General features: G+C 36.7%; 7 protein-coding genes across 8 annotated transcripts in view; 3 read left to right on the top strand and 4 right to left on the bottom strand.

Annotated features, from left to right (window-relative positions):
• Nucleotides 1-21,500, bottom strand: part of SKIC3 (SKI3 subunit of superkiller complex) — a 48,067-nt gene extending 26,567 nt beyond the window's left edge. The window contains exons 1-19 of the mRNA XM_070938779.1: nucleotides 21,444-21,500; nucleotides 19,757-19,848; nucleotides 18,482-18,625; nucleotides 17,194-17,285; nucleotides 15,968-16,043; nucleotides 13,957-14,097; nucleotides 12,493-12,591; nucleotides 12,305-12,413; nucleotides 11,737-11,877; nucleotides 10,784-10,885; nucleotides 10,076-10,215; nucleotides 7,550-7,636; nucleotides 7,352-7,455; nucleotides 7,153-7,279; nucleotides 6,449-6,628; nucleotides 4,577-4,701; nucleotides 2,828-3,081; nucleotides 2,044-2,146; nucleotides 1,227-1,403 (exon numbers count right to left, since the gene is read on the bottom strand). Coding sequence (XP_070794880.1) covers nucleotides 1,227-1,403; nucleotides 2,044-2,146; nucleotides 2,828-3,081; nucleotides 4,577-4,701; nucleotides 6,449-6,628; nucleotides 7,153-7,279; nucleotides 7,352-7,455; nucleotides 7,550-7,636; nucleotides 10,076-10,215; nucleotides 10,784-10,885; nucleotides 11,737-11,877; nucleotides 12,305-12,413; nucleotides 12,493-12,591; nucleotides 13,957-14,097; nucleotides 15,968-16,043; nucleotides 17,194-17,285; nucleotides 18,482-18,625; nucleotides 19,757-19,846 — 2,291 coding nt within the window. The 5' untranslated portion in view covers nucleotides 19,847-19,848; nucleotides 21,444-21,500. The remainder of the gene's footprint in view (nucleotides 1-1,226; nucleotides 1,404-2,043; nucleotides 2,147-2,827; nucleotides 3,082-4,576; nucleotides 4,702-6,448; nucleotides 6,629-7,152; nucleotides 7,280-7,351; nucleotides 7,456-7,549; nucleotides 7,637-10,075; nucleotides 10,216-10,783; nucleotides 10,886-11,736; nucleotides 11,878-12,304; nucleotides 12,414-12,492; nucleotides 12,592-13,956; nucleotides 14,098-15,967; nucleotides 16,044-17,193; nucleotides 17,286-18,481; nucleotides 18,626-19,756; nucleotides 19,849-21,443) is intronic.
• Nucleotides 21,501-21,744: 244 nt separating this feature from the next.
• On the top strand, nucleotides 21,745-44,652 carry ARSK (arylsulfatase family member K). Its single transcript, XM_070935752.1, has 8 exons — nucleotides 21,745-22,651; nucleotides 24,741-24,870; nucleotides 25,584-25,743; nucleotides 29,453-29,735; nucleotides 34,369-34,540; nucleotides 36,157-36,378; nucleotides 40,881-41,105; nucleotides 44,295-44,652. Exons 1-8 carry the CDS (start codon nucleotides 22,253-22,255, stop codon nucleotides 44,561-44,563), a joined length of 1,860 nt encoding a protein of 619 aa, XP_070791853.1. The 5' UTR covers nucleotides 21,745-22,252; the 3' UTR covers nucleotides 44,564-44,652.
• A 5,133-nt stretch (nucleotides 44,653-49,785) lies between these two features.
• GPR150 (G protein-coupled receptor 150) lies at nucleotides 49,786-51,288 on the bottom strand. The gene has a single exon (XM_070935751.1). It carries the CDS (start codon nucleotides 51,286-51,288, stop codon nucleotides 49,948-49,950), a length of 1,341 nt encoding a protein of 446 aa, XP_070791852.1. The 3' UTR covers nucleotides 49,786-49,947.
• A 7,011-nt stretch (nucleotides 51,289-58,299) lies between these two features.
• On the top strand, nucleotides 58,300-68,383 carry RFESD (Rieske Fe-S domain containing). Of its 2 annotated transcripts, none has more exons than XM_070938778.1 (4): nucleotides 58,300-58,388; nucleotides 66,625-66,769; nucleotides 67,113-67,147; nucleotides 67,352-68,383. In XM_070938778.1, exons 1-4 carry the CDS (start codon nucleotides 58,356-58,358, stop codon nucleotides 67,580-67,582), a joined length of 444 nt encoding a protein of 147 aa, XP_070794879.1. In that variant the 5' UTR covers nucleotides 58,300-58,355; the 3' UTR covers nucleotides 67,583-68,383. The 2 variants fall into 2 exon arrangements, with proteins under 2 accessions (XP_070794879.1, XP_070794877.1); XM_070938776.1 differs by having other exon boundaries at nucleotides 66,625-66,805.
• Nucleotides 68,384-74,548: 6,165 nt separating this feature from the next.
• SPATA9 (spermatogenesis associated 9) lies at nucleotides 74,549-85,821 on the bottom strand. The gene is made up of 5 exons (XM_070935750.1): nucleotides 85,761-85,821; nucleotides 84,781-84,869; nucleotides 77,862-78,089; nucleotides 76,578-76,673; nucleotides 74,549-74,776 (listed from the first exon to the last, which is right to left on the bottom strand). The coding sequence occupies exons 1-5, from the start codon at nucleotides 85,819-85,821 to the stop codon at nucleotides 74,549-74,551; spliced, it is 702 nt and encodes a 233-aa protein (XP_070791851.1).
• A 1,465-nt stretch (nucleotides 85,822-87,286) lies between these two features.
• Nucleotides 87,287-106,903, bottom strand: LOC139313259 (carnitine O-palmitoyltransferase 2, mitochondrial-like). Its single transcript, XM_070938775.1, has 5 exons — nucleotides 106,728-106,903; nucleotides 102,643-102,723; nucleotides 101,183-101,289; nucleotides 96,386-97,684; nucleotides 87,287-87,615 (listed from the first exon to the last, which is right to left on the bottom strand). Exons 1-5 carry the CDS (start codon nucleotides 106,901-106,903, stop codon nucleotides 87,287-87,289), a joined length of 1,992 nt encoding a protein of 663 aa, XP_070794876.1.
• A 41-nt stretch (nucleotides 106,904-106,944) lies between these two features.
• RHOBTB3 (Rho related BTB domain containing 3) lies at nucleotides 106,945-141,461 on the top strand. Its single transcript, XM_070934541.1, has 13 exons — nucleotides 106,945-107,037; nucleotides 111,486-111,538; nucleotides 111,793-112,018; nucleotides 115,250-115,442; nucleotides 123,263-123,414; nucleotides 127,628-127,739; nucleotides 129,538-129,903; nucleotides 132,689-132,801; nucleotides 134,492-134,612; nucleotides 137,529-137,702; nucleotides 138,682-138,848; nucleotides 139,945-140,041; nucleotides 140,900-141,461. The coding sequence occupies exons 1-13, from the start codon at nucleotides 106,945-106,947 to the stop codon at nucleotides 141,013-141,015; spliced, it is 1,983 nt and encodes a 660-aa protein (XP_070790642.1). The 3' UTR covers nucleotides 141,016-141,461.
• Nucleotides 141,462-144,179: the final 2,718 nt, after the last annotated feature.

Genomic DNA, 144,179 nt, shown 5'->3' with positions numbered 1-144,179 from the left:
TTATATACTTAAGGGTGTTTTTAAGGATTGTTACAAAACTTTCCCATCCCATAGCAACACTGCCCAAAGCAAACAAGTTGACATTGAGAAATCTGAATAGATCTTAGTCATGTGGCAATACTGGTGTAATGAAATAGGGGCCATTTTGCTACTAAAGAATTTCAAATCATGCATTCATTTCTAATAAAATCAGAGTGTAACCAATTCAGTTTAAACATGTATTTCTTTTTCCAACTAGATGTGTACCACTTAACTTTCTCGTATTCCATGATTATTTTTTTCTCTCCAATGTCCCTGATTATAGCTATACTAGTTATTGGTCACATTCATTCTTAACCCTTAAGAGTTTTAACAATTTGGCATAACAATTTTTGCTCCATTCTTCAGTGTGAAACAAATTTATTTATTAAATTTATAATTCACCATTCTGCTTACTTAACACACTCCAAGAGCTTACAACAATTAAAAGAAATTTTAAAAGCATAATAAAATCAATGATGTTACTACAAACAATTCATTGTTAATTAACAATTTCTTAATCAGGGGTCCTCAAAGTACAGCCCGCTGAAGCCATTAATCCAGCCAGTGCGGGACCACGAGGCTGCCCCACCCACATTGCCCCACCTACCCACCGGCCCCCACCTACCTTCTGGAGGCCGAGGCCGAGACCAAAACAGGACTGTTTTTGGCCTCCCCAGCCTCCAGAAAGAGACGGAGGGAGGGAGAGAGACACACACACAAACAGAAGTCCCTTACACCATCCCCCCCCCTCCAAGGCAGCCACATCCTTTCCCTAACCTGCTTTCCACCCCCAGGAGCATAACAAATTAAAGTTTAATTTATGTGTATTGTTTAATGGACTGCTAAATTGGCCACCTCCACCCAGTCACATGACCACCTAGCTACACCCCCCAGCAGGTCCACCCCCCAACAGTCTGAGGGACCATGAATTGGCCCCCTGTTTAAAAAGTTTGAGGACCCTTGCACTTAATAAGATGCGCTTTTGATACTTCCTAAATATTAAGAGACAGGAAGGCAAAAGCAACACCCAAGGGAAAGCATTCCATAATCTGGAAAGTCCTTTCCTATATGACAGATAACCAAACTTCTGGAAATCTTCATTGGGCCTCCCCTGTTGATTGAAATGCCTGAACAGGTTCAGAGGAGAATAAGCAATCCCTCATTCAAACACACTCACACTTGTAGGTTTGTATAAGGTCCATTACCTTCCACCAAGACTGAGCAGATCACTTTTTTGGAGCACACATTTTTCTATGTTCTGGCCAAAAAGGAAACCTGAAACTTTCACATTCACTTTGGATGGTGAAATAACACATACACAATTACAGGCATCTCCAAGCAACTTCCAAAGGCAGGATACTTCTGGACGATATTTTGCTGCCCTGAGTGAAAGAAAAAAAAATGCAAACAAGGTCATAAAGTTATAATCTACTGATCAACCTGTGGTCATCTGGAGACTAAGTATATATTGTATCATAAGAAGTCAAAGTCAAGAGAACCATGGTCATGTTCATTAATTCTACAATGCAATGATGTATTGATTAGTCAATTGAATATTAAGAATATTCATCAGAATGTGGATCATGATTCAGAATGGCCATGAGTTTCTAGTAATTAATTTCATTAAAAATCAGTTTGAATCCAGAGTTTTTATTCTGTTAAAGCAGGGGTGTCAAACTCGCATTGTCATGTGATGTATCAGAACTTTTCCCCCCTTCGCTAAACCGGGAGTAGGCATGGCTGGCACTTGATGTATCCGGCCTGCGAGCTTGACAGCCCTGTGTTAGAGGGACGATCTAAGCAAGTAACTGAGCTCTATTTACAATACCTCTAATCAAGTAAAGTAGCAGCAATACCTGTTTGGTGCCTTCCACATTGTAGTCTTCTGATCCTCTGACTGAGGAAAAACTGAGTTGTAATTTATATTTGAGGGAGTTAGGGTTGATAGGCTGTGTGCCATTTACTGAAAAAGAGACTATCTTTCAAGTCAACAATGAAGGATGACTATATAAAAATACTAACCGTGCCAAAAATTCAAGTGATTGTTCTATATAGTCCAAAGCTTTCCCATCCAGATAGTTAGCAAGAGCAGACTTTGCCATCATGAGATAACACTCTCCCAAACCTGTTTTATTTTTTAAAAAAATATTGTTAAGGTGTAATAATATTACAAGCAAACATAGATTAAGCACAAGGTATCAAATGCTGGAAAATATTTGATATGGCCATTAGTTAAAATAAAATTTTGAGGCGCATAGGAACAGAAATGTGGCAATCAATAATTAAATGCACAAAAGAAATTGAGGGGGAAATATCTTCAACTTTTAAAAATTTGACATTTGAAGTGCAGAACGAGAAAAAGAGAATTATTATTTTAGAGAGTCAGAGTTAAATGAAACATTTAGGAAGGGATTTTACCAGCAATTTACTCATTTCCCATGTTTAGGTGACTCAACAGTTCCTTGCATAATTAAGGCAATCAAGTTTCAAGAACCAAATAGTTATTCCTGCAATTTTTGAAAAGTCACATATTTTATTAAGTTTAGAAATGGCTAGAGAAAAGGAATGGAGGCAGTGAAATATATTGAGTGGGAAATTATATTGAAATACCAGTTTAGCAATAAATATTTTTAATTGTCTCGGGCTAAAATATTTAATCTGGTTTTAATTATGTCTTTTAACTTTTGTATCTATGTATTTTATTTTGTGCCTGTTCACCGCCCTGAGTCCTTCGGGAGTAGGGCGGTATATAAATTTAATAAAACAAACAAACAAACAATATATTGCACATAAAATATATAATTACCTTTCAGCGCAGGGACATAATCTTTTGATTTCTCCAAAATATGTTGATATTCTGCAATGGCCTCTTTATATTTTCCAAGAATTTGTTCAATTGCAGCAGCCTTATAAATACTATATATAGACTTGGGGTTGAGTTCTCTTGCCTTTCGGAATGACTTCAGGGCTGTTGTGTAGCCTCCTCGACTCAGATAGGCCTCTCCTAGAGCTTCCCAACAATTGGGGTCCTTTGGATCTCCTCGCAGAGCTGCTTGCAAACTAGACATTGAAAACCCAGTAATGAGTTTATAAACAACCTTCTATTCAAGTATTTTTTTTTTAAAAAAAATGTTTTATTTACAATAGTCCATACTGAGACTCTGTAAAAAGGCAAATGGAACACCAAATAAAATTTCCCACATTTGTAATGCTACATGATATTTAAAAACTATTTATAGACCATTTGTTGAGGCAACACCAAAACCTATCTCTGCAAAAACTAACCAAGAATACCAAGAATTATTTTGGCTAACCAGTTCATTTTTTTAATAAAAAAAAAATCAGCATCATGATGAGGTTATTTGGTCAGTATAAATTTCTTTACAACAAACAGACAATACTGAACTGTAAACACTTAAATCTAATAATAATTAAAAGAATATATAAAATATATTAAAAATAATAGAATAAAATAAAAATAATAATTTCCACTTAAAAAAAAAAACTTTTAAGGTTAGGATTATCTTAATAAACACTCTGGGATTTAGATTATGCAATTTCCCAAAGAGATAGCAATAGGTTGCTGTTGGTAAACTACAGGATGACTTGGTTACTTCTGCAATGTCATGCTAAATTTTAATACAGCAACCACTAATATCTAGAAGTACTCTTTGGGAGAGGATAAGCATTTTCTCAGTGTCAAGATCAGGGCTGTTAAACTCGCGGCCCGCAGGTCAGATGCATCACGCACTGGCCACGCCACGCCTGGTTTAGTGAAGAGGGAAAAAGTTGCGATATGTCACGTGACGACACGAGTTTGACACCCCTCGCCTAGATGAACTGTTCTGTAACATTCCATTGGTGTAAGGCAAAGGAGCGCAATGCTTTATGAAAAAGGAAAGATTTCTAATGATTACCGTATTTTTTGGAATATAAGATGCACCTTTTTCATCCCTAAAAGGGGGTGAAAATTTAGGTGTGTCTTATACATCAAATGTAGCCCCGCCCACCCACTGGCCCCCACCATTTGGCCTCTGCCTTGCTGCAGTTACCTCCTTCAAGCAAACAGCAAGAAAAAACTGCTCTTTTCAGCTTCAGCACAGGCTAATTAGCACAAGTTGATTGGATTGGCCTCCCGACTCTCAGCTGATTTGCTCTCAGATGTTTTGCACAGGGCTCTGCTGCTTGCTGCAAGGAGGTAAATTGCTGGAGCAGGTAAATTGCACAAGCAGATAGCTTGTGCTAATCAAGCTATGCTGAAAACGAAAATGAAAATAAAGCAGGCTGTTTGCTGCAACGAGGCAAAATTGTTCAGAGGCAGAGGGAGATTTCTTTTTCTTCTTTTCCTCACCAAAAAAGGTAGGTGCTTCTTATACTCTGGTGCTTCTTATACTCCGAAAAATATGGTACATTCCAGCACCAAATAGCAACAGTCCCAGAAAAAGAGGGTTTGCTTTTTTTTTTTTAAAGAGAAATATGTACAGACATCATCAGACTACCAGCTAAGTTTGCCTTCTGCATAAAATAACGAAATGCAATTCGTAAGTTTTCTTACTCTGCCACTGCTTGTGAATGTTGTCCCACTTTTAGATAATAAAGTCCTCGGCGAAGCCAGGCCCATTTTGCTCTCCCAGCACTTGCTTGTTCTGTTACCTCTGTCAAGATGGCGAGGGCAGTTTCCTAACACAGAAAGAAGCAAAATATTATGGAAGATTTGTTATAGGGCAGATAATTGAGAAAAATAGAACAAAAGTAAGACCAGCATTCTGAGTATTTCTTACATTTCCTACTGTAGAATTAAAAACAAATCCTGTGAGATTTCCTGTGAGAACCACACACAGCTTCAGCCTATCTAGAAGCTACCCTGTACTCCTCTAAACAGGAAGAAAGGCTGACTTTCAAACTAATGCTAAAAATATTGCTAAATTCAAAAGTGCTAGCATTTTCCAACAATGGGTCATATTAATTCATTGCTACATTCATTCCTATTATGTATTCATACTTACAAACCCATATGCCATGTTGCAGAGAATATGCCAACAGCAACCACAATTTGGCTAAGAAAATAAAGTTGGCTTTCCCAATTTTTGTCAAATTGTTATAATATCTAAGTGGAATTACTATGTCTTCCATTGCTATCAAAATTATGATGTGTAAAAATAGTCATCCAGACAGCTCCCTCTATTGATTGAAAAATAACAAAATGCCAGGTAAAAGAAAAAAAACCCTACATCTTATTGTCTCTTTCAAGTTTGATTTAACAGCAGCAACATAATGGAAAGGTCAGATTTCACACCAAGAACCTCTCCCCAAAATAGCCAGATTTTCTATAAATTGTTCATAGCTACTATCTAAGCTATATTAATATATACTGTTCAAAAAGATAAAGGGAACACAAGCAGAAGACATCTGAGATCTGAATGAATGAAATAGCCTTATTAAATACTTTGTTCTTTACATACAGTAGTTTATACACTGCTCAAACAACTAAAGGGAACACAAAACTACTGTATGTAACAAACAAAGTATTTAATAAGGCTATTTCATTCATTCAGATCTCGGATGTCTTCTGCTTGTGTTCCCTTTATCTTTTTGAACAGTGTATATTAAATAGTACTTAAATCCCGAGCAGGAGCAAATTTAGAGTAAAGGAATAAAGGAAGCAAATGGGATAGCAAAATCAGTCTGGGTGATTGAAAGTGTGATACAGCCTACTCAGGGCCTAATTACTGCATCTGAAAAACAGAGGAACAAACACAGCAGAAGTGTAGGAAGTGCCCACTGTATTCATTTGTATCCTAGATATTTCTGATTGTTGTGCCCAATGTCTCTATACAAGGTAGTCCTCAACTTATAATCATAATTGAGCTTAAAATTTCTGTTGTTCAGTGAAGCATATTTTAAGTGAGTTTGGCCCCATTTTATGACTTTTCTTGTCTCAGTTTTAAGTGAATTACTGCAGTTAATAACTTGGTTGTTAAGTGAAACTGGCTTCCCCATTGTCTTTGCTTGTTAGGAGGTCACGAAAAGTGATCACATGACTTTGGGACACAGCAAAGGTCATAAATATGAACCAATTGCCAAGCATCTGAATTTTAATCACATGATTATGGGGATGCTGCAAAGATTGTAACTGTGAAAAACGGCCCTGGATCACTTTTTCAGTGCCGTTGTAACTGAACAGTCACTAAAGGAAATGTTGTAAATTGAGGACTAGCTGTATTCTGAAATAACCTAAATTTGTGGGAAATATTTGGGATGAGGAGAAATAACCTAGAACTCTAAAATAAATTTCTATATTGATACATTTTGTAATTCTCCACCATAAGACACTTAAATATTTTTGAAACCTTGTTTTTATATAGACTACATACAGCTCTTTTGATTACTGATACATTAGAAAGTACAAATTAGACATATACTCTACCAAGTCTCCAAGCTCAGTGCTCAAGTCCACTACTGCTGCTCCAGTAACACCATCTGTTTTATCTCTTTCAAAAGCCTTTTTATAGCAGCCAAGAGCTCTATTTTTATCTCCAGCTACATCTCTGTAATATTGACCTAAATAATGGAAAGCATCTCCCAGGAAATTGTCCAGTTTTGCTGCCTATTAAACAAATATCAGAATATTACCATTCATTATTTGCATCCGCACTAAAGCAGTTTTGATGTATACAATAGAAATAAAAATATGTCAAGCGGTTGCTTCCGAAAGCATCCGAAAGCATAGGCATTATAACACCCTTGTTTAAACTCTACATCTTCAGACCGAAAGTTTTACTCCAAAGCCAAATTTGTTTACAGTACACAATTGACAAATAATTTATCCCTCTTTACCAGGTTCAAATCTGGATGAGATATACTAACAACAACAAAAAAAAATCCCACTTGCATCAGTCCTGAGATTCTTACATGTACTCTCCTTCCAGAGATGTCCTTATCTCAAATTCCCAATGTCTTTTGATGCTGAGACCAAAAAGAGAAAGGAAATGGCCTCTTGCTTCTTTACCAATGTTCTGAGTCTTCTGTTGACTAATCTAAGTTGCTTTCTCTTGCAGACAATATCCACAGATTTCGAGGAAGGGAAATAATTATTAATTGTGTGAAGTAGTAAGTGATCTCATATTTTACCTTCAGAAACTGAGTGAGGGCTTTTGATTTATCTTTTCTTGTCTCCTCATTCATAAACCAATAAGTGAGGCCCAGCCAAAAATGGAACTCAGCTATTTCACCTTCTTTTGCTATAGCTCTCTGAAAGCTAAGAAAAATAATTACTTAAATATTTAGATTGTGCCTTTTCTATAGCCCCCAAGAATGAATATGAATGTACCTCATTTCTGCCTGATGATACTCCTTTTGCCTATAACATATCAATCCTTCAAGGAAATGGGCTTCTGCCAGATCTGGATGTGCCAACTGAAGCTCTTTCACGATCTGTATATAGTACAATATGAAATTCTCAGTGTTGTACACACCAATGTCATATTTAAACTAAAAAGCGGACTTACTAAAAGAGAAGCATACTAACCTTTGAAGCTTCATCAGTAAGGTCTTTCTTTAGGTAGGCCTGTCCTCTAAGAGCTATAAGCTTTGGATCATTATTTTTATCTAAGATCTAGAAACCAGAAATAGAGTGTCAAAGTTCAAAAAGTTCAGAAAACTAAAGTCGTATCACAGATTGCTATATATTTATTGATAGATTATGTTACCATTGAGTCATTTTTGAATCCTAATGACCACATAGCATGACAATCTAGCTCTAATCTGTTCTTTTAGTTCTTCCAATGGTGCATTAATTACAAGTGTAACCGAGTCCATACCAAATCTCTTACATAATAACACTGGCACTTTCCAAAATACTACGGTACACTGCTTTTCGCTATGAATAAATTATACAATTTGAGAATACTATTTTCAGCAGAGATTACATAATTTCTCAGCAAACTGCAAAAAGGTTTTATCATTTAATTTACTGGATGCATAGAAAAAAATAATCACTTCCTGGCACTGGGAGCAGGGATGGGCAGTAAGGAAGGGTAAACCAAACCCTAACACTTAGTCACATCAGAAGAAAATTATCCATGAGCAAGTACGGAAAGATTTCTTCCCTTGTCAATGGTAGGTCTGAGGTCTGTAAACCATATGAATGGATATTATAATCATTAAAGTCTCCTAGCCTCTACAACCAAGTGTCAGTTCTGATCAAATGCTGTATCCCTGACATTTACTTTTTTTTAAAAACTATTCACATATCCATTAATTATGTAGATACCATCTGTGGGACCTGCCATCTCCAACTGTCCTTGCTCAGCCCACCAGATGTATCATGGTTCCTTCCATCAAAACATATCTTGTTGGACCATGGAATCATGCCTTCTCTATGGCAGTGCTTATCATGGGGAACAATGGCATTCCCCCACAGATGCAGCTGAATCTGAATCAGAGCTTGTCTGATTAAGTTTTCTCGAGATGCTGAAGATCTACCTATTTGGCTAGGCCAGGGGTCCTCAAATTTTTTAAACGAGAACAATTCACAGTCCCTCAGACTGTTGGGAGCTGCTAGGTGAGCGTAGCTAAGTGGTCATGTGACTGGGTGAGTGTGGCTAGCTGGTCGTGCGACTGGGTGGGCGTGACCAATTTAACAGTCCATTAAACAATACACACAAATTAAACTTTGTTATGGTCTTTGGGGGTGGAAAGCAGGTTAGGGAAGGGATGTGGCTGCCTTACAGGGGAGTAAGGGACTTCTGTTTGTGTGTGTGTCTCTCCCTCTCTCTCTTTTTCTCTCTGGAGGCCGGGGAGGCCAAAAATGGGCCTGTTTTTGACCTCCTGGGGCCTCCGCGTGTCCCATTTTTGGCTTCGGCCTCCAGAAGTCAGGTGGGGGCCGGCAGGTAGGTGGGGCACTGTGGGTGGGGCAGCCTCATCCCGTGCAGGGCGGATTAATGGCTTTGGCGAGCCATATCCGGCCCGTGGGCCATACTTTGAAGACCGCTGGTCTAGGCATTTGGGCCAGGAGGTTAGACAACCTCTGCTATTGTTGATCTGTTTTTGTTGTGAATGGGTTTATTGTTTTAGCTGTGGATGCCATGAGTTTTATGTTACAGTTTATATTTTTATCCTTGTATACTATCCGGATTCAGATAAATAAATAATATGTCAAAGGTATCTCATTTCACTACCCTTCAGCATTCTGTTAGTGCATTCTGGCTATCTTCCAGAAATTCTGTTCAGGAGCCTATTTTAGGACTTGTACATATTCATTTCTCTTAAAATACCTTTGATAGAAAGACTTGATAATAATATTAGCCTTAAAATGGCTTAACAAATAAATAGCAGTTTAAGAAAGATGCTTGAGCATGAAGAAAAAGTTGTACAACTCCTTAAAATCTGACCATCAATTAATAATTAAGTACGGTAATCCTAGCAATCTATGGTAGATGACTTTTATGAAAAGGAATATAAAGTAAATCTTATAAGTCATTGCAATTTGCTAAGGTTCAGAGACTGATTCATTAACTAGAGATTGGCTGGCTATTTCAAGAACTCAGCAATTACTTTGGGGGAATAAAAGATTTACATTGCAGGTAACATGCATCAAATTCTTTTGAAGGTAAAATTCCCTTGTATTTCCTAAAGGTAGCAAGGAAAATTATATTGACTATACTTATGGAATCTAACTAATAAATGCTGATTACAACTGCAGCCCGGCGTGAGTTTTCTAACATTTTAAATACCATTCCAGAAGGAAGTATATAATCATAATTTTAATGTGAATTGAGGGTTTTTAATTTAGAAACATATAATTCAGTTTGTTTAAAATGTCCAGTCCTACGTTGACAAAATATAAGATTACAATTAAAAGTGGTACAAATCGGTTGCTTTGTGCCTCTATTCTCCCACAAAAATTAAGACCAAAGAGCAATCCAGATCTAATCATTGACTAACAAGCTAATATAGTTCCATAAACTGGGAGAGTATAATTGAGGCCCCTAATATTTTTTAAAACTGACACCAGATTTTATTAATGAAAGCCATTTTTAAGCTGTTTACATACCTGATTGAGGGAAGATATGGCTTCATCAGCATAGTTAGCACCTGGAATTTTAATGAAGGCTCTTGCTCTGAAATGTTGGGCAATATTTTTTTGTTGCTGAATGAAACTTAGGTCATTAAGTTGTTCCAGGCTCTTTAAAGCTGTAAACAGGTAAACAATTCAGTTTCTATATCATGATCAAATATCAGATATAGGCTTAAAGGTTAAATAATATCATATTTCTAATTGGGAAGACACCAGTGATAAGGCTCCATAATTTTGTGACTTAAAAATAATTTGTGTAAAATATTTACCGTATTTTAAAAAATCAAGAAAAATATTCATATCTAAGATCTTTAATGTAACAAAATTCAATAAACCAATTCTTTTTAAAATGAAAAAAGTCTGAAATAATATTCACACATGTACATAAATAAATACACGTAAGTCTCCAGTACTGTAAGAAATATTATAGGCAACAAGGTATTTTATGTTATTAATGTTGACATTGTGAAATTATTTTTCAGACAAAACTGACTTGAAAACTTCTTTATTAGAATTGCTCCTGACTGCAAAAGATTAGGGTAAAGTCTGCAATTCATGTTTTGACTGGTTTTTATTACTTTCAATGTTTTTCACTACTTTATTATAATAATCACATTGTGAAATGTTTTGTGACAAAGCAGTCTATATTTTTATAAATAACATTTTATATTGGTCTACAATTACCTTGATTACAAGAATGAACAGCTTCTTGGTATTTATGCATTTTCATTTGCACCTCTCCTAAGTTACACCATCCTACTGGACACTGGTTGAATTGCTGCAAACCTGGCAGGAAAGTCTGATTTAAAATATCATAAAAATAATAACAGACGGTCCTTGCCATACTCAATTCCTATTCAAAAGAATCACTGTACCCAAAATAATCTTGCATTTGTTGTTAACATATCAAAAAAGTCAATACAATACTGTTGGGCAAATCGGCCATTAAATAATTTTATGATGATCAGGCTGTCATTCTAGCAGCAATTTCAATGGACTGTAGGGAAGAAAGGAAGTGAAACATGGCAACCATAGGTGCAGTTCAGAAAGATTAGGTCAAATTCAATTATATCTGCCTAAGAGTCATAGGATATTTATAAATAGGATGAGACCCCACTTCAGTTCAATCACTGGAATAGATTAAGGTAAAGGTAAAGGTAAAGGTTCCCCTACACATGTCTGCTAGTCATTTCCAGCTCTAGGAGCGGTGCTTATCTCTATTTCTAAGCTGAAGAGCCAGGGCTGTCCGAAGACGTCTCTGTGATCATGTAGCCGGCATGACTCAATGCCAAAGGTGCACGGAGCGCTGTTACCTTTGATGTTTTTTACTTCTGGCTGTTCACTGCCCTGAGTCCTTCGGGAGAAGGGCGGTATATAAATTTAAATATTAAATTAAATTAAATTACCTTCCCACCAAAGTGGTCCCTATTTTTCTACTTGCATTTTTTACATGCTTTCGAACTGCTAGGCTGGCAGAAGCTGGGACAAGTAACAGGAGCTCACTCTGTTACGTGGCTCTAGGGATTCGAACCGCTGAACTGACGACCTTCTGATCAATAAGCTGAGCGTCTTAGCCACTGAGCCATCGCATCCCTTTGGAATAGATTATTGACCCACTTTCCTTCTGTTTCACTTACCTTCTGAAAGCTTTTTTTCAGCCCCATTGTAATTTCTTTCTTGGAGAGACTGAATCCCTAAAATGATCAGAGCTGGACCACTTCTTGAATCAATATCCAAAAGTTTCTGACAACAACCGAGGGCCTCCTCAGTCAAGTTACCTAATACACACAAAGGAATTTTTATTTCATTTTTTAAAATCTGGTATATTTTAAAATATACCACATAATTTTCCATTTACCTTTTCCTGGGCTTCTTCCTTCAAAAATATTCTAGTTTCTAAGACATACATACAAAACTACTTTCAGGACCTTTCTCAGTCTCTTTAATATAAGAGATTAAGATGCCCTAATCTAGATCAACCTTTCTAATTAAATTCAACCTTTCAAATCTTCAAAGGAAGTTATGTAGGAATTTTTTTTTACTCAATTCCATCTTGCAATCTCTTGATCAGCATAATATAGAAGAGCTGAAGATTTTCAAGATATGTGATAAGAGAAGATCAATTGCCACAATGGCAAGTACAAGAATAGGAAAATGAACAAACTCATAAAAATTAATATAGAATTAAGAAGTTAGTCAAATTACCTGACTGAATGAAGTGTAAGCAAAGAACTTCCAGGGGATAACTCATGTTAGGATAGACAACCATCATTTCTTTACAGGCCTTCTTCATTCTAGAAGACTCATGAGGAAACTTTAATAGAAATAAAAAAACAATTAACAAAATAGATAAGGAGTCAACATGCACTTTTAGATTTCAATAGTATTCTTACTTTTGATACAGTCTGAAGGAATTCTCTGTAAAGCTTTTTGTGCTCTTCACCTGGAACTGGTTCTGAAGAATTGATTGCCTCTTCAAATGCATTAAGGAACTGAAAGAAACAATGTAAGCATTGTAAGATGAAACAACAAAGCCAAAAACTAGCAAGCTTTTAACTAATGGTGGCATATTGAGACTCATATTCAGCCCTAATGAGCTTTACTTGGGCTTAATGTATCATACAAGGCCAACCATTATTATTTTTCATTATATTCCACTAAGGCGTATTCAAAATTCCAACTTAGTGTTATGAATGCCTATCATCTGAAAATCATTTAACCCTATTCCAGCACTAGTTAGGAAATAAAAATGAAAGCCAAATAATTATCAGTAGTTGGTTTATTATTTCTAAACTTTTTTTCAAACATAAAGATACCAACTGGTGGCTAGATCTTAAAGGAGAAAGAAATGAAAAAGTTGGCAGTTATTTCCTTGCCAACCATTCCTTTTCTCAAAGTAATCCACTCCCAACTCCAATATCCATAGGGGGCAATGCTGGAAGAAACAAAGTTAAAAAAAAAAAAAAAGCAATCAGGGAAATAGTTAGGACACACTTTTTTAATTTCAAACCAGCCAGTCAGCTTTCCTTTAGGAATTTCTTTAGGCAAACGGTGCTTTTCTCTGTTCATCCTTAACCAGGTTTAGCCAGCATTGCCAATGACGAATAGGAGCTGCAATGCAACCATATTTTGAGACCCACATATTGCTACTCCTGCTTTTATTTATCAGATTTAGAGACCACCCATCACACTCACAGAGCAATTCTTTAAAGAAAGCTTTAAAGAAAACTATCAGGAATCAAAAGTGTGTTTTACTTCATTGATAATTTTTTTATTTTCATCATTAAAAACAATTACAAAGTGGCATACAACCATTAAGTGTTAAATTGACTATTAATTCATTAATGATAAAAACATGTCAAAATGTTAAAAATAGCTCCATTTAGACAATCTGACAGTGGGCGAAGGAAGCTGACACACCAGTAGGTTCCTCATCTACAGACTGGAGGTTTTACTTCCTATTGGCCAAGATATGTGTCAATCAGTTTTACACAGATTAAGCAAACACCAGAATTCACCTCTTGTTTCAAGTAGGCCTCTTGCTAACATCTGGGAAAACAGGGACATGTACATATTTGTAGGTCTACATTCATCTATCATTAGACCCTGATTCAAGCAGGAAAACTAACAAATCTCAAACAGATTCCTCCGGTTTGTTTGCAGCAGTCTCTAGTCAAAGGATTTACTAGAAAATTAGAATTCAGAACTGTACTTATTTACAGTATTACTCAAAATGTCAATTTCCTACTACTGTAGTAAAACAAAAATTCTGAATTATGCTTCCAGGCTAGAGCTGCATTTTTATAAAGGGTTCAAAAACATAAGTGTTATATCTAAGCGACAGCCCAATTGCTTACCAATTGCTCTATTTCATTATCTTTAAGTTGTATGCCCTCTTCTAGCAACTGAACCAATTTCTTCCAAAGCTGATGAAGTTCAACATTCTCTGCACCTCCTTCTTTTCTTATTTTTATTAGTTTGTGCCAGCTTCGTACCACCTATCAAGAAAGTGACAACAACATCTCAATTCAGGTCAACTGTAATAAAGCAAGTGATTTGAAGTCAAGCAGTATTAGCCTAGTTAGTACTTGAATTAGGGAATATCTGGGAAATCCAGCTGTTGACTAGAACTGTGAAAACTGAAGAAAAAAACCTCAAAAAAGGCATTGGCAAATAACATCTGTAAAACTGCCAAGAAAATTCCACAGATGTAATCACCTGGAGTTTAGCATAAGATTAAAGATAAACACTCTACAAAATACCTCCTGAATAGATTTTAATATCAGAATTATTGGCTTCTTCTCGTGACTTCCCTTTTTAATAGAAAAACTATACTAATTTCTTTCTAAAATGAAAATAAAAAATTGATGCCTTTCTTCCTTGTACGGGAACGGAAGTGATGTTTTGAGCAACTGAGATACTAACTGGGATAATGAGTAAGTTATGTGAACTCATTAGGAAGCATCAAAATAGACTAGCTGAAACTACAAAAGAAAATATTTAATGTTGGTAGGAATTATAGCTGAAAATGGATTACCTTTGATTAAACAAATAGAAAAAGATATTAGCAACGATGATGAAAGCATTACAAGGTAAAAGATTAACAATGAGTACTTGAGAAAAACTACTTTTTAAAATCCACTTCCATTAATACTTGAAAAGCAATACCTCAAACAGCACAGAAGCACTCTAGAAGAAACAACCAGCATATTTCAAGGCAATGGAATAATAGAAAATTGACATTAACGGAAGCAATCAAATGCAAATATAGTGTGGGTTATTCACAAACTGGCATACTAATATACCAAGTCCTAAAGAATGATTTATCACAGGCGTCTTTGCAATATTTATTTCTAAAAATTCTGATTCACTTAATGGCTTCCTCAATTATATATGAGGATAACCGACATATAAATCACAAAAGTAAAATTGAGATCAAATCCTGCACTATTGACATAAAATGCTTGAGTCAAAATTTCTGAAATGTTTCTAATCCTAATGATGCTATGAAAAATTCCATCGCAGACCCATAAGGTCAAAAATCAAAACCAAAATACAGTTAAGAGGGAAATTAATAAAACCAAGGGAAACGTAAAATCTGGAGGATCAGAGAAACAGCCTAACAGAAAGCAAAACTCAGCAATTATGAAAAGGGAGTATAATATAATTTAGAACACAAACAATTTGCCCAGGCTAAGCCAAAATATTGCTATATTGGGTCTAATAAGTAATCTAATCAAGTTAAACAAACACATGTAAAGTTATGGCTAGATTTGACCACACTAAGACCCACAGAAAGACATAGCACATGAGCAAAACACTTCCTGTCACAAATAATGCTTCAGCATCGAAGAGTAAGCTTAGTTCTGGTACCACTTCAAAGTAAATTTTAAGAGGATTGATTGAGTACTACTCACTCAAACATGTCCCCGCATGAATACTTAAAAATGCCTCATAATTTTGAGGAAACTCAAGAGATACAAAGCAAATATTTATCAATATAAAATCAACTAGCTTTTCCTATATCTATCCCAAAGCATTTTTTGTAAAAGGGACCGGTTTTTTTGGTTTTTTTAATTTGATTTATATGCCGCCCTTCTCCGGAGACTCGGCGGCTTACAGTGCGTTAAGCAATAGCCTTCATACTTTTGTATATTTTATACAAAGTCAGCTTATTGCCCCCACAAACTGGGTCCTCAATTTACCTACCTTAGAAAGGATGGAAGGCTGAGTCAACCTTGAGCCTGGCAAGATTCGAACTTACTTTAATTGCAGACAGCTGGTGTTAAATTACAGTGCCTTGTCTGCAGAGCTATCCAGGCTCCTGGAGCAAGGACCAAAATAAAAATTAGCAAAACAGTAACTAACCTGAAGATATTGTTTATCTTTATGATACAGCTCCACAAGCTTTTTACATACTTCACACCATTTCTGTTGATCAGTGCTTAAAAAAAAGATGCATTTATTAATTACTTAATTAACTTCTTAGAGAAAAAATGCTTAAAGATATCCATTTTTAAGGTTAACTCCTGCATTTTGCAATCCTATCCTGCTTCCTATTCTTGATTTATATTTATCAGTTTGACTCTGTAAACCGCTTAGAGAGGGCTGTAAAGCACTGTAAAGTGGTATATAAATCTAAGTGCTATTGCTATTTATCTAGCTTTCTGTCATACTTTCTCCATTTTCCTTTGGGAAGTGTGGTGACTCAGTGGTTAAGATGCTGGGCTTTTCAGATGGAAAGCCAGCAGCCCAGGTTCGAAACCCGAGAACTATGTGACGGGGTGAGCTCCCCCTCCTCGTCCCAGCTCCTGCCAACCTAGCAGTTTGAAAGCATGCAAAGTAGATATAGGTACCACTTCAGCGGGAATATAACAGTGCTGTGTGAAATGGAAATGTCTTCGAACAGCACTGGCTCAATGGCCTTGAAATGGAGATCAGCACCACCCCCTATAGTCGATAACGACTAGCGGAGAAAAATCCGCAGAGACTCCTTTACCTTTTTTCTTTTACATTTACTTTCTGTCATCTTTCCTCCATCTTCCATTGGGCTTCTGCTATTTTTTTTTCACCAGTATTATCCACATCATCCTTTGTAATCTTTGTCTTCCTCAAGCTAGTAGACATGGCTTCCATTCACTGCTATTTGATCATCCTTAATTTTACAACAACCTGCTCCCTTTATCCCTTAGCATTGTTTTCTTTCATTCTTCTCCTCAGTCATTCTGAATGAGAACTTAGCATTAATAACACCACTTGGAGTAGATGAAAACTTAATACAATGAGGGCTGTTTGCTGCCTCTTTCCAAGGTAATTCTCAGGAAAAAAAGAAGAACGGGAAGAGGAAGGTTTTTCCTAACTGAAGGAATATACAACTTACTAACAATCCTTCACTATAGTTCTGCTGCTGAAAACATCTATGTTCTTAAAACGAGAGGGGGGGGGGACAGAGAGATGCATACAGACTAACAAAAGGGGTGAAATAGTCACATCTAAAGAATGTGTGGGTGAAATCTCATTTTTTAGAATAATATTTTAAATACTCATGACAGAAGATTGACAGCTGACAAAAAAAATCTTCAACTATTTCTTACTTTTCATAGAGTTCTAGTAGTTTTTCGTACACCTTAATCCAGTCTTCTTTGACATCTGTATGATTTCTTTTTTCATACAAATTTGCTAAGCCCTGGGTGAAATTGAAGAATGTCACTTTGGAAGCAAATGCTTGATGTGTGATATATAGCTTCAACTTCAATTATCAACTTTTATGGATTATACTTTCCAACATAATGTATTTAATAATAGAAAATGAATTAAAACAATTCATGATGAGAACATATAAAGTTATTCTTTACAAACAAGAGATGATTACAGGTAGTCCTTTGATTCACAATGGTAAATGGGATTAGGATTGCTGTTGCTAAGTGACTGCAGTCATAATTGGTGATATCACATGACTGCATCATTTAGCAACAGCAATCCTAGGCATTCCTGGTTGCCATCATAACCCAAAGACACACAGCATTAAGTAGAAAGGGGAGGATTTCCATGGAAGGAATGCAGGGGTGCAGTGGGTTGTGGGAAAAACCAAGAGAGAACTGGCACAGGCCACAAAAAAAATTGCATGAAGTTGGGGGAGGGTCTGGGAGAGCTGGTGCTGCCCATACACAGTAGTGCTGCAGGCCAGAGGGAAAGCAGTAATGACTTACCGGAGCAACTTGTGATGCCTCTGATGATTTCCCCATTGATTTTGCTTGTGGGAAGCCAGCAGGGAAAGTCACAAATGGCAATCAGGTGACTCTGGCTCCTTATGACATTGTAATTAGGAGCCAGACACCGAAGTGCCCCAATCATGATTATGTGACCGCATCAGTCATTCCCAAGTGGAAACTTTGATGACTGGTTGTACATCCATTTTTTCAGTGCCATAATTATGAACAGTCACTGAATGAATGGATGTAAACTGAGGATGACCCGTATAATCTTTTAAGGTACTGCCAACTGTTTCTCATGTAACATTAATGATTTGTTTTGCAACAGGAATGAAAAACTGCCATTGACCCAAAACCCAGAGTATTTTGTTTCGAGGCTCTGCTACCCATTTTGGGGGCTGAAAATGAAGAATTTATAATGCTAAGACATACAAAGCAGCTTAAATAATATTTCACATGTGCAAATGAGCTATTAACCAAAGGAAAAAAAAGAGGAGGGGGATTCTATTTTGTGACATTCAAACAGGAAGAATCCAACATAAGGCTTCTTACCTTTGAGTCTAAAATACTATTGGATTTTCTGAAGAGCTACAACTTCTTCATATAAACAGATATGCTTACATTGATATAAGCATGTTTGTATGGAAAATGAGATTAATGTCATATATACCTGCCATGCCAGCAACTGCCCCGGATCAAGTTCAGCAGCCTTCTTATATGCACCTTGAGCTTGTTCGGGTTGTTCTAATTCAGCAGCCGCCAAGCCAATGAATACCCAAGCATTGTAATTATTTTTTTCTTGTTTCAATACTGCCTATTAAACAGAAATTCAAATGAAAATATCAAACTGCAATTCAGATAAACATTTATTAAATGATTTAACAGCTTAAAAGTCTTATTCAGATTTATTGTCTTAAATGTCAGCGCTTCAACGCTGGCATAGAGAGCAGAGGAGAGAGAGATAAGCTTTGAACTTTTGCCTGCTAAATCCCTTTGAAGTCAGGTTGTTGTGGAAATGAGGAGGGGGGACATTCCTGGGAAATGATGAGACAAGAAGCCTGAAGAATGACTTGGAAGATAGCCAATGAGAAGCAGAGATTTGGGGATCGGAAAGGGAGGGATTGGGGGGCAAAAGGTCAGTCTTGTCCGTATCGAGTCATGATCCAGAGGCTGTGCTCAATTAAAGAAAAGATTTCCTTAAAGATTGGCAGTTTGGAAATTCATTTATTTTGAGATAGCATCGAAGTCTGACATTAAAGATTTGGGAATTTTTTACCCAAAAATTCAGATTAATTTATACATCTAAAATTGTGCAAGAATCTTGATAGCAAGAAATATGTTCTGGATGGCTCAATTTCCAGCATTTTCATTATATATAAAAGTGCTGGTGGAAAAACTTAACAATGCTTAAACAATGCTTAACTCATTGTAAGCCGCCTTGAGTCTCCGGAGAAGGGCGGCATATAAATCATATTTTAAAAAAACAAACAAACAAAAAAAAAAAAAAAAACAGGCTGCCAGTGCCAGTCTCTGAAGACATTACTAAACAAACTAACAACCTGGCTCGGTGGTTTGATTCACAAATGATGCTAAACAATACTGAAATGCCATATGCTTCCTTGTGGCTAAATATGTTGTATGAACCCAACCATAGCAGTATGTAAAGTGATTATGCTTAATTCAACAAAGCAGTTTAAATAAAACTCTGGCTTAATAGGATGAACCAGGAAGTTTTATATAATTATAAAAGGAAAACAAATCCCAAAGGATAGGATAAGAAAGGTACTGCTGCAGAAAATGGTATAAAAGAATACACAGCAAAGAGAAAGAGGAACAACCATGCAAGTGAAGACACCTTTGAAATGGCATTAGAGATGGTTACAGTACTATGAACATAGTGTAACATTTTAATGCAGACAACGTATGACTTTTGACTATTGATTACCTTGCAATGTTTCAGTGCTTCTTTATACTCCTTATTTCTTATTGCATCTCTGGCACTTTTCAATGCTGCTTTCACTTCCTTGCTTGACATGGCTACAGGTAACATTAAAAGTTACTGATACATATGAAAACAGTTGATGTATATTTGTAAAATAATATAGTACTTTACTCAGCAGTGTAGTTAGGTTAAAAGAAACATGTTTGACAAAGACATACTGTCGCATATATAAGAGATACAAGTAGATTCTAAAGAGTACATGCAGGATCCACAATCCAAAATAATTGTGGTGTTCATAAAAAATAATGAAACTTTTGTTGCAATAACACAACCTAAGCCCTGGCCTTTTGTATTTGCATCTTAATGTCAGATGTAACTATAGTAAGTAAATCCCAGAGTTTGCATTGTGACATATGTACTTCTGTCATATGTCTGCCCGCTTTGGATGCCTATGCCTTTTCATTCATCCCTCATTTAGCAGAAATTGTGGAATGCATATCTCTGGAATGTTAGGCTAATATAATTTTCTTTTCATGGCAATTAAAGAAATTTTAAGTGTTTTTAGTTCAATGACAAAAAAGGCAAAATAAAGAAAAAACATTATTTCATCCTGCTTATTTTCCCCCACAACTATGTTGCTTCTCAGTTCAACCTAGCCAAATTAAGCATTTTGAATAAAGCATGACTTTCACTTTCAGAGATCTCTTAAAGACCATCTCTATAAGTATTATTTTAATGGTCTGCAGAGGGAACCCTCCAGCCAGAGTATTCAAAATACTTTATACTATTTGTTAAAAGCAACCTATAATGTAAAGCAACATAATTACAAGCAGGGTGCAGATATGAAGGGAATTAGAAATTTCTTTGAATCTTGTGTGAGGAAACATTTAGGCTGCTATCACCTGAATTTATAAATCTGTTTCACAATACTTGCTAGCACAGCTATAATCACATATACTAAGATCATCGCTGTCATGGATAGCTATACTTTAAAAATGCCCATAACACCCTTCACAATTACATATACAAGGAAATGAATCTCTCTGTCTCCAGTGAGCCTAAAATAATTATCAGGAAAACAACTATGGCAGGAAAATGCGATGACATGTATCCTATATGTAAAGTTTATAACCAAGAATGAGGACTCAGCACGCTTCTTCGGGGATCTTCCAAAGTTTTTATTGCAGAAATGTCCTGCTTTGCTTGCAATAGGCAATAAACAGGTAGGGCAGCTGCACAATAAATGTCTTTATCAGTTAAATACTTTATGAAGTTCTTTTTTAATAGACCCTTTGGAAAAGAAAAATGATGGGGAAAGCCATGGGAATTATAAACGGGAAGCGACGTTGCACCAAATGTTTGGGATGCGACATGGCACACCGGTGCACAAGAAGCCTTGACTGGAACCACCCTAAGACGATCGGGCCAAAGGCCACGTAGCAAAAGGGAGCCGCGGACACATGGAGGAGGAGGAGGAGGAGGTGGGGAGGGGGGGACGCGGCGTTCAGAACCGCGCGGCGAGCCCGATCGTTGCGCTTTCCCCCAACGAAATCGCAAATCGGTTTAAGCGCCAGATTCATCGCGTTTCCTTTTGCAAAGAAGCCGAAGCCAGGCACCAGGGCAGAAGAAGCGCGCTCGAGGGCTCAAAAAAAAAAAGCCTCGCCCAGGGCCGCACAACGGGCACACTCACCGGCTTTCGCAGCGCCCAGACACAACTACTAGTACCAGCAGCCACCGAGAATCGGTTCCTCAAATTCCCCCCCCCAAAAAAAAAATTGCGCAGGCGCGCCGAGTTTTTATTTATTTATTTTTCAACCTCCTCTCCCTTTACCCTTGACGTCAGAGGGCAAACCACGCGAGGTTCAGCATTCGCGGTGGTGGTTGGGAGTTGTGGTTCACCGGCGGAGACGTTTCTATTAGATTCCACGCAGTTACTCTTATTGTACACAGCTTCGAACTTTTCATTTCTTAAAGTAATTGGGAGGGGGAGGGCTACACATTCCTTTTTACTACCGGGTGTAATATGCACTTTTCCTTTTACTGACTTTCTTAAGCTATTGCTGGAACGTACGTACTGGATTGCATTGCTATCGTTTGGGGAGGGGAAAAAATTACGCTGCAAAATTTCACCTTGAGGATTGAGTTCATTTTCTTTTCTACACGAAGCATCGGATCCTATCATTAGCTAGCGAGGACAGAACGACATTACTGCACAAGTATTCTGATTTCCTAATTTTATTATAACCTATGGCTAGTTCCTCTCTTCACAGACAGTGGTCCGTGGTCCAGTATTTACACTGTATCTTTCTTTGCCGCATGACTACGCTGTAGTTCGCACCTCATTTTTTTATTTATTTAATTTCCCGTTGCCCCCGCCTTTCGCATGGTAAAAAAGGATGAGCTTTTTGCACATTCCTAACCTTGGACGGGAAGACCGCTTTAAAGCATTCAGTTACCAAAAGCATTGGCTTTAATAACAAAATTTTCGCAATATGTATCATGGGAGTAGTAGTTTTTCCCAGTGCAGCTGTTTTGATTTCTTTTTCCGGGCATAATGGTGTTATTTGTAGATCACGAGTTTCCCAGCTGTGGAATGAATCATCCGGCAGGCTCAGTCAAGTGAGGATCGTCTGTCTGGCTGTGCGAAGTGAAAATGAGTCCCGAGAAGGAATTCTGAAAGGAAGGGGCTGGAGCCTTTGCTCTGATCTTAAGGAAGAAATGGGGAAAGGGGGGAGAAACCCTGCCTGCTTTACAAACTATATAATAGTTAGCTTGTGCCTTCTGCTGGTCCGATTTGTTTCTTGGGGACCCGTAAAGGCGAGGCCTTTGCTTCGTCCTAACAAGAGCTGTGGTACCTGTGGAAAGCCTAATGTTGTGCTGGTGATGTGCGATTCTTTTGTAAGTATTTTGTTTCCTTTTAAAAGACGATTAAGACAATTTTGTTTCCTACTGACTTTGAAGGGAAAGAAGGGGCAATGACCCAAGACTCATTTTCAGCTACTGAAGGCTTCCCCAGTGTAGTGCCCTCCAGATATTTTGGGAGTGTAATTCAGGGGTGAAATCCAGCAGGTTCTGGAGAACCGATAGCGGAAATTTTGAGCACTTCAGACAACCTGTAGCAGAAATTTTGAGTGGTTTGGAGAACCGGCAAATACCACCTCTGGCTGGCCCCAGAGTGGGGTAGAAATGGGGATTTTCCAGTATCCTTCCCCTGGAGTGGGATGGGAATGGGAATTTTGCAGTATCCTTCCCCTGGAGTGGGGTGAGAATGGAGATTTTGCAGTATCCTTCCCCTGCCACACCCACCAAGCCACGCCCACAGAACCGGTAGTAAAAAAAATTGTATTTCACCACTGGTGTAATTCCTTTGGCCATAGTAGGATCTGATTGGCGGAAGATGTAATTCCCCACCAGGGAATCCCATATTCTGGAGAGTTGGCTTACTGCATGTCTCTTTGGCTGCTTCACCTTTTTGTCTCTTCCCATTTGAAGGAGAAACCTAATGCACCATTAGCACTGAATGTGAACTCAGTAGCTAGATTTTATCCAAACAGTTTGAGTAAATTAACTATGTAAAATGCAATCTTATGAACATTTGCCCATTGAACCAATGGAATGTACTTCCAAATAAAGTTGCATAAAGCAACAGTATGTCTTTCAAAGACAACTGCCCTCCCAAATGGAATCATAGGAATAGTGAGAATGAAGAAACAAGTGGTGCAAACGTTTCAAACAGTTCTTTGTGTACACTAGAGGGCCTACCAACACAATTAATAAAATAATAGGTTGAGAGAGATTTTGCAAGTTTTTCTGTGTTTTTAAATAATGGTGAGAAGGTGATTAGCATTAGAAAAAAAAATAGGCATGGCTATTAGGCTTTTAGCCATAAAGTTCCTAGCAAAAATGAGTTGCCTGAGCACATGTCAGATTGGTCTTGTGGAATCCCACTGAAAGACAAAAGCTTTTAAACACATCATGTTTAATCCAAAGGTGCTTTTTCCAAAAGACAACTGGACTTTCTTGGTTTTTTCTTTGAAAACATTTCACCATGAAACATTTTTTTTAAAAAATCCAAGAAAATCCAGTTGCCTTTTGGAAAAAGCTCTTTTGGGACAACTATGATCTGGTTGGTTGAGAATCTCCATAAACACACCATGTTTAAAACACAATGTAGACTATGCAAAATTGTAAAAAATAATAGTGTCTTTCTTAGCTCGAACAAATGAGTGACTGGATTCATTAAATTATCAGAACTGTTGACCCTTGAGGCTGCAAGGACAGGATATTTCTGAGTTCCAATATCTAAAGGAGGTAGGCAGGACAGAATATATTCTCAATTAGAATTCTTTCTGTAATATCATTTTAAGTAACTCTAGCAAGAAATCTTAATTTTTTCATCTGTTAGGGTTAAATGATGGTGTGGTACATTTATTGTTCCTTTGAGTCAGCACTGATTTCTGGAAATTGCATGGATCAATCCCTGCAGTTTTCTTGGCAAGATTTCAGAAGTGATTTGCTATTGCCTCTTATGATTTATATTGATATTGTTTCCTGATTGCTTATTTGTACCCTATGACTATCAAGTGTTGTACCTTTTGATCCTTGATGAACATATCTTTTCTTTTATGTACACTGAGAGCATGTTCACCAAGACAAATTACTTGAGTGTCCAATCACATTTGGCTAATAAAAAATTATATTCTATTCTATTCTTTCCTAGGGCTGAGAGACAGTGAATGACAGTAAATTACCTGACTGGCTTTGTGCCTAATGCCAGGACTAGAACTCGCCATCTCCCAGTTTCTGCCCTGGTGCCCTAACCCTTACATAAAACTTGCTCTCTTCTCTCCCTAAAAACATATCTAAAATCTATATCTAATTTTCAAAATAAATACAATATATAAATTGTGCATTTTAGCCACTGATTTGTAATATTCCTTAATCTCCAAATGCATTCCCACAGTCATTTTTTTTCCTTTTCCTGCAGGATGGAAGGCTAACGTTTTCCCCAGAAAATGAAACAGTAGTTTTGCCTTTTATAAATCTCATGAGGAGGCAAGGCAGTCTCTTTCTTAATGCCTACACCAATTCTCCCATTTGCTGTCCATCCCGTGCAGGTAAAATTATACATAAAAGGGCAATATTTGAGTAAATGGCAGAACAAAAATAAAGGACCTACAGAGAAAATGTATTTCTTCATTCAAAAAGCAGAGAGATAATATTTTGATGGATTTTCATGCTATAGGACCGTGATGGCGAACCCATGGCACGCGTGCTGGAAGTGGCACACAGAGCCATTTTCCCAGGCACGTGAGCTGTCGCCCAACTCACCTGCACCTGTGCATGTGTGCGCGCCCAACTGGTGTTCGGGCCTCTGGTGCGCATGCACGCAATTCAGGGGACCCAGCTGGTCTTTGGAGCTCTCCTGTGCATGCATGCGCGCATTTGTGCATATGTGCAAGAGTACTGGTGAAAACCACGCACATGTACAGCTGGTACAATTGTGCGTGCAGCACATGGGACGAGCCGCGTGAAACCTGTGTACATGTGCAGATGGTGCGATTGTGTGCAGAGTGCATGGGGGGTGAGCACACGAAACCTGTGTGCATGTGCAGATGGTGCTGTTGCATGTGCAGCGCATGGGAAGCACATACCTGTTCGGCACTCGGTGAGTAAAAAGTTCACCACCACTGCTAAAGGAGTTCTCCTGGAGCTTGCACAGTATTGTTCCATAGAGGTGGCAATTCCTTGCCTTATGGGCTGCCTTCCAAATTGTATCAAGTGAAGAAGACAGTTGTATAAACACATTGTTTTATTAATATTTTTTTAGCTATGTGGAGTGGCCTTTTCACTCACTTAACTGAGTCCTGGAACAACTTCAAGGGCTTAGATCCAAATTATACAACATGGATGGACCTTATGGAAAAGAAAGGCTACTATACCAAAAAATATGGAAAACTAGATTATACTTCTGGACATCATTCATTAAGGTGAGTAAAGAATGAAATATATCTCCGGGTTTATTGCTGAAATCTCAATCATTTTATTGTTTCTCTTTTAATTGATTAAATGCTTTTCAGTGCTTCTATTTTTTAGCATGAAAACGAAGTGTCTCATAGTCAAGGGCTCACTGTAAAAATTGTTTCATTTAAATTCTTAAAATGAATTAACTATTGTGATGAACTCTTCCTCTCTACTCCAGCCTCATGAAATGATTTCTGTTTTATAGTTAAACAAAATTTTGAATTAGAGGTTTGCTTCTGTTAGTGCTGTTGCACTACCAGTAGACATCCTTCCTTTTAAAAATGTGCTTTATATCTGAAAAATGAAGTGAACGAAGGCAGGTACCATATGTATGAAAATGCCTCTCATATATTTTGTACTAATTCAGCATTGCAGATTTCACATTCTTCAAAGTTGTAATTGGTGTTCAACTTCATACTTTTTGTAGTATTTATGTCAAATCTTGTCTGGCTAATACATTAGTCCTAATAATATAAAAATTAATACAGAGGGATTTTATTACCTGATAGAATCCAGCCTGGTATGTCTATTTGCTCAGTGGTAGTAGGAATAGTAGTATAAATAATGAAAGCATAACATAAACTTTTCTTTAGAGCCATATGCAGCAGTGGTGAAATCTAATTTTTTTTTACTACCAGTTCTGTTGGCGTGGCTTGGTGGGCCTGGTATGGTGTGGCTTGGTAGGTATCACGGGGAAGGATACTGCAAAATTTCCATTTCCACACCACTCCAGGGGAAGGATACTGCAAAATCCCCATTCCCTCCCCACTCCTAGGGGAAGGATATTGCAAAATCTCCATTCCCACCCCACTTTGGGGTCAGCCAGAGATGGTATTTGCCGGCTTTCTGAACTACTCAAAATTTCCGCTGCCGGTTTTCCAGAACCTGTCAGAACCTGCTGGATTTCGCCCCTGATATGCAGTTCTTGAGGATTTCAAGGAAGTAAAAATCAGTGTTTAAATTTGACTTCTGGTGAGTCCCATGACTGAGTTCTGATGATATCACACAACTCCCAGCTGCTCATAACTCACTTGGAAAAAAGCTTGACCAAGTCACATTTCTTAATCACCTTTGGATCTATTTTTTATTGCTTTGGACATATTAACACCCTTGGAAAAAACACTTGGGAAAAAGCTTAACCAAGTCACATTTCTTAATCACCTTTGGATCTATTTTTTATTGCTTTGGACATATTAAGACCCTTCAGAACTACAAGTTTTTATTGCATTCACTGGGGAAGTCTCTTCCTTAGCTTTAGAGAAAGGAATTTTTAATATAGTTTTAAGAACTTTAAAAAAAAAGTTCTAGTATTTGGAATAAACAGCAAAACAATATATAGAGTTAAAAATGGGCTTACAATCCACATTGACTTGGAATAAAAATTTGAAATTAATTTTAAAAATTGTTCCCATAATTTTTTGGATGAGGGGGTTATTTGGAAAAAAATCAAATAGGAAGGGAGTTTGAACGTTGGACACTAGAGGGAACTAGGAGAATATATTACAATTAAAGGCAAAGAATACATAAGTTTGACTCATTATCAAAGAATGGAGCAAAATACCTTCACAGTGGATATTTTAAGGATATCTTTGAATTCTAGCATCAGAAATTAATTTTAATAATATCTGATACCATAGAAGTGTGTTAGTGATGTCACAGACAAAGAATAAGTTAAACTGGATAAAACTGAAATTGATTTGAATATATATTTAATTATGACAAGTTACAAGAATGATATGGAAAAAGATGATATACTAGATATACAAATGAAACTGGCTGATGTCTTAATATTTAAAAGGGACATAAAGTAACAGACAAAAAGTGATTTGGATAACCTTTTCTTATTGGATGTGCAAAAGAGCTATTAAGTTCTTGAAGGATTATTTGAGAGGGGACATAAATAATGAAAAATCAAGTTCTAAAATTATTTGAAGTGATTAAAAATAGAGATTGTTAAAAGTACAGGGAAGGAATATAGAGTTGGCTTATTTGATCAAAGTTATGATAGATATTTAATTATTTCTGGTATCTCTTAATGGACTTTTGCTGATAAATGAATGACAAGGTGTTTAGATTCTATTTATAGTTAAGCAATGAGATAGGCAAAGAGTAGAGGTTTTTGTTGCATTTTGAGAAATGGTGACAACTTACTAAATTTATACTTGTAATAAAGAGGGAAAATACTTTTCATATACTCTTTATAATTATTTTTTTTATTTTCTACATTTTATTCTTTTTATTCTTTTCTTACTTTTGGTAGTTTGCTATACATGTTTAAAAGATGTATTGAACAAAGGCTATAAAAATGCTGGATATTGTTCATTTAAAAAAAAACGATTACATGGATATTAATCTCAAAATGGATTTAGAATTAGTTAATTAATAACGCTGCTATTCAAATCATCCATCTACGCTCACTTAGCCCTGCTAAGTTAAGGATGTTAGGGAGAGTGACTAATGGTTGTTTTCTCTGTAGGCAGATGCTATCAGATCGAAGGGAAACAAAACCAGGGGAATCCACCACCATTCCTTTCCCTTAACTTGTACTACTGTAAAGCTGTAGGGCCTTGGATATTGTGTATCCTTTGCGTAACCTGCCCTGTTGTTATGATTGCTTTGTAAGCAACCCTTTCATTTTGAAATCAAGCAGAATAGAAATAAATCTAGGAAAATGTCTTTCGATTCCAGAAAGGATAACTCCAGATATTTTTTAAAAATAGAATAACAACCAATCACACAAATTCCTATATTTAGGAATTCTGTGGGAAGCTGCTACTAAGGAAGCTGGCAGAAATTTTTCTAAGGTTTTTTGGTTTGAATGATGTAATGAAATACAGTAAAACACTTTTTAGCAGAGATGTAGGTCACATGACTTTTGTGGTAACTAGAAAATCATTATATGGAGTAGAGATTGTTCAGTTTTTGATTAAAAAAACCAGAATAGGGATAATGGGGAAGTTAAATACTTTGACTAGCCCTTTTGCCGGGGAGGGCATGGGAAATTTACATATATAAGTACAGGATGAAACAAAGTTTAGGAACAGAAAAGAATCTGCTTCAGAAATTGCTTTGTTTTGCAGTCACTTTTCCAGTTTATATTGTTTCCATATAAACTAATAATTGCTTAAGTCTCTGTTGGCCATTAGTCAGGTTTGGATGATATTTGACTAAGGTCAATAATGAAACAAAGCCATGGTTAATTCTAGCTGCAACCATAGCTAGATTAAATACTTCTCTAAAATCACAGCCTGTCCCTTGATTTCAATTCACACAATCTACTTTGGCATGTTGAATGAGCTGAATCAGCATATATTGGCCTGTTTTTACTGTTACAAGGAAGAACCTTGCTATGCTTGGTTTTCCTGAATGCTGCAGAAAGCTGAATTTGATAATCCTTGTAATCCCTTCTATTCTACAGTTCTGTGATTCTGTGAACCACAGCTGGCTTCAGGTTCATACATTCTTACCTTTATTTTCTGCTTCTATAGCTGCTGTGAGAGAAATAGGAATGTAAAAACTTTAGAATGACTGTAATTTGGTTAGCAGCCTAACCTTTTTAACTGCAGTAATAGTTAATAAAAACAAGTCAAGCAATAAAACAAGCATCATAATCAAGGGTAATTTGCAAGCAATTATGATTCAAAAGCATACCTTGAAAGCTCTTCTTATTTTCAGTAACCGTGTGGAGGCTTGGACCAGAAATGTTGATTTTTTGCTTCAGCAAGAAGGCAGACCTGTGGCTAAACTCATAGGCAACAAGACATATATAAGAGTCATGCAAAAAGATTGGAAGGTTACTGAAGAAGCAGCAAATTGGATAAAAAATGAGGCAGCTAAACTATCACAGCCCTTTGCTCTGTACCTCGGACTAAATTTGCCTCACCCATATCCTTCACCATCCTCAGGAGAAAATTATGGGGCATCCACATTTCTTACATCTCCATATTGGCTACAAAGGGTACGTATATACATAAATATGTACATCTAAAAAAGATTTAAGAATTCTTTTGTCAGCTTACTCTTTATTGGTACATAAATCAACTTCAGTCTAATATTTATTATTCATTTGTTTTGACTGATTGATTTACAGCTCTCCTTTTCTTCAGGAGCTCAAAGTAGCATAAAGCCCTCTCTCTTCCCAAGTTTTCCCCACAAAAAAAACATCCTGTGAAGTAGTTTGGGCTGAGAAATAGTAACTAGCCCAAAGTCATCCAGTGAGCTCCTCTGGCTGAGGGACTTTAACTATGCTACTAGATCAGCCTTCCATAATCTGGTGTTTTTTCCAAAAATGTTAAATTCAATGTCATTGCCAACTAAGTCAGCCCTTAGCTAGCCTAAATGAAGATCTGGGGTGATTATAAGACAGCACATGACCTGGGATAAATTATTGGAAGTCAAGTAGGAAGTAGCTCATCTCTCTAGCAACATATTTTGGCATAATTGTTTCACTAGTATCACCAGTGATGGCAGTATAGTTTGCTGTGAGTGTTACCTGCTGAATAATACAACAGCATCAGGAGACTGAAGGAAGTATTAGGGGAAAAAATGGTAACAATCTTATTATAAGCATCTAAATCTGGATCCACCCACCATCATATACTGTGTACAACAAGTTACAGAGCTGTAGAGGAAAATTGCTGACTGGAAAAAGCTTCCACACTAAAGTCACTAATGGGATAAAATGTGGAAGAAAGGGGAGTGAGTGTGGCCAATGCATTTCGCTTCACAAGAAAACATGGTTGTTCCACATTTGATAGATTGTGAATGGTTAGACATCATGTAAGCATAGTAGTAACAGCATTTTCTTTGAAGGGGGCATTTGTGTGTGTGTGTGTTTGACTTACAGGATTTAAATTGGCAATGTGATTGATGCCCGTATAGTCTTTGAAATGAAAAAGTTTGCTGATCTTGTAGTCCCTTAGGCAATGTTCCCACAAGAAAAAGAATGAAACTAGCTGCTACAGTTAGTCTGAGTTGCATGTGATAATGTCATTTTATAAACTGAGCAATTATGATGTTTACTAGTATAGATTTTGCATTGCCAATCTGTTTCTTGTTATGTATAATTAGCTACAATATTGACTCTTAGATTGATCTTTCTTAGAGAAACTGTAAGGCCCTCGCTTTATATGGTGATTGCTGTCTGGTAGGACAGAAAATGTGCCATAATTCTGCTGGCTTACATTTTCTATTTTAATGCTGCAGAAATCCAGCTGTTTTCTTGAATAAAAACCAGTTACTGCTATTATTTTCATGAAGAAGAGTCAAAAGCTCCTGTTTATTTGTATTCCAAAAGAATTATTCCCAGATGTTTTACAATGGCTAACCACACTCTCTAGCCCCGTTGCCATGGCTCCTGCTGCCAAAAGGCACTGCGGCTCTGTAATGAAACAATTTCTCCACAGAAGCATCCTCACATAACATATTTATTTTTTTATAGTTAGGACAGAATTTTACTGAGCCATTAAATAATTGTTACTATTTTTCTCTTACAGCATTTTCATATACTGTAGTATTGTTCTTATGTTTAACCCAGGCAGTATACAATGTAAATTTAGCTCTGTTTTTGCTAATATTTTTCAGTTCTGAACATTCTTAAATTGGGAAGAACTAGGTTTGTTACACTACAAGTATGTTCATGTTAGGACTGTGCAAGGTTCAAAAATGATTTGGAGAAATGCTTTGGATTTTGTATGAGCTCTCTATTATTCATTCAAGCAGCCTAGCTTTTCCAGATTTCTGCATGAGTATAAGAAAACATGCCACTACTTTGGGTCAACTCTATATCACTGTTAAGGTAGTGACAACTCTTTTTCAAGCTCCTTTGGAAGACTGTAAAAACCCAGACTGCTTTAATGAAAGCTCAGTGATGCATGCTCATGCAGTGTTCATAAGGATTTCTTATAATCATTTTGGAAGGGTACATACCCATAATGGATTTCATTCAGTACTTCAATCAGTTACTTCAATCTAGATTACTTCAGAAAGTAGCAGAAAGCCTATTTAAGTTTTTTTTTCTGTCCCTTTCTATTCTAAACAAATCAAGACAGGGTTACTTTGAGTGTCTTTGTCTCAGGGCTAAGTAATCTTTCCTCCAAGTCTCCCCCACTCCCATGACTTGCTTATTCCTTCCCCTCTTGAACAGTATTTTCTTCCTCCAGGTTATTGCTGTTTTTTCTTAGCTGCTATAGTGATTCATCTAAGTATATTGGAACCCTACTGAATCAATCAGTACCACATCTTGTTTTCTGTCTATGAGGTTGCCTAGTGACAAACACAGTACTTTTATATATTTATGGTGCCACCTCCAGTGTAAATGATTGATCCAGGTTTTGGCTGTCTAACTGCAGCAACTTGAGCAGAGTTAGAACTGTACAACTGTCATCATGACAGTACACATATGATATAAATGTAAACAATGACTTTGTCTTTTTTTTTTATAACACAATTTACTACATGCTGCTGAGTATTCTGCTGAGCTGTGGAATAACAGTACAGAATAACAGAATTACAAAGTTGGAAGGGACCTTGGAAGTCTTCTAGTCCAACCTCTTGCTCAAGCAGGAGACCCTACACCAATCCAAACAAGCGGTTGTCCAGACTGTTCTTAAAAGCCTCCAGTGATGCAACAGCCACAAAGTCTGAAGGCAAGCTATTCCACTGGTTGGAATGGGAGAACTATGGAGTGATGGAACTATGGAATTTTCCCATCTCGACTGGAATAGAACTTAGCCTGAATTCATTTTTTCTGTTCCTTTGGTGATTCAGCTTAGAGCAGTGCATCAACATGATGCTCTCATAGTACACTGTGTTGCTAAGCAGATGGTCTTTAAGGCAATATATTAGCTGGATTCAGCTTGGAAGCATGTGGTTTGTTTTCAGATACATGAGATGCAATAAGCAAGAAAGCTACATTTTGCAGACAGAAAAGGCATTATACCGGTAGATATATAAGGCATTTACATGACATGAGAATAAGTTTCAAAAGGCCTACCTCAAAACTTCTTTAAAAGCAGCAGTGCCTTCTGAAAATAAATTTTAATATTCAGTTTACAATCTCTGAGAGTTTGACACTGACAGAAAAAAAAAGAGGGAGTCTCTCAAGGACATGCAAACCGTGATACAGCAGTGATTATAGGACTTCTTGCACTGATGTTCCAGGCCACTGAATTCAGGTAGTCCTCAACTTACAACAGTTTAGTGACTGTTCAAAGTTACAATGGTGCTGCAAAAAGTGACTTATGGCCATTTTTCACACTTATGACCGTTGCAGCATCCCTATGTGGTCATGTGGTTTACATTCAGATGCTTGACAACTGACTCGTATTTATGACAGTTGCAGCATCCTGGAGTCATGTGATCACCTTTTCTCAATTTCTGACAAGTAAAGTCAATGGGGAAATGAGATTCACTTAACTATGTTACTAATTTAAGAACGGCAATGATTCACTTAACAAATGTGGTGAGAATAGTGGTAAAATAGAGCAAACTCACTTAACAAATTTGTCACTTAACAACATAAATCTTGGGCTCAATTGAGGACTACTGTGTCAGACTAGACACCTCCCTCAAAGCCCTTCTTTTGGCCAATTCTTTGAGCTCCTATTCCTCACACTATTCTTCAGTTAAGTTTCAGTAGGTGTTATTGAGCAAAATGAATATGATTCCTCCAGGGGTGAAATCTAGCCGGTTCTGACAGGTTCTGGAGAACCGGTACCGGAAATTTTGAGCAGTTCAGAGAACCAGCAGCGGAAATTTTGAGTTGTTTGGAGAACTGGCAAATACCATTTCTGGCTGGCCCCAGAGTGGGGTGGAAATGGAGATTTTGCAATATCCTTCCCCTGAAGTGGGGTGGGAATCGAGATTTTGCAGTATCCTTCCCCTGCCATGTCCACCAAGCCACGCCCACCAGGCCCACCAAGCCACGCCCACAGAACCGGTAATAAAAAAATTTGGATTTCACCACTGGATTCCTCTTTTGCTTCTGCTTTTGTTTCCTTTGTTTGTTTTCCCCCTTTGTCAAAATAGATAGTAAGTCTCAGAAGAAGGGACAACTGTCCTTAGTAACTTTTTTGAGTAACAAAAATGTGTAATTGGGTAACATTTCAAAAAGAGTATTTTTGAACTAAGTTATTTTTAAGAATACAGATTAACAATCAAACTGTGTTGTGACCCCTCCCCCCTATCATATCTAGGTTTATAACTAAATTAAAGTTTGCAGGAGCAGTTTCAAACGAGGATTTTTTACTGTTATCCTACCCATTCACAGATTTCAAAAGAAAGTCCAAAGAACTCTATTTTCTCTTTGTAACTGTCCCATCACTTTTTTCATCTCTTCTCCTATTAAAAATGTTACATATAAAAAATTGATATAGCTCTGCAGGTTCCTAGTAATGCCAGCAGCTGACCTCTCAGAAAAAGTCCAGTTTTTCATTTTTGTGTACTACCATTCTAGGGAGAGAAATTTTCTTTGTAGTCTCATTTTCAATCAGCATGCTTACTTTTGGCACCTACTTGAAAATTGCCAACAAATTGCAAATGCACAATAGAGCTATTTTATCAAATGCGGCACATTTCTGTTTTGTTATTAGGTGATTTATGATGCCATAAAGATTCCAAAATGGCCTCCATTTTCAGAAATGCACCCAGTTGATTATTATTCTACTTACACCAAGAACTGCAGTGGGCAATTTACACAGGAAGAAATCAGAAACATTCGAGCACATTATTATGCCATGTGTGCAGAAACGGATGCCATGCTGGGTAGGTGATACCAAGTTACTACTTTCATAATATATACGTTCATATACTTGTTTATCATCCTGATCCTAGTGATGTAATTTTTGTACATTGTCAGAAATTTTGGAACTGTTACTTCTTGGAAGCTTTCCCCCTCCATCCGAAAAAATGTACTTGAAGATATTTTATATTACATTTTCCTTTATTCTTTATTTATTTAGGTATCTGCCTATATAGATTCATGAAGAATACAATACAACCATGTTAAAATAGTCAGCATTATAACAAATCCTTTACATGATGATATCAAAATTATTATCTGGGAATATCCATACATAGCCCCTATCAATTTCAGATCTGTGATTTTTTTTTTTTTGGTTCTTTAGAGCAAAGGAGATTTTTAATATTTTCGAATACTTTCTGTTCACCCTCTATAAGGATATTTCTTTGGGTCAAGGAAAACATCTCTGCCATCAGGAGCTGGTTAATATTTACATAGGCTCATACTATTTGCTGAGGACATTTAAGGATGGTTCCTTATCACTTGTAATGGTGTCCTTTGGCTGCATATTATATTGCTAATTTGAACCAGCTAAAATGTACCTTAAGAACTTATGTACACTGAAAAACACACTTATTAATAGGATGCAAAGCATAACCCTATGGAGTGTTAGATAGAAAATATAATAATCTGTTCTTACGACTTTGAAGCAATCTTATAATTAGAATCAGAGGTGGGTTTGGGCAGGTTCTGACCAGTTCTGGAGAACTGGTAGCAGAAATTTTGAGTAGTTCGGAGAACCGATAGTAAAAATTCTGACTGGCCTTGCCCCCATCTATTCTCTGCCTCCCAAGTCCCAGCTGATTGGGAGGAAATGGGGATTTTGCAGTATCCTTCCCCTGCCATGCCCACCAAGCCACACTCACCAAACCATGCCACGCCCACAGAACCGGTAGTAAAAAATTTTGAAACCCACCACTGATTAGAATATATGCTTTTAAGTTGGTGTGATGATGTTAACTTTTACTAATTATCTACTCACAACATAATAATTATGGGCCAAGACTTTAGAATGACTCTGAAACAGTGGTGGTATTCAGCTGGTTCTCTCCAGATCGCATGAACCGGTAGCAGCAACTGCAGGAGGCTCCGCCAACCCGCCCGGACGTAATGTGTGACTATTGCACATGCACAGAAGGCTGTGTACATGCGCAGAGGTGACGTGTGCACTCATTTTTACGAACCGGTAGGGAAGGTAAGTGAATCCCACCTCTGCTCTGAGACATCAATCACTTTGTTTTAATTGACAGCTCAGATATAAAACTGTGTTTAAAAGAAGCTGAATTTTCTGATGTAGTTTGTAAAATTTGAGGGGGAAAATATAACCTGGTTATATTTATATAACACTATTTATATAACACTATTTACAAAATAGTGTTTCAAGTATGGAGTTTTGGAAATCAGTTACATTTGATATTGTTAAGCTTTGAAAGAAACTTAGAACTTTCAGGGAGAAACTTTCATGATCACTTATCACTAAATGTTCTTATTAGCAAGGAAGTATTCCTCAGAATGTTTGCAAACATCAGTGCTATTTGATTAATATCTTAACATGTTTTTCCTTTGTCTTGTGTTACAGGTGAGATACTTTCTGCTCTAAATGAAACAGGACTGCTTGGAAGAACTCATGTAATATTTACTGCGGATCATGGAGAACTTGCAATGGAACACAGACAGTTTTATAAAATGAGCATGTATGAACCAAGTTCCCATATTCCCTTCCTTATAATGGGTCCAAATATTAAGTCGCAGTCCATATCAAATATGGTGTCCCTTGTGGATATTTATCCTACCATGCTTGGTAAGCAACGTTTATCCTACAGTAATAAAATTAATATTTATGGGATTGTTTGCTTTTTTACTATTGTTTGGTGCCATTGTTTCATCTGTTGGCTGCCTGTTCTTTCTGGATTAATTTTGGGAGACAATCCTAGTTGATAGGAATTATGAAGTTATCAGGATATTGCCAAGACCTTAAACAATTAATCAAAGTTAACTATGTAGTGACAGTGAAGGGAAAGAAAGGTAATTGAGAATCCAAAGATTCAAGTTTGAAGAGTCCAAATAACAATCTATATACTTTTCTACATCTTTTGGATTTTAGGGAAAATTATCCTTAATGCAATTATCTACACTCTACCAATTAATTCCCTTTCAGTGGTTGGTGCTCACATGATATAAACTGGCAAAACCGTGTATCAGAAAGTGCCTTTCTCTATATTCACTTGTACTTTTTCAATTGCTTTTATTGGCACAATTGTTTTAGGATTCATCTATATATTATTTCCAAATTTCAAAGCATTTCATGCCTTTTCATTTGACCCAGTGCCCCTCATTACTACTGATATGACACTTTGTAGGTCTTACTACAGATATGGCACTAACTGGTCTTTCTGGTTGCTTTCTGACCAATCTCCTCAAGAGAGGTTTCTCCTTTTTGGCAGGTGGTGGACCTCTTCCTAGTTATAGAGTAACTGGATCGCCTAAGAATAAATGTACATACATCTCACTTGTTTTTGTCTTGGCTAGCAGTATTTAGTAACATTAAATGATGGAAAGGAACAAAGTTAATATATACAGTATATCAATATATGGTTCAATGACATTATCTGGGGCAATTGATTAAAGTGCTATGGAGCCCTGTGATTCCTGTCATTCTAAGGGCAAAGAGGAAAATGTAATAGATTCTCAACCTGGGGTTCATATCAGTGGTGGATTTCAAATTTTTTTACTGCCAGTTCTATGGGTGTGGCTTGGTGGGCGTGGCAGGGGAAGGATACTGTAAAATCTCCATTCCCCCCCCACTCCAGGGGAAAGTTACTGCAAAATACCCATTTCCTCCCTATCAGCTGGGACTCGGGAGGCAGAGGATAGATGGGGGTGGGGCCAGTCAGAATGCTGTCAACTGCTTGGGAGAGTCTCAGGTCTCAGTGAGTGCAAATGGCCACTGATTGCTTTAGTAAAGTGTCAGAGCCTATCCATAGAAAAAATGCCAAGCCCTAAATAGGTTAAGGTTAAAAAAGAAAGCCTTAACTTCCTTAAGAAAGAAAATTAAGAAAGCCTAGCTCCTCTTTAATTAAGCAACGACATGAACTCCCATTATATAAGACTGAGCTCTAGGTCTCCTCCCCGATTAGAAAAAAATAACCAGTTTTCTGACCTGTGTTTCTGTAATACCTTGCTTCATATTCTTCCTCCTAGTGAGGCACATCTCCGGTTCCCACAACAATTGAGCAGTCAGTTGTCTCAGAAACTGGAATACTCACTGTTCTGCTATGGATGAAGTCTTGCAACTTGCTACAATGTCCTTTGCAAGACACCTTGCTTTATCCATACCTTGTGTCTGGTCTTAAGAAATGTTTAAATGGTCATCCATGAGTTCTGATGTTTGAAAATCCCTGTCTCTGGTTGGAAATAACCCTCCTCTTTCTTGACTTGTTTTCCTATGATATCCCTTCTGATTTCCTCCTCCTCCTCCTTGCACTATGATTAGAAATTCAGCTTGACTTTCAACTGGGAACTGAGTGTGGAGTTCTTTGGAATTCAGCCTGTGAACTGCTTTACGCTTTGAGGGAGGATGGACATTCCTGCCTCTAAATTCTTCAAGCTAGCAGTCTGTGACACTGGCATATTATACCAGGAGGCTCTTTTTGAAATCTTCAAGTTGTTACATACTGTCTAAATGATTAGCCCTTAGCTCTGCCTTACTATTTAGTAGAAGATACAAAACATCTAATATACTAATAAAGCCTTTCAGACTTGTAATTGCCTTGTTTTCTGTTTGTACCATTCCAAGCCTTGAGTATGACTTAAAGTTATCTTTAGAGATTAATGCCATTCCCTTAAGTATCATGGAAGTAAGGCACTATATACATTAATAAAAGCAAGAACAATGCTTCCAGAATGGTGATTCTGATTGTTCCCCACCAATAGGGTTGGGAACAGAGCCAGATTCACTTAACCGTCAAATTACTAACTTAACAAGTGCAGGATTCACTTAACAACTATATTAAGAAAGGTCATAAAATGGGGCAAAATTCACTTAACAATCATATTGCTTAGCAATGGAAATTTTGAACTCAATTGTGGTCGTAAACAAAAGTTTACCTGTAATTTGGAATAAGGATTAGGCCTTCTCAATAAATTGACACTTTTAAAGTAATGATTTAAAAATTGTTCAAAAATTGAGAATGCTTCCTCATGCTGCAAAAATAATCCTTTCAAAACTACGTTCTTACAGGAGCTTTACTAATCAGATAAACCATATCTTTTTCAAATCCTTAGTCCTCCAATTTAGTTAGCAATTTTTGGTTCCAACTGTGTTTTTTCTACAATCTTTCTGAAGTTTATATTTTTAAATTGCTGTCCTTCCTGTTCTGTTCATTCCCATATGTTCTCCTGATTGCTCTATCCTGTAATCAAAAAGTTAAAAATAAAAACACAAATCAACAGGGTTTAATTTATTTAGATGAGTAATAAAACAAATGATTAATGTTACCTTCTCAGCCATCCTGTTTGTTAAAAACATAAATTATTTCCCCTAATATATAGTATATGTTCTCTATACATACTGTTTTATAATATATTATTTCACATGTAAAGTCCAGTTCAAGCCTTAAATATATAATCATGCCAATGCGTTTAGTGCCAGCACTCTAAAAAAGTTTTTGATGTAGCTTCAATTCTGAGTAATTTTATAGCAAGTATGTTCCTTGAACTGAACTGAATTTTTCAAAATTGCAAATGGATATTAAAATGAGTACAATAGCTGTTGAGCCAAACTAATTTTTGTATGAGAGACAGAGGCAAAAAAGTATGCGTCTTGTAAATCAACTCTCCAACCAGCAGAATATATTCATTCATTCACACATACATATACTTATTTGTTTTACCCTCCTTTTATTACTTTTATAAATAACTTGAATTAGCGAACATACCTAATGCTCCTTTCGCCTCCTATTTTTCCCTTCATCAACAACCCTGTGAAGTAACTTGGGTTAAGAGAATGATTGGCCTAAAGCAGGGGTGAAATCCAGCAGGTTCTGACAGGTTCTAGAAAACCAGTAGCAGAAATTTTGAGTAGTTCGGAGAACCGGCAAATACCACCTCTGGCTGGTCCCAGAGTGGGGAGGAAATGGGGATTTTGCAGTATCCTTCCCCTGCCACGCCCATCAAGCCACACCCACAGAACCGGTACTAAAAAAGTTTGGATTTCACCACTGGCCCAAAGTCACCCAAACCATTTTTATGCCTAAAATGGAACTAGTACTCTGCTTTCTAGCTTGGTGCCTAAGACCTACTATTGTTACACAGAAAAACTCAGCTTAGACATTGCATGAAGCACATACAAGATTATAAATAATCTTAAAAATTCTGATTTCTTACTCAGTTGTCCAGATACAAATCACTGCAGACTTCTATGCAGACTAATGAATAAGGAATATAAAAGATTGTGTGTGTCCTATTCTAAACCTGAATAGTAATAATCACTCAGAAACGTTAACATATTGATCCATGGGTACATTTAATTAATTAAATTTAACATCAGTGAGAAAAACCAACGTTGGCAACCACCTTCTGAAAACATATTAATAAAGTATAATAGGAATTGAATATTATGCCTTTTTTGAATCAGTGTTAAGATCATATTAGTATGAACTCAGCAGACAATTGTGTGCATATAAATAAATACTTTTGGGGTGCATTTTTTTTTTAATTTGATTTATATGCCGCCCTTCTCCGGAGACTCAGGGCGGCTTACAATGCGTTAAGCAATAGCCTTCATACTTTTGTATATTTATACAAAATCAGCTTATTGCCCCCACAAACTGAGTCCTCATTTAACCTACCTTAGAAAGGATGGAAGGCTGAATCAACCTTGAGCCTGGTAAGATTCGAACCTGCAGTAATTGCAGGCAGCTGTGTTAATAACAGGGTGCTTTAAACCACTGTACTACCAAGGCTCTTTCATTTCATTAAGTCAATTTAACTGAGATCTTTATAGACTTTATTTTTTCTGACAATCAAATATAACATTTCAACATCAGTCCTATGCTCAGAAAATTGAGAATAGCTCTATTCAATATAATGGATTATCGCTCCAAGTATAGAACTGTGCTGCTAACTTCCATTTGGAACATAAAATAGACATAAAGAAAAGAGGCACAGTAATATTACCAGAAGAGCAAAAAGTTGAAGTGGTTGAAATGGTATAATTTCTGTTCCTTTCTCCTCAATTTTATACATTTTGTTTCTTATTTCAGCTTTCTAATTGTTTTCTATCAAATTGACACTTTTTTTCAGACATTGCAAGTATCCCGATTCCCAAAAACATCAGTGGATATTCACTGATGCCTTTGATATTAGAAAAGGGAGATTATAAAGCCCTATATAGAGGGCTCCGTCCTCCTTGGATTCTAAGTGAGTTTCATGGCTGCAATGTGAATTCTTCAACCTACATGCTGCGAATTGACAAGTGGAAATACATTGCTTATTCAGATGGCCACTCCGTATCTCCTCAGTTGTTTGGTAGGTTTACCATTTGGTGAAAATATCATTCTTATTCTCTGATGTGATCTGAATGATCAAAATAAGCTGATTCACTTCCATATTGCGCAGGTTCAGCTACACAGTCCTTGCCTTGTACTAGCACAAGATCCCAAACTGTGAAATAATGCATCTGTGTTACACTTTGTTCCATTCAGCAAAAGAACAGAGGAGTGATGCACATCTAGGGTGAAGAATATTGATTAAAATTTAAGATCCTGTAAACAAAAGCTTGAAAGAATCTATATCAATGGAATTAGCATGTAGTTTTAATTCAGCATACAGTACAATAGAGAACAGTAAGTCAAAGAATGCAAGAAACATCACCTACAGCAGGAGACAGAGAAGATAGCTGTGCTTTTAAGCATCCAATACCTATTCTGGTCTCCTGGGATCTATAAATATGGGTTTCAATCTCATGCTGAACTGTGCCCAATCTGATAATTTATTATTATGGTTTCATTGCACAGCCAACCAGATGTTCAGACTGGATTTGGCATTTTTGTCTACCTATCGAGTCTTTTCCAGGGGCCTGGGATAGGCAGATGTGGATGTTTAATGGTGTTACAGATATTGTCACAGGATGTAAGCTGTTCCAAGCAAAGCTGCTTTTTGCAATTGATTAATGATAGTGTCAAATCTGATGTTGTTCAAGTGGTACTCGAGACATTTTGGAATTGCACTCAAGGCACCTATTACTATTGGTCCTATCTCTGTTTTTTTTTGCCATAGCCATTCTACTTCTGTTTGCAGGCATTTATATTTTGTGATTTTCTCCTGATCTTTCTTTTCTATTCTGCTGTCCCAAGGTATTGCAACGTTCACTGGGCAAACTTTTTTTGTCCTTCTTATTAACAATTGTTAAGTCGGGATATTGTGTGTCTGGTGCTTGTCTGTTTGAATTCTAAAGTCCCAGAACACTTTAGCTTCTTCATTTTCTATTACTTTGTAGATAAGATAAGATAAGATAACTTTATTGTCATTTTTTACTGCGAGCACACCAGCCCACATTAAAAATGACATTCTGTTGCCTGCTTTCAAGAGAAGGTGCATATCTACCCAAACAAATACATAACACACATATATACATGCTATATACATACATAAATATATATTTACACCATACATATATATATTAATCACTGCCCATTTTGAATGCATAGCGGAAAGAGGAAACTTGAGAGTTCAAAAGGTTTATGCTATATGGAACAAAACTGTGACTGAATCTAGATGTTCTGCTTTGGATACCACAAAGCCTCCTCCCAGAAGGTAACAAGGAAAACAGGATGAAGAGGATGTGTAGTGTTCCAGACAATCCTGCGGACTCTGCTCAAGCATCACTTATGTGCTAAGTCCTGGGTAGAAGGAAGTGAACTATCAATGGTCTTTTCTGCTATCCTCATCACTCTCTGCGCTGCCTTCCTATCTGAAGCAGTATTTTTTAGTCCCACCAATTCTTGCTTGCAGGCAATTCTTTCATTAATTATTTCATGTTACTTCATTACTTCATTAATATTTCATATTAATTCATGAGCTAGGGGTTCTGGGGTCCAGAGCAGGCCAGTTGCCCTCATGGCTGAGAAAGATCTCCTGACAGCTGTCCTGGGTAAAAGACACAAAGCCGCTGCCCTGCCCCTCCAAGAATCACTTGGTGCTACTGCAGTCTAGGCTGAGAAGAAACTCCTGTCCTAGGCTGCTTCCACTCAGTCCAAGCTATGGAGGTGCCAAATAACCCTTTTTGCTATAGTTATGCAGGTCACAAAACTGCATAACTTTATATTTATGGTTATTTAAATTATTGTCAACTTGCAAAGCATCCCTGGCCTGCTCTCGAATTGCCATAGGCCAGGGGGGATGGGAAACCGGCAAAATGGCACAGCAGCCAAAGACAGATGCACATTCCACACTTATCTCTCTCAAGGCTGTATCCCAGGGTTACATACAGCAGCCGAAGGGGAGTGACTTCTACAACCCATGAAATTGCTCTGTTGGCGAATGTGATTGATGACACACCCTGGGGGGAGGGGGAAACAGGGTCATAATTGGAGCGTAATTTACATAGGGTCAGAGCTGGCCCTGACAATTATATTAATTATAGCCACAGAAAGCTGTAGGCTTGTGACCTGCACAGGCTTGCTACCTTAGCTTAATTTGTAGTAGCAAGGGTTGGAAACTAATTTAATTTTGTGTGCACTCTACTTTTACTGTTTCATGAGTAATATCTACATGCAGACATGTGCCCCCTTCAAGGGAACATAGGATGCAGCCCCTAAGCTTTTAAGTAACTTGGGATTCCTTAATAAAATTATTCATTAATGGGAATGGTTCAAAGGTCTTTATATCCCCAACACTTTCCCTTTGTTGGGAGAAAACCCTTCCGCGAAGGGAGGACCAATTCGATCATTAAAAAAAAAAATCTTCAGTTTTTTCTACAGCTTTGCAAGTCCTCAGCTTCATTGCCTCCCTTTACAGAATTAATTCATCCTGCTAAGAGAGCATCAAAGTGTTCTTCCTCTTTGATCTTATTTGCCCATCCCATCTCTACTTTCAAAGGAAGGCTGTAAAATGCCAGAGAAGTTTCAATGAGAACTTTCCTTTCCCACCCCCCACCACCTATCCCCATCCACTCTCCTTTCCACTCCCACTCAGGAGACTGTTATGATTATAAAGGCTTGCATTTACTGCAGACCGAGTGTAAAGTGGAAGAGAATAGCTTTTTTTTCTTTCTCTGCAAATAAAATACCTGTGCAGAGACAATTTACTCCTACAATTTAAAATCCTTTTCAAGTGACTTCTCTCAAACTGCTGGTAACATAGGCACGTACCCCTTCTCTGTTTGTTCAGATAACAGATGGAGCAGCCTATGATTTAGATGTCACCAACAATATAAGATGCTGTTGAATTCCAGAGGCATACTTTTCTTCTGTAGTTGCTGCAGAGTGTGTGCATGTTTCTTACATTCTAATATGATAACATAACGGGTGGAGGAATTGCAAAGATGAAATGTTTCTTGCAAAAGTGCAGTGATTTCTCGATTTAATTAACATTAATTGTTATTGGAGTGATTCAATTTCTTAACTGAATTGGAATCAGACTACACAATTCTAGTTTTCTAAAATTAAGCTTATGTTTATTGTAAATTTCTCTTAACCTATTTTTTCTTTGTTGTAGATCTTTCAATTGACCCAAATGAACTAACAGATGTAGCCACAAAGTTTCCAGCAATCACACAATCTTTGAACAAGAAGCTATGCCATATAATTAACTATCCAAAAGTTTCTACCGCTGTTGAACAATATAATAAACAACAATTTATCAGCTGGAAGCAAAGTTTAGGGCAGAACTATTCAGATACAATAGCTAACCTCAGATGGCATTGGAGCTGGAAAAAGAACCCCAAAAAACATCAACATGCCATTGACACATGGATTAATGAATAAATTAGTAAGATTTCAGACATTCGTACATGGTATTGAATAATTATATCTTGCTGCTGTAAAAGGGAACATAAAATCAAAATTGTTCACTATTCCCAGCCTCCCTATCGCCTTATATAAATTTACCCTACCAACCAATTTCTTAATTAGGGTGCATTAGTCAGATTCAAAACTAATTTAAGAAGAAAACCTGATAATGGATAACATGCTGCTATCAATTGTGTTGCAGTGAGGGTAATGACACCACATATGCAGTAATAAGAGCCCTGGTAGCGCAGCAGACTAAAGCACTGTTATTAACATCAGCTGCCTGCAATTACTGCAAGTTCAAATCTCACCAGGCTCAAGGTTGACTCAGCCTTCCATCCTTCCTAAGATAGGTAAAATGAGCACCCAGATTGTGGGGGCAATAAGCTGACTTTGTATAAAATATACAAAAGTATGAAGGCTATTGCTTAACGCATTGTAAGCCGTCCTGAGTCTTCAGAGAAGGGCGGGATATAAATAAAAAAAAAAAAGTGTGATTGGGCAAATGGTGACACCATTACATCAGTGTATTCCAACATCTAACAGAGTACTTCAGTTGCATTTATACAATCACATGGTCATGCATGTTGTGACATTTGCTCCCATTATTTTCCCAATGTTTTGATTGCCCTCAGGGCTTTTTTAATGTAAAAAAAATCAAACTTATCAGCTCTTGCCTCTCTATTCATACAATATAGCACTCAGAAGATAAGAAACATTCCATGTACTTTTGATTGAGGTTCTCCAAATGGTGGCCTCTAACAGCTATACAGTGTGAATCCTTGGTGGCATCTGAGCTTGGTTGTTTACTTGCAGATAGTTCATTACATATGCATATGTATATGCATACATGCAAACAAAACAAGGTTTGGTTTGGGTGTTGTATATATCCAGTCGAATGTTGACTCAATAAGTCATGAATTAAGCATAGCTTAGTTTGAGATATAAATGCAGTTTCTATCTAACGTAAAATAAAGTATGATAAGTCTAAATCGTGATTTAAGAGGATAGCTCAACCTTGGCTCCCCGGGGCATTATTTGCTATAATTGCTGAGACTGTTGGAAATTTTCAGTCCAATAACATTTATCCAAAGGCTGATTTAGATAAATAAGCCAACTTCATAGTGCAATTATCAAGTGAACTATAGTTGAACAAAACGAATGGGATTCATAGTTTTGATTATGAGACATAATTATAAAGTGCCGCTGGGGATGCCAAAGTTAAATAAAATATATTTGAAGCATCAATGTTTAATCTTATGCGTATTATTTTTAATTTAAAAAAATCTAGCACTGCTCACAATACAACAGACTCACATTAAAAGGAAAGACATGGGGCAAGAGGGTAATTCAAATGATCTTGTGAACCAATCCTTATACTTTTACTGACTTGCTGAGATGAGAATATGACCGCTTGCTAAGAATAGGGGAAATCCCATAGCAGCTCTGCAGTCTATTGCAGCATAATAGTTGAGAGAGGCCAAATTAAGTGGACAGCAGGATTTATAAAGTCACATTCTGCAAACAGCAAACATGAGGGCATCATTCTGCAAAGCATATTGTGCCAAAACTAGACTTTTAGACTAAATAGCATGCTAAGAACAGCCTTTCAATCATATATGATTTGGAGCAGTGGAAAAGGCCAAAGCCTAATTTTTTGTTCCTTGTCCCTTGTTTTTTAAGCATTTTATCTCTACTTGAGAACAAATGATCTAAGTGATTCATAAGTAAGTCTTCCAAGATAAAAGTACATAACACTGTAGCAGGTTGCATCAAAACATTTGGCCACCCATTGAGCAATGATAGCTTGTGAAAAACTGCTTCCCAGACATGTTTAGAACTATCAAAATACAGGGCCTGGTGGCTCAGCAGACTAAAAGCATTGTGATTAACACCAGCTGTCTGCAATTACTGTAAGTTTGAATCTCACCAGGCTCAAGGTTGACTCAGCCTTCCATCCGTTCTAAGGTAGGTAAATTGAGGACCAGTTTGTGGGGGCAATAAGCTGATTTTGTATAAATATACAAAAGTATGAAGGCTATTGCTTAACACATTGTAAGCCGCCCTGAGTCTCCGGAGAAGGGCGACATATAAATCAAATTAAAAAAAAAATGTTGGCTGAAATTATTAAAGAGCAATTTCTTATACTGTACGATTTTTGTCATTTTTAAGGGGGAAAAATCATTCCATTAAAAACAACCATGCAGGACCTGGTCAGAAACCTTTTTAGTGCATTAGCACTACCCTCATACTTCTCCCACTTTGTCATAATAAAGTGCTCATATTCAGAATGTTTTGTCTCCTTTTAAGCCATTGTCAACGAGAGGTTTCAGTGGCTTTCAACATTTATCGCTTTGATTTTTCCCATCTTGATATTTTGTTTCTGCAAATTACCCGTATTTTCCGGCGTATAAGACGACTGGGCGTATAAGACGACCCCCGAATTTTCCTATTAAAATATAGGGTTTGGGCTATACTCGCCGTATAAGACTACCCCTCTTCCAATGCACACCAAATAAAAATTAAAAAACATCAACTGGCTCACCCACAATGTAAAAGCAGCTGTGCTAGACCCAAAATGGCCCCTGAAACAAGCAGGAACCTCACACAGCCACAAAAAGCCCAAAAAAACAACTTTCACACTTTACACACACAAAATTCTACATACAGCTTTGTGAGATTTTGTATGTTTGTGTAGTTAGAGTGAAACACTACAAAAACACACTAAATCTCAGAAAGCTGCACAAATATTATTTTATTTTATTTTTATATGAAAGCTAAATTTAAAACTTCCTAAACTTTAAATGGCTAGGTCTAAAAAAGAACAACTAAAAAAACCCCCAATTAACTATTTTTTTTAAAGATCTCAAAGGGCAAAAAAAAATACCCAATAGAACAGGGGTCTCCAACCTTGGCAACTTTAAGACTTGTAGACTTCAACTCCCAGAATTCCTCAGCCAGCTTTGTTTTGCTGGCTGAGGAATTCTGGGAGTTGAAGTCCACAACTCCCTGCCTGCTTGATTGCAGGCAGGGAGTTGCTTGTGGATGGAATGGATTCAGGCAAGCGAAGAAGGCAAGCGTTGTGACTAGCAGCTAAGGTAAGCAAGCTGGAGGGGGAAAACTTTTTCCCTTCCCCATGGCTCTGGCGATCCCAGCTGAGTTGCCTGATTAGCAGATCGTCAGAGCTTGGATCGCCAGAGCCATTTAAGGCTCGTCAGAGCCTTTCGGGCTGGTCTGCCTGGTTACAGGAGAACGACACCCGGCGTATAAGATGACCCCCGACTTTTGAGAAGATTTTCATGTGTTTAAAAGTCGTCTTATACGCCGGAAAATACGGTATATATCACACAAATTTTAGTATTTGATTTTTTTGGTGGCCTGAACCATAGTATTTCTCCTTTACACCATAAATTTCATCGGGGGGGGGTGTTCTCTGTAAGACAAATTGTCGACCTTCTGGGCCACTGGTGGACACTTTTGAAATTTAGAATGCATTTTATGCACATTTCGCATAATAACTGCTGTATGGGAAATAGCCAATCAAGACATATTCATTTATAGCATGCAAATGGGTGGGAATGCTTCCTGCCCTTCTTTCCTTTCTGAATAATATCTACCCACTCCACAACTTATTTTTATCCCATTTAATGGGTGGAAGGAAAATGCTTCCAAGTGACACACTGAACTGCAGTCGGGTGCAGTGTTTATGTTCTGGAAATATTTATCAGCTCCATGTAGCACCCAATGGGATTCTTGGAAAGAAAATATTGGAAAACAGCACTTCGATTTATAGCAAAATACAGCTACTTTTTACTTCTTTAAAAAAATTAACATTAATGAGGAATTGGGACCATGGTAGACCCCAAAGGAGATATTTAAAAAGTCCACTGATACTCATGATACCATCATAGGGATTCTAAGGCTAGTTGACTGGGGAAATCTGAATTCTAGCTTACGCGGTCATGATATTGGGTCTAATAATTATTTGAACATGGGGAATAAAATCATTGCTCAAGTGAGTCCTCTCTTTCCAAAAGAAAGGAAAGCGAGTAGGAAAAGAAAGCCACTCCAAAAAATTTCATTTTCTGTTATGAGAAAAATAATTTCTGATCTTTCTGAGCTGCCATCATCCCTTCTCAACTTCCCAAAATTTTATCTTATAGTAAAATGTGTAATTTTGCCTCTGAAAGGAACAGTTGAATAAGTAGTTGACATTGATTTCAATGGTAATAAGCTGGATTTTGTCCTGATCTGTACTTGTTATCAGTGGTTCATTTTAATGTCTATGGAGATTCTCAATCATTCAGATCAAGGTTGCCGTTGTCCCAAAGGAGCTTTTCAAAAGGCAACTGGACTTTCAAAAGGCAACTGAAATATTCTGGATTGGGAGATAGCAAGGAAAATGCCAGACAATTGGAAAGAGCTAAGTGAAAAAGAGAAAATGAAACGATCAGGGGACTGACCGACAGAAGTACAGCAGCAGGGGGAGGAGGAACTTCGGGAAGATTGGTGGATGGGCTGGCCCACAAATTGTGTAGAGAAAAGGAGACAAGGCCAAGAAGCAGCAACCTTTTGTTCTTGCCAGTAAGATGCTTCCATAGTTTTGGACAAAAAGTCAAACAACCACAAGTCCTACAGTGTTCTGTATGGCTGCTCTATTACCTACCTAGAATTGTCTGACTAACCTTCCAAGTATTTGTTGTTTGCAAAACAAGCAGTTTCTGGTTTGTGTACGTCCATAAATATTACAAAGTACAAGGAAAAATGTTTGAATTTAGTGAAAGCCACAGATTAAACAGCTTACATCGACGTGTTATAGTCTCTTGTGTATAGACAAAAACTTTTGTTATATCCAACAGATCTTGGATGCAAATTACTGAAAGTGCAAACAGTCCCATTTGCTTTGAACATTGACAATATAGTAAAATGAACGAAACCTCAGACAGGCTGAAGATACCCAGTTGAGATATTCCGATATTCCACATCAGCACTTATGATAAGAGCCAGATCAGTAAAAATAGAATTCATTTACAGTGGTAATGTAGTTTTATATGGACTTAAATTCTTACAACTAGACAGGCAATTGGAAAGAACTGCAGAGCTCAAAGTGGGCTCTTGAGCAAGTGCAGAGTGTCTTTTTCCTTTCTCCGTTTGTTTCAGGGTAAAGCCTTTGAACACATGACCTGCAGGCAAGCAAACAACCTGGGATCTTTTATTTTACTCTTAAATTAGTGGAGCACATTGTGCCAAAAGCCCAAACAGACTTAAGGCCATCCTAATCGTCCAAAGCTCGCTTCTCCTTCCTTTGACCTGCTCTCCGTGGACCGTAATGCAGCCTTTTTCGAAGTGGGCTCTGGGTCTTAGAATCCGCTCTCTCCAACAGCCCGGCTCTCCTCCTTTTCTAGCGGGATGGCGGTTGCGATGGCAGGCGTCTTAGTCTGGCAGGGGCACAGCCAAAGTTCAGCACGATCCGCGGCCGCCCGGGGCGACAGTCGCTGCCGGTGGCGAGCTTGCCGTCTGGGTTGTCCATCGGGGCACCGGCAGAGGCTGCGCTGGAGCCGCCGCGCCCAGGGCCGGTAGCTGTGGAACAAGAGGCACACGTAGGGATTGATGGCGCTGTTGGTGACTGCTATCATGTTGCTGAGGGTCGTTCGGGCTTCGTGGGTGGCGGCCTCGGGAGAGGCAAAAGCTAAGCCCAGCTCCAAAATAAAACGCGGGAAACCGCAGAGCGCAAAGAGCGCGGCGAGCGCCAAAGTCAGCTGCAGCGCCCTGATTCGGGCGCGGGGCAGGCTTCGGGGCGCCGACGGCGAGCGAGAAGCGCACTTGGAGATAGGCAGAAGCCGCAGAAGCAGCGGCGGGCTGGGGCCGGTGACGCCAGGCAGCTCAAGGCCACAGGGTCCGGCGCTGCCTCCGGGGCCCTCCTGCGACGGCTCCTCCTCCTCGGCTCCAGAAGTGCCGAGGGTGGCGACGATGCGGCTGCACGTCCTGACCAAGAGGCAAGCGGGAACTACGAAGCCCGTGATGGCTTCGTACACGGCGTAGACCTGTCCGTGCCATCGAGGCAGCTGAGGGAAGACGCTGAGGCAGCGGCCTCCGGCTTGCGACGGGGCCAGCCTGTAAACGAAGAGTTGAGGCAGGGCGAGCAGCAACGCCAAGAGCCAGCCCAGCGCGGCCAGGGCGCTCCGGGCGAGCACGAAAGGCGGCAGCGATTCCTGAGGGAGCGGAGGGCCCATGGCTAAGCGCTGTCGCTCCAACGCGATAAGAACCAGCATGTGCGACGGCGCCAGCAACCCCGAGCCTTGCAGAAAGCGGAGCAAGCGGCAGGTGGCGTCTCCGGCCGCCCACCCCGCGCCCCCGGGCTCTGCAACGCGCTCGTCCTCTGCTGGAGGCAGCTGGGAGAGCAACGTCAGCCCGCAGCCGTAGAGATCGGCGATGGCCAAGTGCGCCAGGAGGAAATCCATCTTCCGCCGCCTCCTGAGCCGACCTCCGCAGCAGCACCTTCCGCAGCGGAGTCGGTACAACAACAAGCAGTTGCCCACCAGCGCCAGCAGCATGATGGCGCCCGCCCCGATGGTCTGCGCAGGCTGTCCGGGCAAAGCCCAACGAGAGGGCAAAGAAAGATTCAAGTTCCAGGCGGGATGCTGAAGGCTGGACAAGTTGGCTCCCGGAGCTTGGCTGTCTGGCTCGAGCGCATCGGCCATGGCTCCCTCTGGCCGCCAAAACTGGGAACAAACTTTACTCTTAGAAAGCAGCCGCGCGGGTTGTGTGTGGACGGACGTACCTCGGCAGCATATATAGGGCTCTGCCTGTCACCTGGCACTCACCGTGGGTGGGCACTCCACGAGAGATAGAGCCTTCGCTCCTGTGCTCTGCCCACCCGTCAGCCTCCCCCCCCTCCACCTCCACCTCCACCTCCAGTCGCAGTCTTTCACACCCACCTGAACCAGGTTTCTCCGCACACTTTGTGAAGCTGCCTTTCACATCTGAATGAAATCATCCCCTCAACTCTCCCTCCCCCTTTCCTCCACAGACTCCACGATGCTTGTTTGCTTGCTCGGTGGTGTATCTGCCAAAATATGGCCGTGCATCTGAAACCTGTTGAAGAGGATCTTTTTTTTATTATTATTAGTGATTTGATTTGTATTGAAATCTGTCGATGGTTTGCAACTGCCTTCACTAAAAACAGAATCACATGTGTTTTCATAAGCTTACCAGAGGGGGGAAAAGTACCAATTGGTAAAAAACAACAATCATAGCTGTCTGGGATACAATTTGATTTTTAAAAATTAGCACATTAAGATTTTTTTTCAATAGCACACACACACACATTGACCAGGTCCTAAGCTTTTGGATGAAAATGTTGAAATCCTAGCCTGTTAAAATAAGCCCAGCTGAACTGAATGAAATTTACTTCTGAACAACCATATATGAGTAAGCTGCTAATGTAACTTGAGCTTTGTAAAAGTAAAATCTATTGACACATTTCAAGATGTTGGCTCAAGTAGCACAAATCCTTGATCACTGTTGGTTTTAACTTATATGCCCTGGTCTGGCTTGAATGCAGGATGTCTGTAAGCTGCTAGGCAAGAAATTGGTACAATAAGTTCCAAGGCTGTGAACACTCTGATAATGAAGCTGTTACAAAAGAGTTCCAGTGGTTGCTATGTATCAAATACAAATCCAATGTATGGCTGAAATTCTTGAATTTCTTTCTTCTGTTTATAGTGCAGCCATTCTTGGATAGGTAGGACAGTTTCTAACTATCTTATCTTCATAACAAGACTGGTTTGGTTCAGGTTATGTTTGGAGTGGGGTGTAACCTTCTAAGAATTGGGTCTCATATAGAATAGAATAGAATAGAATAGAATAGAATAGAATAGAATAGAATAGAATAGAATAGAATAATAGAATAGAATAGAATAGAATAGAATAGAATAGAATAGAATAGATTTTTTTATTGGCCAAGAGCAATTGGACATACAAGGAATTTGTCTTGGTGCATATGCTCTTGCTGTACATAAAAGAAAAGATACGTTCATCAAGAATCATAAGGTATAACACTTAATGATAGTCATAGGGTACAAATAAGCAATCGGGAAACAATATCAGTATAAATCATATATAAATATATTTGTGATTCCATCCTCCCAGTAAAATTGACTCTTCAAGAAAAGAAACTTATGATTTCCCTTTTCTGAGGGTTTAAGAAAATGGCTGAGTGCCATGGCCTCATTCCTTTACCATGGTTTTCCATGAAAGATTCAAAACCTACCAATGGTTTGGCTTTTAGGAAGTATATATTTTATTTTATAGGAACCTCAATGGCTGATAGTTGCTCATAATATTTTGACACCATTTTATGATTATTTATTGCTTGTGGGTTAGAATTTTGGTTGCATTTTGTATTTTATGTTTGTTAATTGCCCAGAGACATTTGGAATGTAGTAATACTTCTATTGTGAGAAGTATTTTTTATTAAATAGCTCGTATGAATTCCTTTTTTTATTTCTCCAGATTCCATCTCATTTTTGTCTATCAGCTTTGTAGAAAGAGGAAAACTCAGGCACACCAAAACTATAAAATGTTTTCTTGAGGCAATAAACATGTCAGGCTTCAAATATGTCATATTTTTTGTGTGTTCTTATGAAATATTCATTTTGTGTGTTTAAATGTTGCTATTACTTTGATGTCTTTTAAAAGAAGTCTAAACAGCAATGATTTTTAAAGGAATTTCATTGTTTCTGGTGATAGCTGAACATGGCAATTTTTATCTATAATGTTAGACAAGTTTACTAGCAATATTGACTCCCAGTTTTGTAGGTCTACCACATTATTACCTCCATTGACCATTTGCGCATCTGGAAACAGTCTTCAGCAGCAATTGCCAGAAAAGGGAAATAAAAAGATGGTTGCTGCTACTTCTTTCTCTTGTTCAGTTTTTAGAGGAGGCTGAAAAAGAGCATTAGTAAGGATGACTGGTCTACTGAGCCTTTAATTGGGGTACATAGTGGTGCATGGTTGTGATGCCAGTCTAGAATCAGTGAGTAGAATAAAAGCACAAAAAGGTAAGTTGGTTGTCCTAGTATTCCATTTAATAAAAATGACAAGATTAAAGAATTCTATGGCCCTTTTATGTCAGTCAAAGCCATCTTTCTATCCATAATTGATAAAGAACCTGTTTCCAAGTTTCAATCAACTCATAATGGCCCTATTGTCTTTGTAGTATGAAATAAAAATTGTATCCCATTGAGAAGCATGTGTGTATTTTAATGGCAAGTATGTATGTTAATGGCAAAGAACTGGTAGTTTACTCTAGACAAACACTATTCAAGTCTATCTGAAAAGCTGGAATAGAACTAGAGTAATGTTTTCTAGCTATTCAGAATATGACTGTGATCTGCTAGTCCATATTCTCCCAATGGGATTAGCCTGGATGGTTCAATGTAACCAGAAATCTAATAGCAGGATACTATTTCAGAATGTTGGGGGGAGGGAAGGAAAAATTGCTAGTACTGCTTTTCAGTACCTGTCCAGTCCTTGCAAAAGCTGCTGAAAAATTGACGGGAAGCCATTTTTGCCATAATTTTGTCTTGGCTTGATTATTCTTTATTGTTTAGTTACCGTAATTTAATTGTAGGCTTTCACTAGTGTCTCTGCACCTCTTACTTTTCTCCTTGGTTTATTATGTATGTATTGTTTCTTATGTCTCTTTTTTGTAAAGCACTAAGAGTTTTTGGGATAAATAAATAATGACAGAGAGAGAAAGAAGGTAAGCTATAAAATAATACTGCAGTATTAATTCACTTATATTTTCATCCCAAATCAAAGATTTCCTATACTTTTAACTTTCCTACAAGTATGCCCTCATTAAATGAAAGACAAAATAAGCAGAAAATATTTTAAAAGTGACCCCAGGTTTTTATATTAAGAAACATAACCCAATAATAAATCAGTTTAGAAATTTTAGGAAGTTTTATTTAAATGAAATATTCCTTAGATTTAGAGCAATTTAGCTCATCTGATATATGACTTGGGGTGGGGGTAGAGCAAAATCTGATGATACGGGGTGAGATATCAGCAATACGTTAATGATACCCAGCTGTATATCTCTACCCTGCGTCAATTCAGTGATGCGGTGGATGTGATGTGCCGGTGCCTGGAGGCTGTGTGGGTCTGGATGGGAGTCAACAGGCTCAGACTTAACCCAGACAAGACCGAGTGGCTGTGGGTATTGCCTCCTAAAGACTATGTTGCTTGTCCATCCTTGGTTCTGGGGGTGGGGGGAGAAATAGTCCCCCTCAGAATGGGCTCGCAATTTGGGTGTCCTCCTAGACTCACAGCTAAGATTAGAGCAACATCTGACAGCTGTGGCTAGGGGGACTTTGCACAGGTTCGCCTGGTGCACCAATTGCGACCCTACTTGGATGAGGAGGCGCTCCTCACAGTTACTCATGCCCTTGTCACCTCATGGTTAGATTATTGCAACGCGCTCTACATGGGGCTACCCTTGAAAAGTGTTCGGAGACTGCAGCTGGTCCAGAATGCAGCCGCGCAAGCTGTTGTGGGTGCACCTAGATATATCCACATTACACCAATTCTCCGCGAGCTGCACTGGCTCACTATTGGTCTCCAGGCGCAATTCAAGGTGTTGGTTATTACCTTTAAAGCCCTACATGGCTCAGGGCCAGGTTATCTTTGAGACCGCCTTCTACCGCATAGCTCCCAGCGACTGGTAAGATCCCACAGAGTTGGTCTCCTCTGGGTCCCGTCAGCTAAACAATGCCGACTGGCGGGCCCGCGCAGGAGGGCCTTCTCTGTGACTGCCCCAGCTCTCTGGAACCAGTTCCGGGTTCCAGAGAGGTCCAGACCATCCCCACCCTACTGGCCTTCTGAAAAGCTGTGAAGACCTGGCTTTTCTGGCAGGCCTGGGGCCGTTGATCTCGCTTTGCAATCTGGCGAGATCCGGCCATGAATGGTGTGAATGCATTCTAAGATTTTTAATGTTTTTTAATCTTTTAAATGTTTTTAGAATGGGTTTTTTTAAAATGTATTGTAAGCCGCCCTGAATCTCCGGAGAGGGGCGGCATATAAATTTAATAAATAAATAAATAAATAATAAATAAAATAAATAATATAGGGACAAAATACTGATTAAGCATTCAATCCTTAAATTTTTAAGTTTGAATCTGGGTTAGATTCAAACTTAAAAATGAAATCAAATAGGATTTGCTACATAATTTAACAAATTAAATAAAATTATATTTAGTAACTATATTTTGAATCTATTTATTGTATATTTTTTGATTTAGAGGAAGTATATGATAAAGTGAATAGCCTTGAATGTTTTGCAAAATATGGGGTGAAAGATTGGCTGCTGAATGTGGTAAGAACAATATATGATGGAAGAAAAACATGTTTGAGGAATAAATGGGATGTTTAGTAAATGATGGCTCAACATTGAGTGTATATATATATTGCTCTTTATTTGATTACATAAATATAATGCATAATGACTTTGGACCAGTCTCTCTCAGCCCAACCCACATCACAGGTTGTTGTTGTGGGGAAAATAGGAGGCAGAAGCTGCATTGGCTATGTCGGCTGCCTTGAGTTATTTGTAAAAATAATAAAAGGCAAAATACAAATAAAAATTATGAAAATTATGGTGACTTTAGAAGACAGTTTGTGGGGGCCTGAATGTGATTATGATTGGCTAAGAATCCAAATGATTTATTAAATAAAATGTATGATGCAAAAACAAGAATGAAGAGGAAAACAAACATTAAAGATAAAAGTAGCTGTGTTTGACATGATAAAAGGGAAAAATTGCAAGACGTTTTAAGATGTGCAAATGCTGGTAGGTATTATATGCTTGTTACAAAAAATGAAGAACAATTTTCTGTCAAATCATTTGTTGACTTTGCTATATGGTGTGACAGTTAAGTATGTCAATAAAAACAAAATAAATGGAACAGAAATATGGTACTTAAGTATGTGTGGTAAAACCAGAAGAAATGGGGCCAAGAACAAATGGGTGATTAATGAAAGTGACTGAATACACTAGTGAGTGACTGATTCAAAAGAAGTACTTAGAGCTGGTTTGACAATACAGAAATTACTGATGAACAAATTGCAAAACTAGTATACAAAAAGTGGTTAGACTGAAAAAAGTTGTAATAAGATGGAATTGATGAGATCATCAATAAGTATTAAGTTTACAAAACAAAAACAATTCATGAAATGGTATAGGGAAATGAGTATGGTTTGTAAGGACAGAAATCTATGGAGGGAAACAATATACTAAATATGTAGATGTAAACTAGCTTGTGCTGCATTTCTTTTTCTTCTTTTATCTTTCATTTTTAACTCTTAATTTTTTAGGCTTTTTTATTCTTTTTACACTTTGCATTCTAACTACATATCCAAAACAGAATAAAGAAATGAATATGTTGTAGGGTGGGTTTCAAATTTTTTTACTACCAGTTCTATGGGCGTAGCATGGCTTGGTGGGCGTGGCTTGGTGGGCATGGCAAGGGAAAGATACTATAAAATCTCCATTCCCACCCCACTCCAGAGGAAGGATACTGTAAAATCTCCATTCCCTCCCCAATCCAGGGGAAAGTTACTGCAAAATCCCCATTTCCTCCAGAACACCTGGGACTTGGGAGGCAGAGGATAGATGGGGGCGGGGCCAGTCAGAATTTTTACTACCAGTTCTCCGAACTACTCAAAATTTCCGCTACCGGTTCTCCAGAACTGGTGAACCTGCTGAAACCTACCTCTGGTATGTTGATGAGTAAATCTGACATATTGATATACTACATTATAAAATCTGATATACTGATACTAAAGCTCTACATGTGTTGCTTAACTTGGGCTCGCTGACAAGAATGCTTAATTGAAAATGAACCTTCTCTGCATTTTCCACTGAATTGGAAAGGAAAGCTGCATTTGTATATTCAGCTCTGCTTCCTAAACAAACATACATTACTTTTTATACTTGTACTATATTGCTTATCGCATTATGCTGCCGTTTCTATTTTAAATTAAATAACATAATTATAGAATTACAAATGTGACAAGTTTATTTATATACTAATCTCAGCTATGATAAAATACGTGGTCCCAAGTATGCCAACTTGATATTGATATTGAGAAAACATAAAATTCAGAATAGGAAGTAAAAGCCAAATGCGGCAATAAACTGTTTCATGTTCTTCAAAAATGCTAGAAGTTCTAAGAGAGGAGAGAGAATATTTTGTTTCAACCGAACACACGGCAACCTTTGGCCAATATAAAGATCGCAGTATTTTTTTCCGTGTTTTTAAAAAAAACTGCGTATCTTTCAACCTTTTCGGGATCGAATGAGGCTGACTGTCCCCCCAAACTTCTCTTGTTCTAACTTTTACAATGGGGCTTCAGGGTCTCTTCTTCGTACCAGGCTTTTCCTAACCATTTCTCCCTCTTATGCCTCTCGATCTGGCCAACCGCAGACCTCTGTCTGGATTTTCCCAAAAACCCACCATTTTGCTTCTGCTTTTGCTTCTTTAATAAACCAGGCTAGGCAGGAAAAAAAGTATTTAAGAGATTTGCAAAGAAGAAAGACTCGTGTAAAGTTTCTCCAAAGCAAAACAGGGCATAAAGAAACACTAATCAGCAGGCGAGGTTTTATCACGTGACGCTTATAGCGCCAGTAACATTCAGATGTGACGCACCAACCCAACTCAGGGACATCATCTTGCAGCGTAGGACTTGCAGCCAGATTTGAATGGCATCCCTTTCGACGGGCGAAATGGAACAGGTTGGTCTTCCTTTAAGTAAAAGTCTTTTCTCTCTCTCTTTCTCTTTCTCTCTCCCCCTCCCCGTAAGAAGAACACGTGAAAGAGAAGAGCGAATAGGAGGAAAGGGCTGAACGCAGCGCCTTGTGGTCTTCTGGAGCGCGAAGGCTGCTGGGCTGGGCGTTGTGCTTTTGCAACCGTGGATAAGCTCAGGCTGGATGCGGCAAGAACGTCCGCATCGATCGCCCCCTTGTGGGTGGCGAAGATCGGGTGATGGGAGTAAGCAGCATGTGGCGAGGCAGACCGAGGTAGGGGGATACAACCCCCTACCTATGTTTGGTCCCATCACAGGAGTTTTAAGTAATAGCTCTGTGTGACATCTCACGGTCAGCCTTCCTTAGACTACTATTCTCCAAATCTTGGGATACTTCTGTATTTTGAGTTGAAATCCAATTACATCTACGCTTCCTGGGGTGCAAAAATCATTCCGACCACTACGCCAAACTTAAGCCGAATAGAAAGCCTTGGTTCCCCTTCGTTTGAATTGTCCAGGTGTTTGCAGCCCGGATTTCATACTCCAGTGCTTGATAGAATCATAATTTAACAGTCTGGAAATAAATAACTATGTATGTGCTACACAACTATTTATATAGTTGTGTAGCACATACATAGTTATTTATTTCCAGACTGGAATATTTAGAGAACAGAGGAATTGAAGTGTTACTACATATTCGAAGAAGTGTTTCTTCTAGCTCCACTTCTAGCTACATCTGCAATTCAACCCAGTTATAAATTAAACCTAAAATAATGAGCTTTGACAGCCAATTTGGTATAGAGGTTAAGGCATCAGGCTAGAAACCAGGAGAATGTGAGTTCTTGTCCTGCCTTAGGTATAAAGGAAGCTGGGTAACCTTGGCCCAGTCACTTTCTCTCAGTCCTAGAAAGCAGGCAATGGCAAATCACTTCTAAAATTGCTTAGAAAACTGCAGGCTCTTGTCCAGGCAGTTGCCAACATTTGACTCAGGCACTTAATAATAATAGTGTGAGTAGCAGAAGTAAAGCATATTTAATATAGATGGGATTCCTGTAAAGAATTGCAGATTGGGAAGTTGAAAGCAATCCCCAAAGAAGGGAGTAGCAAGCTATTTCAAAACTGTCATCTAGAAAACTGCACAGATACTTTACCTAGGTAACTAGGAGTCAAACTTGAAGGAGAGTTTATTTTGAATAAATAGTAGCAAGTGTAAGCTCACGTTGCTGCTTTATTTTGAATGTGGCATATTTATAGAGTACCTTTTAAGGTACTTTTTAAGACAGTATGCCATAAATAAATACAAAAGTAATTATAAAATTAAAAAGTAACAGCCCTGTATAACAAGAGAATTATAATTCACTTATAAGTCAAGATGAATATTTGGATCCAGGTTTAAGAGAGATCAACTGAAGCAGTTCCACTAGGAGCGAATCAATGCTGAAAAGTATCTTGCCAATCTATCACTTTTACAAGCAGGCATATGAGTAGCAGAGAGCCGATTTGATGTAGTAGTTAAAGGTGCTGGATTAGAAGCTGGGAGACTGAGGTCTGCTTAAACACTAAATCCACATGGGTTGGGTGACCTTAGGCCAGTCACTCTCTCTCAGCTCTAAGAAGAAGGCAATGGCAAACCATTTCAAAGATGGTTGCATGGATTAGTCCAGACAATGCCAGGAGTCAAAAGTGAGTTAAAGATGCTTGTTTTCTCTCCCTCTCCCTCCCTCCATCTCTCTCTCTCTCCCTCCCTCCGTCTCTCCCTCTCTCTGTCTCTCTGTCTCTCTCTCTCTGTGTCTCTCTCTCCCTTCTCCCTCTCCCACTCTCCCCCTCTCTCTCACACACACCTCTAACACTTATATAAGAATGAAAACTGCAGTGCCAAATGAGCATTTTCCTACTATCTTTTACTGTAATTCATCCAACATGGAAATTAAAGCTATTTCTGCCTAAAAATGAAGTCAAACACTGAATAATAAAAAAAAAATCAAAAGATGAAGAATACTGCTTAGAGTTTATAAACTACTACACTCTCCAATATTTTGCCCAAATATAAAAAGGTAACTGGAGGGTAATTATGCCAATCTCCATAATTTGAGAAAGCCTCCTGATGCTAACATCCATAATGCAAGCTTCAATAAGAGACTACATCAGAAATCTGCCTTGTTGTGAAGAGTCTGTGACTTCTAGTCCTGTTCTAGGCGTGAAAGTGATTGATTTTGGGCCAGTCACTCACTCTCAGCCCAACTCACCTCACAGGGTTGTGGTTTTGGGAAAAATAGGAGGAGGAAGCGAGTATTATATATGTTTTCTGCCTTGAGTTACCTATAAAGTAACAAAGGCAGGATAAAAATCTAATAAAAAAAATAAATTCTGGGGTTTCAACATTACATTGCAAGTACAAGTAGTCCTTAACTACAAACCGCATTTGAGCCCCAGTTTTTGGTTGCTAAGTGAGACAGTTGTTACACCTTATTTTACAACCATTCTTGCCAGAGTTGTTAAGTGAATCACTGTAGTTGTTAAATTAGTAACACGTTTGTTAAGTGAATCTGGCTTCTCTATTGTCTTTACTTGTCGGAGGGTCACAAAAGATGATCACATGACCCCAGGACACTGCAAATGTCAATTATGAGTCAGTTGCCAGGCTTCTGAATTTTGATCACATGACCACAAGGATGCTCTAATGGTCGTAAGTGTGAAAAATGGTTATAACTCACTTTTTAAAGTGCCGTTGTAACTTTGAACAGGCACTAAATGAAGTGTTGTAAATTGAGGATTACCTGTACTTCCATTATCTAAAGCAAGGAATACTATCAGGATAGATGTACAGGTAGTCCTGAACGTAATTTTGCTCATAAGTCGTCGTGTTCATAAATTGCTGCAGTCATAAGTCAAGACCAGACCTGGTTTTTCAAGCATTTTTATGGCAGTCATTAAGCAACTTATGAGGCGTACAGTGAATCTATTTTCCTAAATGAAAAAAAATCTGAAAATCGGCAAAAAAACATTGCAGATCACAATCACGTAACTGTGAGATGCTGCAACTGGTTGTAAATGTGAGCCAGTTGCCAAGTGCCCAAAATGTAGTCATGTGACCACAGTGGAGGTGGTGCGATGTTTTACAACAGCCAAACATGGTTTAAGGGCCCTAAAGTACCCTTTCTGAGGCATCATGATTTAAACAGTCATTAAATGACCAGTCATAAGTCAAGGACCAGGGGTGAAATGCTCCCAGTTTGGACTGGATCGCCTGATCCGGTAGCGATGGAGGCGGGTGGTTCAGAGAACCAGTAGCAAAAATCCCTGCCCCTCCCCCCATGCCCAGCTGAGCCACACAATCATCAGAGGCTTTTTTTTTTTAAGCATTTTTTCTATAACCTCTTCGGCTGAAAAAATGCTTTTAAAAGTAAAAAAAAAAACCTCTGATGATCGTGACGCTCAGTTGGGATCATCAGAGGCTTTTAAAAGCATTTTTTCTACAACCTTTTTGGCCGAAGAGGTTATAGAAAAAATATTTTTAAAAGGAAAAAAAGCCTCTGCCGATCAGGCAAGTCAGCTGGGATCGTCAGAGGCTTTTAAAAGCATTTTTTTTACAACCTCTTCAGCCGAAGAGGTTGTAGAAAAAATGGTTTTAAAAGTAAAAAAAAAAAAAAAGTTGGCCACGCCCACTTGGTCATATTACCCCCCCCCACCAACGCAAGCTCACAGAACCGGTAGTAACAAATTTTACATTTCACCACTGTCAAGGACTACCTATCTATCAAGAAGATATGTATAAGGATTGATTGATTGATTGATTGATTGATTGATTTTCTGTTTTAAAGCAGGATAGATTTTTTTAAACTATTAAGTAGCAGATTCATTAAAAACGCAGATATAAACATACGAAGGTGTAAGTGAGCAATGTGTCAAGGTTCCGAGTAATGAACCCAAACCATTCAGCACTCTTGAGACTTTCAGCTTTCTCAAAGGTCTGTTTTATTGAGTACGTCATTTCTAAATATTTCCCACGGTTTCAGTATAATTAAAGAAAAGATAATTCTCTCCCTCATGGTCACAGGTCACATTGTCCAATTAGGTGTTCTGGCATCTCCTTGGCAACTCCCCTCAGTCTTTGGCCAGCACCTGTTGAGATGACCTTGGTTCCCACAAGGTGGTCGGTTGTTGTCATCTGGGCTGACATTCCAGACTCCCCCCCCCACACACACACAGTGTGGTAATCTGAGAAACGGAAAGATGGCTGCCTCAGGCCTGAACCGTTTTGAAGTTGACACAATGCCTATTGCCTATTTGATGGAGAGAGTTAATAACGTTCCATACCCACAACCATCATCAAAGGGAGAGTTCATAACTCTCCATAACCATAGCAGCGTGGTGAGAGCTAGTTTGGAACAACACTGGATCATAAAAGAGCCCAAAGGCCCTAGCAGAGAAGCTGCCAGCTATTAAAGATTCCTTTTTTCTCCCCCACTTCCTCCCCTTAGATTTCACATCTTTGTATTCTGAGTCTGCTGCAGCTGTTAATGCTGTGCCAGTAGCTTTACTTTCAGCCAGTTCCTTCATAGTACATCACATACCATTTTGCTTGTTTCTCTTTTTAAGAGGCTGTTTGGCAGTAGGAAGGCTGACTCACAGGAAGAATGAGGATTGGTAAATGCAAGCTAAATATCAAATAGGATTTTTTCTAGACATTGGCAGAGTCTGATTGCTGCTCCCTGTAGTTGCAATCCTCTCAGTTATCTATAATGTGATTTATTGGTCTGTTTACCAACTAATATGGATAATCAGGTTCCAGTCCACTGTGTGTGACTAATTGGTGTGTGGCATTGTATTTTATTTGCTGAAGCTCACATTAAGAAAACGCTATTGCGATTGTTCTCTTATTGTGTAAAAACCCTGTTCGCTTCGCTTGGATTAAGTCTTAGAAACATTGGTTTATTGACTAGTGTTAATTCTTTATAAAATGCCATTTTTATAAAACATAAATAGTACAGGTAGTCCTTGACTTACAACAGTTCATTTAGTGACCGTTTAAAGTTACAACGACACTGAAAGAAGTAATTTATGACCATTTTTCACAGTTATGACCTTTGAAGCATCCCCATGATCATGTGATCCAAATTCAGATGCTTGGCAACTGGTTCATACTTATGACCGTTGCTGTGTCCCAAGGTCAAGTGATCCCCTTTTGTGACCTTCTGACAAGCAAAGTTAATGGGGAAGCTAGATTCACTTAACAACCAGATAACTAACTTATCAACTGCAATGATTCATTTAACAATTGTGGCAAGAAATACTGTAAAATGGGGCAAAACTCACTTAACAAATGTCTCGTTAAGTGAAACAGAAATTTTGAAGTTCCATTGTGGTTGTAAGTTAAGGACTATGTGTATTGTTTATTTAGTATAACAAAATACGTAAACTGCTTACAGTCCTTTGTTTCAGGGTGGATAAAAATCAATGATTTTTTTTAAAAAAAATTAAAAAATTGGATTTTTAAAAATTTAGATCGGATTTGTTTTTATTTTTATCAAATTTATTTTAATAAAATGCTTTTGGAGTAAATATCTAAAGATAGTTTTCTATTTAAGATACATTAATAACTTAGTTTATTCAGCATGAAATGGAGCTTAGTTATTACAAGAGCCTCGGTGGTGCAGCGAACTAAAGTGCTGTTAAGTGCTAGCACTTAGCTGCTAGCTGCCTGCAATTGGTGCAAGTTCAAATCTCACCAGGCTCAAGGTTGACTCAGCCTTCCATCCTTTCGAAGTAGGTAAATTGAGGACCCGGATTGCGGGGGCAATAAGCCAACTTTGTATAGAACAACACCGCTTGTGGGGGGCGAAAGCCCTAATAAGCAGGTATATACAAAAAAGTATGCAGGCTATTGCTATAATGCATTGTAAGCCGCCCTGAGTCTATGGAGAAGGGCGGCATATAAATTGGATTAGTAAATAAATAATAAATAAATAAATGTAGCATGAGGCTGCATATTCTGCAATATTGGGACTGTCGGTGAGTCAACAGCAGGTCAAAGGAGGAGTACAATACAGAGATGACAGTTGCCCTTTAAAAATTATGATTTAAATTGAGTCGATTTAAATCAAGCCTTTTTACTAGTGATTTAAATCATGATTTAAATCGTGATTTAAATCGACTTGATTTAAATCAAATCCACCCTGGTCTGTTCTTTCTAATAGAAATCTTCATTTTCCCAGCTAACTCCTGCTTCTGTTCAGTTTCTTCTTTGCCAGATAAGGCATTGCTTCCCCCCTCTTCTGTTTGCTAATAAAATGTAAGCCCTTTCATGTGTTTGTCCATAGGTATTTCTACTGCATCCAATTTATAACTGTAATTTTAGTTTGGAAAAAAAAATAGCAGTCCTTTTCAACTTTTGAAGTTTTTTCCTGCAGGATGTGTTTTCTGAAGAACAGGGTTTACACACATGCATAACAAAGCAATAATGCAGTTTGGCTTTGTTAAATTGACTCAGGTAACATCATTTGCAAACCATGACCTCTTGTATTACACAACCCTATTAGTAACGATTTAATGTAGATTGACTGAAATAGAGGAGTATTTAAGAGGACTCTCAGGCACCTACAAATTTATCTTTTTCGGTTTGGAATACAGCTTTTAGGATTATCTGCAGGAAAGCAGGACAAGTTCTGGCAAACTCCACTCCATAGTAACGTTGGTGCACAGGGCCCCTTCCTCTACTTACTTGGGTTGTGACATTATTATACAATGGAGCTTGAGCAGAGATGTCATTACACATATTCAGATGCCACAAAAGCAATTCTTTTCTTGCTGGCAAAAAAAAAAAAAAAAGGTCAGATAGTCCAGCAGGTTTATTTTTTGCCGGTAACTGTCAGTTACCATCTAAGAACAGACTTGATCTGGCTAATTGAGTTTCTGTACTAAAAGACAAAGAGAACTAGACACCCACTATGTCTATTTTCCTCTCTTGAACGTGTAATTTAGACAAGTGAGGCTTTATCTTGATATATTTCTTAATAAACCTATTTTTGCTTCAAATGCCATAAATGTTGATCAGCATTTATTGATGGATGGGCTAAGCCCCATTCCTGAATTACACAAAAAAAATGTTTTCAACAATTTATTTTTAATGGGGCCTGTTGTAATTCTTTCAGTATCCTCTTAAGAATGCTTGTGATTAGGCGCATATCTTCTAGCAAGACTTAAAGCATATGGTAAATAATACATTGTTAGAGCATTGAATTACTCTCAGATGGAGAACTTTACGCGGTAGCCTATCAATATCCTGTTGTTTCTGAGTTGATGCCCATTATATTTGGTCTGGTTCCACAGCCATCTGGCTACATTGAGCCTGTCTTTCTCTAGCATTCTTCCTTGCGAGCACTTTGGTTTCTTTCTGCCTTTTGATATGCACCCTAGCAGCACTGTTTCATAGAAACTGGGTTATATGTGCTGGTGAGTGTAGGTTAAAGTTTCTGGCAGAAGATCTTTGGTTAGTGGGGACTGATTCCAGGTGGATTTTGTGCTAACTTTGCCCATTTGGCGCAAAGGGGACATTCAGAATATTCACTTCCTTCAAGAACTCTTCTTTAGATGACTGCATGTTGGCACTGAACTGGTTCAATAAATTAATTACATTCAGGGACTCACCAGATGGATCAGGATGAGATACCTTAAAACAATTTTAAAACCACCACTACTCTTGGATGAATAATGCTTATTTTATTTTCTTTCGGTTCTGTTTCATGATAGATTTATGGACATATAAATCTTATCTGCAGAATTTGTGGCCATCTCTGCTTTTCAGCTAAAGACAGCTGACCAGTGTGGCTGACTGCCAAAGACTTGATTCCTTTGTTTTCTGCAGTTTCACATGAGGAGGAAACTTGGGTCACCCTTGTGATTCCATCTAAAAGGACTGGTGGATCACATGTTTACAGGTCTGCTTTAAAGTGAATTTACTGATGATGGCATCCAACTCAATTTACTTTGCAAGGGAACATCTCAAAAGATAGGAAAGTTCTCCACTGCTTCCCTGTAGCCCAAAACGGTTTCTCAAAATCTGCTACAATATGTCGGGAGACCCTCCAAAAAGATTTTCAGCAAGAACTGGAACACCTTATGAGGAAGAAGAGAGCAGATTTCTTATGGTGCACTGTTGGATTTTCCCCTCAGGTCAATTGTTTTTATTTTCATGTTAATTTTTAATGTAATTCTTCTTCTTGCAGGATATTAATGAAAGCAGTATGGTCAAACCATCTAAAAGGAAGGACGTGTCTAGTCCAATTTATGTTGGTAGAGAAGATGATATTAAAAAGCGCCAGAGAAAAACAGCCATTGTCCACGGCAGACAAGTTGTTATTTTCTACCATGGTGAACACTTTTATGCTCTGGATTGCCGCTGTTACCGTAAGAACTTAAAAATGATGTGTATTGAAGCTTGTAGAGGCTATACTTTAATATAGCTAGTAAGTAACTACATTCAGTGAGAACAAAGCAAGTCCCTTGTTGGGTTAATGCACATATTCTTTAGTCCTGTATCTTTCTTGGATAGCAAGATGCGGTTGGGAAGCTCATAAGCAGGGAATGCATGCTGTATCCCACACCTGTTTATGTTCCCCAGCCATTTGTACTCAGAGTTATAATAGTTCTGAAACTAGAAGTAGGGTACAACCACCATAACTAATAGCTCTAATATATTTTTATCTTTTAATAGATGCAGGAGGTCCCTTAGATCTTGGTGAAATAGAGGTAGGTAAACACAATACCCACTTAATATGATAGCTAATGCAGTAACCAATACTTTCATATAAATGAAAGCATCAAAGGGTGGGGACATTGCAAATACAATTAACTAAATGATCAGAGACAATTTGTAGGTAGACAATATATGTGTCTATTTCTACTGTTTATAAGGTAATGAAAAACATTTTTGTTTTTACCTTGTGTCTCTAGGACATCAATGGACAACCATGCATTATTTGTCCTTTTCATAAGTATAAAATAACTCTGAATACAGGTGAAGGGTTGTATCAAGCAATAAATCCCAAAGAACCATCTGCAGTACCCAAGTGGAAATCAAAAGGAGTAAAACAAAGGACTCACAGAGTCACCGTGGACAACGGAAATGTTTATGTGACTCTTTCAGATTTATTGGAGTATAAAGAGTCTGACTACTATGCTTAAAAATACAAAGCTTAACGCATTGTAAGCTGCCCTGAGTCTCCGGAGAAGGGCGGCATATAAATCAAATTAAAAAAAAAAAAAGCAGAAAAAAGTGCAGAAAAATAACATTTTTAAATAACATTTTGCTTCATAGGAACTTGAATGAAAAAAACTGTTGAATATAGGTAGGCCTCTTACAACTACAATTGAGCTCAACATTTCTGTTGCTAAGTGAGACATTTGTTAAGTGAGTTTTGCCCCATTTTACAACCTTTCTTGTCACAGTTGTTAAGTGAATCACTGCAGTTGTGAGGTTAGTAAAACAACTGTTAAGTGAATCTGGCTTCTCCATTGACTTTGCTTGTTAGAAGGTTGCAAAAAGTGATCTTATGACCCCGGGACGCTGCAACCGTCAAAAATATGAACCAGCTGCCAAACATCCGAATGTAAAACACGTGACTATGGGGATGTTGAAATGCTCATCAGTGTGAAAAACGGTCATAAATCACTTTTTTCAGTGCTGTAACTTCGAATAGTCACTAAATGATCTGTGGCAAGTCAAGGACTACCTGTATACATTCTGGTCTTGTTATCGAAAAGGCATTCTGATTCCTTGTGACACATTTCCTTCGTAACACTCCCTCAGTGATAGAGTTTTTTGTCCAAAATCTGCAGGATCTTGGGAGAATTATTTCCAGAATATTTTCAAAACAAAATAATCCAGTTGGGACTTAACTTTTCAAATGTTCTTCCTGGCAGCCTCCTATGTCCCACACTCAGATCACAACTAAAACCCATAATAGACATGGAAGGAGATGTTATTCCGCCCCCCCCCCCTTGATTCATTAAGGGAGAACAAGGACTGGTGAGTTAGGCTTGGTTGTCCTATTCACTCCAATAAACAGCTCAGCATGTTTTCCTTCTGAGTGGAGTTATGTCATTGTTATCCAATCCTATGGAAACAAGAAACTAGTTTATGCTGCCATTTTTGACCCATCAGCCAGCAAGCTAAATATTAAATGTACTTACAACTTTTGAACCAGGCTGCAAGTGAAGACATCTTAGTTGAGGAGAAGGCACAGTTTAGAGTGGACTAATCAAGTCTTAACCACCATCTGGTCAACCACTGTTTAACTGAGAAATACTCTTTCCAGCCCAAAGCCTTTGGGCTAATTCCTAGGGAGAGGATGTGAGAAAAACGAAGTAAATCTTAATAGATGAAATGTTGCTTCTTTTCATTTAATTCCTGCACTCCAACATTACTTTGAGAATTAGATCCTCCTCCTGGGGCTGGAATGACCATGGCGGATCTGTGTGAGAGACAGAGGGGCATGAAGAGTGCTGATCCATAGAGTGGCCAAGGGACAGACACAACTGAATGGCTGACGACAATGATCTGGGGACAGTCCCTGCTTAGAGAGAGTGAGGCAGTTATTATTTTTTGACTTACATGTTAATAAGCAAGGGTCTTCTCTCATTTGTCACCTCCCCTTATTAGTTGGTCCTAGCTTTTTTATGTGCAGAGGAGATCTGATTGTGACATCTCTCAGTAGTGAGAAGAGAACTGAGGGCGTTGTCACTTTCTGCTTAGAGGAAAAACTTGTAAAATAGGTTCAGAAAATTTAATTCATAGTGTTTGTGTGACATTATCATCATATTCATAAGAAAATTAAGGACAATACTATCAAGTAGGTATACCCTTGCAAATACTTTGGAGTGCCCCCCCCCCGATTTTAATATCCTGAGAGAACTTTTTGATAACTGGCAAGTGTTGTTCAGTGTAGCTCCTCAATTATTCTGAGTTTAGAGACTTCCGCCAGCACCGCCGACGTTGCCGGACGGTCTTTTTGGAGCGCCAGCCCTGAGATCTTGTTAGCCGTTCTGACAGCGCAAATCAGCTGTCTGACGGCTGGAAAACCTTTCCCTCGGGAGAAGAGGGAAAGGAGAACAATCGGATGGGGGTAGAGCTCCCCGAAAGCCCCTGAAATAGCTTTGGGGGCTAGGAGAGTGAGAGCTCCCCAGGAAATCCGGTGAAACTCCGAGATCCAGGGCACTTCTGCTTTAAGCAGAAAAAAACGTCGCGACTGTCTCTGCAATCTTTATTGAGATTTAAGTTGTTTATCTACACAGATGGAGTGAAGACAGGAGAGCAGACAATTGCAAGTAACAAGCCCTTAATTTCATGCTTAAATCATTACTTTTGGAAGTTGACTGAAGGAAGGAAAAATGGTGCTTAATAGGGCGTGAAACTGAAACTTAACTCTCATTAAAGCTGTTAACATCCAGCATTGTTCAAGGTGGTTGGAGAAAAAGAAAAAGAGAAATGGCTGTCTTTGTTGAAAGTCTTGAAGGATCACTATTACAAACATCATTAAAGACACAAATATTGATTGGGGATCTCTTTAAAGAAATATTAGAATCATTTACCTCTGTGATAGTGGAGAAAATTGAAGAACTTTTTAAAAAGGATTTTATTCAAGTTTGAAACAAGGAGTCAAGCGACGATATTGTATCGGAATTTCAGTTGCTAAATAACAGTGAATTGCTGAATGAAGAGGTGAAAGAAATTCAGTTTAATGTGCCTCCGGGAAATGGAATGGATTGTTCTCAAATTAAGAAGGAAAGGCTGAGAAGCTTGAAGAAGAGTAATCAGGAAATACTGAGTGAGATTTCCCCAAAGGCTTTGTTGCAGTCAATTGGAAAATTGTCAGGCGGTGTTGGGATTCCTAATATAACAAAGAAGATTCGAAGTGGAACTTTACAATTTTTTTACAAAAAATTTTACAAAAATGGATTCTTAATTGCAGTTAGGGAGATGTGTTCACTGAGAGAAATTATTTTGTGAAGAGAACAAGATGAAGGTGGAGGAATAAGACTGAAAAAGAAAATTTGCAAAAAAGTTAGAAAAAAATGGAGATGGAAAAATTACAATCTTTTTGTTGGGGGAGGATAGTAATAGTGAAAATGAATGAGTATACCTGCATTTAGGGATATGATTTGTTTTGAAAAGTTATACTATAGTGAAAATGAATGATTTACTTATATTTAGGGATATGATTTGTCTAGAAAAGTTATATTAAATAATGTTATGTTTGTATTATGGATTACTGACCAAACCTTTACCATTGTCTCGAAGCATATTAATACTAAAGTTATATGTCAAGGAATGTTTTGTTGAAGAATCTATATAAACTTATGGGAAATGGTGCAAGGGTTGAGGGAAGATTTTTATAATATTTTTATAGACTTTAAATAGTGAAGATGTTATTTGATTATATGTAATGGATTTGTAGGGAACAAGATGAATAAGTTTGTATAAAGTTATTAAGCAAGGAATGTTTCCTGGTAGAATTAATATAAGTTTGTGGGGCAAAAAGTGAAAATAAGGTTTTTTACAATATATTTTATTTGAGATTGCTTAAAATATTTTGCTAATGTGTTAATATATGTAAGGGTTGGAGATGTGATGGTTAATTGTAACCGGGTTCTGATTGTGTAATGCTGGAATGCTTATTATTGAAGAACGGATAAGAAAGAAGTTGGATCGATTACTTTTAAATAATAATTGGTTTAAATAGTTATATTTAGATATGAACAAGGGGAGTTAAAGTTTTCTTTATATATATATGTTTGTTAGATGCTATATCCTATATTTGCTCTGGGAAGTCGGGGGGGGAGGGTTGGGGGAGGAGTGGGGAGGAGGGAAGGGAAAATATGTGTAAGGAATCTGGAGAGGCTCTTTGAATTTACGTAACTGTTTTTTTTTCTAAAGAGGTTGTTAATTTGCAAATGTGATTGTACAATCCACATATGGAAAGATGGCAAATGGTTTATGTTTTTCTTGTAAAAATGTTTTTTTTGTCTTGTAAAACTCTTTAATAATAAAAAAAAAATATTCTGAGTTTTGTTTTCCATTTGGAGAGAACTCACAATATTATATCCCCAAAACGGCTTTATATTCAAGGTTGCCTCCCAGCTTTTCTACAATGGCCAGGTCTGTACTTTTAGAAAGCTTTGCATCCTTGAAAAAATTCAACTTAAACTTATTAGAGGTACTCTTCCAGTCCCATAATGTATTACAAATGCTGCTTTTTGTTTAGATATAGGCTTGGTCTTTGTGGATGCTAGAGCCTGGTACTATCATTTTAAACAATTGCTAATGCTAGCATGTTTCCCAGTGAATTTGATGCCTGCCATTGATTCTTCAACCTGGTTTAAAAGGTTTAAAACTTTATTCTCTAACTCTCTTGTGGAAGTGTCTTTGAAAACAGAAGCATTTCTAAGTAATGTATCTGAGATACTGATCTTCAAATTATTCTCTATGTGTTTCCCAGTTTTGCAAGACGTGGGGTCTTTTCAAAGGGAAATGAGCTACCCTCGTACCTCTTCCATCACAGTCCTGAAATTTTGTTGACCCTTCATTCTGGCCAGGCTGGATACATTGCCTTCTGCTTTTATTTGGGGTTACAGAAATACTCCTAACACAAGGATGACAATACTAGCTCACCTGAAGCTTAAAAATTACAATGTTTATTTTCCCCAAAACAGATTTTCCTTGCAATGGAATTCTTGTGTAAACATTGTATGAAAAATGTATTTAAAAGCATTATCAGTGTAAATAAATGGAGATGCTATTTTTCCATGCTGTGTATTAGGGATCATTAAATAAAGAAATAATTTTTGTTGTGAGACTCTCATCCTTTATCTTGTATGCATGGTACATATTGACTCTTGCTGTAATGGCTTGTAATACACCAATTATTTTGCAGTATAATTCCTCTTAGTGTAAGGCAGGCAGGTCACAAAAATCTGCTTAAAGGTAAAGGTAAAGGTTCCCCTCACACATATGTGCTAGCCATTCCTGACTCTAGGGGACGGTGCTCATCTCCGTTTCAAAGCCAAAGAGCCAGCGCTGTCCAAAGACGTCTCCGTGGTCATGTGGCCAGCATGACTAAATGCCAAAGGCGCACGGAACACTGTTACCTTCCCACCAAAGGTGGTCCCTATTTTTCTACTTGCATTTTGTACGTGCTTTTGAACTGCTAGGTTGGCAGAAGCTGGGACAAGTAATGGGAGCTCACCCCGTTATGCAGCACTAGGGATTCGAACCGCTGAACTGCCAACCTTTCGATCAACAAGCTCAGTGTCTTAGCCACTGAGCCACCATGTCCCCAAGTCTGCTTAATGCAAGTCAAACAGATTATTTGCATTATCCAGGAACTCTTTACAGGCCCATCTAGGAAAATGAGCTTCGAGGGATTAGGACACATACACACAGTAGATCTGTAGGCTTTAGCAATCCTTTCTATCACTAGTATGGTAAACCAAGCAGATCAGTAGCTGAATTCCTGTGCAAACACATTTCCCTGCTACTTGAAGCAGACAATTTTGGAGGCTTTTCTTGTTTTGAATCTCAGCTGTCTGGGAGGAAGTTATGAGAAGAAATCTTCCAGTATCCAGGAGAGAATATATTCTAATCCAAACTTGTCCCTGTATTTGTTCAAGCTGACTCTCTTGAATCCTACTTCTTTTCTCCAAGATACCTGTGTATGTATTTTGTTGCTGTGTGTTTTTAACTGTAAGTACCATTTTAAACAGACATTTTAGTGCTAATTTATATTTTGATGGGTTATAATTTGCTACTATGCCTCAGGTCTTTTAATGACTACCAAAATTAACTAGTTATTTCAGTTATTTATGTACAGCAAAGTAAACATGCTTTGAGCTTCAGTGCTAGATTTGAATACACTATTAAGATGTAACAAACTATTTACAGTACAAACTTTCCACTAAACAGTTCACTGGGAACACATTGGAGCCTTTTTGTAAGGATTTTCTGGTTGGTGTATGTACCATGCCCTATTTGCTCTCTAACCAACCAGTCGTTTACATGTGTTAAAACCCTGACCAGGCTGGGTAGAGGAATTGACTGTGGCGCCAGCACTAAACATCTGGTGGATTCGGGAACAGACCCTGTGGGAAATGGAGTTCATGGGCCTGGTTAAAGGAGCTGTCACATGGTATCTGTAACGCTTAATCAGGACTGGGATTTTTGCAAACAAGACTTCTCTTTCTCCTCTTGCTGCAAACAGAGCCCTTTTCTTCTAATGGTCGGAATTTGTCCATTAGAAAGGTTGTGAGTAACAAAGACCTCTTTACACAGTAGCTTTGGCACAACTTGGCACACACTGTTGTGTAGGAGGGGCTTTTTCAGAGCAACATGCCTTCCACACAGTATGTTGTTAGTTGTCTGGCAAATAAGATTTCTGAAGGGAGAGAATCAAAACCGGACCAAATGCCTGCTCTTTGGAATGGTAAGTTATGGAATTCTTTTTTTTTAAAAGTATAGTTGTTTTTAAAATGAGCCTGTGAGAAAAATGTATATGCATAGTAGAAGAGTTAAGAGGCAAAAAAACCCCTGAAATTACGAGCTTTCTGGACAAGGGTCAACTAAAAGAAACATCAGCATTTCCCAAATGGTTTTCTAATGATCAACTTGTTATAAATACTCCACTTTTTAACTTTAACTTGGTTTTTGTTTTCTGACTAATCCATGGATGTTATAAAAACATTTTAAAGTCAATTTTTCTTGCCCAAGTAATGTGATTATTTTTTCAATTTTTAATGTACCTTTTTATTTAATATTTTCTCTGTTTTGAGATAAAACTTTTATCTGCGACCTAACAGGTCATTTATTCATAAATCAGTTTTTTTTTCCTCCATCAGGCAGCTTCTAAAGCAGTCAAGCCAGGGCTCACAAAAGTTGCATTGGCTTTATTATCAGCTTGGAAAAAGATGCTTCATTTGGAGTTCTGCCTTTGCAAAATGTATCTTCCGTATGCTTTGTGTAGCTTCAAAGCATATAAAAACTTGGCATTTCTTGAATGGAAAATGAGAATCATGTTCATATATTTGTGTATTTAATAAAACAATGTGGATGTAGGCTGAAAAGTCAAAGCTGGGCCTATTTTTATGTAAAAAGAACCGTTATTGTTCGCTTTCTTGATCCATTGCTGCAAGTAGAGTATGGATGCTTCCACTATTTTGTGGTGCTTTAATAGGAAATATTGAAGAGTCTTGTGGAAGTGGGGAAGTTGCTTCAGGGGCTTTGGAAAATCCATTTTCATCCACATCTTCACTGCTGCTTTCCCTAGAAGTGTCTTCTGTTTGAATGATGCCTTTTATTTTTGCCAGCAATTTGTTAATGGAGACTGCCTGTTCACATAGAAAGATATACTTTTGTTTAATTAACTTTAGAGAATCTGACATAGTACATTTTTTCTTAATTTAAGGAGAGTGTGTTGCCCTGTAGTTTTAGTACTGTCTGGACTGTATTAATTTTATTTATTAAATTTATATGCTGCTCATCTCTCCCATAAGGTGACACTGGGCATTAATTACAGCAAAATAATAAATCGCTGGAAAGGTAAAGCTATGACAGAAATAAGTAGGGGAGGTTGACATCTATCTCTAGCCTGGTGATCGGGTGCCATAGAACTGAAAACTCAACTGAACTGAAACTGTTCCCCCTTGAACAAGGGGGAGTCACAGCATCAAAATGGGTGATGTGCATCTTGAAAAAAGGATAGTCTTTAATTATGTGGTTGTGGCTGCCACCTTGACTTTTTTGATTTATACCAGATTACCATCACCTGTGGTAACCATTTGGCTGTCACTTCCTTCTTTTTCCATTCACAGCTCAAAACATGCATTTAAAAAATGCAGTGGCCTGATCAAGTTTAGAGGCATTATTGATGAGGATAATGGTGGTTTTGCCTCCCTCATCCTCTTTTTCCTTCTTCAAGCCTACAACAAGAAGGAATGAAAAAGTTGAATAGATGGAACAACTCTATTTTTGTGGTTGTTATAGCCTCCACTTCTTTGTAGAATCACCAGGGAAATTTATATACTAGGGGATCAGTCAAATCCAGGACTAGCTGAAATTCTGGATCAGATAAACCAACTTAGTTTAGGCTGTAGTACTGTTGTGTGAACCTATTCATTTGTTTTGTTCTGATGTTAGCTACCTTCAGTGTAATTGTTAGAAAGTTGATATATTATTCGAATCAAATTATTGTTCTGTGTTATTTTAATGACTGTAATATAAATTGGTAATAATCTGCAAACAATTCTATTCTTGGTCAGTTCTAGTGTTAAATCAATGATTTTTTTTCACCCAAGTTTTAACTCTTGATTTTAATTGATTTAATTTTAATTAAAATTTGGCTGCCACATTTTATATTTTAAAAGCTGCCTTTGTAACCCACATGGAGCAGAGTATAAATGTAATAATATAATATGAAAAATTTAAAAAATGAAATTAATATTTATTACTGCAACCAGAACCTTGAAAGAAGTTTGGGCTGTATCTTAACATTTCTTAAGACATACTGCTATAACTGTTTTATTCATTCTTACCCATTGTTAGGACAAGACATAAAAGCTACAAGTATATTGGCTGGGTTCTTATAGAAAAGCAGATAGAGCTGGGGACAGAGTTAAGCAAGTTATCAGTCTAAAGTTGTTACAGTCCCACAAAGGTCTAAATCCAATGCCTCTTGAATCCGTTGACCTTTATCTGGTGCCGATTTAGTGTTGAACGCTAATTGACTAGATTCTCATTTACAGGCTTGAGAAATAAATCTTCTGTACTGCAATTTAACATATGGCCCTGATTTTTTGCTCCTGACATTTCCTTCATCAAGCTAAGACATTTGTAATCATGGTTTATAGTATAATCATGGCATGTGTGATAGTCTATAGTTGGTTGTATTTGCCAAACACATTAGTCATAAAGTGAGGCTTACTATTCACAGTTCACTAAACACATCTAAGTTATAACCAAACCATTTTGTGGCTTAATGTGATGTTTGAACTTATTTTTTTTTCTCATTGGTAAATGAGATATGAGGTCAATTGCTAAGATTCTATAATTATTGATTATGAGTTTACTTGTTGAGAATAAGATGCTATTTTGTATGAGAAAAGCTGGAGTAACATTTGTTTATTAACCCACCAGAAAAATTAGTGCTGCATAAGAAGCACACATTAAGCTGGTAAGGGCAGCCTTTGCTGGGTAGGAAATGATATCATAAAAGAAGATTTTCTTGTCCTGAAGAGAGAAAACAGAGAGAAAAAAAATCATTCATCCATTTTATAATATAGTGGGTGTGATCATTTCAATTTTAAATCCCACAGTTTTCAGTAGAAGAATTAAGCTATTATTCCTTAATAGTGTAACAAACTGTTAGACAACATATGAAGCTTTTTTTTATATCAAGGGGGCTTCCATACTGAATTCCTGATATTACTAATTAAAGGACATGGTGCAACTCTTTCATCTATTTTTTTTCTCTTCCTAGTAGAGAAATAAAGATGGATAGAGCCAGGAGAAAATAGACTTGGAGTTTTATCTGACTAAGACAATGCAGTTAACTGATTCACTGGGAATCATTTTTTAGTGATTTAGCAAGTTGTTCAGCTTATATACCAAGTGAATTCAAGTCAGTAGGCCATTAATTAGCAATCAGGGGTTTAGCATGCCATAGTCCTTGCTTAACAATTGTCCTGTTTAATGACTCTTCTAAATTACGACCGCACTGAAAAAGTAACTTGCACTTATGATTATCGCAGCACCCCGCAGTCACACGGTTGTCATTTTTGCACTTCACAGCTGATTTCTGAGAAACAGAGTTAATGGAGAAGCTGGCGATAAAATCACAAGTCGCAGTTATATGATGTCTCCCCTAATGACCATATATTATTTGCTTAATGATGGCCGCCAGAGTGATATTAATTGCAGCATGGTCACATGATATTTAATGTAACAAATATGTCACTTAGCAATGGTGGTTGCTGGTCCCAGTTGTCATTAAGCAAGGATTGCCTGCATTGTGTGAATGTAGTGATGAAGTAACTAAATTGGGGCAAGATATCTGTCCCCCATATAATTTTGAGATGAAAGCAATTTTTTAAAAATATAGGTCTACTTAACTCAGAGTCTGTCATGGCAATCTAGGTCGTAAAAGATGATTTATAAACTGTAAGGGCTGGGTTCAGTGGTGGGATTCAGCCAGCTCGCACCACTTCGGGAGAACTAGTTGTTAACTTTCTGAGCAGTTTGGTGAACTGGTTGTTGGAAGAAATCATTAGGGCAGAGAACCGGTTGTTAAATTATTTGAATCCAACCACTGGCTGGGTTGACACATGCTAAACTTAATCTTTAGGGCTAAACTGTTGCTTAGCACTTTCAGAACAGAACTTATTTAAGAAGTTGTGAGGGATAGCTGAATTTACCTACTTTCATCCTATACAAAGGCTGTTTGGGAGTATTTGATGTTCTCAAAAGGCGTCGTGATAAAATATTTAGCTCTGTTAATTTTCTAGCAAGCTGTGGCTGTAAGACTTTTGCAATTGAGTTTGAAGACCGTGATAGTGTAGTTAGCCCATTCATAATGATCGCTCCATGAGCTGAATAGAATGCCCTGGTGATAACTGACTCAGATTTCTGCACCCTATGATCTGTCTCCTGAAACAGAAATAAAAAAGCTTTTAGATTTAGAACAAAAATAGTCAATTTGTTGTATGAAAGATAGTTAACATGCAGTTACATGCCTATGTGTTGACTATATTTACATACACACACCCACACCCTAAGAGGGAGGATAAAGATACTGTATAAAGATATAATAATAACAATTCAATTCAAAACAATAAAATTTGGTACTAAAACAGTCTGCTTATAAAGAAGTACTTTATATTTCTAATATTACATTCTAATTATTATATTCTAATATTACAATTCCAAAAAGCTTTATTCTATTTATAATGTCAGTTATTATTTCAATTGAATAGGATCACCATTTCTAGTAATCTTGTTACCCTTTTTATGTAGGATTACCACTGAAAAGCAGAATAAACTGTATTAAATAAGAGGTTGCAGACTAAGCATGAATTTATTTATTGTTCATCCACTAAATGCTGTCAAGATTATTAGTGCAGTTCAGAAGTGTACCCCATGTTCATCCACTGAAAACCAGGAGGGAAATGTCAGCACATTTTAGAAAAACAGATACACCAAATTTTGTTGTTTGGGAGGGAGTGGTCAATGCTAAAAAATAAACAGTAAAACATCCATGGAGAATAGTTGGCAATAGAGTAGAGAGGGGGAACTGGAACTGGAAATGTGGGATGAAAAGGGCCATGTTTGCTTAAATTTTTTACAAAGGATTGCCTGTTAACATTTTATTCCCCATCTATATATAAATAATATACAGTTGGAAGCCTGGGGACAAATCCACACTTCCTGTTGTGCTAGTGCAAACATGAGCCACTCAACTTTCTAGAGGACTGTAATATAGAATCTCTTCCTAAACTCACCCCTAGACTGCATTGTCTCAAAAGGTATCTTCCTGACAGAAGAAGGGATAACAATTGATTTATCCACTGCACTTGGCGGCTTTGAAAGCAGAAGCCTCCACTCTGATCGGGTAATATTTATTGTGGTAGGAACAGTCCCTTCCTGTTGGTCTTTGTTTTCCATAGCCATTTTTTTAAAAATTTGATTTATATGCCGCCCTTCTCCGGAGACTCAGGGCAGCTTACAATGCGTTAAAGCAATAGCCTTCATACTTTTGTATATTTATACAAAGTCTGCTTATTGCCCCCACAAACTGGGTCCTCATTTAACCTACCTTAGAAAGGATGGAAGGCTGAGTCAACCTTGAGCCTGGTGAGATTCGAACTTACAGTAATTGCAGACAGCTGGTGTTAATTACAATGCTTTTAGTCTGCTGAGCCACCAGGCCCATTTCATCTTGGGCTGCTGAACCCTGCTCAGAAGGAACCTGGTTTATTACACTGAACCACTGAACCATTGACTTCTGTAAAGGGGACAAGTTCACAAAACCTGGTTCAGTCGTAGGTTGCCCCCGGTTCGGACCAGTTCACAAGAACCGGTAGTAAAACTGGTGAGTTGCTCTGCCCACCGACCCCGACATCATCAGGAAGCTTCTGCGCATGTGCATGGCCCTGTTGCAAACCAGTAGCAAAGGTAAGTACAACCCACCCCTGGCCTGGTTCTCTGTGTCACGTCAGATCTGATTACGAATATAGCTCTCGCTTATGCTTATGCTGTAAGGTAATACTTCGTCAAAGAAAAAACCTTTGCCTGGATGTATTACTTATACTTCATTTTTAGAAACAAATAAGGGTCATATGCACTCAGGACAACCTGCTTTAAAGTAAAACTTCTTTTCTCGTCCTTTTCCAGGAGAGTGTCTTGACTCTGCTGCCTATATTGCTATACTTCTGCTTCAACAGCATAGTGGTTAGCCTGCTTGCATGTCTTATCCTGCATGTGGGACTGATCTAGCTAGTTTTAGCCAGAGAAACTCCAGTTTGTTAAAAAAAACAAAACCCAAAAGCCTTCATTTTACTCACTTCTGCCCTTAGACGTTTTCTCTTTGGGCCTCTTATCACAGCCTTGCCCTAAAATTCCTGGAAGACTATGTGATACCTTATCATGATATTTGTACGAAGCCAGCAATTGAGTCAGAGTTAACTTCCCCTATCCTGGCTGTCACATATAAATTAGTTTGCATACTTAATTACCAGCCTTATCAGTTAGGAACAGAAGGACAAGGGCTATAATATTTTAGTAATGAATCCACTTCTGGGAGGGCCATTCTCTAGCAGGGCTGTGAATACTTTGTCCCTCATTGCCTATTGCTTGCTAATGATCATGTGCCTTTGTTTTCCAAAGGTGCATAAAAGCTACGCTAAATTGTGATTTAGTCCCAAGAGCACAACTCTTTGCGCTGTACAGAATAAAAAGGTTGCAATTTACCACCTTGTGTTATAAATAGGTTACTTCTCACCAGGGAAAAACAAATTCAGCATTTGGGGGTGGGGGGGCAGTTCATGGTTTGGCCAACAAACTTGTGCAAGTAGCAGGTTTGAAACTTGCCACTTCATTTACATCCCCCCCCACAAACTACCCACTTTTTTCATAGGATCATTTTTTTTTTTGAAGGTTAGATTGCTGGTGGAATGTTGAATCTCTTATTTATTTAGTAAAATAATTTATTTGATCTATTGTGTAAACTCAGGTATCAGTGCTGTGCTTATCCATTTGGGCTACTTGGGAGCTGAGGTGAATCCCTGCAGCCTCTGCTGGCAGCAAGTATGATGAAACAGGTCACCATTGAACTAATTAAAAAACAAAACAGAAGAGGGATACAGATGGTAGCTCAGGGAAGAAAAATAATAATTAAGAAAAAAATTGTTCTGGCCCACTTTTAAATTGAGGATCTAATTGAATATACCAAGTTGTATGTCCAGTCCTCCAGAAAGGTGAGTGGCTCTTCAGATTGTGAATCTAGTAATGCACGTGAAACTGTTAAAAATGATGTGAAAGTACAGGTACAAATTATACATTCATAAAAGTATAAATCTTTTTGTCTCTGAATAAAAATATAATATAAACCATTAAAAAATTAAAGCAGTGTATGCAAGCCAAGCATATCTATTGAAATCATATTAATAATTCATGTTCTAGGGATTCATAAATCAGTTCCACCTTTCAATAAATTTGATGAGTGCACTGCCTGAAAGGTTTTCTTTAAAAAAAATTGGGAGTATTTTTAAAAATATTTTTAATTAATTTTTTTAATATAGAATAAAATCAAACAAGAACTAATATTTAGAACGAAGAAGGGAAGAAATGAAAGAAAGAAAAAGAGCAAAGACAAAGGTGCAGAAATTTTTAAAAAGGAAAAAAAATTATAAAAAAGTGACTTCCAATTTTCTTTTATAGCAATTATAAGTGTAATGCATAAACTTTTCTCAAATATTTCTACTCAACCTTGCTTCGTATATAAGAGCTTGGGGAGGGGGGATTTAAATGATGTGTGGCTACAATCCCAGCATTTTTGAGGACATATGATAATACAGTGTTCCCTTGAGAAACATGAGAAAGGATTCTAGATCTGAAAGTTAGAAATCTTGGATTGTTCTTCCCATCTTCTTGCCAATCTATGGGACTGATTATTTTCAAAATCCAACATTAGTAAGCTCCAACATGTAGAAAAATTGAGACCAGACCTTTCTTGTTAGTTACGTTAAACCTTCTCCTTGCCTTCAAAATGAGAATCAAAAGGTAAAATATTAGAAAATGCTACTCTTCATCTTCCAAATTTCAACCTATTGCTAGAGAATGCTTCAACACCAATGTACTGTAACAGTACAACAATTTACTGTTGTAAAATAGTAATTTTTGTCTTCCAAAGGCTGTTCAAATATCAATTATTGTTGCATAGAAAGGAATCTCTTATCCAATAGTATCTTTTGTTATTACAATATTTTTGATATGTTTTTTAAAATAAAAGCAGGAATGAGATGCTATTTAAAATGTATTTGGAAACTTGATTTATTTATGCCTTCAAGTCAGTTTTGACTCGGGCAACTGCCTAGGCAACTTCATGCAATTTGTCACCAAATTGCATGAAGTTTCAGAAGTGATTTGATTTGCCATTTTCAGAAGTTGTTTGATTTGCCTTTAATATATATAAATGGTGGAATCCAGGCTATGTCAGCCCCCCCTCCCCCCTCCCAATAAAGACAAGCAGAGATACTTCTAAGCAGTTTCCTCTATTGGGGAAATATTGTTCCTTACTTATAGGCAGGGGTTCACTGCTGGGGGTTCGCAGGGGTTCGGGAGAACCTCTAGCTAAGATTTTGTGCAGTTTGTAGAACCCCCAAATCCCACATCTGGCTGGCCCCACCCACCCCTCCCCTCCCAGGAGTCCCCACGCGGTCTGTTTTGAATGCAGGGAAGTGCAGGACACACACAGGAGGCTTGGGAAGGGCGAAAAACAGGACTACCGGAAGTTTGGGAAGGTCATCTAGAGGGCCTCTGGAACCTGAGGAGGCCGTTTTCACCCTCCTGGAGGCTCAAGGAAAGCCTCAGGAAGCTGACTAGGTCACACCCACCATGGCCACGCCCACCCAGCAACTGGGCAGAGAACCCCTTGCTAAAATTTTTGAAGCTCACCCCTGCCTATAGGCAGATTTTTTTCCAAACTAAAGCAACTACTTAAATCACTACAGATATACTCTGAGAAGTTCTAAGGAGAAGCAATCTCTACTCTCTTTCTCCCAATCAAACTATTTAAATTTTGTTGTGTCTTGGTCCTCTGGAATGCAGCCCCTCCTTCGTGGGAATCCAGACTACATTCCAGCATAGGCTGACTATTCTATGGAAAGAAGGACTTGTTCTGTGAAGAGGAGGAGGAGGAGGAGAAGGAGATGATTTTTGTATAATCCCCCTCACAGCACACTGCTTCTGAGGCTCACCTGTTTTGCAGACAAATGTCTGAGGAATCAAAGGAGTCTGTAAGAGGAAGTTTTTGCAAAAGTCATATCTAAAGCCCTTGCTTCAGTGTCAGCACAACATCACAATTTTAAAACAAAAACATCCTGATATATCCAAAACAAAAGATTTGTAGTCTTCAGATGAATCTCCTATTTTCAAGAAAACTAACGATCTTCAAATGTTGACATGTCTGCATTACTTCAATTTTATTTTAGAAGTCATTGGGTAGATATACCAGACCGGAGGTGCAAAAGGCTAGATGGCAGCAAAGGGTTAGGAGTTTGTGCAGTTCCTGATACTTTCTAAGCTTAGTTGTTTGCTTGCAGACATTTCATTACCCAACTAGGCAATATCTTCAGTTAGGAGTTTATTTTTATTGACATTTAGTGATTCTGTGGATCTTTGCGGCCCAGATCTGGTAGCTCCAAATTTACAATCTCTCCTGCACTTGGGTTTTGGCAATGCTTTTATGGTGGACAAACATTGTTATGATATTCTTTATATGGGGCTGTATCCTTCCATTGTATGACTAACATCATTAGTTAAACTTTACAAGTTAAAATAGATATTTTAGTTTAGTTTAGTTTAGTTTAGTTTATTATATTTATTTACCGCTCTTCTCCCAAAGGACTCAGGGCAATGAACAGCCATGGTAAAAACAATATACAACAAAAATTTTAAAACTTAATTAAAATAATTCAATCATTGGCCGAATTTGAAACACCCAACTAAAATCATTTTAAAACCCCTACCAAAACCCAATTTAAAATCCTTTATCCCGTCAGACCAGCTTGCTGGAATAATAGGGTCTTCAGAGCAAGACGGAAGGCGTGACTAAAATGTATCTACTTGTAACTATAGCTTTCACCCTTGCAATTGAGCAACTCTTTTTGTTACCTGCCTAACTACAGCTAACTGTGGGTTGTCCAAACCAGTTTCTTGATTTGAACAACATACTGAACCATAAAGTGATCAAAGAGTTTGCAGACGTTTAAGCCTAAAGTTTGGTTGGCTAGCTGGTGGCCCAATGTTGGTGGCTCAATACAATGTGCCTGTTATACTCAGTGTTGTATGCTATTACATTATCATATTGTTTTAGGAAAATGAAAGCAATTTGACAACAGTGTTGCACAGTTGTAAAATACAGTAAATATTGTCATTTGCTAAAACTTCATTCTCCAACTTGATTCCCTGCCACATACTTTTGCATAGATCTTCTCATCTTGAGCCAGCATGATCATTGCTTAGTGAAAATTGGTCAACAGTTGCCAAGACTTTTATTTCACAGGAGGTTCATAATAATAAAAAAACCCCATCCATTCTGTTCTGTTAAAACAAAATAGTTGCAGCAACCATCCAAACCAACATGACTGATAAAAAATGTTGCAAGGAGATAGGGGAGAGTAAGGAGACAATTACCTACTTCCCTCATTTCTATCTCTTCTGCAAACTATTTTACAAGTTGGCCACTGCGACAGAGATAAATTCAAGATCACCTTTATTCTAATATAAATTAGTATATGTACATTTTTAGTATGATATAGGTACAACATGGATACCTGCATCACTGAATAATTAAAATATTCTTTTTGTTGCTTTTAATCATACTTATTTCTTATATGACACTGTAACTTAAGGTTACTCATACAAAAGAAAGTTAAATTATGTCATACGTAAGTATGCAGTATTAGTGAACTGAATATTTTTATTGTCATACGGTCAATTTTTCATTATAATGTAAGCTGAGACTTTGCAAAAAGGAAAGTAAATACAATGTAACAAAGCACCTTATGGAAATGTTTGAACATTCAGATAGCAAGGAAATGCAGTAATTAAGAAATATTACCTGGTTTGAACGTGTCAGCCTCAATAGATTTGGAAATTCGTCCCTAATCTCATCTATAATTTCCAAGATGGCTCTCTGTATAACCCCAGCTGAATTGAAATACAATAATTAAAATAATAAAATCCTGATCTTCAAAATTATATTTCAAATATGAAGCGTTGCATATTTGTTTAAAAAATGAGTTAAATGAGATGTAATAGCAGGGCTAAGGACTGAGTTGGTCTCAATCAATATTTGATTACTATAGTGGGGAATCCATGTTATTTTGCTAAACTACCATTGGAAACTAAAATGCCCTTCAGATTTCGTTAGGTCCCATTCATGAACACAGGATCCATTCTGAACACTATGTGGTGACTATGCCCAGTATCAATATTCCTTTCCTTTTTTTCTGCATTGTACAGTGGTTCAGTCCCAGGAAAGTCTATTCCCATTTTGGGGGGTTGGATTAGAAGGACTCCTCCAACCTTATGATTCTATGATTCTCCTGATCTCTCTTTTAAGGATCTTGACTAGCAGTAATTTGGAGAAATCAAAAACCTGTTGCCATCGAGTTAGCTAAATGGTGGTATGGCTTAAGGGCAACTTCTTATATATGTAAACTTTATTTATAGTCAATTTTTAGCCAGCTTGATCAGATCTGCCTCCTAACTGTTTCCAAGAGGTTAATAATTTGGCAGGACTATGGACCTTCATTACTAACTTCCTTTACTGTTGACTGAAATTGCGGGGACAACTGGAGGCACTAAGATTTCAGAAATTTCTGTAAGGAAAAATATGGGAACTTAGCCCATCTCTCACATATTTCTAAATGCATAGGCAGTTTACTGAAATTTTTCGCTCAATGACATTTCTCTTCAAGTTTGGTTATCTTAGTCAAATTCAACAGTTATGTATATGTGAATGTGCATATTTGGTAGAAGCTGGATTTCTTTTAAATGTTTGAAAATTTAAGATGAAAATATTCTTAGACTTCATACCTTGTCCAACAAATTTCCTGACAATCTCCCCAGATATCCAGCCAATTGGCCTAAGAGCCATTTTTTTAAATCCTTTCTACCACTACTTAAGTTAGAGGATGGTATCTTCCAATCAAACGGATGGTTCAAGCCACAAATGACAGCATCCCATACATATGCATATCTCTACCTTCAAGGTAGGAGACCTTTATGAGAACATAATGTAGCTCTCAAACACATACAGCCTGGGGCAATCAGTGTGTCTCATGTATACCAAATTAGCCTCATTTTAACAGACAGGACTTTCAAACAGTTCCAATATACTGGAATGAAGGAATGTATGAGATAACCTGAAAACTGGGACAACCTCAGCAGATTTATAATCATTAGCAGACTCAAATCCAAAATTTAAAACCAATGGGGGTGGGTGGGTGGAGGACACACACAAGATTTCAGAATGAATAATATACAAAATTCAGAATGAATAAAATTTCTACATTTCATACTCTCAAATTTTAAAATGCAAGCCTCTATTTTTCAAGATTTCTCAAGATCAGGACTCAAGATTTTCTGATTTCCATTTCATTTCATATAAAATCAGGACTCAAGATTTTCTGATTTCCATTTCATTTCATATAAAAGTATTTCGATTTTAAAATCCCCCCAAATATTTTTCATAATTAATTCTCTTTCCTAAATTTCTCCCTTGTATCCTCTAATTGTGATTGTCTTCACATGAGATTACAGACTCTCAAGCATTACATTATGTGCAGATTAGTAATTGTAATAACTAATAATATTGTAATAAAAGTTTGAAATACATGTTATTTTCAGAGAAATATATAGTTGAAAAACTCATGATTCAGAGTTATACATTAAATATCTTACATCTGAAGGGCAAATAAAAAAAAGCAGTATCTATGGAGATTCTCAATGTTACAAAAATAACACTCATTATTAATGACTGGTATAGTATACTGCATTATACAATACACTAACATTATATCTGATTATTCTCATTTAGATGAAGTAATTTCAGCAAACAAATATGAAAGGGAAAAATCACTTTATTTTAATATCCTCTTTTCACATGACAAAACATATTTGCACAGCTTTCCATCTCATGAAATACCACCTCAACATTTTTTTTAAAAAAATCCATTGTGCATTGGCTTTATTAAATAAAAATACATCTAATAAATAATTTACATAGCAGTTTACTTTTGCCGGGTTTTAGAATTTCAACATTTTATACTCTTCAGCAAATGTTGATTTATTAGGCACGTAGAGCTCCAGAAAATCAGTAAAATTAATTGAAAATATTGGTATATTTTTATTTTTTTTAAAAAAGAGAGAAGTTACAGAATATAATGGAAAACAAAGATTTAAGTATTATGTCATTTAAACTGTTTTAAGATTTAAAGTGTACATTTTGAACAGCTTAGTTGTGCTACTTAATCTACTATTACCCTTCATAGTAATATATGCATTATTTAAATATAAGCTGTTTTTGAATCGTTATGTAGTCAATTCAAAATATTTTAATACTATTTAAGTTGTCTTTCTTCTAAGACTTCAAATATATCATCCAATGTGCACCGAAGACATGTCAGATGTTCATCTAATTCCTGTTCCAAATAGCTAGTAATGAGGCATCCTACCCAGGTATCAAACACATTATATCCAACCCCAAAACCATCTGGCACTACTGGTCCAAATCCACCATGATTAACTGCTGGAGTGCTTAGGGTACTGGTTGAAATGTTAATGTGGTTTATGTTTTTATAGGCTGGATCTTTATAAATATCAGGAATAGTTCCACCTCTGCGCTGGACAAGGTACTTCAAAGCAAATAAGTGACGATCAAATCCTTGACCTGGATAAAAAAAGAGGCAGATTCACTGAATATAAAGAGTGAGTAGGATATTTATACTATGAACACATTATAGGTATGTGCAGAACATGATAAAATCAAGCACCATCTAGCCATATATATATTCACTCTGAAGACTCATCAGTACCAACAAACTCTGGACTTAACCAATATTTCTTGCATTGAAGTCATGGAATTCAGAGTGCTTCATGTTCAGTCGACTGTGGAATCTGATTAAGTTTGCTCCTTTATATAATTTCTGATTTCCAGTAGCTGAGCAAAAAAACAACTCCTCCTACTTTATCATGTTAAAATATAAATATTATAACTCTCTGAAAAGGGATTGAATGGTTTGTATGCTTTTGCTTAAGTTGTTGCATGAATTCCATCCTTGAACTTTATATAATTTGCGGTATGATTTAATGTGTGGTACATACAGTAAATCCAAATATTTGTAGCTTATACAATAAATTGCAGTTAAGCACTGTATTATCAGTACAGCGACTCTGCTTTCTGCTTTTAGTATTTTATGTTATTATTTTATCTATTTTTTTCTCCCAAACTTTTTCCTCATTCTGTTCTCTATTTACTTTTTCATCTTCCCTGTTATATATTATTTCCATATTATTTAAAATACTAAATAACTATTTTATAAATGACAATAAAAACAATCTGAAAACTTCAGAATTTTTCATGGGATCCTAATTGGCAATGACACACACAAACAGACACACATACAAACACTCGTGTGAATTTTGGCAAAAGGAATACAGGATGCTTATGAAAATATCTTTTTGTCCATTTTTCACCAAACATTCAAAAACCAACTATAAAAACGAATGGTGACATGAATTTTAGCTGCTTACCTGTAACTATGGTTGTTTGAGTGATCATCTGTCCAACAAATAAATAGGTTCTGTGCTTGCACCAAGCTCAACCAGAAATCTTCTGTAGGTGGGATTTCTGGCAGAAAGTGTATCCCTACTGTGCATGCTCCTAGAAGAAACTCCTGCATTCCCCTCAGTTCTCAAGAGACTGTCATTTCAGTTCAGAAATCAGGAATACCTACCAAGGCAGGCACCTGTAGCAAGGAAAATTGTGGCTCAGTAAATTGTGGCATGGATGACAAGACAAAGAACTATAGTTACAGTTAAGCAATCTATTCTTCATTATGGACTCTGGGCACCACATATATGGATAATAAGTAAGAGAATCTTGAAGGCTGTGGATCAAGTGCTAAGTTAAGAAAGTACAGAGGATAATTCTGCTCTGCCACAACTAGTATTTACTCTTGTCAAAAGTCTACTTGGTAGCATCTTATAAATGTCAACTGGTTGGACCAAATAGTCTCTTTATAGAGGTCCAACCAAATCCCACAAACAAGAACTCTATAAATTGGTACTGGCATTTCTCATACCATAGAGAAGCAGGAGATGGGATGAGATAAGCCAACCAATAATATAAAGTGATGATAGGTTTATACCAGATTGCATAATATCGTAAAGAAAATTTTAAAGGCAGAAAAGAATGGAACTCCTTGATGTTGCCTAAACAAAATGTCATAGATCACTGCACATCCTGTGAAAGAAGAATGCTTTTGAGATGGAGAGAAGATTGCAATAAGAGTGCATTAATAGCTTATTTAAAAGGTAATTCCAACTCACCTTTGGAAAAGAAAATTCAGTCCATTTGTAGTATCATCTGATCAAGATGTAATTACAGAAATGGAGGGAATCTGCTTTAAGAACATACTACTCATGAGTAAGCTACCATAATCATTACAAAAACCCCTAATTTAAGGAGATATGGATTTATGGTGGCCAATGGCTGAATGGCTTCCTTGTGAGTTAGGAGTGCATGATGGAAAGATTCCATCATGACACTGACTGTCAGGGAGACATAAGATGAAACATTAGGCTGTTTCTGACATGTAAGAAGTCATAATATGTTTACAAGAAATTCCATCACATCCTTTTAAGAAGTCTTATTCATGGAAGACTCCCAAATGAAGATAACAAACACAGGAATCATGCATCTTCCTATATTCAAAATTAAGAGAATATGCAACTGTAGGAGTTGAAGATAGAGACCCTGAAATAAATTCAATAGAGAAAGAAACAAAAGCCAGAGTATCTTTTTGTTACTAGAATCTGAAAGCATTTTGGTGAAGTACATCAAAAGATAAACGTGATGATCTTTAGAATTCAATAAGGGCAGGATTTCATCCCATCGCTAGAAAGAGACATTTTATCTTGACTACAACAGCAATCACAATGAACATTCAGAGCTATTGTAAATAGTTTATTGCAGATGTTTCCCTATCAACTGAACTTTGTGCGCTGATATTTGGGAGGGGGCTTTCATCACTATAGAACAGATACTTCACTTTAAAAAACAATGCACAAACCTTCTCAGTATTTGCTTCTGAAGTCTAGTATGTTATACAACCAATACGGTTGATACTATGAATCAGAGTAAGGACTGAATAGCACAAGCCAAATCTGAGAATGTTGACTATGGGTGAAAGATAAAAGAAAAATGGCTTAGTGATGAGTCTAGAGAGTTCATACTACCGGAAAATCCAACTGAATGCCAATATATACTATCAAATTAAACTTTCTATTTTCACTGAGTACATTGGACCTGTTTGTTTGTTTAATAATAGATGAGATGATGAAGGTATAAACCAGTGATCAATGTAAATTTGAATGCCCAAGTAGTGTAGATATGCTATCATTCTGCATTTGCTGGAGAGCAACTGAAACTGGAGAGACATGCTCCGCAGTGTAAAGCAGATACTTCTAGCAGTATGAGTGAAGGACTAGATGGAAGTAAACATCTTTATTATATCCATGATCTACAATGCAAATAAATCCCTTAGATAGGAAAGGAGAAAGTTGTTTTACAAACTCATTTGCCTAAATTTCAAACCTTGCATTTATCTGGAGACAATAAAGATGTAGTATTAATTGTTTCTCTCTGTTCGGCTTTGCTATCCAGTAATAAAAATTAGTCTTAGATGGGATGGTAGAACAGGCTTGATTGGAACTGGAGTTTTTCCTACAAGAGAACAATCAGCATTGTTGGACTGGCAGGAAAGTGTGACAAACATCTTTGTGTGGTCCCTGCTGTTGGGTAATTACAGTCACTCTAGTCAATAGTGAAATATCCAATGTAATACCTTGTAAGGCTTTAGAAAGTGAGGGAGCCTGAAATGAAAGAGAGAGTCATCTGATATAATCATTGTGTTAAAAGATACATCTTGGGGCACCCCAATGCTTCTATATTGCTCTCACAATATGCCACCAAAGTCTGTGTGACCCTACTGTGTAGCACACAGTACCAAGGGTGAAACTGAGAAGCGGATGAAGAGTTAATTGGATCTATACCTATCCATTAGCAATGTTTTAAAATCCTTTGTAATCTGCTGTCTGTGTCCTGGCAGAGTAGGCCTTCTAGTCAGTTTTGAACCTCCTGTGAAAACTCTGATAGTCAAGTACAGGTTCAAAATTGAATGATCTCTATCAGGAACGTAGAGGTGCAGTCAAGACGTGCAGTACTTATCAATACTTATTTGTTGTAGAAAGTTGCAAAGCCTCAGAGAGTAAAATGATACCTAGCTCCTTTTTGTGATATGCTAAATAAGAGAGAAAAGAAGCTATTTTCTCCAAGAGAAAACTCAGCATGCTTGATTGCTTGGAATCCAACTCTATTTCATTAGAAGCTGGATTTGCTGCAAATCCTTAGCTAAATGGAAAAAAGTCTGATAGGACTGGTATTGTCCTATGTATGTCAGTTTCAGATGAACAAACATTTCAGCGTGTCAGCCTGAAAAGCTGGCTGTGCGACCAGGGGCTTTGAGCATAGGCAACATACCAAAGTAATAATGGAGTTTCTATGAAATAAATCTAATTCAGCTGGTACCACAAAATAAGACAGATGGGGTTCTGGAGATTAGGCTCTCTGAATGCAACTGATAGTTATCTTGAACAGATGGCTGTGTTAGGGCAAAGATTGTTAGGTTTATACTAGGTGATTTGTTCAGATGACCACATCAGTTTATCCAAAAGGGCTACTTCAATCTTAGCTAGGTTTTGTACCCTTGGAATGATCTACGGTGGCAAGTGGAATTGGTAAAAAGGATCAGCCAATACTGAGATATTTGGGCCTGTTTTATCCCTTAGCAAAGGTTTTTTTTGTCGGCTTAGACACTAGCATTGATGTCAAGATAGAAAGGAAAAAGCACAGTAACAGCAACATATGATTTGCTTCTCTCTGAAAAGAAATTGCTTGTATCAGCGCAGCTTATTACTCCATTTAAATAATGATGTTCTTTCCCCAAATTCCAAAAGGGAAGGGGAGGAGGCAAATTTTTTTAGTTCTGGTTATGTTTAACCACTTAGGAGTGCTTTGGGCCCCCCGAGAGGTATTGGTGGACCTATTTTTATTTACCTTTGGCCTAGGAGCATGAACTGTATGGATTCACTTCCTGCTAAAATCTCAGTTAAAGTAGGTTCCAGATGGAGTTTCAGTGCAAACGCAGAACACCTATGCCTTTTGCAAAGAGACCACAATAATGAAGAACTAGTATTAATGTGACATGATATACACAGGACAGAAAAGATCTAAATGAAAAAGGAATATTGAATTAGGTTTTCAAGTTTAATTAATTAGTCAGTAAATAATATATTGTTTAAGAATTAGAGGTACTTCTCGTTCAACAATGATAATTGGAACTGGAATTTCTGTTACTAAATAACTGTAAAGTGTTGTTACAATTTTAGGGCGTGTCAAATTTGTCAACTTTCAATTTCCAAACATTAGGGGTGCTCAAACATTGTGACATGCCTTGGGGATTGTAAAGATATTTTGGTTACTTTAATGTAATTTAGAGATGCTTGGAAGTAACTACATATCATAACTTTTTAACATTTTGTTTGTTTCATTTATTACATGACTATGCAGCTTAGTTATGGTAGTTCCAACAGTCCCTAGTTGCCCTTATTAAGTGAATCACTGTGGGTCATTTAAGTGAGGACCTCATGTGATTATAGCTTCGATTTCCTGTCCACTTCCCCATTAACTTTGTTGCAAATTGCAATTGTGTGATTCTGGGAAGCTACAATGGTCAGAAATATAGACCATTTACCAAGTGTCTGAATTGTGATCATGTGACATCGTGTGTCATCATTATGCGGAGGTGCCATAATGGCTGGAACTGTTAGGATCTTGTAAGTGCCACTTGTTCAGCACTGTTGTAAGTTTGAATGATCGCTAAATGAGTGGTTGTTAAGGTCTCTGTAAAAGTGAATTACTATTGTGCATGTCAGATGTAATGTATAAAATAGTCACAAATCTTTTCCAAGCTAAAATACCAATGGATCTTATAGATTTAGCATTGAATGTTATAGCAGAATGACCTCATTTACACTATTAGTGCAGATGGTTTTTACAATGCTGAGAATGCATGCAATAGCGGTCTGGATACTGCTATTGCATGATAGAAAATAAAAGGAAATATTAAATATAATAAATGCCAAGGCAAGGTTTTCTTCAACCCAAATTATTTAGTTTTGTTAAATTTGAAATCCTACTAAAATATAGTTTATATATATATGTGTGATATATATGTGTATATATATATATATATATGTGATATTTTTGCAATCAGGGTTTTTTCCTATGTTGAAAAGATGTTAAATGGCCATGGTGGGATGAAATCATAAAATATGGTCATAAAATATGGGTGTGTCTGGCTGAAGAGGTCCAAGAAGGCCGAAATAGTGCTATCCCAGTCTCCCATAAGTCTCAGAAGAAACAACATAAAATGTCTGACAGGCCTGAAAGCGATGATTAGAGATTTCATCCCACCATGGCCATTTAACATCTTTTCAACATAGGAAAAAACCCTGATTGCAAAAATATCACACATTTATACCTATGAATTAAAAGGAGAATATATATATATATATATATATATATATATATATATATGTAGGTCTTTGGTTATTCGGGTCTTCTCCCACGTAAAATTGGAAGTGTCTTGGCGACGTTTCGACGAAGTCTCATTCGTCATCTTCAGGCTGGTGTTCTCGGCTTCGTGCTTCCAGGAGCAATGTGAGATCGCAGCTGTCTCTTCCTTTTAACTGCTAGTGGAGGTGTGAGCTGATTGGGTGGGAACTTGGCTGTGTTGTGATTGGGTGGATCAGCTCACACCTCCACTAGCAGTTAAAAGGAAGAGACAGCTGCGATCTCACATTGCTCCTGGAAGCACGAAGCCGAGAACACCAGCCTGAAGATGACGAATGAGACTTCGTCGAAACGTCGCCAAGACACTTCCAATTTTACGTGGGAGAAGACCCGAATAACCAAAGACCTACATACAAACACCCGCGAAAACCTGAGAAAACAAATATATATATATATATATATATATATATATATATATATATATATATATATATATATATATATATATATATATTTGTCTTCAACAATATTTAGTAAATACTGAACTTTCATGGCTAGTCCTAATAACTAAGCTGAATCCATATCAAGAAAAATTTCTATACAGTTGATTAAAAACCGATTCTCAAATAATTCTCCTTCAGTCTAAAGAAATACATTTTAAAAATCCAAGTCTGTTTTTCTAGGATGATGTTACTTAGAAAAACCTGCTTGTAAAAAAAATAAACCAAGATTTCAATTCAGATGCTAAAAAAGTTATGTTTTAATGGTAGTAATTTATTTACTTCATATATATATGGCCACCTATCTCATAAAACACAACTCTGGGCAGCCACAAGAATAATAAAACCAAAATAATAATAAAATGAAGAAAACAAAGAAAACCAGTTGCCTGATCTACCATCCCCAATCCTCATAATTTTTGCGCTCCAACTTTGTTCCTGAGGAAAAGCTAGTTCCTCCCAGAAAGCTAGAAGGGTGAAAGCCTGCCAGATTCCAGGAAGAAAGGTGTTTTACAGAGTAGGGGCTGCTATTGATATAGTAATTACTGAATTGAAGAATTTTTTCCTTTGTAATTATAACAATCACAAGTCAAAATTTCACAGAATTTTTGGAAGATAAAGAATGTATATAACTATATAATTCTTGAGAATTTGGGATCATCCAGATATTACTGAGTTTATATGGTGCTTTTAAGTGACTTTCTTCCTTCAATTGTAGAATTCCCAAACAGAACTGTAATCCAATGTTTGCTTATTGCTGTTTCCCCCTAATAATAGTAATAATAATAATAATAATAATAATAATAATAATAATAATAATAATAATAATAATAATAATTTTATTTCTATACCGCCCTTCTCCTGAAGGACTCAGGGTGGTGTACAGCCTGATTAAAAGCACAAAGACAGACAAAATTTAAATAATTAAAATTATTAAATAATTGGCTCAATTATAAAACCCCCAAATTTAAAATCCCACATTTAAAACCAATTAAAATCTTTACATTGATGGCCCGGCCTGGCGGAACAACAAGGTTTTGAAGGCACAGCGAAATACACGGAGGTCGGAGATCTTACGCATTTCTGGGGGCAGTTCGTTCCAAAGGGCAGGGGCTCCCACAGAGAAGGCCCTCCCCCTGGGTGTCACCAGCTGACATAATTTGGCCAATGGCATCCTGAGGAGACCCTCTCTGTGGGAGCGGACTGGCCGGTGGAAGGCTACTGGTGGCAGAAGACGGTCTCGAAGGTACCCAGGTCCAATGCCAAAGTCTTTCTTTAATATAAACAACTTTTAGTTAATAAAAAATAATAAACACAAATATTATTTGTGCCCTAACTATCCTCCATTTGGACAGATGATAGTCTCTCATTTAAATAGATGCTATTGGTAGTCCCAGTTTAACAATCACTTGGTTGTTATAGTAAGTGAAGCAAGCGTTGCTAAGTGATACCATAACTGTACTTATTATTTTATTTTGGCTTTAACTTTACAGACCTTTAAAGGTTTACTTTACTTTACAGACCTTTGAAGGTTGTAAATGCAAGAACTGATCGTAAAGTAATTTCTTCATCACTGTTGTAGCTGCGAAAAGTTGCTAAACAAGAACTACCTTTAGTAGATATTAGTTAATATAATTAAAATAGCCCTCAAGTCAAGCTCAATTCTTGATGACACTATGGCAGTTTCTTGACTGATATGGAAAAAATATTGACAGTCATATTTAATTAGTGCTTGGATTGGGATCACCAGGAAATCCCAGCATGCTAAAAATTGAAAAAAAAAAATTGAATAAGGAAATATCTAGCAATCCATTTTCATAGTGCCCAGGAGGAAACAAAAAGATGTATCCTTTTAACAGTTTGCAAAAATAGCATTTTTCTTCCAATAATTAAAAAACCCTATATAGTGTAGCAGTGGTATTGGATTAGAGATGGGGAGAGTAGGATTCAAATCCCCATTTAACTAGGAAGCATAAGTTACTTAGTTACTGAGTTACTTAGAAGACAGACAGATATAAATGAAAGAATTAATGTTTTAAAAATGTTGCTACATTCTATATTTCTCTATAACTTCATACCAAAACTATAATTATAACAAAGTTGGAACTAATAACTAGTTAAATTATGTGAAAATTTCTAACTATCCTTTCCATAAAGTACACCCCACAACAGAAGCCCCATACTTTTCATATTCTATAAAGTTAAATGACACAAGTTATTTGACAGTCCATGTAAGCATCATTCCTAGACTTTATCACAAGACTTAGCTAAAATAAAATAGCAAAGTATTGAAAAGACCTAACCTAGTGTAGCTTCCAACTGCAAGCGTCTATGGTATTTCGAACATTCTTTGATCATATGTCTCATATCTTGAATGGTATGCTTTCCTCGTTCAGCAATAAATGCATCTGTACACTTTTTAGTGTACACAGTTGTTGGTCGAATTGTTTCAGTGCGACCATGTTTAAAAGCTGCAGTACTACATGCTTCATAAGAAGGAAGAAACTTTCCATACTGATGATAGACAGCCATTTGACAAGCAAGTTGAAACACAGCATCCGGACTCAAGTTTTTATTCACTATATACTCTTTCCCATATTTTTCATATCTAAATGATTTTACGATAAACTTTTTCAATGTTTCATCAAATTTCGTACGTGCAGCATTTATTGCAGATGTTATTGAATGATTGAGATTAAATTCAAGCTTGTCAGAGGATGTAACAAATAAAGCTGGACTGGATCCTGGCAGAAGAGCTGGATGCTCTGTACTGTCTCTATAGACTTCATTAATGAAACGCAGAACTGCAACACCATCTCCCCAAGAGTGTTCAAAATTTATTCCCGCATTTCCATCACTAGTGACAATCAGACTAAAGGATTTGTCAAACCAGCGATTAAAACCATATCCATGAAGAAAACAATGAGTGAGTTCAATTTCATCTTGTGGGGAAGCATTATCTAAACAAAGGCAGAAGACTGAACTGTCAATTTTCTTCAAGTTTTCTTCATTACCGGTTTGGACAAGTTGCTGCCTTACATTTGCCCAAGTATTTCTTTCTTCAGTTGTGAGGCATGGAAGTTCAAATCTAGGCAAGCGATCAGCATCAAATATTATTTGTGCTAAATTAGCTTGAATTTCAGATGGATGTAGAATGTTACCGAAAGGATCCAGTACTTCAAAAACGTAAAGATGACCATTTCTCATCACCAACAAATGTCTTGCAAATTCACTTGTAAATAATGTATCCTTACTTAAATTAGGTATCCTGGTACTATTGAAGAGAGATTTATACTGTGACATGTCTAAAGGATAAGCATTCACTAAATATGCTCCATACCAGGATACAGTAGATGGAAGAGCACGGATGAAGTGTTTGAACATTTTGCTTTGACCCCATCTGCGGTTTACATAATATATATCTGGCCGTAAATAGTCATTCTTCAAGGTGTTAAGAAACTTTAATGCTGAAACAACAAGATTGGTTGCTCTTACTACTTGATTATTGTATCCAGGTTTGGGATCAGGATTTAAAGAAATGAAAGGGTTGTAGTTGAAAACAACTGAATCTCTCGAAGAAAGATACATGTCATACCAGGGTCCTATAAGAATAAAAATAATTCAGTTAATTAAATACATTTAAATGTTTAATATATAAACTTGAAAAACTGCAGTTTGTATAGATGTAATATGGAAAATCAAGCAGTCCCTTCAAATCTGCTTCTTTCTACATTTTCTTTAAATACCAGAAAAGCTGCATTTATTTTTGTAACTTTCTGTAAAATGTATCTCCTTTTTTAATATACAATTTAAAAAAAACCAAACATCTCCAATATATGTGTCTGAATATGCTCTTAGTTATGATCTGTGAAGTCAGAAATAAGGAAGCTAGGGAATCTAGTGAATACATGATGTTTAGGTTTTTTGCTGAGCCTTTCAGTTTGACTTTTTGTAGCGTTTAATTGATGTATAGCATATGACCCTTCAGCATCTCCTGAATATACATAACCTAGTTTGTTAATCATAGTGCCAATACAGCACTCTATTTCCATTACTTTCACTGGATTAAATAAATTCATTTATTCTTATAAACAATTAGGATTCTAACATGACCTCGATTTCTTTGACATAATTATATAAGAACTCTCCACACTGGAAACACTTTTGATTAAATTGATATATTATTTACAATATAAATTGTAAATTGATATATATATTACAATTAAAGAAAATTGTATTTAAACATCTTGTAAAAAATGGATTAATTTCAAAGTAATGGCATTTACTTTGAATTTACGATGGAGGAAGTAGAAACAGTTATGAAAGCACAGGTGAATGGCAAAACCCCGGGTAGAGATGGCCTTCCAGTTGAATTATACAAAATAGTTTTTGACGTGGTAGGAAGATACATGACAGATTTATTCAATGAGGTTATGAAAGAGGCTCAGGTTCCAGTATCTTGGACTGAGGCTTATATTTCTATTATCCCAAAAGAAGGAACTGATCTATCTCTTATTAAGAACTATAGACCAATATTATTACTAAATTCTGATTATAAGATATTTGCGGGGGTTCTTGCAGCCAGGCTTAGCTGCTTCCTTAACCAATTCATTCATTCAGACCAAAATGGCTTCCTTCCTAATAGATATCTACGAGATAATCTTAGAATTATCATGAATACACTAGAATTTTTCAAAAATCACCCGGATAAACAATTAGCTTTAATTTTTGTTGACGCCCAAAAAGCATTTGACAGAATCAGTTGGGAATTTATGATTTCTCAATTGGAATATATGGAGTTTGGTGGGAATTTTATTCGGGCAATTCGAGCTATCTACTGGGAGCAGACTGCAAGAGTTCTCATAGATGGAGAGGAGACGGAGAGAATTCAAATTCGTAGAGGTACAAGACAGGGATGTCCCCTTTCCCATTGCTATTTGTATTAACTTTAGAGCCCCTGCTTAGAGAAGTGAGAGGAAACACGGAAGTAAGAGGAATGAAGATTAGGCAGGAGGAAGTTAAAGTCCAGGCTTATGCAGACGAACTTGTATTTATCTTGGATCAACCACTGGACTCGGCCCTGAAATTATTATGCTTGATTAGAGAGTATGGGAAGGTAGCGGGATTACTGATGAATGAAGAAAAAACTAAAATCTTAGCGAAAAATATGACTCAGATGCAAAGACAACAGCTGGAGCAGTTAATGGGTTTAAGAATAACAAATAAAATTAAGTATCTGGGTATATGGTTGACCGCCAGATGCTCCTCCATAAAGGAGGATAACTATCTTCCTCTTTACAACCAGATGCTCAGAGACTTAGAAAGATGGAAAAATCTCCAGCTATCAATTTTGGGAAAGATGGCAACCATTAAGATGTGTGTATTACCCAAATGGTTATTTCTATTCCAAACAGCCCTGGTAAGGTTGAATAAAGAGTTTTTTACAAATTTGGATAGGAGTATATCTAAATGTATCTGGCAGGGAAAGAGGCCGCGGATTAGACTTAAAATGTTACAAGAACCCAAAAATAGAGGAGGATTTGGACTCCCAAATTGGGAGCTCTATCACCAAGCAGCGAACTTGATTTGGGTGAAAGAATGGATGGTCCTACAAAAGAGACGACTTTTGACATTTGAGGGAGCCGGTCTTCAACATGGCTGGCACTATTTTCTATGGCCAGGAGCATCCAGTCGCCCTAGACACTTTGATGATCACTATTTATGTAGGACGCTTGGGTACACTTGGGAAAAGGTTAGAAGAAGAGTATATTCAAAAGTTCCATGTTGGATTTCGGCGCAGGAAGCTCAGATTTACCCGACATTGTATAAAGGGGAGAAAACCTTGACATATGAAGGTTTCTTGGATGTTAAGGGTAATCCGAAGTCACGAGAATTATTAACTCTTCAAGGATATAAGATAGACTGGTAGTCTTATTCTCAAGTGCACTCCAAGTATAAAAAAGATTTATATAGTGAAGGAATCTACCGTAAAAGACAAGAATTGGATAAGATCTTATTAGAAGGAGGGAAAGGGATACTATCTAAATGTTATGCATATTTATTGTCTCTGCAGATAGGACAGGATGTAGTGAAGGATTGTATGATAGCATGGGGGCGAAATTTTGGATATCCCCTTGACTTCCAGCAATGGGAACAGATTTGGTTGAAAAATATGAAATTAACCATGGCCTCCTCATATAAAGAAAACATATATAAAATGGTCTACTGGTGGCATCTCCCCCTGGTGAGATTAGCTAAAATGTTTCCCGGGGCATCTGCCTGCTGTTGGAAGTGCGGTTACAGTAATGGAACTTATTTTCACCAATGGTGGACCTGCCCGCAGGCGGTTAAATATTGGAAAAAAATACGGCAATGGATTTTGGAAATTACACAGATTAATTTGGAATTAAGGCCCAAGATTTTCCTATTGGGGGCAAAACCTTTGAATGTTAAATCAGATATATGGTTCTTGTTGATTCACATTATTACTGCAGCAAGATTAGCGTATGCGCAGGAATGGAAAAATCAATACTTACTGATAGATTTGAAAATAATATATAAAATTAATGAGCGTGCAGAATCAGATAGATTAACTAGACTGATCAATGGTAAAAAAGATTCAGAATTTTATAACAGTTGGAAAGTATGGTACGATTGGGTCCAGAAAAGGTGGGATAGAATAGATATATGATGATGTATGTATGTGATGGCAAATATGTATGTATAAAGGAATGACTTTATATTTATGGACAATGTAATCACATTATACCATGATGGCAGGATTGTATATTTTATTTGTGTATTTGTGTATAGAATATATTAATAAAAATTATATATATATAAAAAAAAAATTAGTGTGGGCCATGGAACTTCAATGAAACTGTTTACCATCCTGTTTCCTTCATCATGAGTGAACATGCCATTGCATAACCTACTGTTTAAGCTTTGGATAAAAAAACCAGTTTCAAAACATATACTATTCTTATAAAGCCAGATCATCAAAAACAAAATATATTTGCTCAATAAAAATAAATAGCAAATAAAACAAGCTTAAATAATGTTGTCTGACTCAAGAATAATCAAGAATATTAAAAACAAACCTGATATATAACTTGTATGACTATTAATCCGATCATGTTCAAGAAGATCACGATGTATGATTTTCCCCTCTCCTTTTCCAAACTCTGTAGCAATTTTTACAGTATGTCTAGAAATTACAAATGGATTAATTATGGTATTATTGCACTTCTTTAGTCATTTATATTATAACTGATATTATTATAATTAAATTTATAATTTATTATTTAATTATAATAAAATATTCTTGATCCATATATTTTAATGGTGAGGAACTTTTCCAGATGCTGTGCACAATCATGTAGGAACAAACATATACCATGAAATTGCCCAGTTTTGTGAGATTTCAGTGTTTCTAGCTAACCTCAGAAGATTTTGGAAAAATTGTCTTCCACAAAACCAGTCCCTGGTGCCAAAAAAGATTGAGGACCGCTGTTTAAAGGCATCAGGCTAGAAATTGGGAGACTTTGAGTTGTAGTCCTGCTTTAGGCACAAAGCCAGCCGCTTAACCTTGGGCCTGTCACTCACTCTCTGACCTAAGAAAGAGACAATGGCAAACCACTGCTGAAAAAAACTGCATGAATTTGTCCAGGCAGCTTCCAAGAATTAGATAAAATTAAACAGAAGGAGGAAAAAAACCCACATTTACACACTTTAGGCTATATGGTATTGCTATGGATTAATATACATACACTCATGATAAAGATTTCACTGAAAGGACAACTTATAAAAATAAAAGTGACACAATGGAAAAATAAACTAACACTGGCTGTATTTTATCTGTAACAATGTAACAATAATTCAAAGGATCTTGGTTTATGTTCATGTGCAGAGTGTTACCTGATCACTTTGATTGGCTCCCCCCATTAGTCAAAGAAGCTAAAGTAAACAGAGCTAAAAAGAAAGAAAAGTTGTAAATTGGAATTCTGGTCTTCCACTCTCCTTAGAAACTAGAATATAGAAACAGTGTCTACAGTTAGTTTCTAAGATTGCTGAGGAGACCAATTAATTTATCATTATATTGTCTCCCCTGCTAGGTAGTGAAAAATCCAAGTCAGAGCAATTGGGAAAGATGCAATAATACATTCTTGTTCATCATAAATGAGAAGTTAGAGTTCTATAGAATTTTGACCTAGTGCTATGGTATGAATATGGCTATTTAGTCCACTCAATCAACAATTCTCTAGAATTACGGACAATAACTTTGATCAGTAAATCAGGAGATACTGAAGGCTGAATCTGGGATTTTTGGGAGGAGGTGTGTGGCGTGTGCAAAACAATAATTCAGCATTGCCCTATAATTCTTCCTCTAGGCATAGCCAGCAAGAGAAAATTCACTAACAAAACAAAGAGTTGACTGTTTAGAGTACCAAATACAATTATTCACAGAGAAACAAGTATTTTGTATATTTTGATCTATTTATATTTTTAAAAATATAATTGCTATATCTGTTCTTTTATTATATAATGTCTTTTCTTATACCTGTATTGTTGATCATTCAATAGCGGCTTCTGAGCAGCTAAGTATCTATTGATAGTGTCCTCCAGTTTAGGAATAGGCAACCTGAAAATAGATATCATTAACAAATTATAAATTGGCATTTTGTATCAGTTCTCTCATCCCATATATGAAATTAACTGTTAGTTATTTACAGGTTTTTTGAAGGGCATAGTATTATTTCCATCAAGGAGAATGGCAGCAATCCCTCACTCACAGATAATTACGTTAACCTACCCTCCTGTCATCTCCCTAGATGTTTTCACTAACTAGGATAGAGAGATACAGACTAGATGTAGCAGAGTAATCCATTCAGATTCCAAAACTGAAGCAGTATTTAATAACATGCGTCTTACAATTAACTTATTTATTTGTAATATTTGTGTTGTAATAATTGATCTTTGAAACAGTAAAGAATTGTAATTTCATAAAATCTAACTTAATAAATCTTAAGTATAAAATCAATATCCAGGTTTATATTTAAACAGAATAGATTTTAGATGAAATTACCTATGGAATCCTTACTGCACTTTGATCTTAGTTGTTTGCTTAGATATTTCATCAGCCAACTAGGTAACATCATCAGGGAAAGTAAGCAGGAGGTTTACTCCTTGTTTATATACTGTTTATATACAAAACTGGCCTGCCAGTTTTAAGTGTGGTCCTCCCCCCCACCCTTTGGTAGTTCCTTGACTATGATATATTTTTCTACTTGATGTTTGTCTGGTGTTAATCCCTGCTTATCTGAGTGTAGACTGCTGAAGATTTGTGTTCTGGTCTTTTTGTTTCCTTCCTAGCTTTAATTTAAACCTAGCTTTTTTTGAATATTGTGAAAATATGGTTGTCTCTCTGTGTCTACTGATAACGGGATTCACTAGCATTTTTTAATTTGGCTTGATCTAAGATGCTAACAGTTTGGTCGAGTCTCTCCATTTGTTGTGAGACTGAAGAGTTTTCACTGTGTCTTCTGTCATTCATGGATGCAGTCTGCTAGTCTGCCCATTCATCTTACACAGTGGCTGTTCTTACACTGTATAATGTAGGCGACTCCTGTTGTTTATTTTCCCCTTGGACAACTGGGTCTTTTGGTTTGCTTAAAATATTTTGGAGGGCTTTAGTTGGTTTGTATGCTGTGGTTATACTGTGCAATTATAATAATCTGTTGGATGTTTCTGAGATCTTTTTGATCTTGTGCTGGTTATGCCATAGTGGGTTGAGTGGTCAGGCACTTTTTGATAAAATTGTAGGTATCCATTTTGTGGATAGATGTGGCCTGTTTCCTTTTTTCTGGTATTCTAGGTTGCTGCAGTACATTTATGCTCATCTGAATAATATTCTTACACAGCTCTCAGCAGAAAAAGGATGAACCATGGTTATCATGGACAGAACACAATATGTACAGACAGCCAAAGAATTACTGGAAGACAAAGAAACCTACATCCCCATAAAAACTATCCGTTGCAGAAACTGGACAATCAGATCAAGAGAACCTTCAATGATCTGTGAGAGGGATCTTGGGAGTCTTAGTGGACAACCATTTAAATATGAGCCAGCAGTGTGCAGCAGCTGCCAAAAAAGCCAACACAGTTCTAGGCTGCATAAACAGAGGGATAAAATTAAGAACATGTGAAGTGTTAATACCACTTCGTTATAATGCCTTGGTAAGGCCATGCTTGGAATACTGCATCCAGTTTTGGTCGCCACAATGTAAAAAAGATGTGGAGACGCTAAGAAAGAGTGCAGAGAAGAGCAACAAAGATGATTAGGGGACTGGAGGCTAAAACATATGAAGTACGGCTGCAGGAACTGGGTATGTCTAGTTTAATGAAAAAAAGGACTAGGGGTGATATGATAGCAGTGTTCCAATATCTAAAGGGCTGCCACAAAGAAGAGGGAGTCAAGCTATTTTCCAAAGCACCTAAGGGCAGGACAAGAAGCAATGGATGGAAACTAATCAAGAAGAGAAGCAACCTAGAACTAAGGAGAAATTTCCTGACAGTTAGAACAATTAATCAGCGGAAAAACTTGCCTTCAGAAGTTGTGAATTCTCTAACACTGGAAGTTTTTAAGAAGATATTGGATAACCATTTGTCTGAAGTGGTGTAGCGTTTCCTGCCTAAGCAGGGGGTTGGACTAGAAGACCTCCAAGGTCCCTTCCAACTCTGTTATTCTGTTTTCTGACGTAACCAAGAAGGGTCAAATCACAAAAGAACAGTGATAGATGAAAAACAGAAAACAATACCCTAATCAAGGAACTACTAAGGAGAAAAGCATACCCCTACAAAACTGGCAAGGCAAACTACTCTATAATAGCAAGCAAATTCTATACTTAATCACACTGATGATATTGCCTATTTGGGTAATGAAATGTCTGCAAGCAAACAGCAAGGCTCAGAGAGAACAAGAACTTCATAATTCAACCCTGCACTACATATGTTCTCTTCTATTAAATTAAAAATCTCCGTACTTAATAGATTTGTTGTTCTTAAATGACTGTCTTCCAAAACTACTTTATTTCAAACATTTATAAAAATTATTTCAGACGTAACTTTTAATGATTTGAAGAATTTTCTATATAAATTCAACTTTTTATAATTAAAAACTCAAGCAGAAAGAACAAGTTCCTAATATTTGTTTATTATTTTGATCCCTTTCAGATAATTCATGTTTGAACCCACTTGGACTGTTTCACTTTTATAGGGTGGAATTTGACTACTCTACTTTTAGGGGAAAGTAGGAAGTTCTTCATAGAAAATATGAAAAATATGAAATATTTTAAATATTTTAAATATTCAATTCCATAAAATAAATAATAGCAGATTAAATATTTTACCAAAATATTCTGGTTTTTTAATGTGTTTAAATTTTGCTTGATATTATTAGGTTAATCAGGTATCAACTTTTTTTATTACTAATTTTTAACTTGCTTTTGCATTTTATTATTATAGAGTCATTTTTGTTATTTAAAAATAATTGACATTTTAAAAAATGTCACTTTATAAAAAAAACAACTTATTTCAAATGTAAATAGTAAATAAAATCTGTCACTCCCCACTTTCCCACTTTCTGTGCTCAGTAATTTCTTATTTAGAGATGAACAAAAGAAATTCTGCCCATATAATCATATAAGGGCTGTTTTCTTCTGAGTTCTTTATGGGCAATGCTTTTGGACTAAATGTGAGCTTCCTTTTCCAACTCAGCATGCAGTCATGGATTGCATGTATGCAGTCTCAAAGTTATAACCATTTTCAGCAGCCTTTTCCTAGATCCTGTACTCTTCGTGGGTAAACGCATATTCATTGCTACTTCCATCCCTATCAGTGAAATGGTGACAAGCAAAGCAAACCACTGCATTTTTCAGCAGTCTGTATTTCACCAGGCATACAATATGTAGCAGGCTGCATTGAAATTAATTGGTAAACTAGGGCTTTCTTGCTTGGTGATTACAATGCCCATTAGCTCAGGTAACCTATATGCATAGGCAGGTACACACACCTCGGGCACCTGGCATTCTCAGATCATTTTTTTCATCCCGTTTCTCTTCAAAAAACAGCAGACCAAGTAGTACTGAGTAATTCCTCCTCCCAATAAATGCTTGCCTCATTGGACTCTCCAGGGGAATTTCCTTGAATAATATTTTTGTCTGGATTTATGAAATATTGGAGGAGGGCACCTGAGCGTGGACGTTTTTGGTTCGACAATATGATAGGGCAGAAAGAGATTATTGGGCTTTGTATGGGGATCTTCATAGGAGAGCTACATTAGAAAAAGGAGAAGCTATCGCAGGCCTCTTGTCAAACCCCGAGCTCAGCGCTCTGCTCCAACGGCAACCGGATGCTGTTTTTGAAAGAGGCCCAACGGCTTAAATAGTACTGTTAGGGTTACATTCACAAAGAGTCTGTGAGAAATGCGGCATCGAAGTGTTTTTCCCCTATAACCGAGTGATCCAGCTACACTGCAAGAATGGCGGGAAAGGGAGAAGGAAGGATGTTTTCGATGTACTCGAAGTCCGCTTACTCCCCCCGACCCCACCCCCAATTTCCATGAAACTTGGTGAACGGCAGAGGAACCTGGGCAAGCTGGGCTGGAAATGCATGGTAGGAATGGTGCTTCGATGCACGAAATGATGGTCCGTGTCCTGCTCCGACACGATCCCCTCCGGCTGGCCCACGGTCCTCCAGTACTGGCGGCAGCTAACCGCGCACCGCAGCATCGAGGCGCCCCACGGGACCTTTGCTCGGCGCATGTCAGGGCTACTCGGCCCGGAGAGGGAAGAGAAAGGCCGAAATGCTATCCCACCGCAACCGGTCTTCGGCGGCACGCGTTCCTCCGAATGGCGGCAAACGGCTGAAGGCTGCAGAGAAAGAAGGCCTCCGCATGGTATCCAAGGCAACCGGAGAACGCGAGGAGCCGTTTTTGCTTCTCAGGGGGCAGCGCGGGCGACGAGCGAGGCCGCGGTGGCTGCTTTGCTCGCTGACCGCCGCGTTTGACCCCTGCACCTCATGGCGGGGCGCGGCCTTTGAGGAAGCGCTGGCTGGCCGAGCTTTATTGCTAAATTATTTATAGGTTACCTGACTGACGTGGGAAGCATCGAAAGTTTCCCCCCCCCCCCCCCCCGTCCGTGTCGTGGGAATAGCTGAGAATCCACATTGTCGCCGTCCCATTTACCGAGGCAGTCAGCATCTTCTTCCCATCTCTCCCCTAAAGGGGAACATTTATGGGATGGAGTTTTAATATGTTAAAACACGATCTCTAAATTAAAAATAGCAAGAAAATAAAGCTTTGCATATTTGTATTCTTTTTTTAAAAAAAAATCCCGATAGAATTTCCTAAGGATGTTTTTCTCCTTTCGGTAGACTACAGGTATCAATTTCTTTCAGATGTACCTTCTTAAATACACATGAATCTAAACACTACAGAAATATGCTGTATTTGGAAATAGGAAAAAAAAATTCCGATTAAATTTTTCTTCCTTTTGAAACAATGGAAGTGGGATAGTGACTCATTTCTATCTAAGTATTGCCATGAAGAAAAATATTGCTGGAAGTCAGGCAACATGAATTATTATTACTATTAATAATAATCAGGCAGATTTTAATGCTTCATCTTCCTAAGTAAAGTCACAGGAAAAAATCGTTTCTATTATTCTAATTTATCTGATGGGATTACCTTGTAGTCAATGTTAAAAGCCACTGGCACTGTCATTATTTTCTGGCATGGAGGGAGGGAGGGATAGAGCCACTTTCCCATTAAAATCACTTTCTCATTAAAATCTAATTAATGAAAAGCCTCTTGCCCAATAAAACTTCCCTAACTTTACATCAGTAATATTCATTGTATACAAATCATTCTTCAGGTCATCTGCAACAAATTATGGACACAATTCTGCAAAAAATAATTGCAATGTTAGAGTTATCAGATTTTGAATGAAGAGATTTAAAATGAAATGAAGCAGCAGTGCTTGTGATTCAGATATTGATATTTTGTGCCTTCCCATTTTTTGTGTTTCAAAATGATTTTTCTTTGTTTCAAAGTATCCTCTTTAAATGCAGAAAGTACTGTACTTAATAAACGTGCTGCTAGTAGATTTGTTTTAGAATTATGTACAACTCTATTCTTTATAAGAGCTCTTAAATTATTTTTATATTCAAACAAAGAAAATAAAAGTTTTCTATTTTCTCCATAAGTTTGATTTTATCATATAAAATCTGAAATAAATTTCTTTTAAAAATGCTTTTGTCTGTCTACTAATTTTGGTGTGACAAGAGAGAAACGTTGAGTTCCATTTTAACATCTTGCTTTATCACTGTAATATGAGAGAGATCACATTGATGTTTGTTTAGGTAATAAATCTATATTCCAGGCTGGAATATTATCTCAGATTTGTTATCAGGCTACAGTGGGTGGTTAAAGTAATAGATATTGTTATGACACTTATTTTTATAACTGAATTATCAGAATAAAATTAATGTGCATGTTTAGGCTTTCATTTTATGTGCTGTATTTTGACTGTAGCTTGACTCCCTTATTGAAGAGATCTGGGAATAAGCTACAGTGGATGGTTAAACATTTATAATAAAGACTAAGCTGTAGGTAATCTATGTTTAGCAACTAATTCATTTAGCAACTGTTCACAGCTCAACAGTGATAAAAAAGTAACTTTACAACCAGTTCTTGCATTTACGACTTGGTTTGTAAAGCAAGGTTGAAGTAAGATAAGTATGGTCACAGTTTCACTTAGCGACCACTTAGCTCAACATCTGGTTAATTATGGTTGTTAAACTACTCATACAACAATAAAGGATATCAGGTTAGACAGATTTATAGCAGTTAATATACATTACTAAGGAAAAAACAATTTAAATAATTTACATTGATTTATGTTAGAAATTCATATAGTTTTGAGCAGACATACATATTAATACTTTAATAAAACATACTGGCTTGCAACAAACAATCTTAATTTTATTGCTTTTAATGTCTTTTAGAAGACTAATAAGAGTTTATAATATTTTTGGACACTGCACTGTATGTTTTTTAGTGCTAAATTCTAACTGCATATCTTTGTTGGTTCTGTCTTACAATACATGCAAACATACAAACAAACAAACAAACAAACAAACAAACAAACAAACAAACAAACATGAAGCTTAAGGCTGTGCTTTATTTTTAACTTTGCAGAGCATTTTCTTGTCTAGGAAATTACAGATCCCATTATGGTGAACAAAGATGACCAAGTTTACTTATATAACATTCCCTGCCTGCAACATCAACTAGAACAGGCATGTCATTATTAGCCAAAGACCCATAGGAGCCTAAGCCTCCTTTGAGCTTTGACAGTTGCCCAATAGCAGCTGACAAAATTTATCAGCCTGGAATTGGCACAGTTAACTCCCAACTCCAATTGGGTTAAACAGAAAGAAAAAACCAAAATAAAAGGATCGAAGTATTGAAATAGAAATAAAGATATATTTCTTTGGCTGTCTTAATTCACAGGAGATATGAAGTATTATAATGATAGCTCCCCTGCAGGCTTTTGGCTCCATTTGAGGATATTTGTATGTGTGCCCAAACTTTCCAGAATCCTTTGGGAATATTTACTTTTTCCAGCAAGCCGGGCTGGCTTTAAGAAGAAATTTTTAAATATTTTAATTGGTTTGTGATTTTTAATTTTTGGCCAAATTTATATATATTTTAATTGTTTTTAATATTTGTATTTCATGTTCTTAATTTTGGCTGTACACCGCCCTGAGTCCTCAGGGAGAAGGGCGGTATATAAATTGGAAATAAAATAAATAAAATATTTAGTGTGTAAAACAGTGTTTTCCCAGAATTTGTTTTTCCAAAAGTGGGACAAATAATAAACTACTGTGGATCATCTTTAATTGGAGTTATTTTATTATTAACATTTATTTTGTTAGAATTCCAGGCCTTTCATCAAAAATACAATTCCTCCCTTAATTGCTCATGTTGTGTTCTGACCTGCAACAGTCAGTATACATTGCATATTCTTCGTACTTACTGGGCTGTTTTGAGTTACCAGATTTTCTCCTCAACATTTGTTTTGTAACCCCAAGTTTGCCAATATTTACCTCTTGGGCTAGAGAATGCCTCTTTGGTTGCACAATGACAGTAGGTTAAATAAATATTTGCTATGTATACTATGCTAAATTCATTAAATTAAGCAAGTTGTTTTCTGAATAACATTATATTTGAAATTTTGGAAAATAAATCAATTGGAAAATATGTTTTATTGTCTGTTAAAGTTACTGTAAACCTAACTTGTTTTACATTTCAAGGCTGAATAACAATACTTTAGCAATTTGGGAGAAAATGAAATAATGTTGCATGCTTTCCCCCCATTTTAGCAATACAGATTTAACTACTATATTAAATATATATGAAAAGTCTTTTTCTCTGCATTTCATGTAAATACCAGAGTTTGTAATTGAAATATTCCTTCAGGAGTTTTATTGACAATGATATTTCTATAATATTATTAATTTATAGATGTGCCTAGGGCAGGGCAAATGCTGAAATTAAAATGCTCATTTTTTTTCTTTTTCAAAATGACATTTGTTTCAACTGATCATAGGAAATAAGGAAATCATTGCAAACTTTTTGAAAAATACATCCAACAGATTATTTTAAGATTAAGTAAAAATTAACGTTAGCCTGCTAGTTGATAATAAACAGCACAATGTGAAATCTGAAAGGTTCTGTATTCCTGCTGTTTTAAAAACTGCTACTGTCTTGTGCAAGTGGAAGGTATTTTAAATTGGAGACATTTCTTTTCTAGAATGTTGACATCTCTCTTAACTTGATCTGCCTGACTTCTTGCATATGGCAACTCTGGAAGTGGATTGGCTGCCAGTGAGCTCATGGATTTATTATGCATCTCTTTTCAGCAGCAGCAATATATCACGTAGTCTCCTTCTGTTCAGTGAGATGCTACCCTTCCCAAAGCTGTAGTTTATGTGTGTGGGTTTTCACCTGATTGTATCAGGCTTTGCAGAAACATAGAGCGCTCTTCCTTTTGCGGATGTTAATATTCTTTGTTGGTAGCGTATACTGACGTCACGAGGCAATGGCTGAGCTTGAGGCTTGTAGTTGCTGAGTTTATGTGCTAATTTCATCTTCAGCACAGCAAGCAAGCAAGCTATTGTCACGGAGCTAACCCTCTTTCTGGCTTACAGAGACAAGATTGCTCAACAAGACATGAACGGAAACTCCCCAGAGCAACCGCGATTTCAACTAGGTGAATGAAAGAGCCTCAGGAAATGGAGGAAGAATACATTCAAACGGCTTTGGATTTGTAATGCAAGCAGCTTTTGTGGAGGTCCAAGGAAATTTGCTTTCGTGCTTCTGGATTTAAAATCATGTATGTGGATTATTGTTTATTCCTTTAGCGTTAGGAATCCGCTAAAATCAAATATATCTGTGTGTCTATATATCAGTGTACACGGGTCTATGTGTCTATTTTTTAATATATATTTATATCAGTGTACACCGGTCTATGTGTCCATTTTTTAATATATATATAATTTGGTTTTCCTCTTTTCCCCGCCCTATATTTTCTTACTTTTGTTTTAGTAAATGTTTAATTCAACACATTGAAATGTTATTTATTTGTAGGTCTGTTCACATTGTAGCCTTTGGTAATGAAAGAGATGGATTTTCTGAGGATGATCAGCAGAAGAGTTTGATCTGGACCTATCTTGGGAGAAGTGCTTTAGTTTCAGAGACTGACAGTAATTTGTTACTAAACTCTGCCAGTTACCTTAGAAATCCTGCATTCACCGAGTATCAAGCTTGTGTGTTTGGAAATGTCAGATTGGTGGTACATGACTGTCCTCTCTGGGTAAGAGAATGTAGTAAAAAAAGTTATAGATTAGTTTTAAACATGTCTATTCTGAAGTATCTAAGTCTCAAAGTATTCCATTAGACTTATTTCACTGCAATCATGTGTAGAATTGTAGTTTTACTATAAACTGGGCCAAGTGCTAAAATAGTATTCACCCCTTAATATGTTGAATTGGATAAAAAAGAGAGTTGAATCTTTTACAGATTGCTCCCGGTTGAATATATTTTGGGGTATCTGATAAGCTTAAAATATATAAAGTATTTTTATTCCTATATTGAAACAGTTTTTTTGTCATAGAATAAAACACTTTTTACTGAAACCAATAGAATATAATATGGTTTTTCGATGTTAAATTTTAATTTGGATCTTTTTCTAAAAGCAAATTGTTTAACTTTCAGCTTAGAATATTATTTGTACTGCATGAATGTAAACTTGTAAAAATTGACAGTTATTTTTCTTAATTATGCAAAAAATAGCTTTTAGTTATGTTTTTGATGTTAGTATTAGAATTCTTATAAGGAACTACCTAGATTCATATCTTTATGTGAGATTTTGAGTGATTTATATGAATGTGAATAAATAGCTTGTAGTTTAAATTTTAAATACAAGAAATACAGTATCTGAAATAGCAGAGAGCTACATTTCTATGAAAGTCTATCAATATTATCAGATTATATTGGTATTATAATCTTTACAACTGAAATGCTGCTTATCTTAGTTATTGTTGATAGATAACATATTTTAATAGGATCCATCCCCTGAAACTATCTGATAGTTGTGGACGATATTCCTAGAGTTTTAATTTTAAATGATAAAATAATCCTTTATAATGTAAATAATATGCTTCCAATCTGTGACATAAAGAGGTTAAAAGGAATATTAGGGTGAATGTATTTTTAGAATACCAGGACAACACAGCAGAAGTAATCACTATCTGCAGGGTGGTCAGGAAAACTAAGAAAGTTAGCTAAACAAGAGGGATAGGTAATGAGTCAGTTCTTATCATTCTTACCACAGTGTTGTTTTTCACGCTATTGTCACCCACATTATTGAATAGTAGAATTATATAACACTAGAGTATTATAACCACTGCAGTTGTCTGAGCCAAAAGGATTTCTTTTATAGAAGTTTCATTTAGGATTAGGGTTTCCTGTCTGGAGATGGGACAGGTTTAATAGCTAATTAATACAAAGAATTAGTTAAAATACTTTTGCTTGAAGAGACATGCTCAAAACCACTTTTTCTAATTTATTCTGATGATGACATCTAGGATCTATATTTACTGGATCGATACTCAGCTTCAGTCCACCCTTTCTCTCCCCCACCCATGAAATGTGTTGTATATGAAATATGCATAGATAACTTTGGGGAAAAAATCTAATTAGTACTCAAGTCTTCTAATGGGACAGAAGAGTAATTGGGGCACATTTGAAAGTAATTGTCTGTGCCAAGTGATTATGAAAACATGCCCTAAGTTTACATACTAACTTTAAATTCATACATTTACACGCAAACACAGATAATTGAAAATTATCGATCCTGGTGATCCTGTATTTTTGTCTCAAAAGTACATTTCAACCATTACTTACATGTCTTATATAAGATTTCAGAAATAGAACTACATCTGAGATTAACTTTTTATGGAGGTCATTACTTTGCCAGCAGTTTGTAAAGTGTTCTACATACATATAAATCAGACATTGCTTGTGGTATTTACCATGTTAATTTGTACTAAGATAGAATGTTTGCTATTTTCTAATGATTCTAATCCCACTTCACAATTTTTGCCTGTATGTGAATAAGGATCTCTGAATCTTTGAAATAGAGAGACAATATCTAGGAATATCTGACATTGGTTAAGCAATATCTTGCATGTGTAAAAATCTAGGAATTTCAACACTAATATTTCCTAATGGATAATTTGTTAGGTTCAGAATGTGGATTGAGAAGTGTATACAGTCCATGATATTCATGGTGTAAAACTTCTGAATATTCATTATGTCAAACTACATTATGTGTTTTCAATTTTGTTATTCCTACGGTCTTTTCTGTGCCTTCTCTTAATATTGTTCCTGCATACCTTTTGTCTTTCTTTTCCATTCCATCCCCGCTCGCAGGTATTCCTCATACCTCTGAACATTCTGAACTTAGTCTATGTTCTCTTTTTTCTCAGTTACTTAAAATATTGGACAATCTAATTGAGTTTTCAAATTTTGTGATTTCTGAAGTCCTTTGAATTGTGATACTACAACCTAACAAAACAAAAAATTCACTCATAGTAGGCCTAAAGTTTTCATCAGCTGACAATAAGGGCATTAGACTAACTTTCATTTCTAAAGTAATGAGCTTTCCAGAATGTTACAGGAAAAACAATTGAACTTCAATTTCTTATAAGAATAAATGTATCATGATTCTAACCTGAACTTTAAAAGCATTATAAAGGTTGTAATAAAAGGTGGAGTGATCAAAGGGTACAATGGTATTCGTAAATGCTGGGAAAATGTAGGAAAACCTAAGTTGGCACGTTCAGTATCTCAGAAAAAGTATTTCTAATTGCCCTTGTAAAATGTTTTGTTTGCTCTTCAATCATTAAAGGAGGTTGGAACAACCTTTAAAAAAAAGAGCACTGTTTTTGTTAGGAATTTTAGCAATTGATTTCTGGTTTTATTGATCTTCAGAAATGAAGAACTAATGGCAGTTATTTATCCAGTAAATCCAGGTCAGGGTTTTCAGTTTTCAGTTATATCTTTTCTTTAATTTCCAGTAAGGATAACATTTTAAAAGTCAAATGCTTCTGCTTTCAAAATGTTCTGCCCCAATAAACTGATATTGCTATAATTAACTAAAATGAGTAGTAGTTTTGATGCATGTATTTTATATATAAAATGTATCAATAATTGAATAGAAAATTCATTTTAAAATTTAGACAGCTGGATTGGAAATTCTTTACAGCTGTTAACTGTTAGTTTCATCTAGTCACCCTATGTATACAAACTCATAACTGTAAAACAGACTTATTTACATAAAGTTTGCTGCAGGCAAGACATAGGAAGCAAGATGAAGTTTGAACAAATTGATTTATTGCAGACACTTTACACATTTTTAATATCCCCAAAAGAAATGTATCCTAAGTTTTAGTAAACTTTCAGTTATTATGCAGTTGTGTGCTCTCATCTCTTGATCAATAAAAAAAGGGAATTTAGCTCCATCTTTTTGTTTTGTATATAGGATATTTTTGAAAGTGACTGGTACACATCTCGGAACCTCATTGGAGAAGCAGATATCATTGTGATTAAATATTCTGTAAATGACAAGTCTTCATTTCAAGAAGTAAAAGATATTTATGCACCACTGATAAAGAAAACACTTAGTCACTGTTCAGTTCCAGTTATAATTTCTGCTGTTGGTGCAAGACAAAACGGTATGTGCTAGAAGTCATGTTATAAACAGCTGAGATATCAGTATTATGCTAAGTGTTGGATGAATCATGATGAGACAGCTTTGTTATTAGACCAGTCATGATAAAGTTAATACTTCTTAATATTCTACCAGAAAACATTTTACTTGGTTTGATTGGTTCCAGTTGAAAGAGAAAAAAATGAGAATAACTCGGAACAGTATCATGCTATACAGGTAGTCCTTGATTTACAACCGTTCATTTAGTTAACGTTCAAAGTTACAATGGCACAGAAAAATGTGACCTATGATTATTTTTCACATTGCAGCATCCTCATGGTCACATGATCAAAATTCAGATGCTTGGCATATTTATGATGGTTGCAGTGTCCTGGGGTCACGTGATCCCCTTTTGACAAGCAAAATCAATGTGGAAGCCAGATTCACTTAACTAACAACTGCAATGTTTCACTTAACAATGGTGACAAGAAATGTTGTAAAATGGGGCAAAACTCACTAAAAGTGTTTCACTTAGCAACATAAACTTTGAGCTCAATTGTGGTCGTAACTCGAGGACTACCTGTATGCTCATTTTAAAAATGTTAGCAGTGTTCTGAGTTAGGAGTTGAAGAATGTGATTCTTTGAAAACTTGGTTGGTACAACTCTGAAGAGCAAACTTTCCCAGGAAGGTATCATTTTTCCATAGAAGTATATGACTAATTACAATTAATGATGGAAAGATGACAAAATGTCATGATGCAAAGTCTATTGTATCATACTTAATTATTTTCATTATATTTAAGTTGTAGGATTTGTGACATGATGTTTTGGCATTTCATATTTTCACTTGCCTCCTTGTGAGCACATTCGTGCCTTTCTGAACTTGTATAGGAACAAAACTAGTATAACTTCAGTGATTCCTGAACTCATAGTAGATTAGGCATGCTAAAGAAACACATCATTTTGTTTGTATATGTTGCACTTCACACACTTGCAATAAGCCATCCACTGTATTATATCCGTAACAAAGCCTTTTCTTAGGGTAGGTATTATATTTGTATTTACCACAGCTGAATATTAAGAATTCTGCAGCAGAATTCTCTTAATGCCAAAAGACCATAGTAGAATACTGATTAATGTAGAGACTTATTAGCAGTCTTTGTTTGATAAGAAAATTAATTTTAATAATTTCCATGATATTTTAACAGTTTGTGTGGTGCATTGAGTATTGATCATAACATATTTGGCAGTTGAGCTTCTTCATAATATTACTTAATGATTTTAGACAATATTTATGTGAAGTTATACAAATTGTCCTTGGCTTACAATTGCAATTGGGATCTGAATTTTGGTCGCTAAGCAGTGCGCTTGTAAAGCATGACTGCATCATTTAGAAATGGCAATTCCTGCAGTCTGAGTTGCTATTGTTTTTTTTTTTATTGAAAAAGTTTTCAAATACAAATTTTTCCCCCTTTTTTCTCCCCCCTCCTCCCTAACCCCCCCTCACCACCTGTCTCCCCTGTGACTTCTTCAAAATAAAAACCTAATTCATAACAGATTATATAATATTTTACCATCCCCTTACTCCCTCCTCCAAATACTGACCCTTACTTTCTAATAATATTATTAATATTATTACTTCCCCCTTTTATCATACATTTCAAAATAACATTCTATTATAACATTGTATAATAACTTCTGATTTAACACAGTAATATTGTTATGACTCCCAATTTAATAATAATCTGCCCTTTTTCCTCCCCTATACATAGATCTACATATTAATATAACATTTCGAAACAACCTTCCACTTTAAAACTATATAATAAATCCTAATTTAACATTTACTCTTTTGTAACATTTACTCTTTTGTATATATTAATATAACATTCCAAAGCAGCCTTCCCCTATAAGACTATATAATAAATCCTAATTCAACATTTATTCAACTCTGTCCAATGAGTTGCTATTGTTAATCAAATTTTATGACCATTAAGCAAGGCAACTTCCTTGGCTTAAGTCAGTGGGGAAACTGACAGGAAGTTGCAAGTCCCAGGCCAGCAGGCAGGTAAGTGGCTACTGCTGAGTTTGGGAGAAAGCAAGATGGCACATGGAGGTGCGAGGGAGAAATTCTGATGGTTGGGGAGAGTTTGCAAGAGGGCATGTGAGAGGTGTCATGAGGGTTGGAGAGTGAGCCGATGTGTGAGACATGGATTGGAGAGGGTGCATGAGGGTATAGCAAGGGTTTGGGGAGGATGTGAGGGAATCCTTGAGAGGTGCAGCATGGGTTGGAAGGATGCATAAGAGGAAGAGCCTGTAGTACAGTGGACTAAAGCACTGTTATTAACATCTGCTGCTTGCAATTACTGCAAGTTCAAATCTCACCAGGCTCAAGGTTGACTCAGCCTTCCATCTTTCAAAGGTAGGTGAAATGAGGACTCAGATTGTGGGGGCAATAAACTGACTTTGTATAAATATACAAAAGTATGAAGGCTATTGCTTAACGCATTGTAAGCCGCCCTGAGTCTCCGGAGAAGGGCGGCATATAAATTAAAGCAAAAAAAAAAAAAAGTGTGGCGAGTGCCCAGGTCAGGGTGGGTGTAAAGCATGAGTGTCAAACTCACATGATCATCCTGGCGTCACGTCACGTATCACAACTTTTTCTCCCTTCGCTAAACCGGGCATGGGCGTGGCCAGTGCATGACAAGGGCTGCAAGCCTAAGGGCCGCGAGTTTAACAGCCCTGGTGTAAAGGAATGTGCAAGAGGTGAGGTGAGGTGTGAATTGTGGGGGCGGATGCAAGAGAGTACATGAGAGGTTTGGTTTGGGCTGGGGAGGGGGAGGGGAGGGTGCGCAACAGTGTGAGGTACACAAGATGTGTGAGTTGGGGAGGTTGAAAGGTGTGTGTCAGAAGCATGAGAAGAGATTGGGATATGAGTTGGGCAGGATGCACAAGGCATGCGAGTACCAGTACAGCAGAGCACAGAGAGCCTGGGAAGGGGGCATCATGTGGGTGGGAAAGATTTACTCCAGCAACTTGTGGCCTTTCCTGCTGTGTTCCCTACTGACTTTCTGGGGAAGCTGGCAAGGAAGGTTGCAAATGATAATCATGTGATTTCAGGGTGCTACAACTGGATGTATCAACTGGTTGCCAAGCACCTAGATTGGGGTCATATGACCATGGGGTGCTGGGATGATAATCTTATCTCATTTTTGATCAGGTAATTTTCTTAATAGATTATGGAAATGCTGTAGTCATTATGTATCTTGACTTTCAACAGAGCAATTCAAAACAAGCTGTTTACCAATTTAGTTACATATGGCTATACATTTGGTTCAAAATTGTACTCAGAGAATGCTCATTGGTGCTACGACTGAATACTGAAGTAAGATATTGAGCAGGTGCTATATGGATCAGTCCTAGATCTGGTATCTTCAATATTTTTCTAAGTAACTTAGTTTAAGAGATGGAAGGAATTCCTATCAGATTTATAGATGCTACAAAATTAGTTAGGATAGTTAAAACATTAGCAACAACATTGAAAGTGATCAAAATAGGCTGAAGTAGGCTGGAAGTAATGAAATGAACCTTGGTGCCTGTGCGAGTGAAGCAAGGACGTGCACGGTGATTGCGCGCAAAGCGCGTGCACGATGCGAACCAGTGGTAAAACTGGTTAGAACCCACCACCGATGTACTCTATTTACGAGAAAGCAGTATAATGTGGATGCAAAGAAAATAAGTGCAATTTTAGACTGTATCAGCAGAAGTATAATGTCCAAATAATGCATTCTTTCCATTTTATTTTGCTTTAGTCAGACCCCCCTCATGTTGCTCTCAATTCTGAATACTGCACTTAGAAGAAAAATTCAGAGTAATTGTGACAAGTTAAGAGAATGATATTGAGGATGATCAGGGGACTATGAAGTACTATGGTATGAAGACAGTTCTAAGTAGCTAGGTATGCTTAGTCTTAAAAATGATGATAGGGATGATACAATCTCCAAATATATGAAATGGTGTCAGAAAGAACAATTCAGGGCAGAAAGATACATTCTGACTTAATTAGAAAAGGTTTTCTAACAGTGAGAACAGTTTAACAGTAGAGCCAATTCCTCAGATAAGTGGTAGTCTCCCCTTTGTTGTGTGTGTTAGTGGAGGCTAATTAACTAATTGCTTGGGGTGTTTTCATCGGATTACAGGACTGAATTTGACTGCTTAAATAGTACACTCCAATTTTGTAATTTGGGATTTCAGATTTCAAGTGGACATATTTCTCCAAAAGTTCTTTTGTTTCATAATCATATGCAAGGCATGCTTTTTTATTATATTGCTGTATATTGTAGCTAGAGCAGTTTAGCCTTACAATACATGAATTCTTAAATTTGATTGATGTCTATGTTTTGCAGAGCATTTTTAGGTGGGGAAGAAAAAAATAAAGAGCTTTCAGATTTGGAAGAAAAAACAGCTTTGCACTGTGATAAAATTGTATTGAAAGTGCAAAGAAAAATAGGAAACAGTATCAGAGTCACATTAAAAATAAAAAGACTTCACTTATTTAATACCTGATTTAGAATGAAAATTTACTATGAAGTAAATCTTAATCATTATTCATGGTATCACTAGTACTTCTGAAGAATAACAATGTGGATGTGCTAATAGGTGTATTTATAGAGATACAGTAGAACTTCTGGTCATGACCATAATTTGTTCCATAACTTTGGTCGCAAACCGATTTGGTTGTTACCTGAACCTAATTTTGGAAATTTGGCGCTTACAAAAAAAATGGCGCGGAAGGGGAAATCGGCTGTGAAAAAAATATTTTTTGGGTGAATTTTTTGGTTGGAACCCGATTTGGTTGTGGTCAGAAGCGTTCGTGACCAGAGGTTCTACTGTAACTATAAATATTATTTACATTGTGTTGCTGTTGTTCTACGTGGACATAATTTATTTAGAATGGTTGATAAGCTGATTGAAATAATTAGTTATTTATAATGTGATTTACCACTGTTAATAGATGAGAGTTTTTTCCTTTTGTTTGAAGGATTATCAAGTGGAATTCATTTGCAGTTTATTAAACTCAGTGGATACAGAACTAATTTTGAGTGTACTGGGAAGAAGTGTATACCATTATAATTTTAAAAAGCATTTAAATTAATCTTAAGTCTTAGTAATTTTATGGATACAAACACACACATGAATAATTGCTTGTTCACTTGTAAGAATATCTTTTTTCCAGAGATTATTTATTCAGTCTTCAAGGCTTATTGACTGCCTAGCAATAAATATTGAATACTCTTGTAATATTATATTAATCACAATACCTTTGCTGAGTGATAGCTTTCAGTTCCGAATTCACCTTATTGTGTTCGATAGCCTATTCACTTAGGACTATAATTCATACTTGAAAGTTTGCATTAGCTGAACATTTAAATGAAAAAGGATGCTTATTTCTGTGTGATAAAGATAATCTTTCAGTAAAATGAATTGTGTTTTTTTTAAAAAAGAAGCAAGAACTGTCAATAAACCAGTGGAATATATGTTGCATGTATTGATACATAGGTATTTTTATTTTGTTATTCTTTAGGTTATAATCCTGTTTGAGAGTGAATTTAATTGAACAAGAAGTGTTTACTTCTGAAAAGTCAGTCAGTCAGTCAGTCAGTCAGTCTTTCCTCTCTCTCTCTCTCTCTCTCTCTCTCTCTCTCTCTCTCTATCTATCTATCTATCTATCTATCTATCTATCTATCTCATTTATATGACTGCCCATTCCACAAGAATGACTCTGGGCTATGTACAATTAGTTAAAACAAATACATAAAAACAATTATTATTTAAAGTATAAAACACTCATCATTAAAAAAAACACACTGCACAGGAGAAAGTGAATCACCCACAGTGATAGAGCTATCATAAGATTTCGTTTCCTGAGACCCCAGTCCTATTGACAGAGGTGCCATGGTAGAGAAGCTCACCAAGCATAAGTCCCTTGTGGATGGAACCTGCAGTATGCTTTCTATCAGACCCGATAGGTTGGGCAGGTATACATTTAAAGAGGCAGTCCGTCAGGTAACCCAAACCCTGCCATGAAGGGCTTTAAAGGTTAAAACCAACATTGTGAATTGGACTGGAAGCAAACTGGCAACCAATGTAGCTCACAGAGCATAAGAGTGTACTTTTCTAATAACATACACAACTGCGTGCACCACTGCATTTTGCATTCGTTGAAACTTCTAGATATTCTTTAAGGGAAGCCCCATTCATAGGATCATATTCATAGGCTTGGATCTAGAAAGAACCTTGTGTAAGCAATAAAATGTTTTCATGCACACAAAGTCTCATTGAGTCAGGTTTCTGGTACTCCCTATAGCCTTTGTGTTCCTTCAGCCAATTGGAGAGTGAGGAGAGAACCAGCTAAAAGCAAGATTCAGATGTCTTGTGCCATCAAATAACTTAATGGATAAATGCTCACTATCTTGACTTGTTTCCAGTAATAACTTCCAAAGACATCCTTGTAATTTCTTTAATCCCATCCATAAACCTTTTCAGCTATCTCTTCCTTCTTATGTCAGTCTGGCCAAACATAATAATTTTTTTGAGCAATTATCCACTCACATCGCATGTTAAAGTATGTGGTTTCCACTTATTGCTTATCAACTCAAGAGAACAGTCTTTATAGCATTTGGTCTGGGATCGATTACTTCTTTCTTGCAGTTTATCAGTATGTTTCTACAGAATTATAACTCAAAGATGCCGCATTTTTTTTCACTCTTTCTCAAAAACCAGCTTTTAATAATCTGAAAGTAATCCCTTGGGAAAAGATAATAAATAGATATTTCTTTGGTTTTAATTTCTGTCTTCCTTGTTTTTTTTTTTAAAAAAATTGTGATTTTGTGGTTGGAACCTTAAAAGAGCACCAATGACTGAGGGGTCATTGGTGCTTTCTGGACTTGGTTGTTTTCTTGTACATTTCATTACCAAACTAGCTAACATCATCTGTGCTAGTAAGGAGTTGTCTCACTCCTTACTGGCAACTGATGATGTTATCTCCTGATCTAGTTTGAAAACAACCAAAGTCGGAGAATACGAAGAACCCTTCATTTCAACCCTAGTTAGATTAATGAAATGTCTGCAAGAAAACAACCAAAGTCAGAGAATACTGAGGACTCCTCATTTCAACCCCAAGCTACAAATATTCTTTGTTTCAGCAGTACGACTCTCTGTGAACTTCTGAGAAGCTTGAGTGTTCCATATTATTCCAAAAAATCCATAAACTTTTTAGACCCAGTTTGGGGAATTATAGAAGGTTCTGAGAAAGAAAACAAAAACTGTTGAAGAAGTGAAATTTTATTTAGCATATTCTAAATATATCTCTTAAAATAGATTCAATTTGTTATAACAATATACAGTATAGTTAAATAATAGCCATGATAGTTTCTCATTAATTGTTTATTTTTTAAATTGTTGCCAAATACAAGTGATTATTATATTCAGTTTGAAGTAATCCAAAAAGGAGACCAAGGAATGAAATTTCAGTCTCTTACCAAAAAAAGTTTTTTTCCCCTACTGTACAAGCACAGTAATTTTGGTATAGTAAATCATATTTGTATTCAGGCGGGAAGCAATTCAGCATCATAGAAAACTTAGATGCAATTGTTTTTCAGATAAATCTAAGTAGCATGAAGAATTTTAAAGATATATAGAGAAAAATAATATTTAATAATATTTCAGTTAAAATAATTGTATAATTCTTGTCCAAGTCTGGTCCTTAGGGGTATAATACTCCATGGTTTAATGCATAACTAACATGGTAGAGTTTAGAATCACTGAATTGTTTGTTTTTACAGAAGTCCCCTGCACTTGTCCTTTGTGTATCTCAGACAGAGGTAGCTGTGTTACAGCTTCTGAAGGAATTCAACTTGCTAAAGAACTAGGAGCCACTTACTTGGAACTGCATAGCCTTAATGATTTTTACATAGGAAAATATTTTGGTGGGGTGGTAAGTATAATAGGTTAAGATGCAAAGTCTTTGACTTTTTTTTCTTTTGAATTTGCAAAATTCAGGTCAGATGTTAGTGGGAACAATTGTGAAACTATGTGACACAAAATCAGGGCCCATGCTTTGATAAGTCAGTCTTCTGCAAATTGGCATCCTCCAGATAAATTTTGATTGAAACTTTCAATTCTCAGCCAATATTTTTGCTGAAAAGTGCAATCCTACTACCTCAGAAGGTCGGGAGAACTGATTTAAAATTTTATTATCTCGGTATATGTAGTCCAAACTATTTTTATAACTAAATTGTGTAATGAAAATACGATTAGTATTTTTTTCTCATTCCACGCAGTATCTTAAAGAAAGAGGGAGTGATAGTCATATGACAGAAATTAGTGTAGACATTCTGGTTTATGGTTTATGGTTTATGGTTTATGGTTTATTAAATTTGTATACCGCCCTTCTCCCGAAGGACTCAGGGCAGTGAACAGCCAAGATTAAAATACATGCAATATAAAAATTAAAATAAATTAAAACAGAATTAAATCAAATTGGCTTCCCAAAATTTAAGACCCTTTGCCCATAAAATAACCCATTAAAATTTTAAGCCAGCCCAGCTTGCTGAAATAGGAATGTCTTCAAAGCTCAACGGAAAGTACGGAGGTCCGGGATCAGTCGTATTCCTAGGGATAGCTTGTTCCAGAGGGCGAGTGCCCCCACAGAGAAGGCTCTCCCTCTGGGGGTCATCAGTCGACATTGCTTGGCCGACGGCACCCTGAGGAGACCCTCTCTGTGGGAGCGGATTGGCCGGTGGGAGGTTATTGGTGGCAGAAGGTGGTCTTGTAAATACCCGGGCCCTAAGCCATGGAGCGCTTTAAAGATGAGAACCAATACCTTGAAGCGCACCCGGAAGACCACTGGGAGCCAGTGCAGCTCGCGCAGGAGAGGTGTTACATGGGAGCACCATGTCACCCCCGTAATAACCCACAGGCTGCATTCTGGACCAGCTGGAGACTCTGGGTGCTCCTCAAGGGGAACCCCATGAAAGAGCATTGCAGTAGTCCAGGCGAGAGGTGACGAGGGCATGAGTGACCGTGCATAAATTGTCCCAATTCAGAAAGGGACGCAACTGGCGTATCAGGTGAACCTGATAGAAATCAGCCCCTGGCCACGGCCGTCATGTGCTCTTCTAAAGACAGCTGTGCATCCAGGAGGACGCCCAAGTTACGAGCCCTCTCCGTGGGGGCCAATGACTCACCCCCAATAGCCAGCGATGGCACCAGCTGGCTATATTGGGACGCCGGCAGCCACAGCCACTTGGTCTTGGAGGGGTAGAGTCAGAGTCTGTTCCTCCCCATCCAGACCCGCACAGCCTCCAGGCACCGGGACATCACTTCAAGGGCATCGTTGGGGTGGTCTGGGGTGGAGATGTACAGCTGAGTATCATCAGCGTACAGATGTCACCGCACCCCAAATCCACGGATGATCTCACCCAGCAGTTTCACATAAATGTTGAACAGGAGAAGCGAGAGGACCAACCCTTGCGGCACCCCACAAACAAGGTGCCTCGAGGTTGACCTCTGCCCCCCAGCCAACACGGGCTGTGACTGGTTGGAAAGATAAGAGGAGAACCACCGTAGAACGGTGCCTCCCACTCCCAACCTCTCCAACTGGCGCAGCATGATACCATGGTTGATGGTATCAAAAGCCGCTGAGAAATGTAATAGGACCAGGACAGAGGAACAACCCCTGTCCCAAGCCCTCCAGAGATCATCGACCAACGCGACCAATGCCGTTTCCGTGCTGTACCCAGGCCTGAAGCCGGACTGGAACGGATCCAGATAGACAGTTTCATCCAGGTACTGTGGGAGCTGTCGCGCCACCACACTCTTGACGTTGGAGACAGGACGATAATTTGCCAAAACAGCCAGATCCAGAGAAGGCTTCTTGAGGAGGGGCCTCACCACCGCCTCTTTCAAGGCGGGAGGTAAGAAGCCCTCACTTAAAGAAGCGTTTATAATCCTCTGGAGCCAGCCTCGTGTAATCTCCCGGGTAGCCAGCACCAGCCAGGAGGGACACGGGTCCAATAAGCATGTGGTTGCGTTCAACCTCCCCAGCATCCTGTCCACATCCTCGGGAGTCACAGGATCAAACTCCTCCCAGATAACAGTCTCAAGACCTGCCTCAGACACCCCGCCTGAACCCACCCAGTCAGAATCCAAGCCGTCCCAAATTTGAGTGATTTTATCATGCAGATAACACGCAAAATCCTCAGCACGCCTTTGCAAGGGGTCTTCCCACGCTCCCAGATGGAGAAGGGAGCGGGTCACCCTAAACAGGGCGGCTTGGCGATTATCTACCGATGCGATGAGTGGAAAAGTAGTTACACTTCGCCGCTTTTATCGCCACTAAGTAGGTCTTGATATAAGACCTCACTAGTGCTCGCCATGATATAAGACCTCACTAGTTCTAGCCATGATTGTTATATTTAATATTCTAAAATACATTTTTAAAAGAATAGCATGAGGTACTTAAAAATCTAATGACCTGAAGTTTCTATTCTAGATCAGTGCCATCACATCATGTGGGGTCTACAGGGAAGACAGCTAATTCATTTCTATTAATAAATCCAGTTGATCATTGGTTAAATCAATATTAGACATTGTAATTTAATCACCATTAAATTAATTTGACTTAGATGAGATATACTCAGTCATGCAATAAATGACATTTACAAATGAATTAGTGTCTTAAAAACATAAACAATAGTCCTCAAATTATTTCTGAGAAATAATATGTGCTGCTAGTAGTAGAATCACCAATCTTAATCTGAATGTAAATTGATTTTCTCTAATTAAAATGTTTTCAAATATAACCCATTATAGCAATAGCAATATCACTTAGACTTATATACTTCTTCATAGTGCTGTACAGCACTCTCTAAGCAGTTTACAATGTCACCATATTGCCCTCAACAATCTGGGTTCTCATTTTACCAACCTTGGAAGGATGGAAGGCTGGGCCAAGCTTGAGCTCATCTAACTCCAGACTGTGGGCAGAGTTTGCCTGCAGTACTGCATTCTAACCACTATGCCACCAACTTTGTTGATTCAGCTACTTTAAAAAAGGACTTCAATGGGTATGAAGTTTTTCACATCAAAAACAGGATAATCAATAAGCTAGAATAAACTAGCTATATTCCTCAAACTATTTTTTTAAAAAGTACGAGGGATCATCACTTGTAAAGTGTGCTAATTAAATTTTTCTGTAAACACATAGTATCTCTCATTTATAAAAAAAATAATTGTAACATTTCTAAGTGCTGGTAAAATAAAAATGAAATGGTTTTTATTGCCACTTTTTAAATACATATCTCTTATATAATGTCATTAACTATTATTACATTTATATCTCACACAAAAATTCTGGGAAGTAGTAAATATTATTTGTGAAAACTTGTACTCTGAGGATAACCATATTAATACCCCACTTCAACTAATTTTGGTGTTATCTTTCTTTACAGATCACAATAGTTACCGTAATTATTCCTAGTTCTGCCACAAGACTAAAGCAATACTAAATATAGATTTCATGACACATGTGACTTTGGATCATTAGCTCATACATAATTTTTATATATCTTTTATAAAATTATAATTTTATAATTTACATAAATTTCTTATTTTGTTATGATGAGCTTTTATTATTTTATTATGGTGGTCTTAGAAAGTGGTGTTATTAAATCTGGAAGGAAAATGTAGACCTTATACCACACAGTATGTCATTCTGCCTTCCTGTTGCAATGAAAGGTAAGGGCAGCACAGACTGTAATCTCAGGTTAACTGTAATCATTTGCTGTTTGTCTCTTGCTCTCTCAGTGGCAATTCTAACTGGGCATTTATGTGATTTCCCAGAAAATGGTCCAGGAAGCAGGATGTTTACACTATAAAAAAGTAGTTTCTAACACTTCTAGTACTCTACAGTTAGCTGCATTTTTGTTTCAAATATGTAATCTCATTAGACTACTTTCTGCTGGTTTTAGTGAGAATTAAACAGTTTTTAAACACGATTACAAACTATTTATATCCAGAGTATTTAGGAAAATTTAGATTAACAACAACAGTAATAATTAGAAATACTTGGGTGACACTGATCAATTGCATCTTCTTAAATAAGTTTGATTACAAAATTTAGTGATACATGTTTTGTTTGATTTTAGCTGGAATATTTTATGATACAAAGCTTGAATCAGAAATCATCTGAAAAAATGAAGAAAAGGAAGAAAAGCCATAAATGTCATGGAGTTAAGCCACCTCAGCTTGATCAGCCAGGTGCCTTCCAATATCTGTTGCAGTGGATTGTATAAAGTTGTAATTTGCAGAGCTCATGAAATTAGAATTTAAAAGTGTATTTCCTAATGGAATCTCCAACCTCTCTGGGCCAGAGAACATTTGGAAATTTGATAGGGTATCATGGACAATGCAGCATTACGAAATGACTTTCATCAGAGGAGCTCATTCTTAAAATAATTGCCACCATGAATATAATTTCCCATAAAATATCACATTCACCAAAACAATAAGTTGTAAATTGAGGATTACCTATAGGGTTTGTCCTTTCCTTCTTTTTTTCTTGAAGATGGGCAGGAATGCTTTAAAATAAAATGCTTGACTCTAGTCACATACCATCCTTATTCTATGGTTTATAATTCCAGAAGCATTCAGAAGAATAAAATTGTAACAGGATGGAAACTAGAACATCCATTTGAATGTTTTTTTCCCCTTTAAAATAATAGTATTGTCCAGAATCTTTATCAGTGTGTGGATATTTCTGTCTGGATTTGGGCATGTTTCCCATTAATTACATAGGGCATAATGTTCTCTGATTATATAAAATATAGGAAGAAGTTGATGTAGAATTTTTAATGGTGACCTTTCAGGTCTAGATAATGCTGACAGTAATTTAGTATAATGTAAAGTGTCGGTGAATTATGAGCAGATAATTATTAGTTTATGTTTCATTTCCCAATATAAATTGGACATTTGAAAATGCTCTTTATTTTTTTAGGATAAGCATAGAGTGTCTGATTACAAAATTGCAAAAACAATATGGTATCATGAAATATATGTCATTTTCTGTCACTCATCTCAATTTTAAAGAATCCAGTACAGGCAGTTGCCAGGACTGACTTGAAAGTCTATGGAGATTCTCAGTCACCCAGGTCATGGTTGTCCCAAAGGTGCTTTTTCAAAAAATAGCTGGACTTTGTTTTTCCTTGAAGATGTTTCGCTTCTCCTCCAGAAAGAAGTTTCCTTCTTGGATGAGAACCAAAATGTCTTCAACGAAAAACAAAGTCCAGTTGTCTTTTGAAAAAGCACCTTTGGGATGACTGACTTGAAGCACAAAGACTGACTTGAAGGAACCAAAAAAAGAGGAGATATTATCTGATTTTTATGTCCAAAGTCTTATCTAGAATGGGATTGGTACAAAGAAGTGGTCTTAGATCTTTCCTTTCGTGCAGGATTGAGCAATCCTTTTGTGCCTACTAGCAGCATAGATTATAATGGGTGAAATAATGAGGCAAACTGAGCAGAATCCAAGAACAAGTCTTTCTTAATTAATGGTTTCTTATAATAAAACATTAATTCAGATATTTTGAAATAATTCATAATTCTTCCATGTTTGAAATTATGAAACTTGTTGAAATAATACTTCATATTATGAAATACTATTTCAACAAATCATGTAGTTTTATATATTTTTATAGCCTGGATATTCCAAGCCTCCTATTTAGGAGCAGAATTGTCTTACTAAAAAAAATCCTCATAAAGCTCTTTTTTATGAGACAAACTAAATTGTGAAACAGACAGCCACATTTTAACTTAGTGTTTATACCATATGAAAGCAGCCAGTCTGGTGCGCTGCAAATATGTAAAATGGGAAGGTAGACAAATGATAAAAGCAGTCACCCTGTTCCAAGACAAGACAATCCATGTGGCTTATCATATTTTATGTGGGAAAGAGCAGAGTTTCAACTGTGATAATTTTATGAATAATGATTTTATGATTTTATTTATATTCATGAATTCTTTTTTAATATATGCTCTCTCTCTCTCTTTTTTTTTTTAGAAAAAATGCCTATCTTAAAAGGCGAAGCCTCACATTATGATTCTGATTTACATAACTTGTTGTTCTGCTGCCAGTGTGTTGATGTGATATTTTACTCTGAAGACTTGAAGGAGGTAGCAAAAGCACACAGGATTGTTTTATGCTCTATTAGCCATGTCTTCATGTTGCTTTTTAATGTGAAGAGCCCAACTGACATTCAGGATTCTTCTATCATTAGAACTGCTCAGTCTCTCTTTGCAGCCACTCAGGAAACTCTGTTTCCCATATTAAAACATGGCACATCATGTGGTTCACCAGTAAGAGTCATTGTTAAAGACTCATTCTTCTGCTCTTGTTTGACAGATATTCTGCACTTCATTTATTCAGGTATCCTCTCACAATAGTTCCAGCTGTTTATTGTCTGTTAACAAAGAAGAGGTTACTTACTGCGAGGAGAGTACATATTATTTTATTAAGTAATACAAGTGGAGACGTGTATGTAGTCTACCAAACTATTCCAGAGAAGTCCAATTAAAAAAGGAAATAGTAGGTATGCTGTGCCCTGATATTCATATAAAAAGCTTCTTTACAATAGGGTTGTTTCTGTAAGCTCATAGATCTCCCACCAACTTCCACTTACATGCTGATTAGATTTATTCCCTAAATTGGGAGCCCATGTTTCCAAGAGGTCTGTGTATGCATCAGAAGAAGAGTATGGAAATACAAAAGACTATGATACTGAAGATATCTGGATGAACATGTGAGGATATGTTTTTTTCAATGTAAGCTGCTACAAAACAAAAATGTTTTCTCTCTACTGCCGTATCCAGAAAGGATGTTTATAAACATGTGGGACCACAGCCATTTGAATGCCGGTCATATTATAGAGGACTTTCAGCTGACTTTGAAGAATATCTATAGTGTTTTCTATTTTCTTTGATCATTTAAAAGTCAGTAGGCAATCCATAACCCATTGGGCCATCGTAGAGATATTTCCTTACCAGATTCCTTAATGCCTTCAACAATGGCAGACGTTCTAATGTCTGAACAGTTCTTAAAAATTCAGGGAGCTATTCAGAGATGTATCTGCCTTGAAAGTATCTCATGTTGAACTGTATAGCACACAATGAAACACAAGAAGTTGACCACAGGAAATATTTTATGACATTTTGTATTATGTCATAAAATATTTTTTTCTCATTTTATGTTATAAAGTGTTTTATAAAATTTGTCCTGGGTGCATCAAGGATTCTGGAAGTTATCCCATTTGAGGTACTTTGGTTAAAGGAATTTTGCTCATTGGTCATTGTTTCAGAGATATTTCTTTACATAAACAGAGAAGCAGAATGATGAAGGACAAAATCCTAGTATAGCAAAAGTAGTCAGCTGAAGGAACTTCTATGGCAGGATTCTGTCTGGCTGGAAAACAAGTTTTGACTTATTTCCGGCTTAGCTGCAATATAAGAAAGTGATAGGAAATTCATTTGGGGCTGGGGTTTAGAAAAATTGTAGTTCTAGGTTCCAATTGGAAACAACCTGTGTCACCCCTTTTCCTGGACCCTGAGTTATTTTTTCAGTTATTTAATGTGCAGTCCTGGTAGAAACAGAATTAAAATAGAAAACATTGAGCACAGAAGTCCTATTCACAGCAGAAACTAAATATAACTAGATTACATTTAGATATTTCAGTTTAAAACTGTTATTACTAAAACACAGAATGTTCTAAAAACATAGTCCTTGACCAGTTTTCTACTTTTCTGAGGCTTGGGAAGATTCTATAGCAGCTGGAAAAGTTCCTATATAGAGATAAACCACATTTATGCACCATTTATTTATTTATTTATTTATTTATTTATTTATTTATTTATTTATTTATTGTCATATTTATATGCCGCCCTTCTCCCGAAGGACTCGGAGCGGCTCACAAAATAAGCAATCCAACAATAAATAGAATTAAAGTGGTACAATCCAATTTAAAACCCCACATCCCCAGATTAAAATACACGGCAGATCAGGGAATTTGCTGAAAAAGCCATGTCTTTAGGTCATTCAAAAGAAACAACAAAAAAGAGAAGAAGCAAACAAAAGGATCAGCATACATCTTCTCTAGCTACCACCATCCAGATAACCCGGGATTAACCCCAGGCAAACACTCAAGCAGAAAACAATACATGAACTATTAACAAAAATACAGGTAGTTCTTTTAGTGACCTTTTGAAGTTATAGTGGTACTGAAAAAGTGACATGATTGCTTTTTCACATTTACAACTATTGCAGCATTCCCATGGTCGTGGTCAACATTCAGAGGCTTGGCAACTGACTCATGTTTATGACAACTGTAATATTCTGGGATCATGTGATTATCTTCTGTGATCTTCTGACAAGCAAAGTCAATAGGGAAAACAGATTCACTTAGCAACCATGTTAGTAACTTAACAATTGCTGTGAGTCATTTAACAATTGAGGCAAGAATGGTCATAAAATTTACTTAACAACTGTCTCATTTAGCAAAATAAATTTTAGTCTCAACTGTGGTCATAAATTGAAGACTACTTGCATCCCATCCCCACAAATACTGGCAAGGTCACTTAGTGTATATAAACAGGCAGCAAACCTCCCATTCATAACACTGATGATGTTACCTAGTTGGGTAATGAAACTTAAGTTAGAGAAGCTTAGAGAGCACCAAGAACTCCACAGATCTTATGCTGTATGTACACTATTTGTCTGTTGGTTTATTTCTCTTCTCCTTTTTGTGTAGAGTAGAGGTGAAGGCTTTTGTTTTCCTTCTCCCCCCCCCCCCGCCCCCGGTAAAAGATTTGCAAACAGCCAAGAGAAAGAAATGATGTTTTCCTCCTATTATGAGCATCTGAATTGGCAGAAAAGAAGATAATTGCTGCTTCTGAATAAAATGATGGCAGTGTGGCAGTGCCCTCAGTCACAATATCAGTGAGATTTCTATGGCTGAATGAGTAAAATTTGCCTTTTATTAGATGCAGTGACAATGCAGTGGAATCTATAAAAATTAAATAATGTTTGCAACAGAGCTGCAATAATTAAGGGAGATCATACACACATCAGATTGGTAATGTGGTAAAGATTGGTAAAGATACCTTGTGCTAAAAGTGATGTCCTGTATGCCATTTTAAAAGTACTTGTTTCATATCTTTAGGTGCTTTCCAATGGGACCTATTGGAAGAGCACATTAAAAAGAAACTGAAGAATCTTGGGGATGTTGAGCTTGTTCTTGAGAGAGTAAAATGTATCTTGAAAATTCCAGGAAAGGCAAGTTGATATCTTATTTTTATTATACGAAAAGATATAAAGAGATTTTTATTCTTCAAAAGTGAGGCTTATATTTATTTAGAAAAAGTATTAGTATTTTTAATAAGAGAGCACTGTTAAGATTCTTAAAAGCAAATTAAAAGTTTTCAGATTTGCATAGATAATGGTAAACAGGTACTTTGTTTAATGGGGAGAAGCATTTGCTTGATAAGGATCATTTATTCTGATTACTGAATACTGGAAATAGAAGTATAAATCCATAGAGCTTTTGCAACTTCATTCATGTTACCTTAATGTGAAAAGGAAAGAATATGAATTTTTGAAATAAACATAAATTCAGAGATAACTGAAGATATTGGTATCACTCCACTTTTCCTCAAATAATTCCGGTTTTCTGTGAAGTAAGTTGAGACTAATACAAATGGCATCCTCCTTTCTTTATCCCACAGTCAGTAGAACAGACACTTTTGATATATAAGTTAATATATTTTTGTAAATAATAAAACCAATTAAAATAGTTTGGATAGAGCTATTAATACATTTAACCTAATATTTTGTGGCATACTCTTTTGAGGAAATCTGATGTTATTAATATATTAGTAACAATATGTTAAGCCATACATCAAAACTGTTCTATGGACTATGGAATACAGCATAATAAGAGAAAAAAAATCTGAAAAATGAAATATAAATTCGGTTGAATAAAATACTGAACAAAGTAAGGTGGGATGAGATTGTAAACACGTTTGTCATTGTCACTAAAAATTATAACTTGATTTGAGAGAAAAAGAGAGAATTATTTTGATTGAAAAAGTGGAAAAGTCCAATTAAAACATGGGTATTATAACATTATTAACTAAATTCTTTCCTATAAGCCAAATTCTTCTGTTTTTCATTTTCCAAGGGATCTAGGTTTTTGGAAGAATAACTACACTTTACAGAAATAATACTACTATAGTAAAGACTTTTCTCACAACTGCCTTCCTACAAATTCCCTTGTGTTATCTTTTTAGGACTTCGGCTCTGCTTGTTTGTGGTGTACTAAAGCTTCCTATTGTTAATAATGATTTATACTTTTTTCTTCTCTTGCTTTTATTTCTCAACATTAACTATACCCTTCACCAATTGGTCTCAAGCCTGCTTGTAAATTTCATCACTTCAGTTTGTGCCTTTTTGTATTACATTCCACCCCCGCCCCCAGCTCTGTGCTCAAGTTTGTTGGCAGCGTTCCTTTGAATTCATAGGGTTCATTGAGTCTGTTTCATTAGCCTCTATGTGTGCTAAGAGTCCAGCATTCAATCATTGTTTTCAGGGACATCTTTTTATGAAGTTAGATTTCCAATTCCCTGGATTTTTATTTAAAAATATGTACAAACACTTTACCTGGTAAGATTCTGCCTATAGCACTCTTTCTCCTTGGAAGGTTGATTCTTACAATAGATATTGTATCATAATTGTCCGCTGAGGTTGTGCCTCCCATGGTTTACAGAAAAAAATATGATAGTAGAAAAGTTATTAAGGACGTTCTAGAGATCAAGTGCTATAGAGCTGATATTTATAAAACAGTGAAGTGGAAGGACCAAAGATAAATTTGATTTCATTTGGTATAATAGCAGTAGCATAGGTTGAAATTTTTTTTAAAGCTTAAGTTAAAAAATGCTATGTATTTAACCATCTTTTCATTCTGCAGGTTAATGGTTCACAAAATTATAGAACTTATTTGTCAAAAAGACCGCTACAGTTATGTAACAGCTCTCTCAGACTTTTCTTTAACACAACAGTATTAGCTGATGTCATGTTCAAAATACAAGGTATGGTATAAAGTATCACTGGTTTTTTCATATTTTCTTTAAATAATATAAAATAATGTTAACGTATCTCCTGAACCTTTAAAGCAACATTTTCTTGACTTAGTTAGGAAATAATGTTAACATAAAAATGAGAAAATAATTCTTTCCTTTCAATAGAGGACCAACTGGGCGATCTTGAGCAAGTCAGACTCTTTCAGTCCTGGAAAGGAAACAATGGCCAACACCCCCCCCCCAAAAAAAACCCCCAACCCTTGTCAAGGAAACTGAATATTTTATTTATGTATTTATTTATTTATTTTGACAAGCATGTATAAGATAACAGATACAAACATGATTATGAATATATGAAATGGATACAAATAAATGGTATGCTTATGCACGCCCCTTATTATATATATTATATATATTATTATATATTATTATATAATATATTATAATATATATTATACATATTTATATTATGCATGCCCCTTATTATATGTGTTCAAAGGAATTATTTTATAGATATCCCTTTATTATGAAAAGAATCCATAACTTAAACTGAAAACAAACAGGTCTTTGAAATGCAGGAACATAATTTGGCAATTTAGACAGCTTGCTTTTAATTAATGTTAATCTTTGGCCATTTTGTGGAGGAAGTGGAGAAACAATAGGTGTCATTATTTGTTTCAAAATCCCAAAGAGAAATAAAGTGATATGAACCAGAGTGCCATGGTTCACAAAAACAATGAAAACAATTATTCATTTGTATGTTAAAGAAATTCCTCTTTAAAGAAATTAAAAAGAGTCTCTCTTTTGATATATCTTAAGAATGTGTAGAGAGCAAGGAAGATGATCTTGACAGAAATAGGCAAGAACTGCTGTATAGGCAAATGAGTGTGAAACATTTTTAAGACTTGAGAAGCATGATAAAAAGTGATTCAAGCAGACACCTCCCTGGTTCACTGGAATATAAGAAGTAGGGAGGGACAATGAGGGAAGAGTCAGCACAATCAGACTTAAAACATTCTGTTATTCAATAAAGGTAATTTAGTCTTTCTATGCAGTTGATTCCCTGCTTTGTTCTATCTTGTGGGTCTGAGAGAATGTGGTGCACAAATGAATGAAAACTGCATATTATTTATGATGACTGAATTGTTGGCAAGAAATATATGTGTTACCCAGCTACCCCCTGCATGTATGGGAAGAGTTCTACAGGTGTTTATTCAACCCCAAACAGGTCATCAGAAAGCACCCCCATTGCGCAAATCCAAATTCCAAGCTCAGTACAGTAAGAGTCACTGGGCAGCCGAATCCAATGGGCACACACAAAGTCCAGGAAAGCAGTCCATGAGTCAAACAGGTCAGGATACACGGCACGAGCACACAAGGCGCAGAACTGGGCACATCGCTCCAACAACAGCAGTCAAGACCCCAAGGCGGGATTAAGTAGGCAATGCCAGTGCAGCCCTTCATGAGAGGCAAAGTTGCCTCCTCATGAATAGTCTATCTGACTGACATTGTACCTGTTTCCTCTCTGCCCTACATGTCCTTGGATCAGGAGGAGGTATGGACTCCACTTTCTCATTGCTAATGAGCAACAACTGTTCCCAGTCCTGCCTGGAGCCTCCAGCTGTGGCTCGCCTTTCTCAGCCTCAGACTGTTGCTGGTCCAATCGACCCAGCTGAGGCTGCACCATCAAGCTAGAATTCTCTGAGCTCCAATCCTGACCAATACTCGGTTCCATGCCTTTCTCTGCACACTCAAACTCACCTCCTCCTCTGAACTGACATCTGGAGAGCAGTCCGGGGGCAGATTCATGACAATATATTAGTTCCAAAATCATTATAATGATAAGGTTCAGCTGAATATGTGAGATGATAATTGGGTGTACTTTTATATGATATGCAAAATATTGTTCTGACCTTGATGAATAAATGATGATGGCACTTAAGGAGTCATTAGTGAATACCATGCATGAATGTGCTTATAGATAAATACCTTGCCAGAATATATTACTGCAGAATAATGCATTAAAAAATAGGAAATGTTGAAAGGTTTTTTTTTTTCTTAACAGTAGATCAAATGTCAAAATGCTTTTTGGCAATTTTATTTTCAAAGAAATAGTTTGTTTAATTGGAGCTTTCCATTGCATCTGCAAAATAAATGTCTTTCAGTCTATTCTTTATTTCATTTTAAAGAAAGAGGTAGAATTTGTGTTGGACACTGTTGCTGTATTAATGGGAATAGACATTTCCACAGCCAATTTGTTTTTGCAATACAGTACAAATCTTGAACAGGAGTAGTATTATTTAGGAATGGATTTTCAACCCATAGTATAATTTATTTTTAAGTATATTTACTTAAAAAAATTCTACCAAATTGAATAAGAATCACTCAATTAACATGTAGAAGATATTAATTTCATATATATTAAAGGCAGTTGGAATAGATTCACAAATCAGAATATTTTATGTTAAAAGAGATTGTGGATACAGATTCCATTAAATCTGAATTCCTATATATGTTTACCTAGGATAAATTTACATTGAAATTTACAGTATATGATTGCAGTGTTAATAAAACAATCCAAAATATCCCCTCAAGATGTTTTAGAAATGTAATACCCAGATTTCCCAGTCAGCATAGCATGGGACCTGCTGGCTGGAAATTTGCAGTCCCAAAATAGCTGCAGTCTATGATATTTGGGAAGGCAATTGTATAATAGCATGAATCAAGTTTAATATTTATTCTCATTCTGAGTTGAAATGCGATACTTTTCTTGAAACATTGATGCTTGAACAGTCTTGCCATTTATAAATATTTTGCAGCAGATACATTTATAATTATTAATTAATAATTGTAAATAATACTCTATTATTTCTTACCCTGTCTGCCTCACATGATACTGTTTTTATCCAACCTCTTTCCTTGTAGGTGCTACAGTACCAGCTCACAAAGCAGTCCTGGTGGCTCGCTGTGAAGTAATGGCTGCTATGTTTAATGGCAACTATATTGAATCAAATAGTTTTTTGGTTCCAGTTTATGGAATTTCCAAAGATACATTTCTATCTTTTTTAGAGTATCTATATACAGACTCCTGTTGTCCAGGTATGCAAATATTAAAATTTAGTTTTGAATAGCATTAAATACTATGATAGTTCCAAAAGAGCCTTGGTAGTACAAGGGTTTAAGGCACCCTGTTATTAAGCTGCTTAAGACCAGCTGCCTGCAATTACTGCAGGGTTCGAATCTCGCCAAGGCTCAAGGTTGACTCAGCCTTCCATCCTTTCTAAGGTAGGTGAAATGAGGACCCAGTTTGTGGGGGCAATAAGCCGACTTTGTATAAATATACAAAAGGATGAAGGCTATTGCTGAGCACATTGTAAGCCGCCCTGAGTCTTCGGAGAAGGGCGGCATATAAATCAAATTAAAAAAAAAAAAAAAAAAGGAATCCTTGGACTGAAAGTCTTGGCTTTTCAGAGAGCTGTGAATATATTGATTTTTGCATTTGGATATAAATACATTTCAACATGATACTTATTATTACATGATGGTAAAATATCTCAGCAACATATTAACAACAGTAGTCAAAACAGGTGTTTCTTAAAGCTTGATTCTGTTTATTCTAAAATGAGATTCCTAAATTTTTGAATCATTATTAATTGAAATAAAATTAATGGGTTTAAATTTGGTTCATTCACACATATTCCAATAGACATAAGGAGGCTAAAAGGCATGTATGTTGAATAAAATAGTTTTTATACAACCTGTTTTTATATCAGGAATGATACTTTGTGTTTATTAATTTGCAAGTGACTTTGATGTATGTTTTGGGGTATGAATAAGTGAACGCAACATATTTAAACATGCGTTCATCCTTGGCGTAGCCACTTTGAAGAGATGCAATGAAGGCCTATTTCACAGATATCAAATCTCAAGTGTTCTTACAATAGATTATATTTAGTGGCAGAGTGTTTAAAAAAAACTAATTCTGAATCAGTAGTATAGGAATTACAAAATAATACGATGTTTAAACTGGTATATAATTATTACATCAGTTTTAATCTGGGTTTGATATTTTAATCAGCCAGCATTCTGCAAGCCATGTCACTTTTAATATGTGCTGAGATGTACCAGGTTTCAAGGCTCCAGCACATCTGTGAGCTTTATATAATTACACAACTCCAGAGCATGCCTAGTAGAGAATTAACATCTACGAGCCTGAGTGTGGTCAGCTTGCTTCAAAAAGCAAAAGTAAGTACTCCCTGTTGATATATTGTTTATCTGTATCTTTTCTGTAGTTAACAAAGGCTGACTCATTTTGAAAGTAAAGATAGTTTTTATATAATGGAATACATACCACTTGCGGATTGGTCAATATTAAACTGCAGTTTTTCCTTATTAAAAAACCTGATATGTGGAAAGACATCAATTCTAAAACTAATTTGAGGTTCTTTTCATAATGCTACATTATTTCTCATGCAAATTACTGTCTTGTATGGTTTCTTCTATCACACTTACTGTGTAGACCGTTAATGCCAGCAGTTAGTGATATAAAATTTCAAGCAACCAAAAACACGTTTTCTGGGTAATCTGAAAAAATTGAAATGTATAAAGCAATTATTTTTAAATCAGATATAAGCAGATACAGTATCATCTTGTAACTTTACAGAATGCATTATGCATATAGTGGTTTGGTCATAAAAACACAAAAATACATTGACATACTGTATAAAGTTGAAAAGTATAAACATTTAAATATAATTAAACATGCCTTGATTGAGTTTAATTGAAATATTTTACATTTCTAGTACAATAGAGTTACATGCTACAAAATTCTAAGAAAGATGGCATGCCTTCATTTCTGTCTGTTTAGGAGTAGCAGACAGAGCAAACACTGAAAATGGAAGAAACCAAAAAAATTGCAATAAAGTTTTATATTCTATATTTTATCCCAACTGTAGAAAATATAGAAAGCTTTAATTCAAAAGCTTTCTAATTTAATTTGATGAAAGGTAGAGAGAAACAAAAGCTTAAAATGCAAATGTGGCTATATGAAACGCTGCCTAAATAGTCCCATTTTTTAAAAAACCCAGAACTATCTACTCACATTTGTATGCTTTCAAACTGCTAGATGGGTAGGAGCTGGGGCAAGAATGGGAGATCATCCTGTCAGCGTCACATGATACTTGGATATCAAATTGCATATATTCTGGTCAACAGCCTAGTATCTTAACCGTTAGACCATCACTATCTTTCTACAAATTAAATATTTATTCTAGTTATTGTATTTGACCCAAACTCCTTGCTATAGTACCAATACTCTTTTATTTTTAAATCTTTTTTCCAGTTTCATAACTCGGATTGTCTTTCAAATTGGCTGCTTCATTTTATTGCTTCTAATTACTTAATCTTCAGTCAGAAACCTGAGTTTGAAGATCTTTCAGGTAACTGACAACTTGTTTCCTAAATAACTTGATGTTATTTAAAGAGACAAATTATGTTGTTTTCCATATCAAATAGATGTATAAATTGATATTCTTTAGCAAGAGGGTAGGATTCTGTCTTGTCACCAATTTTAAATTGAGTGTCTTTCTACATTTAGTTAAATGTATAAAGAAGGCTTGCTCTGCAAATACTGCATGAAACAATTTCTTGGATACTTAAGATTTACAAATCTTTCCAAAATTGTCAAAGGTTGCAGGGGTGACTCCAAAAAGCTTGTTAAGGGGGAAAATAACTTTAAGGGATTAAAGAAACTCAGGCCAAAAACAACGGTCGCTCATGCCTTAGTCATCTCATGATTGGACTATTGCAACACATTCTGCATGGAGTTCCCCTTGGTGATAATCTGGAAGCTACCGCTGGTTCAAGAGGCAGGGCACAAGCAATATTGAACACTAATATTAATAATTTATTAAATATGTATGCTGCCTGCCTCTCATGCCCATGTGTCATAGCTGGTACACGAGCTGCATTGGTTACCAGTCAGCTTCTGGGTGCAATTCAAGGTTAATCATTAAAATCCTTCATGGTATAGGGCCTTGATTATTTGTAGTATCACCTGTCACAATTGCTTTTACCCATCCCAATACCGTCAGGCTGAGTGGGTGCACTCCAGGTCCCTTCAGTTAAATGTTGTCATCTTGTCAGACTGAGGAAACATCAGTCATACTTTGATAAGGTAAACCACACTGATTTCTGGCTTATAAAGAAAAATGTCTTAGCCTTTCAGACTTATTAGGCTGAATAAGCAACCTTCTAGTACTAAAAAGATATACAATACTTTGCTTTTTTTTCTTCAGTGGAAGAACGCAATTTCATAGAGATGCACAGATGGCCTTCTAGTATGTACCTGAGACAGCTTGCGGAGTACAGAAACTACATTCATTTTCGGAAATGTCATTGTCTAATAATGTAAAATAAAAAAATGATCTTTATTTATGAATGATTGAAAGCTGTGCTTCAGAAATCTTACAACTGAAATTTGATATTTAGCTAAAATGTTGCACTTGCTAATGAATAACTATGGTACTGTTTAAAAGCATGTGAAACATATTGTAACATATGTATTTACTAAGATGAATTTCAGTTGTATTGTTAGGTCCGATTCTATACTATTTTAAATTTTTAGAGGAATATGTACTAATTTGAAATATTTGTTAGCCTATTATGTATCTAGGATTCCAGGAGCTTGAAGGAGAGATTCTGCATTCATTACTCACTTTTTTAAGCTATTTCCTTTGAAGATTTTAGTTAGTTATTTATGAGCTTTTAGAAATTTTATATTTTGTAAAAACACAGAGCTTGTAAAAAGAAGATTCTATTTTGGAATTTAAAATGTACCTCATCCCAATCTGCATCAAATTTCTGAAAAAAAAAAATTAAACTTTCCCCTCACTGAGGAATCTTGTAAAAAAGTCCCAGTATGGTTTTTCTAGGTATTATAAAACAGGTTTGAAAAATATTTTGGTATTGTTTCCTGTATAATTGCATATATATAAAAGTTTTTTCTTAAGTTTCTTTTTTTGCATAAATAACCCATTTACAGTATTCTGACAATAACAGTTTTAAATTCTTCCCACCAGGTAGATAATAATTTAACAATCATTTCACAATTTTGAAAAGAACAATTTTGAAAAGGTGTGTGTAAATTCAAGCAGTGGCCTGTGTGTGTTTGTATATATTTAATTCATCCCTGAAAGCTGTGCTATAGTTTGTTTCCTATATTTAGTACGTGAGAGGCCAAGGGAAAAAGAAGGAAATATTAAATTTATATACTCTGATCATATGGATCCAGACCTTTTATGCTTTTGGGGCATAAGCACACTAATCCACTGAGTCCTTTCTATAATTCCCTTCTCATTTAACTGAATAATTTAATAAATTCAGCTAGGGGCTGTGCTGCATGTCCATTTTCCCCAGACATATTTTATCCATTAAGGCATTCTTGTCAATTTTCCCAGATAGGTCTGCGCTGTATTTAAACAATGGGGCTGATCTGGCCAAGTTTCTGAGGATTTTGTACTTCCCATTTTTTCGTAGGTGCACATTATTACTAAGATTGTAGTATTTTCTATCTTTATATGTGGTTAAGTGTATGTTTTACAACCCACATAGACCTCCACATTGTATCCTCCATATGTACAAAGGTGGCATTAGAATGTCCCAATGGTTAATTGAAGCAACATTTGAATCAGGAACTGTCTGACCCATAGCACACATTTTCAGAGACAATGTGCTGCTTCACCCACATATATTACAATGGCTCTTATAAATAATGCTTTATATAATGTTTTGTATTCTTTTTAAAATGCCAAGTAGGATACTACAACTAATTTATTTCTACTAGTGTATTTTTTTATTAAGGAAACTTAAAAACATTTTCAGCATTTTTGTATGACTGTAAGTTCCATGGAAATAGATACATTAATATCAATTTATAACCCATTCCTTTGCTTTAATTTAAAAATGGTAATATATTTTTAAAAACTAGTATGATAACTATGAAAATTCCCATATAACAATGCCTATTTGTTAATAAGCAGTCACAAAGATTCTGTGTACTAAAACAACAATAAATCACAAACTGATTTGGTATTTAATTAATGATTTTATCTATAAAACTAGGCATAATTTTTCAAACGACTCAAATGTTTTAAGGTTATGATTTAGTGAAAATGTTCCTTTTATCTGAAAACTGATAAGTATAATTATGACACATTGTCGAGTCCTGAACGAACGACAAGCCGAGACACATTTCACCTCAAAATATTAACATTCCAATGCAGCAGTAGTAGACAAAGGTAATTATAGATGGCAGTATGAAGCAGAAATATTAATTTTTCTGCAACTTAGAAAAAAATGAGAGTTAAAGAATGCTGTTACAAGCCTATATAGGGACAGAATGGGAAGCCACATATGGAGTACTTTATGTTCATGAATTCTTACACATAGATAGGAATACTGTATTGTTGAACATCTTTGAATTCATCTGCAGATATGCATAGCTAGTAACTAGTAACCTGCAAATCTTTGGATGGCAATGGCATGTTTTGCAAAGTAGCTCATAAAATGACAAGAGTATTCATAGTTTCTTTGGGCTGCACGTGCACTGCACTATAATCTCTTCTCAGATTATGACAGCTATTCATAGTCCTTCAAATTCATAGGATTAAGTTGTAATTTATTATATTTCTTAAACATTTTAATGAACAGTATGTGAAAGATAATCTGCAGCAACGTCTACATTTCTGATAGCATTATATTTATTAATACCCAAGAATTGATAAGTAGTAATCTATATACATCACATATTGAATGCATTCCTTTAAAATCTATTTTTATAAGAAAAGCATTTCTATTTGCACACTGTTACTGTTTTTTAATGAATAAATGTCAATATCAAGCTAGCATGGAAGTTTACAGAGATGCAACCTTAAAATTGCAGTTAAAATTGTTTGTTGAAATTTATCACATGAATGATTGTGGCTTTGCTGCAAAAAAAAGCCCCTTTATTTTGGCATGTGTTGGGTATGTAATAATTTTACAGGTTAACAGGTTCTTAAATTCACAATATTTAATTATGCTATTTAATTCCTTGTAATATGACATTTTTATTAAGTGCTTATTTCATGTGACTATCCATTAAATAGCTGCAGTCCAAACACTTTTTAGGCTGTCTGTATTTGATTTGATCTTAGCATTTAAAGTAGAAAAATTATCACATGTTGTATATGCCTAATTGTAAGTGTTTGACTGGCAATGCAAAGCTGCAGATTTTGACTAGGAAGATGTATGTCATAATGTGTAGAAAAGTGAATGCAACATCTGGCTGGAAACAGACACAGCAATCTTTCTGAGTTGGAGACTCAGGGCTTCATTTGTTCATAGCCACATCTGAAGCACTGCACAGCCTTATATTTCCATTTTTTTAATGCCTTGAAGCCAGTGTTGATTCCTGATCACTGCCTGGGCAAGTCCCTGCAGTATTCTTCAGTAAGAGTTCAGAAGCAGCTTGCCATTGCTTCCTACCTTGGGCTAAGAGAGAGTGAGAGCTGTGTTTTTCTTAAAAAATAAAATTCT

The sequence above is a fragment of the Pituophis catenifer genome, unplaced genomic scaffold (genome assembly GCF_029215685.1).
Source record: "Pituophis catenifer annectens isolate HBS135680 unplaced genomic scaffold, rPitCat1.0.hap2 SCAF_2, whole genome shotgun sequence".
NCBI classification, from domain to species: domain Eukaryota; kingdom Metazoa; phylum Chordata; class Lepidosauria; order Squamata; family Colubridae; genus Pituophis; species Pituophis catenifer.
Note: the sequence above shows the minus strand (reverse complement) of the source record. Positions and strands in the feature narration are given on the sequence as shown.

What these genes read in the sequence shown, in the direction of transcription:
- ARSK (XM_070935752.1), top strand. Translation starts at nt 22,253, where the DNA reads ATGGGAGTAGTAGTTTTTCCCAGTGCAGCTGTTTTGATTTCTTTTTCC. An exon ending in TTGCTGTCCATCCCGTGCAG is followed by an intron (nt 24,871 to 25,583) that starts GTAAAATTATAC and finishes ATATTTTTTTAG; the next exon opens with CTATGTGGAGTGGCCTTTTC. An exon ending in TCTGGACATCATTCATTAAG is followed by an intron (nt 25,744 to 29,452) that starts GTGAGTAAAGAA and finishes TCTTATTTTCAG; the next exon opens with TAACCGTGTGGAGGCTTGGA.
- GPR150 (XM_070935751.1), bottom strand. Translation starts at nt 51,288, where the DNA reads ATGGCCGATGCGCTCGAGCCAGACAGCCAAGCTCCGGGAGCCAACTTG.
- RFESD (XM_070938776.1), top strand. Translation starts at nt 58,356, where the DNA reads ATGGCATCCCTTTCGACGGGCGAAATGGAACAG. An exon ending in CGACGGGCGAAATGGAACAG is followed by an intron (nt 58,389 to 66,624) that starts GTTGGTCTTCCT and finishes TTCTTCTTGCAG; the next exon opens with GATATTAATGAAAGCAGTAT. An exon ending in TCTGGATTGCCGCTGTTACC is followed by an intron (nt 66,806 to 67,112) that starts GTAAGAACTTAA and finishes ATCTTTTAATAG; the next exon opens with ATGCAGGAGGTCCCTTAGAT.
- SPATA9 (XM_070935750.1), bottom strand. Translation starts at nt 85,821, where the DNA reads ATGGCTCTTAGGCCAATTGGCTGGATATCTGGGGAGATTGTCAGGAAA. An exon ending in CAGGAAATTTGTTGGACAAG is followed by an intron (nt 84,870 to 85,760) that starts GTATGAAGTCTA and finishes ATTTCAATTCAG; the next exon opens with CTGGGGTTATACAGAGAGCC. An exon ending in AGCCTTTGTATAGGATGAAA is followed by an intron (nt 76,674 to 77,861) that starts GTAGGTAAATTC and finishes TTCTCTCTTCAG; the next exon opens with GACAAGAAAATCTTCTTTTA.
- LOC139313259 (XM_070938775.1), bottom strand. Translation starts at nt 106,903, where the DNA reads ATGCGCCGAGCAAAGGTCCCGTGGGGCGCCTCGATGCTGCGGTGCGCG. An exon ending in TTGAATGATCAACAATACAG is followed by an intron (nt 101,290 to 102,642) that starts GTATAAGAAAAG and finishes TGTAATTTCTAG; the next exon opens with ACATACTGTAAAAATTGCTA. An exon ending in GCAGTTGGAAGCTACACTAG is followed by an intron (nt 87,616 to 96,385) that starts GTTAGGTCTTTT and finishes TTTTTTATCCAG; the next exon opens with GTCAAGGATTTGATCGTCAC.
- RHOBTB3 (XM_070934541.1), top strand. Translation starts at nt 106,945, where the DNA reads ATGCTATCCCACCGCAACCGGTCTTCGGCGGCACGCGTTCCTCCGAAT. An exon ending in ACCTCAGCTTGATCAGCCAG is followed by an intron (nt 127,740 to 129,537) that starts GTGCCTTCCAAT and finishes TTTTTTTTTTAG; the next exon opens with AAAAAATGCCTATCTTAAAA. An exon ending in TCTGCACTTCATTTATTCAG is followed by an intron (nt 129,904 to 132,688) that starts GTATCCTCTCAC and finishes TCATATCTTTAG; the next exon opens with GTGCTTTCCAATGGGACCTA.